This window comes from Osmerus mordax, chromosome 6 (assembly GCF_038355195.1).
Source record: "Osmerus mordax isolate fOsmMor3 chromosome 6, fOsmMor3.pri, whole genome shotgun sequence".
Taxonomy (NCBI): domain Eukaryota; kingdom Metazoa; phylum Chordata; class Actinopteri; order Osmeriformes; family Osmeridae; genus Osmerus; species Osmerus mordax.
Window position 1 is genome coordinate 12,161,264 of NC_090055.1, and position 142,044 is coordinate 12,303,307.

Consider the following 142,044-nt stretch of genomic DNA (forward strand, 5'->3'; position numbering starts at 1 on the left):
ACTGCCGGGTAACGTCGTAGAATAATCTTCAAAGGGGTTGTTTATTCATGAATGAATGCAATATGAGTAGGCTAAATGCCTGAAAATATCATGAGAAGAGAAAAACTTAAAATGACGTTTAAATCATAGAGATTAGGTCAATTTTTACACCGGTGTGCAATAATGTCACGAAAACACGCGTGACTACCTTTGGCAGAACATTCGTTTCACATCTGTTAACTTGGGGGATAGCTAGGCTAACTATAGCTTTACTGCAAGGCAGCTGCAGAAACGCCACAAACAAAGAGGCCAGGGTGATAAATATTTACTCATTTTACTTTGTGATATGACACACAATTGTGATGTGTAATGTACAATATAAGCTGATATTATTAAGGAAGTACATCTACTTTCGGAAACAGTAGTCTACTATTTCACTGACATATTAGCATCATGACATTAGCCTGTGTTGCCCGGGCAACACATACTACAGTGGTCTATGATGTATCTGTTTTCAATCGTTAAAATAAACATTCCTCACATATACATTTTCGTTGTAGGATTTATTCTGACATTAGTAAACGATTTGTTGGTGAAATTACCATTACCTGTGGTTTCAAACCAGTGTAGCTCACTGCAACGCTGTAGCCTACTGTACCCGAGACACTAGTGTGAGTAGCTAACAACAACTCCTCAGCTGTTTAAGTCAAACGGCAACAGAACATGTTCGGCACTCCCCTTACTCAAAAGTCTTTCCGTAGGGAAACTATCTGACTACTAACCTGAACTTCATTGCCACAGCCTAAACTTTGTCAATCTGTTCATGAAAATAATTAATTTCAGCCTAAACCGTACAACGGAACGTTTAATCGAATTCAACCAACGCAATCGCTATCAAGACGAACACAGCAGTAGTCTAGTACTGTACTGTAGTAGTAGAATTTACCGGGGCAGCTTCTCCACACAGGGCTATATCGCATTTTGAGTTGTTACTGACAATGATCGCTACCAGTGAGCTTTTTATGAATGAGCTATTTTCCACTAAATAAATGTCAAGCTTATTTACGTTTTTGGGGGCATATTTTCAGTTAGCAGATGGTACTGTTTGAATCGCGATTCTATCTTCTGCCGGTAAAGTCGTAGAATAATCTTCAAAGGGGGTTCTTTATTAATGAATGAATGCAATATGAGTAGGCTAAATGCCTGAAAATATCACGAGAAGGGACAACTTAAAAGGACGTTTAAGTCATAGAGATTAGGTCCATTTGTACACCGGTCTGCCAAATGTATTCGTTTTGATTCAGCCTGTCAGCTGCCTCTTGCAGGGGAAATGAGAAGACATCATATTTCATTCTACACTTCACTCGTATTTTGAGTTGTAAATGAGCAGCAAAAAAAAGATGCTTTTAAATCTATGTAATCTTTATAAATAATAAGTAGGCCCGATGCATTTTTATATAAAATATACAGACCCCTGTGCAACCGACGCAAGCAAGCACACCCTACAATTTCCCCAGAAATTGTATCCTCTCTAGTTGAATGATGCAATCTTATCCCGCACTCACATGGAGGAATGTAAACATGTCCCATTTAGAAAACAAACATGGTTGTTTCTGTGGCGAGAGGGAGAGAGAGCGAGAGCGAGAGAGAGAGAATACTGAACATCTCATCAACAACACTGAGGGCACAGACAGTAAAAAACTAGACAGCTATCTAGGCTAACAGCTATATGTTTACCCATAGCTGCTGAGGTTTTACAAAGCACTGCTCCAGTAAACAGCAAGACTGGCTACTTGAGACGAGTCATAACAGCTTGTGTTGACTGTACAGAGCTAACTTATGAAAAAACAAACATACAAACTTTGATTAATAATGTTTTTCCATCGGTTGCTGGGTTATGTGAAATGAATATAGCATCTGACACACACAGGCACACGTATCCCCCACACACTACATTCACACAAATAACGAATAGGCAGAATTACGTTTGGGGTTTGTGTAGCCTAGCCGCCATGCTGGGACTGTTGACAAAACCACTGCTCTTTCACCTATTTGGCGGCTTGGTTGGTCCCTGTACTCTGCTTACAGACAGACATGGTCCCTGGGGCTGAATGCAGATTCCCTCTGTAGGCTAACCTGCTCACTGAACACACACACTGATTTGACTTGTTTCTTATTTTAGTAGTTCTTGTTTTTCATGTTCATTTATTTGGGGGGGGGGTTCCATATTGTTCTAATCCTTGTTGAATTAATATTCAATATACTGACTGTTCAATTATTTAGCTGTAGTCACAATAGTGCCGAGTACTTTATCGATCCCAAAGGGGAAATAACAGTTTGCAGCAGGCAAGAAGAGGAAATTTGAATACAAAATACAGAATACAAATACATAAAAACAAATATACCATCCATCCATCCATCATCTTCCGCTTGTCCGGGGGTCGGGTCGCGGGGGCAGCAACCTAAGCAGGGAGGCCCAGACTTTCCTCTCCCCGGCCACTTCCACCAGCTCTTCCTGGGGGACCCCGAGGCGTTCCCAGGCCAGCCGAGAGACATAGTCCCTCCAGCGTGTCCTGGGTCTTCCCCGGGGCCTCTTCCCAGTGGGACGTGCCCAGAACACCTAACCAGGCAAATACATAAAAACAAATATACAATCACCCAAAATGTACAGGGTTGTACACAGGGTAAAACACAGGGCTAAATCACAGGGCAATATACACAGGCCTATCTATGCACTAACAATTTAACATACAGTGAGGCATTGTTTCCCTGTTAATGCCAAGCTCTCAAATCATGTATTACACATTTCGTGTTTCAGTATACATCAAGCCAACTGTTTGTACAAAGATGTACAAAATAAATAAATGAATGATTTTTTTGTTTGTTTTTGTTAAATTTGCGCACAAAGAAATACGTATTTCGCATCAACAGGAGCAAAAATGTCAGCATGCGTCCACTAGATGGCGGTAAACAACCTGTATTGAGAAAAGAGAAGGCGCAAAAGTGATGAGAACAAAGATCAAACACTAAGCTGCTGATACCTCCAGTTCTGTACAGAGGCAAAGTCCAATTACAGGAGGTGGAACCTGGCGAAACGAGATTCCGTTGGATGATTAAAAACACACATTGTAAAGAAAGCAGACAGTACATACAAGAGAAGACGGGTGCCTGTTAATGAAAATACTGCAGAAGGGGAGAAAGAAGAGGAAAGGGAGAGAAAGCGATGAGTCAGAGATCATTATCATATAAAATGCTTTAGCTCAGGACGATCTAAAGATTTCACGGTTATTACCATAAAGAAGATTAGAGATTAAAGGCCAATAAAGAATCATGTCTCTCCCTGGCTGGATTAAACATTTTGAGATGCAGTGTTGTTTTTGTGTGGGAGATTTGAGCAGTGTCTTCTGGAAACAAGCAATTTCAAGCCAAATTGCCAAAGACCAGATACAGAGTGAAACCAGATTAACGAGACAAAAAATAAAAAAAACATACACAAAAAACAACAAGAAAACAACATTATATTCGTATTTCGTTGTTACGCATTAAACAGCCCCTGAACATGACAGCCTTGAATGTCAATTGTTTTAGATGCATCACACTTAGTTCTTCTTATCACACGGGAAATCAGACAGGTCGTCTGACGGATCTGATATGTGCCTGACTGATCTGAATAATAATATTTGCACTATTTCTGTTTCCGTGATTACTTGAAAGAGAAAAAGAGATTCAGACTTGATATTGGCTTAGTTTTTAATGCTGGGCTGGATGTCGGTAGAACTGACCATAGAAATGTCCTTCTGCATCCCTGTTCCACTACTGCAGAATCATTGTCATTTGAATCCTCCTCAAACGCACTTTTTTTCTTCCCTTTTCTCTCTCCATCCCTCTTTTAATAGCTTTTCTTATTTCAAAAAACATGTTACAAGATAACAAAGATACAAAAAACCCTAAACCTTGAGTCCCTGTTTCGAGGAAACATTTGAGTGTGTTTAGCAAGCTAGGAGGCAGGAGGGAACTAATGCTACACTTTCTCTCTTGTTAGCAGCCCAACACAGCAAGAGCACAGGCTCGAAAACACATCATGGAGTTGTTATGGCAGCAGAAATGACTTGACTGGGGAGCACGGTCAATCATCAGTATTCAAGGTTGGCTGTAGACATTGTTTGATCTTTTCCTCATCCCTCATCTCTCTCTCTCTCTCTCTCTCTCTCTCTCTCTCTCTCTCTCTCTCTCTCTCTCTCTCTCTCTCTCTCTCTCTCTCTCTCCTCCCTCCCTCTCACACACACACTCACACTTCCCCCTCCTGTGAAAGTGCTGCAGGTCTAGAAACAGCTGAGGCTGCTGGTTGTGGCCCAGCTCTTGGGTGATGACCCTCCATTGATGAGAGAGCAATCTGGCAGCCCTGTTCAGGACAAACACACACACAATCAATCTGCCACAGATGCTCTGACCTGCACATGGAAGGTTTGAAGAAAAGTTCTCTCTACAGCCCCATACCACCTCCCAAGCAACCTTCTCCTTTTCTTTCTCCTATTCTCCTCGAGCATTCTCACAGAGCATTCTCTGCTGTGCCCTGTGAACGTGAGCCACTAACAGTTAGTGGTGGTGCCGTAATGAGTTAGTGGCCGGTCGACAACCGTTGAAACATTCTGCAAACCTCAATCCCATGGTAAGTGTCTGACCATTTCTGTCATGAGCATTCCGCACAGTCCTGCTCCTTCTCTGTTTCACCTTAAGCTCATGGACATAAATGGATCTTACTATATTTCTGAGTGGACCGCAATACCTCCGTTAGGATACCTAGTGTATCCTAGTTCCAGATGCTTGTGCAGCTATGCTTTCTAACCAGAATGATGTAAAACCTTGTCAGGGTTTTGCCGGATTTATCCGTAATACTCTCTTGACCATGTGCCCGAATTGACAGTGATCTACTCATTTCGGTCTTGCAGACCGGTTACATCACTGTTGCTGGCATCTCCTCTTTCTCTCTGTGGTACCATCACTTATCATGACTCATTATGTATGTCACATGGTCATTGGTCAGAATTGACTCTCCAGACAGACATAAAGCAAACGCACCTAAGGAATGTGTCGCTGGTCTATTTGGTTGAGGGGTATAGATTACATTTCTCAATTCATAGGTGGGGTTGTCAGCAAACTTCACTGTCTAATAATGAAGGTGGCTGATGTACATGTGAAAACTGTCTTTTCTAATCCTGATCTCTCTGAGGCCATTCCCAAAGCCGTTCTCCATTCCAGCCAGCAGGGGACCACCGCTCGCCCCGATGGGAGAACAGCAGCCTCCTCTCACCTCCACCCATCAGCTCCATGGAGGTATTGTTGAAGTCAGGCCTGGACCGATCCGGTTTCATCTCTGAATGGGGGGTAAGATTTCCTCATAATACGTCGTATGGCCAGGAGCCTGGAGCCTGCCTTTCTTCAAAGACATTCCAGATCTTTCCCTGCGCCCTGATTCACTTCAGGTGCGTCCTAGCCTGTGTTGTTTCCTTTCAGGCATTTTCTGTCTATTCTTTCTCGCTTTCAGGCACATCTAGTGTGCAAAAGAAAAAAAGTCAAATCAGGAAGAAAGACTCGCCTTAGAGGTTAGAGGCCAACTTTTAAGTGATTGAAGGAGTAGTAAAATTACATCCCTCATAATGTTTTGGTTATGGAAAGTAAAGTAACCCAGAAGGCAAAGGGCCCCGAATTCCATCCTTCACTCCCTGAAGTAATCTCAGATCTAACATGTTTGGATAAATGAAAAACATGTGCTTCCGTCCACAGCTGTCATCAATCCAGGCTTGACAGATCAGTGACTGTATTGAGAGCTAGGGGGAGGCAGGATTAGGGTCCTCCTAACCTCACTCCCACAGAACATTCATTGACAGTACGCATCACCCAGTGATAAAGCCGGTGTCTGAGTCACCGCGACCTGTCTGAGGTTGCACCAATGTCTGGGTTTCCACATTCACCAACGCTGACAAACACTGACGTCATCTACTGACTTGTGCTGACATGTACAGACTGCGGTCCCACACATCCTTGTACTTCCTGATGCAGGGAACGTCCCTCCCCCAGGCTCAGGGAGAACAGTGTGACTTGCTACAGAATGCTCTGTCGGGAACACCGAGTTAGGAACTGGTGAAAGCCCTGAGTTTGATTTAGGGAAAGACCTGAGGTATGTTAACTTTTTTAGGAGTGGCTTGCCAGTCATCACAGCTAGTAAAACTAGCTTAATTTCTCTCCACATCTCAACTGCTGACACTAACAATGACCTTTTTATTCTTATATTTAGTACATTTTGCACAAACTGACTTTAGATATTGTAGATAGAATATGTTACTTTTAATACTTGACATTTTAATTGACGAAATGTGTTAGACATGTTTTTATGAACTACTTGTTGCACGACAGGGTTGAAGTGGGCTACAGATTCCCCATCTTTGGGAAACCTACTCGAGTTGTCAGTGTCGGATCTAAATGGTCAAGCCTGAGGCAGGTTAACGTTCCCTTTTCTCTGAGGTAATGAACAGTACAGAACAATAGTTCATAGTGTGGGTTCAATCACACACAACCAATTTGCAATGCTATACAAGGCTGGACTGTGGCCAGGCATGTTTATCTTCACAGGAGGATCCAGAGACGAGTCCTCGTCTTCTTGAGTGACCCGCAGGTCAGCGGCTGGCAGGACATCTAAGGGTTGACAAGAGTGGAGGAGTTGGGAGATAGAGGGCAGGAGTGGATGTTTACCTCCATGTCGGAACTGATGTCGGACTGCTGATACGCATGTTATCTTCCATGGAAGAAACACGCAAGCAAAACACACCTGCTTCCAGTAATGACGTCTTGTCTGTGCGTGTGCACGTGTGATGGGGAAGGAATGGGGGGTGTAAGGGGCGATGTAATGTCTTCGGCAGTCTTAACCGTCTTTAAAGTTTGCTGGAGAAAGTACAGCATCTACAGTACAGAGTAGCACATTTTAAGCAAAACATATCCAGGGTACTTTCACACAAGGTACAAGATGTTTATTCACACCTCAAAAGCAGTCATTCTGTTACCTTATGGGTTGATGCAATAACTAAGTGTTGTGTTGCAGCAACAGTTAGGCTCTACATTTTGAATCTTAATGGCTACAATTACATTCACATTTCACACCAGGTGTATAATTATGAACAACTGACACTTCAATTGAGAATGCATTAAATTATAAGCTACTGAAAGGATTTATTATAAAAGAAAATAGACTAACATTAAGAACACACCATAGCCAATACCATTCGTTCTGTTTGGTCTTACAGTATGAGTACAGTATCAACAATCTGAAGGACACCCATGAGGTTTTATTTTTTTTTACAGCGATTAATGTAAATCTGAATTTACTTGTGCACAAAAATAATTGTGTAAATTCAACAGCTTAGAAAAAGTGCAATATGTAGGTTACAAATACAGGTCATTGTTTATCATTCCTGATAGCTGGAGAGGTCATTTTGGATCAAGTTGTTCCTGGAGGTTGGAGGCCCCTCGGTCGCTCTGCTACCTGGGCAGCATGTCCTCCAAGTCTGCCACCACAAACGCCACCACGGCCCACAGCGCCGAACACAGGTTCATCTCCAGGGGGTCTTGGACACTCATGGTGTCGCCCTCGCTGTGGTGGAACCAGAAGTACTTCCTGTTGGCGGTGTGTAGGCTGGCGCCTGGGCAGAGAAGAAGAGGGATGAGATCGAAAAGGCATGAAAAGGAGGCAAGTGTGTGTGTGCACTGTAGCCTTTCTGCACTGTAATCACGTTCCCTATCCTCGCTTCTCATACTGTTTACAAAGTAAATCCTTGGGCTCATTATGGATCCATTACGTTTGTGTTTCAACTTGTGATGGAAACTGTGAGACAAACGCAAACACAAAGAGGGGCCCTGGAATCCGGGGCGGAGGGACTGCATCTGGTAGCCGTTAGGACCGGGGTTTAGTGGTCTGCTGAGCGCACAGCTCCTGCATCCCCTTCAGCGGCTCTCGCTCGTACTAAACAACAACTGAAATAAACCAACTTGAACAGAAGATGTTGTCAGTACATTTACATATACGGCAGGCCACCTTGGAGCCACCACAACCAAACAGGTCTTGGGTCAGTAGTTTTAATCGTAACCATTAGCCTTAATGATGAGGGTCGTACTCCACGCTACACTTTCTGGAGCACAGAGCCGGTGGGTGTTAGGGTTAAGGTGTGTGGCGCCTGCATGAACGAGGGGGAGAAAGGAAGGGGGTTTCCTTAGCTGGGTGGGGGGATTCATGTGGTTACAGGATTTGAACGGTGCGGTTAAGGGTCAGGGTCCAGCTCATACTACTCTTCTTGAGTTTTTCTCTAAGTTAGGTCATTCACTTTCAAACCCACTCCACCCAGTTCTTTATCAACCAGTTTTTTTTCTAACCAAAAGCTAGGACTTGTTTCGAAACTTGAAGTTTGAATTAAATTTGCCAGCGCTGGAATCTATTATTATACTGAAGGATTGTTGAAAATACCCTCCTCCCTACTGGTTCCTAATTAGCCTTGGTCTTAATTATCTTCACCTTCGTTCTTGGATTAAAACCATTTTAATGAGTCAGAGCAGAGTAGCATTCTAGTTGGTTTGTGTTAAAGCTCCTATAATTGTTTACATTGCAGAGTAGGCCAGATACCAAATTCTGCTGCCATAACAAATGTCCAAAAAGGTCAACGAAATATACATGATGTTGAGTTCTCTTTTATACATTCTTTGTTCCTCTTCATATTTACCAAACATTACATGCCTGTCTCGTTACCATGAATGAAGCAATTTTCACTTCTAATATCCAAGAACCCATGTTTAAGCAACTTCCACAGAAATAAACGCAGTTACCATGAGAAACTGAACTGCTAATTTAGGAAGTGTGACACACTGTCTGGAAGAGACCTGGCTCTTCTGCTGGTTGACCAGCTTGAGACTCAGACACCATGTGTACGTGTGTGTGGGCGGCTTGCAGGGTCACACACACACACACGCGCGCGCACACGCACACCAAGACCCACCAGGCACGCCAGCGTCCATCCACATGTAGATGTCGGTGCCCTCTCCGTGATCCTCCAAGGCGGTGGTGTTGATGGGCTGCAGCAGGTTCATCACCTCTCTCATCACCGCCCTGGCGCGGGCGTTGCCGGAGAACTGCAGCCCCAGTGGGGCAAACGTGCCCATGTCTGACTCCATCACCAGGTCAAAGTTGGAGATGTTCGCCTGGAAATGCAGAAAGGAAGAGGGAGAAAGACAATTTACGCTAATTAAGCCGGCTTACAACACTAACAACCCAGATACTCGTGTCATGCTGCCAGGTTTGCTGTTCACTTACATGGAAATCCTGGTCACCGGGGGATTTTTTTTTTTTACCGTTTTGTGGAAGTTTAGAGAAATAATAACTTCTGCCACAATCAAACATTCTTCATAGATAGTAATACTGAAATGACCAAACGGCTAGGAAACACAAACATTCTCCTAAACAAGCAAGCCCGAACTGGTATTCTCTTTTAGTGCCGTTTCATCTCTACATTTACATTTAACAGACGCTCTTATCCAGAGCGACTTACAGTAAGCACAGAGACATTCCCCCGAGGCAAGTAGGGTGCCTTGCCCAAGGACACAACGTCATTTTGCATGGCCAGGAATTGAACTGGCAACCTTCAGATTACTAGCCCGATTCCCTAACCGCTCAGCCACCCGAATCTCTACATAATCGATTCACACTTCAGTAAAATAGCTTTCCAAATGAAGACAGCTCGCCAGCCCCCAAAAAGTATATGCTGCAGGAAGTGTTGCACACAGTTGGCTATGTCACAAGGACGGAAGGGGGTTCCAGGACTGAAATAATTGAACCCTTTTTGTCCTTGAACCACATCCAACTATGATTTTTCAATCTTTTACATCAAACCACACAGAAAGTCAAAATATAGTCGTTACTGTGGTCTAAAGATGATTCTTTCTTGAACAGTATGCCCTGTATCTCTCCTTGGCCCTGACAGAAGCTGAACCCCTACCCTGCATTGTGGAGGGAGGTATTCTAGCTTATGAGCAGCCAAGAACCCATGAAAAAACTACTGTTCTTAGGCACAATGTCTGGCATATTGTAGACAATGTATTTTTCCAGTGTATTGATAACATCCCTTTCATAGGGGATGAGACAGGTATAACTCCAGGGCTTCTTCAATATAATGACTGGCATCGAGTTGAATATGTGTGTGTTAAAAAAACAAAAAAACAACAACACATTAAGTAGCATGCATAATGACAGGATAGCATTCCAGTAGCGTCTGGGCTAAGGGGGCTGTCCTGACTGCTACAGTTACCTTGTGTTGCTGGAAGTACTGGGCAGCACCCACCCCTCCCTGCTCCTCTCCTGTCCACAACACAGCCCTCAAGGTCCTCCTGGGACGCAGTCCTACACACACACACGCGCACGCACGCACGCACGCAAGAGGGTCAGCAACAACTGCAACCGACACTGAACACTTGGTCAATGCAGGTCGACTATCTGCTCTCACCCAGGTCCTTGATCAGAGACAGGGCCTCCCAGGTGATCATAGCGCCACCCCCGTCGTCCATGGCCCCCTGCCCCACGTCCCAGCTGTCCAGGTGGCCACTCAGCAGCACCACCTACAGGCAGGGAGGAGCGTTGGTCCGTTAACAGAGAAACTGCATGTCCGCCTACATATGGTTTACATATGGTTTGGATAAGAGTGTCTGCTAAATTACTAAATGTAAATGTATAACGGAAGCAAAGACCAAAATGTTGGATTATAAAAAGTTTAATAGAAAACGTTGGTTGGTAAAGAATACTTTAGGAAACAGACGTTGAGATGCGTGCTGTTGGCCCAGCAGGGAAAAGAGTGTACACAGCAGGGGAGACAGAGACAGAGAGGTCTACTGGGGTTAGGCGGCTTTGAACTGACTGAAAATGCCCCAGCAGACCTCCTACTGCTCTGTGTGACATGTGGTAAAAATAGAGCCTTTTAGCTTATCCTACCAAGCAGTCTGCCTCCGAATACTGTGAACTAAATTTACATTAAGAGCATATTGAAATGAATGAATTCTGACGTTTTAAGGTCTTCTGAATGGCCTTTCTAAACCATCTAGGGCTGTTATTTGGATCTGTGAAAAGAGACTGAAAACCATGTGATGGGTTTGCCATCATCCTCCAGAAGTGACCTCTGGGACTGGAGCGTGAAATCAAACACCAAATATCACATCCATGACTTGCATTTCATTTGATGTTTTTCACAGTTCCTCAAAGTTGGCTTAGTTACCATGCCAACAATACACAGCATGCAGAAAAATAACACTTGACTTGAAAGGCGCCTTCAAAGCCGATGTCACCAAAAAGAAAACAAATTCCGTCTTTCACACTTCAACCATCTTCCGATTCCTATTCATGCCTACTTACACAAAGGGGAAAGCTGATAATATCCCATATTCACCATTCCCAAACAGCCATGGAACTATTTGGAACATTAAGCTTTCACCAAACCCATCTCCAGCCCAGACATCTCTTTACCAGTTCCCATACCTATACCCAACTCTGTCTCCTAGTCCTACCCGGGTCTCTTCACAATTCACACATCTGCACAACACACTGGCCGCAGTGCCCAACACCATTCCACATCAATAAACACTCTCCCAATGAACCACAACATGGCCGCCCATTCAACCGCACAGCATTGCAGGTAGCCATAAATAGGAATCATCGAAGCCCACTAAGAGGTAGATCTGTTGATAGAGATGAAGAAAATGGGTCCCAGGAGCCAGGGAAACAGAGGAGGACTTAATGAAAAACACAAGATCCTTCGAGGGAGGGTTGTGGTCCCGAAATCCAGAGCTGGCTGAAAGTTGAGTTCAACATTAAACGGACGTTAGACTCATCCCTTTTCATGCTGCACTTTGAGGGAAATGTATGATGATAGTTTTCAGATAGAGGCTGCCAAGATCTTAAAGTGTTTCTATTAAAGCCTTGAGGAACAAGTAAATGGAGCTTTACAACTTCACCTCTCCTATATCCCTTAGTACGCATCTCTAGGCCTCTTCATGGCCATCCAGCAAATGTTTGACACATTTGCTGAGCGGGGTGGACACCAAAGCATGGCTGTTGAAACTTGCATTTGGGGAATTACTCCTAGTAAACAGCTGACGCGTGAGGCCATTTGCATGAATCATTTCCTAATTGAGGCTTCACTTCTGAAAGGCCCTGCAAACAAGGCAAGTGTCTTTAACCCTTGTGCTGCATTCGGGTCACATGACCCAAAGTTTCATAACGAACCATCGTTGTGTTTATCCGATACAAAAACAAATACAAATCATTTTCTTTTAACCTTTGCAATGTGGGGAGTCTGAGACAGCCCAACGGTTAAAAGAAAATGCTTCACTTTGTTTTTGTATGCGGTAAATTTGTCGCAATACGACGGTGGGTCACAATGACTGATGGGTCAGAATGACCCGAAGATAACACAAGGGTTAAAAAAAAAAGCTACAGTAAAAAAACAAGTGTAAATTAAAATCCCTAATCAACATGTACTAGCTGAATGTTGTTTTTATTTTATTTTTATGATACTACTACTACTACCAGCTTTACATTTTAGGACCATGATACCAAATCACAATCCATGACAATACATTAACTCTACAACAAAAATCTAAAATGTGGTAAGGATATGAATTTAAGGATTTTGAATATTTAAGGCTTAATTACATTCGTTGGTGTAAGGACCGTGGACCAAAATATATACCACTTCAACTTTTAAAACATGTAATTTTTTTGTTGCATTTGAGTGAAAAGGTGTTCTTTTTTTATTCTTTAGGCTAGAAACCTACATCTATAATTAGTAATAATGGAGCCTACCGTTAAAGAGATAACCCATTTCACATACCAAAGCTGCTTCCATGCAAGGTTTTGAGGTTGGAATAACTGCAATTATCTGGATCTAGCTAAATCAAAAGCTCCAGAACATAACACTGGATTATGTTCCGACAGGATATGAGGCCACTGGTTGTGCATGTTTCATTTCCTGTGGCAGATGATAAACGAGAGGTCTGGGCCAGAGGAATTAGAAGCACAAGACCCGCTCCTTGCAGCTGCAGACCCCATCTCATGATCACACAATCACATTAAGACGTACTTTGTGCTTGTATGTAATAGAATGTGGCATTTTTACAGCGGTACTGGAGTAGACTGAGGAATATTTGTCTCCAACACCAGTTCAATCCAACTTGAACACAGAATACTGAAACACAGATACCTTGACACTCTGCATACTGGTGTGAACAGCACCATTTCCCCCCTCAGACGAGCCGATAAAGTCCTGAATTACAGATTTGTGGAATGAGGAGATGCTGTCAGGCATGTCTGGCAAGGTCCAGCACATCTGACTGTTCCACGCTTCAAATTCCTAAAAGTAATTAATGTGTCAGCTCGTCATTGTGTGGATATAACACTTGCTTCCCATCGGTTTTACAGAAGGGGATTTATTTGATGTGACTGCACTGACATTGTCTTGCTACAGAGACAAGACAGCCAATTGGCTGGCTGACTGAAGAGTGAGAAAATACCTTTCAGTCTCAAGGTTCTGTTGGTTCATAAACCGACACACACACGCACACAAACGCGGTTGACTGGACAAACAGACATGGTGGATTTCATGTTGATCTCCACGCAGATAATCTCTTGTCTAGAATCACTGACTTCCATTTGGGTCCCCCACACACACACAGACAATCAGCTACCACAAAATCATCTTGTTCAGAAAGATTTACTGCATAAAACACTTGGAGGTACAAATCACAGAATCACAACCGAGACAACCTTTGACTGCTACCAAAATATGCCCCGGAGCGTCCATTTTGTAATAACTATCCTAACTTTCTACCAGTAGGATCATAGAAACAGGCCAGCCTAGCCTAGCCATCCACCTTACATTTCTAGAGACAAAACGGCATCAATTAAGCAGTCACTCAGAAGATGAATGCCTTTGACATCGCTCTGATAATTGTCCCCTTTCCTAGAATATGGCGTCGCCGCAAGAATGGCTGCCTCCCTTCAAACTGCAGAGTGATTTTCTTTCCAGAGACAAAAGACAAAAGCTTCTTGACTGACAGGGGGAAGTTGCCGTAGGGGGATCTGACACACTGAAGGTAGCCTGTCAAACTGAGTGAGGTCGGTTATACAGTAGGAGACGTAGGGGAACAGAGGGAGGACATGGAAACAAAGATCAAGAGGGGGGGGGGGCACACTGCACATGGATGATGAATGGACCGTAGAAGAAGTGAAGCTGAAGCTGATCCCTCTGCCTTTGTTTTCCACCAGCTCTTAATGACAACAGTGAAGTGTGTGTGTGTGTGGGGGGGGATGAATGGGAGTGTGGCTGGAGAGAGCTTGTGTGTGTGTGTGTGTGTGTATTTGCGGCAGGATGGGAGAGCCAAGGAGGTTTGGAGTACAGGTGGGTGATGCCATCTATCACGCATCGTTTGATTGATTGATTCCTCCCCAGCCCTGCCCGCCCGCAAATGCCACCACTTTGATCCAGAAGAACTTGTCGTTTGAAAGCCAGCAGGGAAACTGGGCTCAGTCCTCATGCCACTGTATAACAGCGGTACAGCTAAACCTGACCACCAATTCACGAAAGCCAAGACAGAGGGAAACCAACCCTACCCTCACAACAGCTCATATTCTTCTAGAGAAAAAGGGCGTAATTGCCTGTCATTGTGAAGATTTCATCCTTAAGATTTTACAGTGGCCTCGACACATAAGCTTGTTTCTTACTAGGCAACCCAGGACTGTACTGATCTGAGGAAACATCAGCCTTCATTCATATGTTCTTTAAAAATCTTTTGCTCGTGACACCAATTACTGCCACAGGCAGGCCACATGACAGGCACACTCCCCGAACCAGTCACTTGATGAGTCAGCCAAGACAGGAAGCTGTCACTCAACTCAACAGCAAGTCAACACACGCCTGCCCTAGCAACAGCAGCCCACGGCGCGGTAGAGTGAGGCCCAGTTCAGCGCTGATGTGACTCACTCACGGATTGATTAACTGTCACAATGTTCCAATCAGCTTACAGTAAGGCTCAAGAAGCACTGAAACTTTTGATTTAACAAAAGGGCTGCTTAATCTAGTCGTCTCATGGCTGTCTCCAACATTGTCAATTTGTATGGAAAGAAAAAGAAAGATAAAATTGCTTATCGAGGTGACATCAACGCTGGTGAAGACAATTAAAAGCACTAAATGAGTTTGCTTTACTTATGAGGACACAAAGAGTTCATCTTACAGCTGAGGCACTTGCCTCACTTGCCTCAGATTTTCAATAGATGAGACACTGGAATGCTACTTACATGTAAAACAAGTTCAACAAGAGCATTTGGAAGTAAGCGTATTCGTCCCTGAGAAATAGTCCAAGGCATTTCATAGATTCAATATATAAAACTATTTTGTCAAATACAACCTCCACCAGGGTAATCCTAATGCTGGTACTTCAAACTTTTTCCCTATTGTTGACAGAAGAAAAGTTGGATTTAGAATGGTTTTGAATGTGCCACGGACTAACCATCTCATTTGAGAGTACATCTAATAAAAATTTGTTACAATACCAACTCAAGTAAATAACCTCCATTCACACAAACTGTATTGGGCTGTAGTTAACTGCAAGTCATCCCTTGATGACCCGTAGAGGTCACAGGTCAGGGCAATAAAGGAAGAGGAGGTTGATAACCCGGACAGTTGTCCGAATCGTGTCACTTTCAAGTGTCGAAACAATATCCCAGGCTCTTGGATTCACACTTTCTGATGACATCAGAGCAGGGCACAGAACAAACAGCTGTGGGAAGCAGCAGTCAGCAGAGGGATGGAGCAATCTTTCCACATGACATCATCCACGAGGCTGACTGGTGAAGGGGGGGGGGGGGGGGGTATCTCCACAGACGGTTACAGCGTGATCCCAACTGAACACGCTGGAACAACTGATTTGTGACTTAAGTGTTGATACTAAGTTGAACCTGACAATCTAGGGTTGCAGATGTGTATGTACAGTATGTATACATACCGCTTGAAATATTAAATAAAAAACCGTTCCTTGGCACTAACCACTGAAATGCTGTTAGAACTGTGCACTTCTGGTCCTTAATTATATGCTGCAAGGCCTACGGCCTACGTCACTTCAGGTGAAAGGGTCTCCTAAATTAATCAAATTAAGTAAATGTATATTGGGGCAGAATGAACAAAGTTTACAATACTATTCCAAATGACAACACAAGTCTTCCTCTAAATATGTGCTATATTTCAAGAGTCAGATGGCTGAGCGGTGAGGGAATCGGGCTAGTAATCTGAAGGTTGCCAGTTCGATTCCCGGCCACAAAACTGACGTTGTGTCCTTGGGCAAGGCACTTCACCCTACTTGCCTCGGGGGAATGTCCCTGTACTTACTGTAAGTCGCTCTGGATAAGAGCGTCTGCTAAATGACTAAATGTAAATGTAAAATGTAAATGTCTAAGAGCCCACCAACAGCAGTATGGAAGCATCTGGAGGGTTAGATCCAAGCTGCATTGAGCCTCATTTGATAGCCCTTGGTAGATCTTTCCATTGCAAAGACATACATCCACATAAATAATTTCATTTTGGCAGTATAAACCCCACGGTGCATAGCACCACAACAACATCAACAGATTCTCCTTCCAACAGACGAACAGCTACAGCAGAGTACAAACTAGCACTAGGAGTGACAGCAACGGGCCGAGGTTGGACTCGAGCACACACCAGCGCAGTGACAGTGGTGTCAGATCTTGCGCAGTGGCCTGGCGCTAGGTGGCTAATGAGGACCTGTGTGGGCACGCACAGCTGGAGGTCTGAGCACATTTATAATGACCAGGGTATGGAGTGGGCTGGCTGGGCTCATTTGTTGCTGTCTGTCCCCCAGAGAGAGAGAGAAAAAGCAAAGTTTGATTGACATTCCAATACCAGGCTGGCTCTCTAATAGGATCATTGGAGGAGGGTGGGGGCAATGGTGCCCATGCTGCCCTGACTACATACAAGGTCACACACAACGCCACGTGAAGAGGAGTGTTCCCACACAATCAATATCGAGCACCAGTCATAGGTTTGGACACCTACTCATTCCAGTTTATTTTATTCTGTACTATTTTGCACAGTGAATAATAACGGTGTATGCCAGCCAGCTATATGTGGTAGCCACCTGGAAGGATTTTCCAACAGAAGGAGTGCACCCATAAGCGACATTTGTACTGTTCTGCATTGGGTTCTTCAAAACCAACTACTCGGAAAACGAAGACAAGTCCCTCATTGCAATGTGCAATTTGGGGCGAGGCCTCTATGTGGGCGAGGCTCAATGTTTTGATTGACTAATTGACAATTGACTTGAGGCGGAGGTAACATTCTAAAACGAGACAATGCACTCCATTGCAATCTGCTATTAACTCAAAAGAAGAAGACATTCCGCTCCAACCGAGTTAAAAACTAGACTACTTTGCTCTGGCTCAGTTATGGAATACTGAACTATATACTAATGACATTTTAAGTGTTAAGCTAATGGTGAGTGTGTGGAATATGAATTTTAAGAATTCTGTTGCATAGTTGCAAGACAATGACATACAGTCTTTTGGCAGAACTTGTCTTGCTGACTATTTTAACATCCTTTCTGAGTATTTCCTTTCTGGACATATAGGTTTCCTAACCACACAGTAGCCTATTCATAGGCTAGTTATTGCTTTATTCAACATGACTATAACATGCCACTCGTCACCTATAGCATCGAAACTCGGAAATAGCTAAAAGCTAATTATAGCTTACTGTCGCTCCTTAAACGAAAACTGAAGAATCGTAAAAACCAGGATCGTAAAACCAAGTCCTGAAACAACAAAGTTACTGAGATGGACAGGTAGTACCGTTTAACGTCAGGCAGTATTGACGTTGGAGAATGTTACCTCCGCCTCAAGTCAACTGTTATTGGTCAATCAAAACGTTTAGCCTCGTCCACATTGAAGCTACGTTGAGCCCGTCATTGATTTATCAACGTTGCGCATCGCCCATATTGAGCCTCGCCCCGAATTGCACATTGCAATGAGGGGAACTTGAAAACGAATGCACCCCCCCTTTCTCAAGCCCTGCCTTACACCCCCACCTTGCGCATGTACCTGTTCAGAGTGCTCCTTGCCCTTGATCTCAGCCACGGTGTTGAAGGAGTCAGCATCAGGCAGGGTGTGAGCCTCCATGCTGAGGTGGACCAAGATCTTCTGGCCTCTGCGGGCCATCCTGCCCATCATCTGGGCGTCCTCTACCGTGATGCAGGCCGTGGGGATCCTCCTCACCCCCACCTCGTAGTCCTGCCAGCCTGTATGAGGGCTGACGGACACGAAAAGGCTTGAAAGTTACACTACTAACACGGAACTCCCAAAGCTACCAGCTCCACCAACTTCCCCCTAAATTCAAACACTGACTACAACAGCATCACAGGGGCTCATGAGTATATACAAGCATCATATCTGATCTGGAACCAGTCAATTCAAGCTCCTTCAAAAAATGAAATCTGATCCCAGAGTCGAAATAAGCTTGTTGCTAGACACAAGCCCTGGGTTTGACAAATACCAATCAGTAAATCGCACAGACCGATCCTGAGGTGGATGGGATTAGATGGCGGTGCCCACCTGTTGATGGAGAGGGGGGTGATGGACCTGATAAGGGAGGCCACTGCTCCCACCCTGGCAGCTTTGCTGGCCCCCAGCTCCCGGTACTCAACAGTCTCCCCATAGCTGACGAACGGCTGGTTGAACACCACAATCTTCCCTTCCGCCTCTCCTGCCCTCCTCTCCAGTTCCTCGAACGACTCCACCACCAGCACCTCCGCCTGGATGCCTGACCAGAGAAAGGATGAGGGGCCCCAGTCCAGCAACAGCCAGAATGTTTAGGAAACATGTCTTCACACTTGAGAGCTGACAATGAAACCATCAATTGTTCAGCAGTGATCTGGGGAGATGCTTAGCCGGGTATTGGGGTTGGTAGAGGGAGACATATAGCACTTGTGTATGTAGCGTGGCTTTACCTCCTACTGGCGTGCCCACACTGCTGCCCAGCCCTAGGATGGCAAGGGTGTGATTCCTTGGCAGTAGCATCACGGCGCTCTCCTTCCCCCTCACCCAGTGAGGGATCTTTGCCGGTTCTAAGTGAACATTGTCCAGCCCATCTTTACGCAGGCCGTTATACACATACTTGATGGCCAGGTCCAGGTTCTGTGATCCACTAACACGGTTCCCCACGGTATCTGTGAAGTCTGCCAGCCGGTTGTAAGAGCGGTTCTGAGCTTTGCCATTGACGGCCAAGTCTATGATGCTTTTGGCCACGTCTGCATAGCGGGCTATCTCCTTGGCTACATGTGAGAAGGGTTTCACTCGGTGTAGGTTGCAGTCACATTGTTTAACAAGTAGGTAGGGGAGGACAGCTAAGAAAATAAGCTTTCTCAACTGTTTAATCATCTGGGGGGGAAAAGACGACACATTTAGGAGACATAGGCGGAAATCCCGGGGGGGGACACGACCCCCCCATCCTGGGAAAAATTGGATTTTGTCCCCCCCAATAAATCGCTGTAAACACAAGGACATTTAAATAATATTAATAATATACATTTAACATATTACAATGTAGGCTCTGTGTTACAGCAGTAATGTTGTGGCCCCTTCAGGAATTACTCTTGAGAATTTCATATAATTGTCCCCCCCAAATTTGATAGCAGATTTTCGCCACTGTTTAGATAGCATAGCATTCCTCGAAACACTTCGGCAGTGTTCAACTGTAATATACTAGCTAGCTTTTCCAACTCGAGAAGACCACAATGTTGTAGGCCTATAAGCAAGGAATCGTTTCTATCAAAAACACAATCTCAATATATAACAAACAATTTATGTTGTGTCACGCATGCTTTTCTGTGCAGCAGTGTATTTATGTGACATTCTCGCAACAAGAAAAAGACTAAGGAAAAGTCTGACAAACCTTTGACTTTGCTGTTTGCAAGATGGTCAGAGAAACGTCTATTCACATAACTACTACAACTGATAACGAATACAATGTTTCCTGTAAGTAACAACACTAACAGAGAATGTCTAATATAAACAGGCTCTGACACTAGGTTCTCTGATTTCAGTCTGTAGCCTAACTTCCGTTATGGCATAACATATGAATACGGAGTAACAGTGAGGACATATAGTACAAAGGAAGTTCATGGGTTTCCTACATCGCTGCCAGCTGTACCCTGTTATCTTTTATTGGATTAGACAGGGCCTAACAAGAAATGTAGGAGCGGTGCTTTAACTTTGCTGCCAGTGCCTTTGTCAATTACAGCCCCAACGTTTCGCACAGGCTTGTTTTCTACCATCTACATGTCATTATTGTGACTGTCAGTTATCAAATTACCAGCAGTTGACCGTTTATCATCTTTTCAATTTTTCACTTTTCTATTGAGGCCCACTCATCGCTGATAACTATGTTTTTTTTGGAACTGTCATCCAACATTCCATTTTGTAGTGTAGGAGCAAAATCGTGACAACATTTTCAAACCGAATTTAAATGGAGCTTGCATCAATATCTGTACGCTAGAAAGGCGAGTAAAAAAAACGGAAAAAGGGAAATATTTTATATCAAGCCACTTTGTTTATTCAATATTTGCCATCACAATACTGATTGATTCTGAAACACAACATTGCCATATTAAACTGTGCTTATGTTCACTTAAAAACACTTCCTTGGTCCATAACAAAAAAATAAAATTGAAATGATATAGAATGGTAGGCACTTCAAAGGCTTAAAATATATTTTGTGACCATACATGGTAAGATTTTCAAATGAAATACTCCTAATATGTATAAATTAATGCACATAAATTATAGTACATAAGACAGAGAGACGGTGCTTAACATACCAGAGACTACACTAGACAGAAGGAGACATCATGGATATCATTAAGAAAAATGTTCCCTCCTTTGTACCCTTGATCGTACCCTTCACAGATCTGAGAGGACTGGGCATGCCTGGGCACCACGAGCAGGCACTGCTTCCGCTGGTTGCAATGTTGTTGACATATACAAAATCCTAGCAGATATATGAAACACTAACTGGAGCATATCTGTGGGAGCCGAGAGTCAAGTTAGTTCACGCGCTGGACCTTCATCAAAAGACCTTTCCTAAAAAGGAATATCCGTTTTTTGGTCATTTCTAGGAACATGAGATAATGGTTATGCTACATGACAAAAACTATATGAATTATTCAACTAAAAAATAAGACGGCTACTGGCTTTATGGAATTATAAACATCATAATATGGAAATGCAAGCTAACCTGCTCTGACAATCATTATTTAATTATAATCAGCCATTTTTCTATTTCTTTAATTTCATCGTTTGTCAAAAAGAGAGGCTACACATGTATCTATAAAGTAACAAAAAAGTCAAAGACCAAGACATCAACAACATAGAAAATCAGTTTCACTTTCCTATGTGACAAAGTTCTCAACAAAACATCTCCAAAATAAACATGAAATGTAACACAACTCAAATTGCAATAAAATTAGAACCAACTTAGCCTCATAAAAGGTATATATTTGTTGTTGAAAAAATTCCTCCTTCGGTACCATGCGGTATCAACCAACAGCATTGTAAGAACCCGAAATTTGAAGTCTCTGCTGTTTCAGAAAAGTCTATGGATGCATCCCAATACTTTAAAGCGGCTCCCTCACTTTGATTCCCATCCATCAACTACACTGATATAAAAAAGTTTGTCCTTATTCCAACACACAAGTACAGCTATGAGGAAGGAGGCAAGGAAAGGAAGCCACTCTACACTATTGAGACGCTGCCTCTGAGGGGCGGTTCAGGTACTCATAGTTCAGGCATAGAACTCCTTGGTGGGGGCCTTCTGGTAGGCGGAGGGGGGAGGCTTGCGCTCGCCGAGGTCATAGCTGCCCTCATCCTTCTTCCTCATGCGGTAGACCAGGAGGAGGATGAGGAAGATGGCGAAGAGGAAGCCGATCACCCCGCCTGCGATCACCGCTGCACCAGAACAGCAAACAACGCTCATGTCATTATATCAAAAAGTAGAAGACAATAGAATAAAGTATTCCTGCTATTTAGGGAAATCAGACGAGAGGCAGCTCAATCTGTAATACTTGGGGGGAAAATGGTGAATCATTGAATAGACAGCAACAGAATATTTATGCCCAGGAGGATAGAGCTGAGAACCAACCTGCTAGCACCTCTGTCCTCTGGAACAGGTTCTCAGAGTGGACCTCTTTGCTCAAGGAGTCCTTGTCAGGCACCTCTCTGCTATTAGAAATGGTGCTGGGAGCCTCACTGCTGCTGAAAGTGGTACTGATACTGGTACTAGTGCTGGTGCTGATCCAATCTTCTGGTTCATCTACTGGTACCTGGGAGAGACAGACAGGTTTTAACATCCACAAATAAAAATGAAGGAGGTGGAGAAGCAGACAGCCAGACGGACCAGTCATGTAGGTGGGCAAACTTGTAGGTGTGCGGACAGAAGAGACGGACAGGTCAGGTGACCTACCTCTGTAACGGCGAGCTTGTCATCTTCCTCGCGACTGAACGTCTCCACCGGGTAGGTGGGTAGAAGGGGTGTGGTCTTTGTGGGCGTGTTTTGCGTAGGCTCCTCCTTGGGGGCAAAGTTCCTACTCGAGATGACAACATCCACGACCTCATCAACACCTAGTGAACAAAACAACCAATCACAACAAGGCAAGCAAACATGTCAATGAGGAGAGATGCATTGTACAAAACGCCGCTCTCCGGCCACAGATCTAGTTGGTCTAGCGTGTCCACACCATCCTTTTTGTGTGGCAGGCTCGCGAAACAAGTCATTCATTATTAAGATGGCCTCTCTATCAGACATCTTCTGTGTGATTACACCAGCGCTGGCTGAACGCACACCACCGCAAGGTCACACATCTGTGTTGGAACAGACAGCTTTCACACTGGAAAGTAACCTGCAGGACTATAGAATCATGTACTCCAGTTCTCCAGCTTCAGTCTAGGAGCCTCCAATTCTGTACTATCCTCAGTTAAAAGACTTCTTCAGAAATAAATTCTGAAACTGGTAAAAGTAAAACACCCTATTGTGTCTCTGGTAGCAATTCATACAGGAATACTGGGTGGTTGTGTATGGCCTTTTATCAATCCATGTTTTTTTTATTTAATCTGATTTCCAAGAAGCCATTAGCCTGGGTGCCAGCCGAACTTAGCCCGTCCACAAAAATATTTGGTCGGGAAGTTGGGTCTGGGGTCGCTCAGTTGGGGAAAAACTATGTCCGAACAAGAGCTGTTCGGACCAATCAAATTGTCAGGGCGGGCTTTATACGACGAAGGACAGATGATCAACAGTAACGTAATCAACCACATCACCAAAGAGCGCTTGGGTTGAATTAGTTTTCAGCAAACAACATACTACGTTGTTCTGATTGGTTGTAAGTCTATCCAATTGAGCGAAGAGGCATTTTTTGTCCGGGTTCGGTTGAAACACGCCCCATACTCACAGCCCAACGGAGCGGTATCAGACTCATATTCTGACTAGAATTATGAGTATGACAACGTCAGGCTAAGAATCCATTGCAAGGACACACGCAACTTGCGTTCTTGAGAAGAACGTTCTTTCCAAGCGTCTTGCACGACCGCGAGGACGGAGAACGATTTGAGATGCATGTGTTCTCAAAGCGAGGAAGATTGTGGCCGACTCCTCCCACCCTGGTCACTCCCTGTTTCAGTCACTCCCCTCCAGCAGAAGGCTGCGGTCCATCAGGACCAATACCACACGCCACAAAAACAGTTTCTTCCCTTCCGCTGTTGGCCTCTTCAACAAGGCCAAGGGTTCACACTGACTTCATGACTTAATGCCCTTAAAACAAAACTGCTTTTTGCACTGGACAATACAATCCTGTACCATTTGTATTTTTTGTAATATTTGTATTTTTATATTGTGAATTACTGCAACTTATATTTTATTTTATATTTTATTGTATAGTTTATTTTAATCTAATTCATTTGCTAGTTATGTACCCTTAGTATAGTTAGTCCTCATATAATTTTGATTCCTATATGTTTAATGTTTGCACCTTCCTGCCAAAGCAAATTCCTTGTCTGTGCAAACTTTCATGGCGAATAAAACCCATTCTGATTCAGATTCTGATTCTTGCAATGACTTAAATCAGATGCGTTCTCGCTGACCAAGTCACCATCCGATGCATCCTCGATAAAAGGGGCGGATCAAGAACATTTCCGGGTATTTTTGGCGCTCTTGGTGATGTGTTTTTTGGATTGGAACCATACTTGGGCAATGAAAGATGACATCAAACGAGTTCGCAAGAACACAAGAACGGGAAAAAACGTGGATTGATAAACAGCCACCGTCTGACTAACACACGTTGTGTCAGTTTCAGTTCCTGATAATACCAACTGATGTCAGGATATTTAGTTCCGCTTTGTCTAACCCAACAAACCTTAAGGGAAACCTACAGTACTGGATCAATTTAAAATCAATATTTCCATAATGGACTATTTTGTAACTATAAAGAAACATACAAACAACACAAACAGTATAGCACACTAGAAACATGCCATTCAGTCGTTTTGTTTTTAAAATTGTGCCTAAACAAGGTTAAGCTCTTTGGTGTGTGTGTGTGTGTGCGGACGTGAGCGGTACATACTGATGTCTCCGGACCCTGAACCAGAGTTGAAGTCGTCATCGTCCAAGGGGTAGTCACCTGACTGCTGGTCCTCCAGATACAGGTCATCTGCCGAGGAGGAGGGGGGGGAGGGGGACCGGGCCGAGACGAAGGTCTGGAGGGAAGAGGTTCATTGAACTCGTACAACAAACGGCATTGTGTGTGTTTGTGTGTGGGTGGATGTGTGCGTCTCTACGCGTGCGTGAGCCATTTGGCTCAGCTGATGTGTCGACAATAGCGAGGCCCTGGTTCAATTACACAGTGCTGGTTGTGAGGATGACAAAGACAAAGACAAAGTGACAGACAAGGCTAATGGCCAGGACTGCGGCTTCAAAGCCGTCAGCAGAGCAGAACTGGCCATGGTGGTTCCGGGCTGTTTCAGGCCCACTCAAGGAGAACACGGGTTAAAAAGACATGTGAAGGCGCCTGTGTGAGTCTAAACAGCCTTGCAAGATAAACAGACATTCACTTCAGGTCTTCTGTTTGGGATCAGTCAGGGAATCGGTGGAGACACAGACAAGCAGTTGACTGGTGCCCCTGTGTTCTGTTGTTCTCCGCACAAGACAACAACAGTCTCTGGTGTGTGTGTGTGAATAAAAGATCAGAGGGAGAATTGCAAATAGGCCATTTGTATTACTCAAAGTGAATGAGTGTGTAAAAACACAAAGGAATGGAGGTGAATCCCAGATGGCGTTCATAGAAATGCCACAAATAGTGGACCACACGCATACACACACACAAAAGCAGTACCTACAACATCGTCCAACCGCCTTGGCGAGTTTTCATCCATCCTCAGCATGTCTTTGAAAACAGTCAGCCTAACCTCTTCTATGTGACCAAAGAAAGAGCCAACACAAGCCTGTGGAAGTTCAAATAAACTAGCCTAAGTTCTAACTGGCTGCGGTACGTCATTAGACAGGAATGTTAGCACAGTTGAGCACCTCAGGCTAAACGTCTGCAACGTCATGTCAAGACAGATTGACCCTCGTTTCTCCTCACTGTTTAATGATAAAGAGGTGGTGATGGAGCAGGACAGAGTTACCGTTACCTGACCAGTTGAAAACCCCCAATTTAGAATGTATGGCTGTGTGTGTGTGTGTGTTCGTATGTGTACATTTACGTGTGTGTGTGTGTGTGTGTGTGTGTGTACATACTTATGTGTGCATGTCTGCTTGCGTATGCCTGAATATGTGTGTTTGTATATACAGAATTGTGTGTGTGTGTGTGTGTCATACGAAGGTAAGCTTGGTGTTGCTGGTCAGGAGCATGAAGGCAGAACAAGGGGGGACATTGTACGCCGGTCTAAGTTAGGCTTCAGACAGTTCTTTCAGTCAGCGCCAGGACCGCAGCTGAGAAGGAAACACACCCTCTGCTCACCGGGCGCCCACCTCCTGCTTGATCCCTACACACAACCCTGCCAGCAGGCCGGCCAGACACCCACCCAGACAGCTCACCGATAAGCCAGCCAGCCAGCCAGCCAGATGACAAGCCAGTCAGCCAGCCGGCAAGCTGGCTGACCTGTGAGTTAAAGAAATCGGCCACACATCCACCCAGACAGCTTTCCAGCCAGTAGGTAAAGTCAGCTCGGGGGTGCCATGGCTCACCGGGTAGAGTGCCATATGAGGCCATGATGCAGCGACCCAGGTTCAATTCCTGTTCTTTCTCTCTTTCTGTCTCTCTCTCACTTTTTTCCCCAGTTAGCTCCCCATTCAGTCAGCCACCTACCCCACCAGATTAAGTAGATAATAATATTCCTTCAATGAACCAGTCAGTCAGAGAATACTTTTCTAAATCTGCTTATAGCTAAACTGTATCTTGTTTTTAGGACTGTTGGTAGAAGTGTGGTGCACAAGCATACACCGACAAGAATAGGAACTCTTGTGGTAACCCAGATGGTACAGTACCACACACACACAGAAAACACAGGAAGGACATCAACGAAAACACACACGCACTGAGGAGACCACAGGAGGAGCACCGACACACCATCGTGAAGCAGGCAGAGCACGGTGGCAGAGAGAGAGCTACGTTCGGCTCAGGGATGAATACAGCCCTTTCAGACCACAGGCATGTCTGGTATGCCTGATGTGCTTCCACTAACACAGGTGTCAGCCAGGACGCAAGCAAAGGAGGGGGGTGGGGGGGAGGGAAGGAGGGAACACTGTGTTTTCTCCAATATTACTGCCCCAAGACTCTCAAGGAAAGGATGTGCTGTATAACCTATGGTGGAGGTCTTACGTGACCCTGCCATCAATCAGTTTGGAGCCCCAAAGGCCACTTTTACATTCCATCATGTAGTCGGCGTGTGACACATTCTCTGGCTCAGTCTGATGCAACGCATTGCAATCGACTGACAAGTGTTAATGAATGGCTTATCTTTGCTTTTTGACAACACTGTGTCATCATTAAGTAGCTGGCACAATAATGATCTTGTCCTCCAGGGGAGACGATCCGAGGAGACTAGCTGATGGGGAGTTGACAGCTGGAAATCCCTCTGAAATATTTGCAAATCAAATGTAACTGCATTTGAGTAGCACTTTTGGTTGAACAATGATAGAACATTTTGCAGATGTCACCTGGGATCGCCTCACTTAGAGAGAAGATCTTCAGTAGAGGTCACAAGACCACTACTTCAGCTGCCTGGACATCAGCCCTGATCAAATCAATAGAACAAACCACCCTTAGCCCCTTGAGACTTGACTCTCTTTTCGCTGCTCTCTCTCTCAGAGTTTCTATCTGCTGACAGCGGTGGAGTGTGCCCATCACAGATCCCTTCATAACATGGGATTACCGGACAATTACTGTCTCAGTCAGACTCTGGGTAATTACAGACTTTCACAAGTTCTCTAACTGGATCCCACGCTCTGAACTGAGAGCGCCGAGCAACCGATCACTCCCAACTGAGCACGGAGCTAAAGTGACACCACTGGGGCGCACACACACACACACACACACACACACACACACACACACACACACACACACACACACACACACACACACACACACACACACACACACACACACACGACACATCCGTGGATGCAGATGCACACACACACACACACAAACACCTGAGGGTAGCCTCAGACAGCTCTGTGGTCTCTGCTGCACACCTGCCTGCCACGCTGAAGTGGGTTAAAACAATTAGCAGTCTGAGTGAACAACTGGCATCATTAGCAGGGGAAAGCTAACAAGGGGGAAGAACTACACGACTGGAAAATGAGCTAGAGGGGAGCTCACTCGAGTCATCCAACCTCACCATGCAGACATCCAATCCGACTGCACCTACAGGCTCAAACCATAGAAAGCAACTGCAGATAACAGTTCATGCAGTTAACCCCCTCACTATGGGGTCACCTATAGCCCCTTGACACTGATTAAACTCAGTTTCTTTAAGTACAGATATACTTATGTACTTTTCTACAGTCCATGTGTAGGCCAGTAGGACTGAGCCACAGTGACAGGCTGCCACTGTAATACCAGAGACAGACATTCTGGCACTCAGAGACTGAGAGGCTCTAGCAAAGCCACACAGCTGTATTTAAAAGGACATGTTAGGTTGGGTGTATTTTCCTCTATCCTAAGATGAAATCAAGTAGACTACTCTCTCAAGGTGCTAGGCTGTGTGGGATCCGAAGTCCACTTCAGACCGCTTTGACTACCATCTTGTTTGGTGAAACTAAATATATACAGTGCACAGCTTTGGTTGTTGATTTCCAGAACGAATGTGATTGTTACAATTTCCAAATGGGCCTCTGTGCTCATTTTGGCAACCTACGTCTCCCCCTCTTTCCCTCCCCTTCTACTCCGCCCCCCTCTCTCCATACATCCAGTTGACCTTCCAACTCTGACTCACTTGTTTGGTTCCAGTTTTACCAGGAAGAAACACACATCTGCAGCAGATACATACAAAAAACATCTGGAGAGGGCAGCTTTGTTATCCAGACAGCGCTGGAGACATACATGGTGAGGAGGGAGGGAAGGGGGGTGGTGGGGGGGGAGCATTCCGGGCATGATAGGCAGTCATATCTATCAGCACAGTCGACAAGAGGGTCATTCTGACTGTAGGACGTCCGTCGGCTCAGGTAAACAACATGTCAGCTTGCGTAACACACACAACGGTGTGTGTGTGTGTGAGGGGGGAGGGGGGCAGTGTATAAACAGAGTTTAGTACAGTCAGCTGCCATCACGGAACATCTGGTCCCCGTTGCTGTGGAGACATTGGGTCAAAGGGAGGTGAGCAACATCGGGGTTGACAACGCCAGGACAGACCCTCAACGGCTCAAAGGACACAGGGAACAACTTCTTAGAAAGGTGAATATAGGGTACGGTACAAATTAAATTCAGCTAACCTTAGCCAGACATACATGCCATATAGACCAAGGTAATTCCCTGCTCTGTTTTGAACCGTCCACATCCAAGTCTGGGAAGGTCAAAAATCACAAGCGCAGTAAAAAAAAAAGACTTCTCCCCATGAGTCATAAAGGACACACAATGTTCTTTTCAGTTTCCATTATGTTGTCTCCAACATCCTCATCAAACCAACGCCGGGTTAAGCTGATCTACGTCCAGAGCTTTAGCATTTAGTCTCACAAGATTACGCTATCGTCCCAACAGGATGTGTTCAAGGATGCTCTCCTAGGGGAATACGATTTTTTTGTATGCCTCCACGCTCTGTCTGTCTTTCGCTTTATTGTAACTGAATTGCCTATCTGTCTCCATGTCAATTCTCTCTACCTCCTCCACTCACTAAATCCAGGTCTTCACCACTACTTTCCGTTAGCTAAGCTAAATAACACGGAGGAGGAATGCAAGCAGAGCTGCTTCAACGCGTTGTTCCACTCTGCCATTTTCCAGTCCGGGGAGAATTCTGTACGACAGTTTTCTATTTCACACCCTATTTTCCCCACCCTGAGAGCTTTTGACAAATGTCTTGAGCGGGTGGGTGTGTGATCACAGACAGCCACTGCGACTAACCCCAGGTGTTTCAGCGCATTGACGAGCTTCATGTGGAACTTCCCCATTGAGTACCTTAAAAAAACAACCCCTCAGGGAATGTTATGACTTCATGTCATTTCCTAAAGCCTCAGTGTTATCCAAATAGAATCTGTTCCCTTATACACACACGAACACCCAAGCGCAGACTAAGATGGTGGGGAGTTTCCAGTCATCTCATCACCTCCTCCAAGGCTGCTGCATGAGGCTTCCAGCTAGTGTTTATTAGGAAGTGTAGCCCAGATGAGTGACAGAGGGCCTGGAGAGGCAGGCACAGACAGACAGAAGGATGGATGGGTGGCCTACTCTGAGGTAACTGTGCCACTCAGGGAATCGACGGAATAGTTGTAACAAGTCAATCTCAGGTGTAGTTTTCTACATAGTAAGGCTGACTTGTCTGGAAATCTGATGCTGGTTATGAAGAGGGTGTACTCTACAGCAGTACTGGGTGGTTATCAGGCTCTGCAGAAGCCAAATAACAACCCTTCATTTGAATCAGGTGTGTTGGGAGCAGGGAGACATCGAAAGCATACAGGACAGTGGGTCCTGAGGACCAGGGTTGAAGACCACTGCTCTACAGTGTAGGTTCATGAACAACAATAATCACTACCTCTTCCTGATTTTGATGACAAGTCTAATTCTAAATATAGTACTTAATTCATCCAATCAAATTCCAAGTTAGACCCAATGGAAAATATGAACATGTAAAGAGTAATCAAGTAATACTGGTTATTCCAGTAGAGGCATGCAGTCCTTCACACCTCTGTGCCAAGCCTACCGAGTGGCTCATCATAGAATTTGTCAGGTGCTTACAAATAGGTTCACATCTGCTTTCAAACTGTGAAGGGCACTGTAGAGTTTATGACCTTGTTGTTTATGGTTATATAACCTGCCAGGTTAAAACTGGAAAGATGCATGGCCTGGTCAACACAAAGAAATAATGCCTGGGTTCGAGTCATGGTCCTACTTCACAAAATTAAGCTCAAAGATGTATATTTTGACGAAGAAAACTGTGTGGTGTAGTCAAAATCCACCAGCTGAGCTTGTATAAGTAAATTGGAAGGCTAACCACGAGTGGTGGTATACCACCTCCGTTATGATGACACGTGAAACTGCTCTTTTTAAGTAATGATACCATAATGCCAGCCAATGCTGTAAAAACTGACATTCTTACACAGATGATGCAGGTCTAGGACAGAAGTAAACTCAAACCATAGCGAGATTACTTCAAGTGGCATGTCTCGATGTTGACATTAGAGTCAACTTTCTTAGCCTTAACGTCACTTTTCTCAAAATAACTTGATCTTGAGTAGAGGCTATAGGCTAAATGTGGGTTTAATTGGTCTCCCTTACAAGAGAAAGTCCCCTAATTATGTTGATGAGCATACTTTAAAGACGAACAAAACAACCAACGGACTGTGCCCAAATTTTTTATGTTTAACGCTACATGAATTCATCATGACTGGTTCGAAATACGCAACCAAACCCCGACACAACATATAGTAGGCTATAAGTGGTAAAACTAATTCAGAACTCAGTTATGGGAAATAACTTACCTTTTCACCCATAAAACTCGTCGCTACCGCGACAAACAGCAGCATCCAAACATTCCTCATTATTCTCTGGTGCTGTGATGTTAAGTAGAAAAAAACAGTAAAACGCGCTAACAATTTACCAAAAATCTGTCACTCTTTCACTCCTAAAAGACTACGACCAAATCATTGATCATTCAAATGTCCCCTAAACGTACACCGCGATGATAAGTCCCTCCACGTATGCTCCTAAACCTGCTTCCCTACTTTTCTATGGACGTGAAACGAAGGTCTTTAGCGTAGAGGGTATTACGCAAACTGATGCGCTCAGCTTGCAAAGCATGATTCGAGTAACTCAAAGAAAAAAAAGAAACGCGCAAAAAGACCTTTCTTGTATGTCCTGGATTACAGATCTCTGATCAGTTTAACCTTTCCAAATGGCGGGAGTGCTGAAACGCAGCTGGTCTATTATCAGCTTTTTCAGATTTTTTGGGACCCCGCAAACATGTTTAAATGCTCAGGTTTCTATTGTAAATAATACAAGAGATGATTTAATTAACTTGTAACTGAGGTTATAATGAACCAATGGTAGCCAAAGTAAAAGCAAATAAAATACGCTACAATGAGGTCCAATGGATATATATATATATATATTTTTTTTATTTAATGTATTTTTTTTATATCAAAAGCAACTGAATACTGTACATTACTTTCCACCATGAAAGGTAGATTGCATTTTGCTACCCCCTATTGGAGAATAGTGGTTCATTGAGAAATGAAGACTGCACAATTCCCTGTATTTTGTACATTTATTAAATAAAAGCAATTTACATGAAAATAAAGTTAAAGTTATTGTTCATGGATGGCACGTAATCCTCAAGCAGAAGAACAGAGGTAAATCCAGTAACCTATTATGTGCAGGCCAGAAAATCACAGTTGAAGGTACATTTTAGTTGTAAAGATAATGATTTAAACAGTCTCTCATGCAGTTGGGATCCTTAATACTTGGAGTGTTGGAGAGTTGGAAGTATGTAGTCCATCAACTAAGTGAAATGGGATGTTCTAACAAGGTGATTCATTCCATTCCAGATCTTTATCTGCCTTCAGAAATTAGATAAGAAGATCCTGCCCACTGATTGGCCATCTGTGTATTTCTGGCACATTGTTTATACCTATCCAGGATCAGCAATCTTTGGCAAGACCACCACACACAGAACCAGGGACACTACCTAGCATTCACATGTTAGCAGACAAACATGTAGTCTAAAGTGCAGCCAGTTACGGATGTGGATCTCTTTTCTGTGTACACATATAGCATCATATGCATGATTCACATACAACTTTTGTAAAAACATATGTTCACTGTAAGGATGAATGTATTATTTCAATTAAAAAATATATTTTTTAAATTGTTGACAAGGTCATCCTTATAATATCTATACTCTTGTATATTATACAGCTAGAGGTACACTGTGTTGAAATGTTATTATTAAACCCATGATAATACAATCAATAAACACAGTACTTACAAAACAAACTTTAAAAAAACATCCCTCTCCAATCCATATGCTTTACCTTGAGACCAGAATCTTGGTGAAGTGCGGGCCAGTTTGCAGTCAAATCGTCAGTTTGACCAGTGTGAGGGGTTTGTCTGAAAGCCAGTTCTGGTTCTGCAAGGTTCCATCATCATCTGACTCCACTCTTCACCTCACTTCCTTTCAGCTGGGTGATGTGGTTCCTCTTCCAAACTGGTGGAATCTGGGGAGGAACATGGAACATCAACACACGCTTCGGAAGCCTGGTTGTTCTCCATTTAAACCCTGATGTATGCATTCTTAGTATGTTACCCACATATGATAATTTACTTTCATGCTCAAAGTCATTGACACTGAAAGACATAAAGTTCATATCATACAGATTTGAAACTTAAATTAGCCGCCAACGCTTGAAGCTAAACACAGGGAGCAGGAGGGGCGGGGGCTCCCCTAGTGTACCGGAGGAGGGACTGCAGGCTCCAGGTGGCGGCCCAGGAAGGAGAGCAGGCGTCTCCAGATCAGCCCACTGCCCAGGAACATGAAGCCTGTCACCAGCCAGAACACACGGGGGTCCTAGGGAGAACACACATCCACACGATACCTTTGTAGTAGTATTCTAGCCTTAAATGATGACATTGTAAACTAGCCTGCATGTTATGCGACTGAACGTTATGCAGTTTGAAACTAGACACACACACTGCGGTACATGTCTACGCAGGTATAGAGGCGTGTCAACACACACACACACAGAAACGATATTCCGGAAAGAACACAACTCACCTCTTCAAGGGATGACTCCAAGTTCATACCGAAAGCCACGCCCATCAAGCCAAATAAGGAGAGGGAGAAGGTTCCCATGGTGAGCTGCAGATTTAGACGCATCATCACATTTCGGTGGCTGGGGGGGGGGGGGGGGGGGGGGGGGTGGAAGAGAGCAAAAAAGAGTCAAGACCCCAGGCTGCTAATAGTAAGAAATGGTGTGAACAAAGGGGCGGGGGGGCTTGAACAAGACATTTAACGCTACTGTATGTCTGGTCAATGTTTGGTACATTTCTACCCGGTGAGTCTAGCGGTGGGGCACGATACCTGTCCAGGTTGATGAAGATGATGCTCTCGGAGTCGTCTATCAGGCCTTTCAGCTCCCTGGTGGTGTTCCCCAGCTCCTCCGCCTGCATGAAGTAGTTCTCCAGAAGCAGCTCCATCTCCTCAGCATGGTCTATGCCCAGGCTGCTCTCCTCGCTGTCTCACACACACACACACACACATTTACACATACAGACACCCACACACATGCACACACCACAAGAGCAAAAGACCAGCTAGAAAACCGCTTCTGCATGTGATGAGACATCCAATCAGAGACTTGCGATGAGGTCATGTGAACCTACAACACTCGAGGGTCGGTCCACTTGGTGAGGCACAGCTCCTCGATCATCTCCTCCTCGTCCAGGATCTTCAGCAGGGTCTCCTTGAACATCTTAATGTCTGTCTCAAGCTCCGACAGGCTACAGGCAGTGCACACACACACACAAAACCATGAGACAATTTCATTAACCTTTTTAGGTCATTACCTCAAAGGCTACTTCAAGCGCTTCATAGAGTAGATACACAAAGTTGCAAAGAGACTGCACTGTAAATGTATTGTTGCCTTCGGACCAATATGGTCTGAACTGAATGTCATTCCGGAGTCTCGGACTCTGGGGGGTTAAATTCACGCTGTTTGTCAACGTTTACACAGAAACAATATTTTTTTTCAGCTGGAACAACTAGTTAACATGAATTCTGCTGCGTTTGGCCTGTGAGGACGTGAACATGTCAACAGGCGAGGTGTCTCCTGGCGCCGGTGACTCCTGTCCCCCTCACCTCTTGCTGCTCTGCAGCAGCACGTGCAGCTTGCTGCGGTCGGCAGACAGCAGCTTGGGGTCCACCAGAGACTCCAACGTGTCCAGGATCACTGGCTGCATCTCGTTCAGGTGAGCCTGGATGGTGTTGACCTGGAAACAACAACAAACACAAGACAAAACAAAGGACATTGACATGATCAGACATGGTTTGAGAACTGGTATCCATCGTATTTTTTACGTACAGTATCAGATGAGACGAGTAGTACAGTATATGGTTTTAATAGTAGCATATCCTGCGTTGTTGCTGGGATAGACCTCTTATGAGAGATATTTCTATAGTAGACATACAGGGCCCTGTAGACATATCCAATGTGGAACCGTCCAAATCTCACTAACATGGCATCCAATCACTCTGATATGTGGTTAAACCAACACAGCTACAGCATTTAAAACTGGCTTCCACATGGATGCAATCCCAAACTCAGTTAGCTCAAACACAGGGCACTGACTTGACTGTTAGTACCCTGGATCCAGGGCTGAGTTACCCTGTGCTGTAGGATGGCCTCCAGGGCTCTGAACTCGAAGGGCAGGGAGTGTGTGGCCAGGCCCCCGTCCCCCGCTAGCTGGGGGGCCAGCTCCAGTACCAGCCAGCGCTCCAGACCCAGCCCTCGGAAGTCCAGCACCAGCAGGCATTGGGGAGTCACTACCGCCTTCAGAGACTGGGGAGCACACGTGCACACACACACACAAACGCAATGCAGATAAGACACACACACAAGACAAGACACACAAAAACACTCAGATAACAATTTGTTACTTTGACCGGTAAATATTTGAGGGTGTCCCATCCACTCCAAACCAGAGTTCACGTCTGCTAACTGATGCGCAAACAAGAAAGTACAAAAGCATGGTTCACCAGGCTTGTGATGATGATGGTCAAAGCAGCCTGTCCAACCCCAACAGAGAATTGACTGCATACCCCATAGCCCAGCAGGGAGACGACTTAAAAGGAAACATACTACGGCTCAGAGTAGTCCTATAGCCTTAAATACTGATGAGACATTAAAACTGTAAATGAAGTAATGGACTGGAAGCTAATCTGCTTGATCCTTCTGATGGGGCTGTTTTCCCCTGGCAACAGTGAAACTGATAGGAACAGGTAATGTTGACTTTACCCAATCTGCTTACACTACGTAAAGGTTACAGTGTACCACAGACCGTTCATTGTCCATTTGAAATGCAATCACAGCTTTAGGCCTGATCATCAGGGAGTATCCTAAATGAACACCATCATTGTCATTGTAATCCAGGTGTGTGTCAGCGAGCAACTGTGCAGAGTGTATCCAGGCAGATCCAAGCTGTGCCTGGTGTTCCGAGCCATACTTTCACCTGGCTCCCTGCGGCAAACTAAAGGACCTGAGGAGAGCTGGCTGTCAGCTGTCCCAGCTCCATGATCCCCATGGAAGCCTGGAGATCCTCAGTCACACACATGTCCCCAACCCCACCATTGAGGTCTCCGGGAGCAGCATGGAGGTGACAAAGGGGACCATGGTGGAGGCTGGGGCCCAAGTCCAGCCCCGGAGATTCAACGTCAGCCTTCGGCCTGGGGAGGCCTGGTCCTTCAGTCTGCAGTTATCTCCCACCAGTGACCAGCCCATGGATGTCTACTACCTGCTGGACCTGTCTCCCTCCATGAAGGACCACCTGGAGAACATCCTCCAGCTAGGGACCAGACTGGCCCAGAAGATGGCCCACGTCACCAAAGACCTAAGGCTGGGTTTTGGATTGATAGAGACCAGTGCGGGCGCCAAGGCACCCCAGTTCAGACACGTACTGAGCCTCACCGGAGACTTCCAGAGGTTTACGGAGGCGATTGGCCAGGTTCGGAGCCAGGCACCTGGGGAGGAGGAGGACAGGGGGCAGCAGGGGGCAGTGGACGCCATGGTGCAGGTGTCCGTGTGTCAGGAGGAGATCGGCTGGAGGAACGGAACCCGCCTGCTGGTCTACTCGGCCGACCGTAAACGTCAAGGCGACTTCGTCGCAGGGTCAAAGGCCAAGACGTGCCAGCTGCAGAACAACGTGTACACCCCTTCCGGCTCCCCTCAGCGCGTCAACGCCAGGAGGACCTTTGACACGGTGAACGCCAACGACATCACGGTGCTCCTGGCGGTCACCGATGACCTGCTGAAGAACAACCAGCGATCTGGCACTTCGTCCAAGGGGGACTTCATAGCACTGGCCCAAAAACTCATTGCTCACAACACGGAAGGCACCCTGTCGGGTAACTCCGACAACCTAGTCGACCTGATAGTAAACGCCCACAGCAGCAGGGGGATCTCCCTCAAGAACAGCCCAGTCCCGGAGGGCGTGACCCTGACCTACCGCACCCGCTGCCTGGATGGCCTCCTCCGGGAGGGCGAGGACGGCACCGCCTGCCGTAACGTCTCCGTCGGCCACCAGGTGGTGTTTAACCTCAGCCTTGTGCTTACCCAGTGTCCTAAGCAGGGCCCCCTTCCCCAAGCCATTAGCATCAAGCCACTGGGTTTCCCTGAGCAGCTTGACGTTGAGATCAAACCGGTTTGCAGTTGTGACTGTCAAAAGCAACGGGTGGAGAACAGCCTCGCTTGCGGTACCAACGGAGCACTTGAGTGCGGCGTCTGCAGGTGCGACAAGCCACATGCCGGCCTACACTGTGAGACTGAACTCGTTGATGACTCGTTATATGACCAATGCAGGCAGACTGCCACATCCCCGGTCTGCAGTAACAGCGGTGACTGCGTGGAGGGGATGTGCGAGTGCATGAGTAGGCCAGATCCGAACGAGCGCTACAGCGGCAGGTACTGCGAGTGCGACAACTTCACCTGCGAACGCGCCAATGGCGTATTGTGCGGCGGGCACGGCCGCTGCGAGTGCGGGAGGTGCGTCTGTGACGTCGACTGGACAGGAAGTAGCTGCGATTGCTCCATGGGCATCGCTTCCTGCCTGGCGTCCAACCAGTTGATTTGTAACAACCAGGGAAACTGCATGTGTGAAAAGTGTGTGTGCTCAAACATGTACAGGGGCGTAACTTGTGAGGACTGCCCTTTTTGTTGATGACGGGTGAACCTTCCCACTAGCTTCATATAATATAACTACAAAGAACATGAGTGCATTTTGACTCATCTCGTCCTGTACTGGGTGATGGTTAATAAATGATTACATTTACAACCTTAAGTGTGTGTGTGTATGTGTGACAGTTACCTCCATCCGTATGATGATGTTGTTGTTCCTGGTGGTGATGCTGGTGAGGTGCTGGAAGCGCAGATCTCTGGCCTGCACACTCAGCTCTTGGTACAACTCAGACTTCTTCTTCTCTGGTGGACCAGGTAGGACAGGGGGTTCACACTATAGAAATGCTATTTACCTTTATCAGAGGCAATGACATCACACATTTCACCCCAAAAATGATGATGCTGGAAAAAGTAACTAGCTTACTTACCAAAAGAGGTAACATTTCCATTTTGTTCAAATTTCATCTGGGTGAGAACAAAAAGTACACAATGTATTGTCTAGCACATTGCAATAATGTTACACAAGTAAACGTTTGATAATGAATCCATGAGTACATTTTAACAGACTCAAAGCTTACGACAACAAAAACAGGTGCCACACTGGAAAGAGATGCCTCTGTCACTCTGTGACGAATAAATGACCCTGTTAAAGAAAACACTTAATTATTATTCTTATTTAAAATGAGTCAAACGTCATGCTGCATGAATAAGAAAGTGTGTTGCACTGCGTAAAAACAATCAAGGGTTATTAGATGATGAAACCAGTACTCACTAGGCAGGCACGATCTGTGTAGTGCTATAGCTCTCCCACATGTCGACCTCCTCAGCTGATGTTTGGAGGGCGCACATGTCACAGGTGATAAGCTACTCAGACTCCTGCAGATCAGAAGGTTTGCGAAGAGGACTCTGTTAAACCTAAACTCTATTGCTTTCCGAAAACCTCCATTTGTCAATGACTTGAAAATGACTTCCATTATTTTACAGTAGCTTGTAGCTTTAAACTACTGCACTCTTCTCACTGCATTTTGGAGTCACTTTACTCTGACAACCATACAGGGAATAGGCTCGGCCACTAAATATATCCAGTAAGCCTTATATTATCTGCTAGGACAAATATAAAAGATCTAGCTTGCTATCGATTTAGATTCTACCTTGCCAGCTAACTAGCTACTGTACTTTTGAGTTGTGTTGAACTGAGTTTTTAACCTCGACTGTTCCGATAGATACAGACTGCTTTAGCTAGTTATGACGAACAAGTGTAAGCCATCTAACTAGCAAACAAAATATCGACTAGTTTAAGGTTTATTGGCGAATTGAACAGCTACCGAAGCCACAAATGTGGAAATCCACACATTTGAGTTCGTAAGCTAGCCTAACTAGCTAGTACTTCCATTACCGACTGGAGGGGCGAATGACGATAACCACAATGCAATGGGGCGTTGTTGCTATCCTACGTACACGTGCATGTCAGTTTTGATGAGTGAAGACGATATAATTACTTTCAGATACTGGTGCGGTGTCTCTGCAATAAGGCATGTTCTCAGTGTTTTTTCTCAATTTCATATTATCCATTCAAGACACATGAGCTAATAGCCTAGCATGTTATCCCCATTTGCAATCCGCGTGTTTAGACTGTTGGTAACTGGCTGTGACGTTTCTCAGGAGGCGTGATCTTTGCGGGATGCAGATCGTGGTACCCCGGAAGGATGCGGAGGATGAGGAAAGGGGATAATTTTGACCCGTTGGAATTTCAGACGGGCAGTTTAATGTGTTGCAATTTCGGACGGGCAGTTTAATGTGTTGCAGTGTTTATGGACGTAAATAATACAGTCAGTTCTAGCTGACGATTTGACGTGTGATCTCGCCATGTTTCCTTCGTGCTACTCTAAACCTACGGACAGTGTCTTTCAAAGGACATCTCTGGCTAAAATATTGCTAGGAGTTTTTATCGTGTACATGTTACACACCTGCTGGGTGATATATGGCTTTGTCTACACCAAACCTTGCGAAAGCGGAAGTGGGGAACATTGCATATCCTCCTATTTGGCAACTAGGCCCCGACTTCAGGTCAGTAATGCTGTCTTGTGTACTGCAGTGATTGAAGTTGTCTACTGCATACGGACTCTGCTCTTACGGAGACGCTTAGCAATTTTAATCTGTACATGGACTGTGATTTTACTATTCCATTCTATTCCAGCTCAGCATATACTCCTGTTCGAGACCAGACCATAGTGAGCTTAACCTCATCACCAAGATCGATGAGTTTGACATACATTCTAAATATGAAAGGTAGGCCAAGCATTTCATTCCATTGCAAACTAAAATCCTCAATAAACCAGTCTACAAAAATACCACAAACAATAACAATTGTTACTTTCAAGGTCAAGTCAATAATGGGTCAATCATGCGGAGTCAGCACTGTGTGTCTGTGTTCCAGGACAGTGAATGTGTCCCAGCCAGATGAGACGCATAACAATGGGACTTTGTATGTGATGGTGTTTATACACCAGGCTGGACGGTCTCCAATGGAGGATAGCAGACAGGTCCACCATGCAACCAAGATGACCACGCAGATGCTGTCCAGACGTCAAAAGAGCCCAGGCAAACACAAACTCAAAGTAAACACAGAATTAACTTAATCCATGTACGTTTTAAACTGTATGTTCTTTAAACGGCATGACCCTTTACAGGAACTGCTCATTCAATGCACTACAATCTGAGGTTGAGAAGAATCCAACAAACTCATATTAATCTGCAGTTTAAAGTAACGTATTTTAATTGCCGTGGCTTTTATAGAACTACATGTTTTTGTGGTGCAGTGTTTATACGAGGGCGCCGTCTATTTAATTAAGTAAGGACAGCATAGGAATAACGCAGAGAAGTTTATTTATTAGTACATCTCTGGTGTCTCGTAACAGTGTAAGTAAGTAAGTAAGCGTGCTGTCAACAATATATGTTAACAGCCAGCAAAGCATACGCTGTGCGCGTAGAGGTAGATCGCTGTGTAGATGTTTCTAACTCCCGGAATCAGATGGCTGAGCAGTTAGGGAATCGGGCTATTAATCAGAAGGTTCGATTCCCGGCCGGGAAAAATTTAGTTGTGTCCTTGGGCAAGGCACTTCACCCTACTTGCCTCGGGGGAATGTCCCCTGTACTTACTGTAAGTCGCTCTGGATAAGAGTGTCTGCTAAATGACTAAATGTAACTAATGTTGGCGAGGACACTGATAGTGATGCAGAAATGGATATTTAGTGACAGTTTAGTATTTTTGTACTGGTACCTGTTTGTAGTGAAATTTCATACGAATTACGGTGAATACAAATAAAATGTTGCAGCGTTTATTTGAAGGTTGTGTTGATTAATCTGTATCAGATTTTAATTCAGCATTTAATCCAGGGCGGTGTTTATCGGAGGGCGGCGTTTAATCGAATAAATACAGTATAGCTACCCTAGAGATAAACAATGACTCCGTCTCTTAGTAATCTCTTCTTCACCTTTGACCTCTCCCAGAACCCTAACCCCGTCCCAGGATCCAGAGCTGAAGGTCCAGTCTCCTACTGGCGCCCCACTCTCAGACTCTCCGTCATGGCAGAGGAGTTCACCTTCACCAGGGGCAACCTGCCCAGCGACGTAAGACGCTACATGCGAGTGTACGTCTCCTCCCATCTCCCAGTCACTACAACAGAGATTGTGAAAAACAATATTTTATTAGTGATAAAATGATAGGATTTGTAACATTTGTCTGTTTCCGTATGCCTAGTTTCAAGGACGGGAGGAGGATGACATATCTGCCCCTGCTTCTGATTGATGAGCTCAGTTTCCGACTGAAGGATCTTATGGTGGGTATGCTGTCGTGTTTGTAAACTCACAAACAAACAACTCACTTGCAACGACAGATCATGTTGTTCTATGAGACAAGAACGTAAAAGGATCCTCATGTTGTTGTTGCGATCTTAGGAAATCAACGGCACGTTGACTGAGCTTCCTCTGACTATCTCCTACGAGGGCATCTCCTTGAGAACCTTCCGCTTCTGGGTCCACCTACAGGATGTGGTGTACTCCCTCCAACAGTTTGGTGAGAGAGCTGGGTTTAGAAACGGTACAGACTAGTTAGTTAACAGTTACTAGTTAGTAGGTTGGGACTTTAGTCGATATGTAGTTTAAGTTAGTGAGCCTATAGCCACAGAAGGTAGTTTGGATATTTTGTAAGTTCTGATTAGTTAGATATAGTTTTGTGGGTTAGTTAATCACAGTAAAAATAATATGAACCTTCTTTTGGTCGGTGTGTTTGTCTAGGCTTCACCGAGGACAGTATTGATGAAATCAAAGACATCTTAGTGGATACTAATCTGTATCTCCTAGCATTGACTGCCCTGGTCACAGTCTTCCATGTAAGTTATATACTTTATCGGAATAGAGCCGCAAACCCTAAATACACTGGTCATCCTATACCTGCTGACTCGAGACTGATATGTCACACTCTGCTGTTTATATGACAGATTCTGTGTGACTTCCTGGCCTTGAAGAATAACATCAGCTTCTGGAGGAGGAAAAAAACCATGGTGGGAATGTCTCGCAAGTCAGGTGAGAAGAAAGCATGCCGTTACTTTGCAAATGCAATGGAAAAGAACAATGTAGGATTCAGGAAGAGCATCTCAAATATATAAACAGTAAACATTTTACACAGTAAAGTATTTGTATTATCTTTTAAGGGAAAGAATGCAAACAGCTCTTTCAAAATGACTCAGTACTTGAGCCTGTTTTTAATTTGGACTTTCCTTGTTGTCTGGTAACCGGGCCATGTGTGTGTGTCAGTGCTGTGGAGGTGTTTCAGCACTGTGGTGATCTTCCTCCACCTCCTGCAGGAGGGCAGCAGTGTGCTGGTCCTGCTGCCGCTCGCTGTGGGCTCCATCATAGAGGTACATCTGAATGGCGGAAGAGGAGGAGGAGGAGGAGGAGAGAGAGACAGAGACAGAGAAAATGAGAGCAGGATAGGGAGAGAGAGGGAGAGAGAACGAGAGCAGGAGAGACAGAAAAGATAGAAAGACTGCTTGACAGGAAGCTACCGTTCAAAGTTGCTTCTTATTTTCCTTTCTAGGTTTGGAAGGTCAAAAAAGTCTTCAAGATACAGCTCCAGTTGAAAAAGTCTAGGTCCATATTTGAAGTAAGCGCATTGTGATCCAGATTCTTCACGTTCCATACAAACAACATAGATCATTTTATATAATAAAATAATAATATTAATTTCCAAAAAATACACAATTATTATGAGTCCATTGTATTGAAACTATGTTCTTGCAGTTAGGTAAGCTGGACGAACCGGAGAAAAGGACCATGGAACATGATTCACAGGTCAGAAACCAGTAGGGATCACAAACTTTAAAAAAAAAATCCAACAAAAAAGGGTTGTAATGACAAAGGTTTCTCTCTCCAGGCCATTAGATACCTGTCTTACCTCGTGTGTCCTCTCTGCATCAGTGGAGTTATGTTCTCTCTGGTCTACCTCAAGTATAAGAGGTGAGCAATGAATCTGGTATTTCATTAGTTTCATTCAGTATTAGTAGCTGTGATGGCTGACTAGCATATCTGAAACGGTTTATTTATTTTCACAGTTATTATTTGTGGTTTATCAACAGTCTTATAACCGGTAAGTTGAACATAACTCATATTTCAAGATGTAGCTGCAGTATTCCTTAGTAGTCTTTTGATTGCCAAAAGCTAAGGTGTTATTTCAGTCCTACTGACGCTCATTGGTTAAGCCTCCTCCTGATCCCTATACCATATTCCAGCTAACTGCTCATTTCAGTGTGGCTTACTTGTTGGCTAACAGCGCATGCTTGACTACACCTCCGGTACAGACCAACCTAGTCACATCAAGATGTTTCCATCCCTGCAGGGGTGTATGCCTTTGGTTTCCTGTCCATGACACCTCAGCTCTTCATCAACTACAAGGTCAGTCCCGTCAGGGTCATGTGAAGGTCATTTTTCAGTTTTGAAGGACACCTACTGGAGGTGAAGTCAATGCTGCCGTTTTTCCCTCCTTGCCCATTCTAACAGATGAGGTCAGTGGCTCACATGGAGGGGAATGTGCTGGTGTACAGGGTGAGTGCTTCACATCGAGCAAATGTTTATCTGGGTTTGAATTGTGTCAGAGGTGTAAGGAGTCCCTAAGGTGGAGGATAGATGGGGTGGTTGGAAACAGGGGGATGGGATACTTGGATGGGACCCTCCCCAATATTTAAATATGTCTCTAATCCCCCCCCCCCCCCACACACACACACTCAATTTGAACACTGCTCGTGATATCATCTAGTTGACATCCTAATGGATTTATTCATAGACTAATATCGATGACGTGCGTGTGCGTGCATATGTATGTGTACATATGTTTGTATGTGTGTGTGTGTGCTTGCAGGGTCTCAGCACGCTGGTGAATGACGTGTTCTCCAGTCTGTTCAGCGGCCACTCCTCCCTCCAGCTGTCCTGCTTCAGAGATGAGCTCCTCCTCTTCATCTACCTCTACCAGAGGAGGTCAGACACACCTCCCCTCTCTCTCTCCATCTACCTCTACCAGAGGTCAGACACACCTCCTCTCTCTCTCTCCATCTACCTCTACCAGAGGTTAGACACACCTCCTCTCTCTCCATCTACCTGTACCAGAGGAGGTCAGACACACCTCCTCTCTCTCTCTCCATCTACCTCTAACAGAGGTTAGACACACCTCCTCTCTCTCCATCTACCTCTACCAGAGGAGGTCAGACACACCTCCTCTCTCTCTCTCCATCTACCTCTACCAAAGGTCAGACACACCTCTTCTTTCTCCTCTCCATCTACCTGTACCAGAGGAGGTCAGACACACCTCCTCTCTCTCTCTCCATCTACCTCTACTAGATGGAGGTCAGACACACTTTCCCATCTCTCCTCTCCTCCTCATCTACTTCTATCAGAGGACGTCACACACCTCCTTTCCTCCTCTCGCTCCTCCTCTTTCTACACCAAACCTTCTAAACCTCCTTCTGTTCCCTCTCTGCAGGCGTTACGCTGTCAGCAAGACTTCAGGGCAGGAATACAGAGCTGCACACAGCAAGAAACTCAAAGCCCAGTGAGACAGTGACAATCACCACGAACAAGACAACAAATTAATGAATGAAACAATTAAATATTTATGAATGGATGAGGCCATGATGAATGAGTTTAGAAGGATGACTGAATGAATGCCTGCATGAATGAATTGTACTTCAGTGCAGGTTTCTTTCTCTTTTTTTTAACAGACGCAGAAACACATCAATTTCCACCATGTTAGACAGCAACCAGCGGTTGTTAGTAGCATGTGATGCACCCAACCTCTCTGTATGGCATCATAAGACTGTTCCTCATTGATCACTAATATAAGTAGGTCTGGTCTCAAGCATGAAGCGGTTTACCTGCCTGCACCACCTAGTCTTTACCACTAAGAGGCGCCTGACTCCACAGTGCTCTCCCTGGTTTCTCTAGGGTTAAGTTACTTTAGATTTTCTGTAGAACTCTTTTAGCTGTTCAGATATGCAGTTCTCTCAGTGCGTGACCATCCTCGTGGTCTTACAGTATTTAATACCAAGATCAATCATTTCTGAAACTGTAAATCCTTCATTTACATTAAATATATAAGTTAACTTTCAACACCTTCCCAGTTTGATTGTCGTTCATATGAAGATCACTAGTTTACAAAGGAGGACCTGTTCTATCATACTATATGTTATTTTAACATGCCGACATTATTATAACCCAATTGTACAAGTTATTCTCTTGTTATTGCTTTCATGTATGACATGTTGAAGTCCATTTCTAAATGGCCAATAGTTGGGTCTCTAAAAACACAAAAACATGACATTGCCTTACTATGACACAGCAATACATGAACATAGGAGGCAGTGACAGGTTGCCTGCTTTTACTCTGTCATTTTTATTTCATTTCTTTATTTCATCTATTTGACAAGATGGCTGACTGAGCCGAGACAAAATATATACCAGTGTACACCGGTATATCTTCTATATACCAGTTCATCTGGGATTCTCCGTGTCCGTCTCCAGGAAGCAACAGTGAGTGCCATCAATGAATGATGGTATCTGTAGTGTGTAGGGTTCAGAGTCCTGTCTCTTGTAAAGAATGGAGGTTCCAGTTTTGTCGTTCTGCAGATCCCATGTCTCTGGGATTGTCCCCCTGGGGACACTTCTACAGTGTGACACCAACTCTCGGCTGTAGGAACCCAGGAGGAGCCAGTAGGAACTGAAATCATATCCCATAGTCTGTCCAGGCGGACCTCTTCACAGTCTGAGTCTATAAAAATGAGGTCTGGTTCGGGGAGGGAGGGAGATGGAGGGGGGAGGTAGAGGTGTGTCCTGTAGCTGCTTGTGCAGAGCTTCTTCAGCTGTCTCCATAGTCCCTACCTCCGTGGCCCCGGTCCAATCTAGCTGAACCGCCCCATCATCCCTCCTTCTCCTCATATCATTCTCCTCCTTCCCCCCGTTCCTCCTCCTCCCTCAGCACCAGGCCAGTTGAAGCAGCCCCCCCCCCCCCCCCCTTCCGCAGTCAATCCAGGACCGGCTTTGGGATCCTCAACCAACCCCCTTAACCCCTACCCCCCCCCTCCCCCAACACCTACCCCCCCCCCCCCCCGGAGCTAGTGCGTTGAGGGGGCGGGCCCCCGGCCCATCATCTTGAGGCGCGCCTGGTCGATGACGTCCAGCAGGTTCTTGGCGTCGACGGCGAGCGCGTGGGCGGCCGTCAGCATCTGCTTCTTGTAGTCCTGCTGCAGCGACGTCATCACGTACTGCTGGGCCAGCTTCATCTTGCTGATCAGCTCCGCCAGGTCGGAGTTCAACAACTTCTGGGCCATCTCGATCTGGAGGAGAGAGAGGGGGAGGGATGGTGGGAGTTACAGGCTTTACCGGCAATGTGATGGATTTTGTGTCTACGTCTGTTTTGGACAGCGACAGGACAGTTTGTGCGTCGCAGAGCTGACAGATTGTGGATATTTGTCAGACCGCCCAAACATTGACATGTAATGTTCATCCATTGGCTGAGGTTTCTGTCTCTATTGTGAGCAGGGTGTTGTGAGCATTGGAGTGTGTATGTGTGTGTGTGTGTTTACCTCTCTGTGAGTGCTGGCGGGAAGCTGGGGGATTGTCTCGTCAACGGTAGCAAGTAACGTCCTAAGAGCCAGACCTACATCCTGGGAACGCACACACACTCTATTAGACATGATAACACAGGGGCTGGACATGTGTTTAAAAAATATATGTTCCTTTCCAAACAGTATACATTGTTAGAAATCTATAGCGACGTCCCTGCTGTGTCACATGGTTTCACAGCCTCGCTGCTAACTGGAGCGGATTGGGAGTCTCTCACCTTCACCATGGGAACATACTCCTCTGGAGGGGCCGGCTGAATCTTACTGGACATCTCGATAACCGCCTTGACCAATCCCGTCACATTCTCGTAGACTTTGTCATTGGAGCGATCCAGGTTGGCTGTAGGGGGCGGGCTGATCTCCTGAGGCTGGAGCTAGACCAATGAGAGGACAGGTCAGTCAGACAAGAGGAGGAGTCAGCAAAAAGGGGTTATGGGTTAGGGTAAAAAAAGAATATGAAAATCACATGGTAGTTCTCTACTCTCACCAGTAGGGGGAGGTACAGGTCAGATAGTGAGTGATGGTGGCAGGATTTCGACAGGGGTGATTGAAAACAAACAGCCACGAGGTTGGATTGTATTTTAGGACATCGGCGTGTTAGTTTAAAGGATTTGGTGGTTTGAGTGAGATTACATAACCGAGACAAACGTTGTAGAGACGCAAACACACAAAAGTCATGATCGTGAAGCACAATGACAGCGTATGTATCTACAGCTTCAGGAAACAGTAGGGTCGACACAAGATGACAAGGAACATGATTCGATGGACGGCTACAATCTCCTGTGAAGAGGAGCCACGCTCTCGCTGTTCTGATCAATGTTTTCGAGCGAAAAGCTGATTGATAACCGATAGGGCTACTGAGTGGGAGGACAGGAGGTAAAACACACACGAGCTAGGAGTGTAACACACACACCAACAACGCAGACACACAGAGTGTGTAACACACACTAACACACAGAGTGAGCTTACCCTCCAGGGCTATAAGGTCAACAACAAAAGGCAGAGAGGAGGAGGAGGAAGAGCAGGAGCACAAAGGGCAGCCAGAGGAAAGAGGAGGAGAGAAGATTAATGCCACAAGCATCGCAAACACACATGCACCAACACCAGGGCAGCTAGGCCGGTCCTGGGATGTAAAACCAGTGCACACAAACACACAGAGACAGACAGCGGCTGTGTGAGGTAGGGGCAACATGCTAAACCAAAAACAAACTAGCCGTCTGACCAAAGCGAATCTGAGCATGAATCGTACTGCTCTGACCAAGGGGCAAGGAGTCATGTGGCTACGGTGGAGATGCTAGCACATGACGGCTAGTGCAAGGAGAAATCGCTAAGCTCAGATCCAGTGACCCCTTATAGAGTCCTCTATGGACTTGGTCACGGTGTAGTAGGAAAATGTGTATACTTGACTGTTCTCAGAGAGGGGAACCACATTGTAGATAGTTATCCCCCCCTTTATGGAACAATGCTAATATTCCCCAGGGGCTGTTTAAAAGGTGTCATAGAATGGAGAGTTTCCACCGCAGGCCTAACTGGAGGAGTGTTGAATGAAGGGTGGGACTAACAGCTGGGACTGCTTTAGCAAACATTGTGTGTGTGTGTGTGTGTGTGTGTGTGTGTATGTGTGTGTGTGTGATAAACCCAGATTACTGTTCCCTGTAGAGGGAGCCAGACATGTATCCATCCAGCCAGGGTGAAATGCAGTATGTGTCTGAGTTTGATTGAAGATTGCAGTCAGGACCATGGGACTCTGCTTTTGACTTTACCGAGTGACCTAAATCAAGCGCACTCCAATGACTAATATTACTGCCATGCAATCTAGGCAAGATTTGGTGGTACATGCCATGGAGAGTAATACAGTGCAATTATTTATTTTCAATAACATTCTACTAGCAAAGATATATGTTAGCCGGTTGCATTTTGAATACGAGTTCCACTGAACACACAGCGAATAGAACACCCGTGCAACGCAACTGGACGACATAGCTGCTAAAAACTTTAACTTTAGCTCTGAATATGTGGACAGTTTTAGGTTACAATACCTTTACAGTTTTAGTAATACAATATCACTTGTGTAAGTATAAATCATCTAACGGTCAAGACCGTATAGCAGTAGATGTGTCGCGCGTGTGTATGTGTACCTTGACCCCTTCGTTGTAGCTGTCCACAGGGTTGAGGCAGGCCAGACTGCCCAGGTGGCTGGGGGCTCCTGGCCGGGGGGGCTTCTTAGGGGGGGCTGCATGTTCTGGTGGGGCAGGGGACAGACAGTGATGAACACATACAGTTTGGTTCTGAATACTCACAAACAACATCAACACATTGTCTGACAGCAGGAATGCATTTGAAGGCAGTTCACAAACAGCTGCTCAGATGGGATGCAGGGATTAAAAAGTATGTTTCTATGTACGTATTTTCAATAACATTAGACAAATTGGATTTCGAAAATGCAACAGTAGTTTAGGAAGCTTTCAAAGCAAAAAAAAAAAAGAAACCATCTGGGTTGTATCAGCACCCTCTTCATGTCTAGTCCAGTGGGACAGTTTCTCTTCTGACGTTCTGACGGGGTTATAGGTTATCAATCCAATCTGAATGAATATATGATTTCCAATCAATCTAGAGACTAACAGCAACTTAACACACAGTTACTAGAATAACTGTGACCGCAGCATTGGAGCTTTCTGTGTTTCCTCAGGTTTAGCATTCTGCTTATGGATGGTATTATGGCATACTTTATAGAGTTGGGTAGGCCAATTGTCATTTGCTTGAATGACAGAATTTGAAATGGCTGATATTTGAGCCAAGTCGGTTCCGGCCTCCTCAGAGCCTTGTAGTCGAATCCAAAGCTGAACCGCAGTGAAGACGGAACACAATACCAGGGTTGAGGATGTGTAATTATGCCAAGTGCTATGGTCATGTGGGTGGGGGCATTACCTGGTTTGCCAACAGGCTGGTAGATGTGTTGGTTTCCTGTCTGCACAAACAAACACACACACACACTGGGGATTAAAAATATGCATGAATGCAGCCAAGGGTTCCAACCCTGTTTTCTGAAATGTTCTTGTTTGGTTCAACGTCCCCAGTGCCTTCTGAGTTGTTGTGGTTGGTTCAAACCGATACCCAAAATACTTTGCATGCTTCGACACACACACACACACACAAACAGAAACAGACGCTGACACACACACAGACAGACAGAGTAACAGAAACAACCACACACACACACACTTGACGAGACCACAGCAAATTCAAGGGGACGAGAAGCAGTGTACAATAACAGTCGAAAATATCTCCAGTCTGTTCTACATCTCTAGGTCTGCTTTCAAATCTAAAAAACAAAATGATGCCAACGACTAGCATTAGCTCCCATTTCCATTCCATTTACTCCCAACACCCATGTTGAATTCTCCCAAGGACACTCCAACCTCTCTCTCCAAACATGCTAGCTAAACAGTCTGTTCCTCCCAGCAACATTCTGCCCTCACATAATTACTACACCACTACAGAGAGATATCTAGCTGTGAAGTTGGAGTTGGGGTTTTGCAAATTGACTGGCAAATTTGAGAGGCTGGTGTGACAGTAGCTTTAATGTGGCTGGGGTTGCTAGCATGGGCTGGGCCGGGCTGGGCCAGGCCAAAGACAGTCTGAGGGAAAAAATGAAACAATTTACATAATGGAGCTTGAAACTCAAGCTTGACCTGTCTAATGTAAGTGAGCAGGTATTACCCTGTACTGAGAGACTGGCCCAGTGTGTGAGTGTATTCTACTACACTGAAGAGTTCCAGCCGTGTGAAAGGACCACACCAAACTCTACCCCGCCCCCCATTTCCCCTTTCCACATTTATCTTTTCTTTCCCTCATTTATTCACATTCGTCAGACCCCAGATAATGTGTGTGAATCTGGTGACCTCTGACCCATAGCCCCTTCTCTCCCTGGTCCAGGTCAAATTCTGTGCTGGGCCCATTTCCCCCATGAGAGCTTAGTCAAACACACAGCTCCCCCCCCCCCCCCCTCCCCTCCCCCCCAATCCTGTTTATCCAGCAACAAACCCCGTGGTCACTCTGGCTAGTCTGCCGCACTGGCAAGGTTACCCAGGACAAACTGTGTGGAAACTATGGCATGTGAGCACCTAAAGGCTGATCAATTGGTGATGTCATCATCCCATAGACTTGCCTAGCAGAGTAACCCAACACCTCCCCTGGCAACCATTACCGTGTCCCGCCACAACACGCATTGACATACGGCTACTTTAGACATAGGGAGAAAAACCTTGTGGGGCTAGGAGATATGGGGACTTGGCGATGAGGGGACTAGGAGATTACAGGACTAGGAGATGAGGCAACAAGGGGATACTGAGACTAGGAGATAATAGGACTAGGATATGAACAGACTAGGAGACGAAGTGACAAGGTGATATTGAGACTAGGAGATGAGGGGACAAGGAGATGAGGGGACTCACTGTTCCCTGGAGGGCGCAGTCTTCTCTCTCCAGACTCCCTCGGGAGTTCCTCGACTCTGGCTTCTGGAGACAGAGAGAGAAAGAAAGAGGGAGCGAATTAGAGAACTGGGAGACGGTTAGAACACAGGGAGACAAATGAATGCAGAAGGGACAGAGTTGAAAAGGACAGAGAGAGGACAGAACGAGGGCAGAGCAGTCAAACGTCAGAGAAAAAAGAGGGAGATCATTCATACACCCATATTTAACACCAACCAGTCAATAACACAAGTAACACTAGTCAAGGAAGTTATTCTTTTACAAAATATCATTCGACTAACTGTATGATAAGTAACAGGTTGGCAGCACACAGGAAACAAAACATGTCATCTCGAATTAAGTGGAAAGCACCGTAAACAACAAAAATGTAAACCTATCCAGTTCATCTATATATCTACACCACAAGGAGGATTCTAATGGATCCACTATCATGGGAAGTAAGTCCATGTTATAAAACTCTCATTCCAGCGCTCGCTCCTCCGGCTAACTTATCTCAACTTGCCATCTTTCACACCATTCCCTCTGCGCCTGCCAAGCTATTTGCCATAAAACATCTGCACACTCCCCCCCCACCCTCTGTTCTTCCTTTCCTTTTACACTCACACACACACACACACACACACATATATATACACACACATGCACACACACAGTAACACCCACACATCTGCCCCCCCACACATGCACCCCCCCTGCTCTCCCCCCTCTGCCCCCCCACCAATAAACCTGTAACCCCCCACACACCCCCCAGTCCTGTACCAGTCTTCCGAGGCAGGACTTGAAAACCTGCATCCTCTGAGCTGTTCCTCTCTGCTGCCTGGGTCTGTGTCTGTCTGGCTGTCTGTGAGCTGCTAGCAGGGCCATCAACTAGACGGCAGACTACGGGCGCTTTAACGCCTCACTTCCTGTCTGAGGAGAGCTTATATCGGTCTTCCCAGCTTACAGAGAGAGAGAGTGAGAGAGAGGGTGTGAGCGAGAGAGAGTCGGGAGAGAGAGAGAAAGTGCTGCCAGCTAGCTGTCTATCATTCGGTCTGCCTATCCCTTACTGCCTCCCTCTCTTTCTCTCCTCCCTCTATTCTCCTTCTCTCCCCTCCCTCTCTTTCTCTCCTCCCTCTATTCTCCTTCTCTCCCCTCCCTCTCTTTCTCCCCTCCCTCTATTCTCCTTCTCTCCCCTCCCTCTCTTTCTCTCCTCCCTCTATTCTCCTTCTCTCCCCTCCCTCTCTTTCTCCCCTCCCTCTATTCTCCTTCTCTCCCCTCCCTCTCTTTCTCCCCTCCCTCTATTCTCCTTCTCTCCCCTCCCTCTCTTTCTCCCCTTCTCCTTCCCAGTCCATCCTCCTCTTAGGGGAGAAGTGATTATAGGAATCTGGGGTAAAAACACGCACTCAGCCTCCTCAGCTTTCCAGCAAAGATCATTTGGCTTTCACCAACTGTGGGTCAGAGTGAGTTTACCATACTTCATGGCTCATAGAGAGACACAAACCTATGATTAGCCAGGAATTCACTCTAGCCACACCTGGGTTAGACACACACACACACACACACACAGGCACACACACAGGCACACACACAGGCACACACACTGTACATGAAAAAAAACTGAGGACTCTACTCTACTTTGTGAAAGAAAAATGGTTAGAAAAATATTTTTTCTTTCTCTCTGTTCACACACACACACAAACACACACAAATCAAACTCAGACACCGAGCCAAGTTTTTCTCCCTCAGAGTAAAAAGCTGAAAAATACGAAAGAATATAAATGAAAAGAAATGTTTCACTCTCTCTCCTCTGGGAATCTTTTCGCTCGTAGAAACGTAAACATGGCACAGGAAGTGGATTGGGTATCGCGGAGGAACATCTCAGAGATAATGACACGGTACGACTGAAATAACTGACGGGTGGAAACCGCCTCAGAAAAAACCCCCATCGTGCACCACATCTGTAAACAATTAACTTCACCCCTTCAGGAATCTCTCTCTCGCTTCTCATGGTGTTAAGACACTATTTTGTGTCAACACCCTCAACACTCGAAACCCAAAGACAATGCTCCAGCTCTGTGAGTGTGTATCCGTATCAGGAAGTGGTTTTCCTGCTGCAGGTCTGTGTGTGTGCGCGTGTGTGTTTGTGTTCCTACCAGGAAGCGTTCCTCCTGCTCCAGCCACCTCTGGTCCTCCTCCATCTGCTGCTGCTGCATCATCAGCTGCTCCTCCATCAGGAGAGGAGGCAGGCTCTGGCCCAGGCCCTGCATGTCCTGACACACACACACACACACACGGATACACACGCACGCGTCGGCACACACACATAAACAAATATGCACACACACATGGACACACACACACAACGTCAGGGAATCTTTTCCCACACAAACCAGAGCAATGGATCCAAACATCACCAGGCCTTGGCCCTCCTACCTCCATGCCGGGCCCCCAGTGGGTCATGTCCTGGTGGCGGGGGTGGTGGGGGTCCAGGTGGGAGGCCTGGGGGGGGTACATGGAGGGCAGGCCGTGGGGGCCCGGGTACCCCGCCATCTGAGAGGACAGAGGACATCTTAGACTGCCGTTCACACTGTTGTATATTCTTCACTTGAAACGCTGGTGTGCTAAATCAAGGGCACCCAAAGTGTGTGTGTGTGTAGAAGCGTACCTGGTAGTGGTTGTGTTGGCCCTGCCCCATGTGCTGGGGGCTGGGGTAGAAGCCCTCGCTGGAGCGGGGGCTGGGGTAGCCCGGTCTGCTTGGCTGTGGAGAGGCAGGGTTGGAGTGGAGGGAGGGAGGTGGAGGACAGAAATGCACACAGACACACAAAGAGAGAGAGACACAAGGTTATCGTTAGACACGTTGTATTTCCCGCTGTTCCAGGTTAGAGAGGGGTGGGGGGGTGGGGGTGATCACTCCCAACGGACACACAGACCCCCCCCAGATGCTGTTTGTGTGGACAGGGTTAGAGCTGCAGTCTGAGGAGAGATGGGGAAGGAGGGGGCACAGTCAAGGCTGCAGAACAAGCAGGCAGTTAGTTGGACATCCACAGTCCGGTTATGAGGAACCTGGAGGGGCCGGGGTTAGGGTTTTGTGCAGGATGGGGGGGGGGGGGGGGGGTGATGGGTAAATATCATTAGAAGGGGGTAATGAACTTGCAACACGATGTTCTCACTGACTGCATTGAGAGCAGATTGGTTTTCTCTGTATGTTAATTTGACCATGGAGGGGGGGCGGGGGGGAGGAGGAGGGAGGGAGGGTATACCTTACACAGCCTTTCATAGAAGGCCTCCCGGGGCCAGTGCTCCAGAGTAGCGAGGGAGAGAGGAGGGCAGACAGACAGAAAGACAACAGCGGGGTGAGAACAGACATACAGACAGGTAGACAGACAGGCTGATAGACAGACAAGCTGACAGACAGACAGACTGACATGGAGGAGGGGAACACGAGGAACGTGTCATGTCTGATGTGGGACAGTGGGAGAATGTTGGTGTGAGTGACGTAGGGGTTTGGACAGAGCATTTCAACATGTGTCTTACAGGGGGGGGGGGGGTATAGAGAGAGAGAGAGAGAGAGAGAGAGAGAGAGAGAGAGAGAGAGAGAGAGAGAGAGAGAGAGAGAGAGAGAGAGAGAGAGAGAGAGAGAGAGAGAGAGAGAGAGAGAGAGAGAAAAATAAAGAGAGAGAGAGAGAGAGAGAGAGAGAGAGAGAGAGAGAGAGAGAGAGAGAGAGAGAGAGAGAGAGAGAGAAAAATAAAGAGAGAGAGAGAGGGGAGATGATTGTGTGGTGGTCCCTCCAAACACCAGAACTTTCCAAAAGAGCAACATCTCCATCTAATGGACTCCCCTGGCTTGTACAGCCACATTCACAGTCACAAGGAGGGTCTAGACGGGCTAAACCCTTCTCAGACAGGTTACCAACCAAGGCCAGGAGTTTTACAGGACTGTCTTGGCTTTGTACGTTTTTTCCCCATCAGGTCATTCACAAGTCCTGAAGATTTCACCAGAGACTGTACCATGACACAGAGTATTTGAAAGTACTTGAGAGTTTGTTTTGACTCGCTATTGCTATTCAATTGGTTTCAATGCACTGGGTAAGCAAGAGTCCAGCAGAAATTGTTGCGTGTAATATTATCAATCAATGACTTTAATATCAACACACTGAACCAAACGGAGATTGGGGGTAGATTGGGGGGGAGACTGCCAGGCTACTCCTGCGAGCCCAAAAAAACAGTTGTTCCAAGATGTCTGCTCCAGTATATACACTGTCACTCAAAAAGCCTACAATGACACCGTAAAGCCTAGCAGAGGTGTCCAGACTTCCAGTAGAGTCAAGGTGACTGAACGGAGCAGTGTGAAAAGCGTTGAGGTGTGAAGGTGATCTGCATTGCTCAGCTGGGTTGAGGATTAGACAGGCATTCGGGCGAGTCTGCAAATAGTGACAATGTGAGGTCTGGTTTAGCATGCAAACAAACGCGCCATATGTACACTGAGCCGACAGTCCGTGGTAGTGTATGCGTTTTAGTTTAGGAACGTGGTCCGCACACACACACACACACAAAGGCGACCAACCCTCTGGTTAAAACACAGGTTAGTTTAGAGCTGGTCTATAGATTAAAACCGTTTTGTGGTTTTAGTTTAGAGCCGTTGCGGGTTGAGACTCTCGTCTCCTGTCACACCTGCCTGTAGGATTGTGCTGGGGGGTCTTCCCAGCTGCTGCTGACCGTACAGTGGGGGGTGGAGGGGGATGTGGGGGGGCCGCGGCGGGGGTCTCCCCCAGCGGGGGCGCGGGGCGGCGGGGGGAGGCAGCAGGGGGCAGGGGTAGCGGTGCAGGGGGGCGCTGCAGCAGAGGGAGAGCTGGGAGGTGAAGCGCTGGGAGAGGCGGGGGGGCGGGGCCGACGACAGGCACTCCAGGCTGAGGCTGGGCTGCAGGGGGGGCTGGCGGGGGGGCTGATAGAGAGCGAGAGAGGGAGCGAGAGCGCGCGCGCGAGAGAGAGACACACAGAGAGAGAGAGAGAGAGAGACACACACAGAGAGAAAGAGAGACACAGAGAGAGAGAGAGAGAGAGAGAGAGAGAGAGAGAGAGAGAGAGAGAGAGAGAGAGAGAGAGAGAGAGAGAGAGAGAGAGAGAGAGAGAGACAAACAGACAGACAGACAGACAGGGAAGAGATGAACAGGCAAACAGAGCAGAATAGGGAGAGAGACGCTAGCTAGCTGAGCAGTGGATCAACATCAACAAATAACAACACAGACACAGAAGCATGGAGTACAGCAGAAGCCAGGAGCAGGCGGGTGATGAAGTGTGTGTGCGTCTGAACAGGTGTGTGTGTGTGTGTGCACATTAGGGGGCAGCGCCAACAAGCTAAACATCAAAACATCTACCAGTAACGACGTCGTGTTTAAGAAACTGAAAGAAGTCTACGCACTCGTCAACATTTACAGAAGGTGGGGAACTGCTGAGAGGACGGGTGTGTAGTTACCAGATAAGAAACTGATCCTGAACACAACAGAATATTACTATACCTGGGACCCACATGGATGGATATCTACCTTATAAATGATTGACAAGCGCAAACCAGATCTGACATGTTGACATTAGATGCAGGGTGAACGTAGATACAGAGAAAACAACCTGAGATTGTGTGAAGCTGCTGCAATACACACTCACCCTGACTGCATCCCCAGCTCAAATGGATAAGCAGTATTCACATCATGGCGGGGGGCATTGTATTGACAAACATTAGATTTTGCATTTGTTTTTGTACAAACAACAATGCAATCTTGTTTTCATAGGCGGGTCAGAGTGGTCAGACAAACAGCCAGACAAACAGGTGTCCATGCTGACAAGTGGCCCCTCTTTACGGCCTGCCAACACACCCAAACACCCTGCTGGGCCCAGGGCTCACGCTGGAACATGACACACCCCCTACCCCTGGGAGACTGGGCAGGGGGTAGGGCACTCGGCAGGGGGTGAGGGTGCAGGGACTAGGTAAGGAGGGGCTTTGGACCGGGAAGGGGGGAGGGGTGCTGAGGGGGGGCCTTACTTTGGGCGGAGCCTCGTCGGAACCCCCCAGAGTCCCAGGACACGGTCACCTGCCTCCTCATCTCCATCCTGGCCCTCTCCTTCTGCTGGACCTTCTCCTCCTCAAGGATTGTACTGTGAACACACACACACACACACACAGAGATAGAGCTTTCAACACACACACATCCAAGTCAATATATATCTAGTGTGTGATCACAATTATACCAGGTGCAACATATAACGGGTAGCTCCCCACCTCACAATGTGATTGGCTGATCGCAATGATATAATGCTGGCTAGCTAACTAGCAACAAGACAATATAAGGTAAAATACTAGATTTCTTTCAGTAGAGGTACAGGGAATATGATATTCGTGTTAATGAATGAACAACTTTACTGATAATCCATGCGAATGAGCAGTAATATCCCAAGTAAAAAATAAAAAACAGTTGTGTGAGACAGGTCAGTGAAAAACACGTTCCCACATAGCTGCAGGTGGCAGGGTCACCCAAGAGATGGGTAGCTGTCCGGGGGGAATCCCCAGCCCATTTTACACAGCCTGTTAAAAGGTGGGAATGTTCCGGCTTCATGCCACCTCGCAGTTCTGTGTCAAAGGGTTACGGACATGGAATGTTGTTGTACAAGCATGAAGCCGGCAGCAGAGGCAGCAGAGGCACGCTAGCATTGCCGCTGATGTCACACCCCCTGGTGTCTGTCTCTGCAGCAGAGGGTGGAAGCTGTTGGAACTGTCCTCTTCACTCACCTAGATACCTGACAGCCCTGCATGCAGAGCCAGCGTACGGCAGAAGACTGGATCACGTGTCCACGTTCGCACACACTATACTAGAATGACATATGGCTCAAATTAGCCATATCCCCCCAACCCTGAGATACATTAACACACAAGCACACACACAGACACACACGTGCCACAGCGGGTCAGTAACAGGAAATAAAGAGGAAGATTGTGGTTCCTCTACATCAGGATCTGCTAGATGGATTTTCCCCAATTCTGTCAGGGAGGGAGGAGAAGGACACACATATGAAACTGCTTCCCTCGAGCCTGCTACAACCATTAGAGAAGCAAGACATGTTTTAAAGCTCGCCATTAGGCCAGGGCTCAGCCCTCGGGGTATGAAATGCTGGAGAACGTTCCTTAACGAGCGATTAAAGATAATTAGAATGCTGTTTTACATCACGGACGCCAATGTAACAAACGGAATGGACGTTCGCTAAGGTACGCAATGCCAGAAAGAAAGCATTCCCCGCTCCACTGTAAACAGTACATACCTCAGGTTATGGTGTGGGAGAATTCTAGGGGACTAATTCCAAACTAAACAGGCTTTATGAGAAGGATGGACGGGCAGGGTTCCAAACGGAGCAGGCACGCAGCGTCCCCTGAACCTCCACAGGTCCAGTCTTCCTTCGTCTCCTTCCTCTACTTTTCTCCCACTTCATTGCCCCCCCACACTCTCCTCTCTGCTTTACATTCTCTCCCTCTTTTCTCATCCTCCCTCCCTCCCTCTCTCTCTCCCCCTCTCTCTCTCTCTCTCTCCGTGGGGGGGTGGGTTATTTGTAGCCACAGCTTTAGTGTTGTGCCTCTGGGGGTGGTGGTGGTGGGGGGGGGGGGGAGACAGCAGAGTAGGGGGGAACAACAACATACCGTCAACATGCTGGCCCAGCCACCTGTCCTGTCACTTGTGGTGACAACACGCACACACACAACCTGACCATGCACACAATCTGATCGCTATTTAAACACAGTCCTGTTTCCCCCTCCCTGAATGCAAAAGCTAATAACAGGCCCTGCACACACGTCCACATTGTTCCCTGACTCCACCAGCTGCCTAAAGAAACATTTGACTACAACGTTGATTACAGTCAGAGACTTTGAAATTGTGAATGTAACGGTTACCTCAACGCTAGAGACCAGTCAGTCCGAGTTTACAGCTGATGCTGGCACAGTATGTCCATGTACGTCCAGTCACAGAGACAGAGTCAGCCTGGGTCACCCACATGCAAGGTTCCAGTAGGGTACAGTCCCAGCAACCCCGTATCCCAGCAACCACGTATCCCAGCAGCCCCGGGTCCCAGGAAGCAGTGAGTCAGCAGCGAGACTCTGAAAACTCTTGGGACACAACTGCAAGAGAGTCTTGATGCCAGTTGAGAGTGGTAGCTGTGGGAAGTGCCCTCAGTACTAGCCCTGGGAAGGACTAATCCTTTCTCCCTCTCCGCCTCTGGTCTCTCTAGCTGCCTCCTCCCTGCTCTAACAAGCTGGAGGTGCTGGCAGCTGTTCGCTGCTGTGTAAACACACTAGCAGCACATGAGACTAGCCACTCCAGAGACACAGCTGCAGACAGGGGAGGCTGGAGACTGAGAGAGGCACTATGCTAGGTGAGTCTAGAGGCTGGGAGAAGCAGTATGCTAGGTGCGTCTGGAGGCTGGGAGAAGCAGTATTCTAGGGGAGGCTAGAGGCTATAGACGAGGAGAGGCAGTATTCTAGGGGAGGCTAGAGGCTGTAGACGAGGAGAGGCAGTATGAGAGGTGAGGCTAGAGGCTATAGACGAGGAGAGGCAGTATTCTAGGGGAGGCTAGAGGCTATAGACGAGGAGAGGAAGTATTCTAGGGGAGGCTAGAGGCTGTAGATGAGGAGAGGCAGTATGAGAGGTGAGGCTAGAGGCTATAGACGAGGAGAGGCAGTATTCTAGGGGAGGCTAGAGGCTGTAGACGAGGAGAGGCAGTATGAGAGGTGAGGCTAGAGGCTGTAGACGAGGAGAGGCAGTATGAGAGGTTAGGTTAGAGGCTGTAGACTGGGAGAGGCAGTATGAGAGGTGAGGCTAGAGGCTGTAGACTGGGAGAGGCAGTATTCTGGGTGGGGCTAGAGGCTGTAGACTGGGAGAGGCAGTATTCTGGGTGAGGCTAGAGGCTGTAGACGAGGAGAGGCCGTATGAGAGGTGAGGCTTGAGGCTGTAGACGAGGAGAGGCAGTATGAGAGGTGAGGCTAGAGGGGAGAGGATGTAGACTGTAAGATATATAGTATGCTAGGAGAAGCCAAAGGAAGATTCTTCAAGTCCAGGCCCAGCCAGCTTCCAACCCCAACTTAGTCACTTTCCTCAATGATGTAGGTTTCCGTGGAAAAATGACTTCACAGCACAGTATTGTTGGCTCATTGATGACTCCAAATGATGACACAATTGTTAGCATTAGCCTATTTGCCACAACGTAACAGTAGGAAAGACATCTAAGTCAATCTCCTTTACTGCCTTTTGTAAATCCAAATAGATCTGGCCTTGCTCATCAGTCTCTGAATCAGGGTTTTAGAGTCACAGGAGAGTGAGCTAATCCTGGGAGGATGAACATGCTGCACTCAACACACCCTAAAAGTCTAAAACAGGACATTTGGAAGAGCACAACTTTATTAGTACTTTCCTGGACTGCACTATAGGATCATATAAACAAATCCCTGCATGCAAGCATGCACACACACACACACACACACTCTCTTCCCCGGCAGCCTTACTCCTAATTGACATGATTATGATTTAAAACCACGCTGAACGGCCTTGACATAAGGTGCCATATAAGGGCAGTTTTTTTTCTATTTAAAGAGGTCTCAGTCTAAATATTGACCTGGTCTCCTAGACACAGGCCTGCTACCGTGGAGACCAGGAGAGTGGAGGAGGAGGAGGAAAACTGAAGGTGTGAGTCATGCTGGGGTTTCAGTGTGACGAAACCACAACCTCTAACATGCACTTATTTTCCTGCCTCTTTATGTATGTGTATAGGTGTGTGTGTATAGGTGTGTGTGTGTCACATTTTACCAGGACAATTAGCAGGCCTCATCTGGTTTCTCACCACAGGGACTATATTTCCTACACAGCTGTGCTACACAAACTTGCCCACGGAGGAGAAATGTCTCCAGTAAGAACTAGAGATCTGGCAAAGAAATAGCTTACTCAAATATTTAAATAAATGAGAGGTTGGAAAAAGTCACCAAAAACAATATAAATACACCTTTTTAGCATGTGGGAAGTCCTGGACATCTGTACTGTGTGTGGAGAGGGGGGTTCAAAAACTCCATCTACCTGGCCAGTTAGCGTCAATGAGAAGGACAGGCCTGGTCCCGTCTAGTCAGCTAGCTCATCCACAGACACCGCCACCGCTTGGAATGCTTCCAGCATTGCCTCACCGCAACATGGGCTTGATGTGACCTGAATATGTGTGTGAGTGTTTCAGATGAGCACACTTCTGATGAGCAAAGAGAGGATGCGGCTCAGATGGCGTCTTCCCGCTAAGTAACCATGCCGAAAACAAGGTTGTGTCAGACAGGAAGTGGGTTGGTGTCCTCAGCTTGAGTCAGTGGTTCAGTAATAATTATAAAAAATGTAAAAAGATATTTGTAATGCGCCTTTCTTGAACTTGCGCTAAAGGTACAGCCATCTACAGAACCCACTATCAGTCTGTAAATTCCCTCTACAGCAGACCTGGGCATTTTAGGGGCTGTCCCAGTCCGGCCCGCGTGAGGTAAATAATAAATACAAAAATAAGTGTGTTGAGCGTTAGGAAATCTGTAGTCCTGAAAGACTACAGTGATCAGGCAATTTATATATGTGCGCTTACGCAGCCTCACCGACAGGAGACACTGAGTTAGCTGTTGGTTAGCCCTCAAGAATGTAGAGTTTTTAACAAGACATGGACTTCTAAGTACATCTGTTCACTGAAGTCAAAGGCACAGATGTGTGCTTAATTTGTGGAGAACAGGTCGCTGTGTTGAAGGATTACAATTTGAATCGGCACTACGAGACTGTCGTTTGCATATCTACCCCAGACATTCAACCAGACTTCAATGCACTTCAAGCACCAAGACAGAATGGATTTTTAAGAAGTAAGTAAGAAAAACATCAAAAGCACTTATTGCTTTTGTATAAAGTTAATCAATTTCTGGTCCTTAACATACATCTTGTGTATTTTTGTGAAGGTTTAAAGGTATGTAAAAAAAATAAAAAGACAACATTTTCATGGCCTTATTGTAACATGTATTACCAGTAGCAGCTCAAAACCATATAATTGACAGTTTTTTTATAAAGTAATACAAATAATAATGAGCAGAATTAAGTTCAAGCCTATTGGTTCAGCCTGCCACAACGGTCCCCATTTCTCATGTGGCCCTTCAGGAAAATGAATTGCCCACCCCTGCTCTAAAGTCACAAGAGTGCTTTGTCACAGCGCCACCGTGTGGTGATACAATATATTTTAGATTCAATAAGGTAGATATGATACTTACCTGCTCTTAATTATTATTATTTATCAAGTATACATGTTCCTTGTGTAGTACTGCAACACCTCTCCTAAATAACACTGTAGCATTATCTGTGTGGAATTCAAACTCAGTTTCTGATCCAGAAAAAGAGGGTGTGCTGATGTCATGGCAGAGGGCCGGACTGACCTGAGCTGAACCTTGAGCTCGGTGAAGCGGGGTCTCTTGCTGGGGTCGTAGGACCAGCACTTGGTCATGAGGCTGTAGAGGGTGGGCGGGCACTGGTGGGGCATGGCCAGACGCTCGCCGTTCTCGATCCGACCAATCACGTCGTTGTTCTTCACACCCTGGAAGGGCTTGATGCCGTACATGAGGATCTCCCACATGCACACCCCTGGTAGAAAACGAGGGGTGGGGTTAGGACACGGCACACACACACACGGAGACACACACAGTCCAGCGAACCCATGTACTTCAAGGAAATTGGCTTTGAAACCATTGTCCCTCCTAACAAAATAATGTAACTCTTTGAGTGAAGAATTTGGAATGATGAGTTCCCTTTACTCACCGAACATCCAGACGTCGCTGGCTGAGGTGAAGCGTCTGAAGTTGATTGACTCTGGAGCCATCCACTTGATTGGTAATTTCCCTTTGGAAGCTGAGAGGACACCAAAAACACAACAACTGTAACCAATATGTACAAGCCAGCAGAGCCTTTTCAATATTCAATGACAATATAAATCTATATAAAATATAATCAAATAAAATGAATGTAATTTTCTTATATAAATGTAGGACCGCGGAGTGGAGAGTGATACTGCTTGTGTACAGTACCTTTGTAGTAGGAGCTGTCCTCCATGTATCTGGACAGGCCGAAGTCTCCCAGCTTCACACAGTCTACAGAGGACACCAGTACATTCCTGGCTGCTATGTCTCTGCAAGACAGAACACCAGGTTACTCCCATCCAAAGAATCCCCCCCCCCCCCCCCCCCCCCTGCCGTTTGATCCTGAACCTGACTCCAGGGTCAGCTGACCTACTTGCTTGGCAGACGGAAGTGGTGACATGCGTACCTGTGTACGAAGCGCTTGCTCTCCAGGTATGCGAGGGCCGTGCTCAGCTGGTAGGCGTACAGGATGAGGGAGGCCAGGTCCAGGTTGTACTTCCTCACCTGCAGGAAGGACCTCAGCTGGGGGAACACACAGGAACCAGGAGATCAGCACCATGGGGGAGGGCGGCCTACATTAGGGATGGACTGATTTCACAGATGGCGCCGTGCGTTGGCATTGGCTTTTGTGTCCTCTCTCGCCTGGTCTCTCTGTGGGGTTACACCTTTGAGTCGTCTGACTTGTACATGCTACCGACCGTCTCAGAAATGTCGCTGGAAACGGCTGCGCCGTGGAAAAGCTAGCAATTTTGATGAAGCATGCGGGTGGTATTTATACTGAGAGGTGAGTTTAACTAGTTCAACTGAGCTACACTTTCTGAACATATGTTCCTAACAACCTCAGTTCCCTCCTGCCATGTTGTCATGTTACCAAGGCTGTGTTTAACAAAATCATATTCTGCAATGTGGATGAAGTACTGTATCTGTTTGCCACTAGATGGAGCCTGTTCATCACCTAAACGAGGTGGAATACAGATGTGGTTTACACAGACAAAATCGAATCAAACTATTTAAAGTTTTACTTTAACTCGCTGTGATGGACGATGGTGATGAGAATGGAAAGTGAAGCTGACCACTGAAGATCAAAATCCAGCTAACCCTAACCCTCAGAAGAACATAAACCCTACACTTGGACCTCTCCATTTAGTATGTTTTTTAAGATACTGAGCTGGGCTGGACTATAGGAGAGCCCGATGCTGGGCTATTGGAGGGGCCAGGGCTAGGCTGGGCTATAAAAGGGGCCAGGGCTAGGCTGGGCTAGGCTATTGGAGGGGCCTGGGCAGACTGAGCTAGGCTGGGCTAGGCTATTGGAGGGGCCTGGGCAGGCTGAGCTAGGCTGGGCTAGCGTGGTGTCCGTACCTCTCCCACGGTGCACAGCTCCATGATGATCCACACAGGGTTTTCTGTTATCACGCCAATGAGCTTCACAATGTGGGGATGGTCAAACTGACGCATTGTCACTGAGGGAGGGAGGATCAGAGTTAGAACAGCAGCAGCCAGTCTAATCCTTCATTTCAGAAGATTTTGTGTGTGTACGTAAAGCGTGTTTGCTCCTAGACAACAACTCTTCAACCTAAACAAACCCCCACACAATCACATGACAACCCCTCCCCCCAACCCCACACACACACTCTGACCCCCCCCCCCCCCTCCTCTCACCCCACAGATGTCTATCTGCTGCAGAGGCACTGAGGCAAACACAGACCCAATGGTGAGCAGGGGCTTTTCAAACTGAGTGCGTCGCCATGTGTTGTGTGTGTGTGTGTGTATTTGTCACTAGGGAAATCATTTGCTTTGCACTAGTGCAAACAAAGTGTTAACCCTCCGTCCTCGACACCGCACAGAGGCTGAGTTTCCCTTCTCTAAAGGGGTAAGGGCGGGTGTGTGGGGGGTTGAGGGGGCTCAGTCCCACCTTGTCTGGGTATTTCATTAGGTTATGAGGGGCCTCTCTCTCCCCTCTCACAGCCAGGGCTGAGGTAGAGCACCTACCACCCCCACCCCCCCAACCCACACATCCGATTCCCAAAAAGGCAGAACTATCCCAGCTTCCGCTCGTAGCCTGCACGCTCCACGGAATGCGAGGCCTCAGTTGGGAGGAAGGTGAGGTGCAGCTGGCTTAGTGAGACTGCTACGGTTTCTGTGGTTGACCTCCAGACGCGGGGGGAGGGTGTGCCTCTGCACCTGGGGCTGACCCGAGGTGGCCGAGGCTGGGACAGGTGCGGGGACTTACGGGCCTCCTGGAGGAACTTCTCTCGGACGCTGTCGGAGGTGGAGTTCTTGCATGTCTTGACGGCCACGCACAGAGCCGGGTTCTCCTGCGCGGAGGCACGGGCGGTGTTAGTGATGACTGTACACATGCTGTTTGTACTGTAGCACTGTGTGTGTATATGTACTCCAGCCATGTGTGCGTGTGTGTGTGTCTGTATATATAATGGTCACGGTTTTGATACAACAGGTAAAAAGCTACAAATCCCAAATGTTGTTTCTTTTCATATTACTTCAATGCCACATCCTAAACGTTATGTCAACACCAATGTAAAAAGGGCTGACATTATCCATTTGGGACTTTGGAGATATTTGATCTTAAGTCCGATGAGTGCCTCCGTTTTACATTTTGAGAATCAATCGAGATAGCTTGCCACAAGCATTTTTTTAACTCTTGGCTCCAAAATACGGACAGATGAGGGACAATTGTGCCACTTTTTTCGCTTATTTCATCTGATCTACCTCATAATCCGCGTTCATAAAGTAGAAAAGCCTTTGACCGGCACAGATGTATTCTTTGTCTGACTGCGTGCACAATGATACATGTACTGTTACACCCATAATGTGCACACATGCTGTAGTACACCAGCTTACTTTGAAAACACCTTCTTAACCGGTAGGGATGTGAACAGTTTACTGTTGCATTCATTTCAGCTGTTACACAAGTACACATACTACCTCATCACCACATCCAGACAGCATGTATCAAGTCAGAATGGGCTGTGTGTGTGTGTGTGTGTGTGTGTGTGTGTGTGTGTGTGTGTAAGACAGTACCGGGCTCATGTAAACTCCCTGGTGAACATCTCCAAACTGGCCCTCTCCGATGCAGCGTCCCAGCTCGATACGGTCCCTCTGAATCTCATAGTCCCGGGCTGTGGACACGCACACACACACACACACACTGCCTGAGTTACACACAAGGACATGACATCTTACACACACACACCCAAGCAGACGGCAGGAGTGTGGAACACTGCCTCCAAAGACCTTGACATTTGGAATACAATGGCTGCATTGTATTGGATGGTACAACAGCACTGACATTTGACAGTCCATTCATGGCTGAGAGCAGTATGATGTTCTTCAACAGTACAAGAATGGAAGCATATTCACTTGCTGTGTTTACACCTCTATGGCAGGTGTGCCCAAAACTGTTCCTGGTGTGCAATTATCCTTTAGGTTTTTGCTCCAGACGTAATATGCAGCACTTCATTGTAATATTTAGCTGGTGGATAAACTGATTCAGGTTGGGTGCAACTGGGGTTACAGTGTAAAACTACAAATTGGTATTGTCCAGGAACAGGGTTGTGCAACCCTTCCGTATGACATCCTAACGGCCAGATCGGATCCCATTTATGCAAAATGATTGTTCCATAAAAGGTTAGGGCTCCAAGACCCTGCTGAGAAGCATGCAAGTCACATCCACCACATCCTCCTCCATAAAGGATCACACATGCAGTCAATGGCTGAATGGAGAGAAAGGACAATGTGGAAACAGCAGCATGATACCACACAAAAAAAAACTAATCGCCATGCAGTGTTTCGTCGGATAATACCCCGTGTTTTTCCTTTTGAGTGCAAAATTGTGATAGAGGTCTCGCAAATTTCGCATTTCAATCGTCACATCAAGAACTGGAGAGCCAGAGAGTGGTGGTCCAGTAGATCTGTCTTGTTGTAACCCGGTGATTATAACTGGACTCATGGCACCTTAGGGCTAGTACCCTTTCAGGTTAAATGGGACAGTGTCTCTACATCTATATAATATATCAAATTAAACATTGGAATGCAGAGAGGAGATAAATCAATCCATCAAATCAATATACAACACATATTTAAGCAGGCAAAAGCAATACAAAGTCATCACAAAAACCACTGTCACAAAAAACCACCGTCACAAAGTCACGTCACAACACGACCAAGGGGGCAGTCCAGAACAGCAGCATTACCTTCCTCTAGTCCATAGTACCCTGTGAGGCCGTTAGTGCCAGGAGAAACAGAGAGCTCGCTTTTAGAAACATCATAGCATTGATCAACACACACGCACATACACAGGTCTGGGAGGCACAGAAACACACAACCTACACACTGGATCAATCCCACAAGGGCTTTATAACAATGTAATTCACAATGCGATGCGTAACCAACGATCTTCAAAAACGTATATCCTGTTATTTTCTTATCGGCTCTTGCTTGTGTGTGAAGCTGAGGGCATTACTTAGCATGGCATCCGTCTGTAGCATTTAACTTCACACAGTCTCTCCTCCACCTGCCCACGTTCCTCTGCTACAGCCTAGAAACCGACAGCTCCATAAACCAGAGGGCCAAGCTAGAGTGCTCCGCTGGCAGGGAGAAGGGGACCTGCGCTCCACCAAACAGACGCTCCAAGTCGAATAAAACAAAACAACACCGAGATTTATAACGCTCTTGGAACGCGGCCTCTGCAGCTGCTCCTTGGCTGCTGACGTGTGTTCCGAACGCTCGGGTTCTGCGGGGGAAAAGGCTTACGTTTACAAACTGCTCCCAGCCTGCTGCGATGACTTAACGGCGCACGTCGAACCCGGTCGCTCCATGACCGTATATAGACGTGACTGCGGAGGGGCGCAGGTTTAAAGGGTTTTCGAGGTTAAAAACCCCTCAAGGCGCCCGAAGCGGTTTGTGGCCATCCGAAGGCGGGCAAGGCAGGCGGGCACGGTGATGGCATGGGCGCTGCGTGGAAAGCCGGCTTTTGAGCGCTAATGCCAGCAGCGGTAGCAGTGATGGCGGCTGACAGTCACACTCATGCCAGTCTATTCTGCTAATAGACGCCTGCTGGTCTGGTGACAGATCTGAGACTCGTCTCATATGAATACATGTGACTGTGGATGGGAGACAGAATTAGCCAGGACTGTCTATACACACAGGGTTGTATTTCCAGACGGCACATGCTCCATGTAAACAATTTGAAACAAAGTCTGTCTTAAAGATACCATGGCGTTGAACAGCGAGCTGGAAATCCGTGTCATGTTTATTCAACGGCTGAACCCCTTTGTTAACATTGCTGGTTCTAGTCTAGGCGTAGAGAGGGTGGAGACACAGCCACAGCAAGAACTAATCATGTGGGGCATGATGGAACTAAACTGGGTCGAAGCTGCGCGCGCACACACACACACACACACACACACACACACAGGCCTGTCTCGTTGAGAGAACATCTGGTTTGCTAGAACAGTGAGGTCTGAAGTTGGCAGCTGGCAGCCCCCCTCTCTGTCTCTCTCACACACACACACACATTTGCTACTCACTGGAGGGCATGGTGTAGGTGTCCTCCTCATCTATGATCTCAGCATAATCATCCGTCTCTGCGAGGAAAAACATGCAGAACAAACTGTTAGAGCACAGAAAACGCACAGAAAACACACACACACACACACAAAACAAAACGACCTCCCCATAGTCAACACCTACCATTTAGAGAAGTACCTACTACAGAAGTAAAACGAGTTTGCTGCAAACCTATCCACACTTCCCTCTGCACCCTGACACAGCGTGTGCTAGTCTCTAGACCTGGTCCTGTGGCTGGCCATGTGCTCAGCAGCCTGGGCCGCCCAATAAGAAGCAGTCAACACAGCTGTGGTATTTGAGTCTGGTGGGAGGGACGGAGGGATTTCTTTCTTTTTTTCTTCCACAGAAACATCTTCAGGAAAAACAGATTGAGTCATGGGTAGCTCCACAGCCCAATGTGTCTGTCCCGATGGCCAGTGAGTGTGTGTGTGTGTGTGTGTGTCTATGTGCGTGCGTCTGTTTGTATGCGTGCGGTTGTGACCCAGAATGAACATACGCTGCTGATAACATTCGCAAGGTAGCTACTGGTGTCTAAAATATATGGAATGTTTTTGTAATGTGCTATCATTTCCCTGAGGAAGAGGGGGGGGGGCACATGGGGTTAGAGATAATATGTCCAGTCTTCTAACTGTCTCACACAGTCTAGTGTTAGCAGGATGGTTGGGTTAAAAGACAGTGAGGAAAAAAAATCTACTTTACCGTCCCCACTAGTGTGACCTGCAGATCCAGCAAGCATGCAGGGGACACAGAGAGAGAGACAGAGTGAGAGACAGAGAGAGAGAGACAGAGAGACAGAGAGGGAGACAGAGAGAGAGACAGAGAGAGAGACAGAGAGAGACAGAGACAGAGACAGAGAGAGACAGAGACAGAGAGAGACAGAGAGAGAGAGAGAGAGAGAGAGAGAGAGAGAGAGAGAGAGAGAGAGAGAGAGAGAGAGAGAGAGAGAGAGAGATAGGTGTGCGGGTGGGGAGAAGAGAGACAGAGGTTAGTTTAAGGAATGTTCTGGATGAGGAAAGAAACATTGGTTTATTTATTAGAACATGCGGTAAAGTGATACACACACACACACACAAACACACACGGAAGCGTTGACTTAAGGAGGACTCAGTCACATGTCGATCTTAAACCAAAGCAACTACTCAGTGTTTTAATGAAGTCATGCTGTTACAACTGTTATTTCACGGGTAATTCATCACACAGACGTTCACACATATTGTCCATGCTGCTGTATCTCTCACTGTATCCCACATACACACACATCAACACACGCGACATTGCTTATCTGGATTCATTCTCATCAACACACAGCACTATCCCTGTCCAAACAGAAAGACAGACACACACACAGACCCAGGTCCCACTGGGTCTGTGTGTGAGCAGCAGAAGAAACAGAACGGAGGACAGAAGGAGAGGAAATTAGATGAGAGGAGGGGTAGAGGAGAGGGGGTAGGGGAAAGGGGAGAAGAGAGGAGAGAAGAATAACAGAGAGGGGGGTAAAATGGAGGAGAGGATGGGAGAGGAATGGAGAGCAGACGAGAGAACGTTAAGGGGAGGGAAGAGGGGAGGGGAGAGGGAGGAGAGGGGAGGGGAGAGGGAGGAGAGAAGGGGTAGAGAAGAGGGTAAGAACAGAGGAGAGAGGAGGGCAGAAGAAGGGGGAGGAGGGGAGAGGAGACAGGAGGAGAGGACACAAGATGAGAGGATGGAAGATGAGAGGAGTAAACAGCAGAAGGGGTTGCCGATTTGCCGAGGAGGGGGTTCTGACAAAAACAGCCGGCCACTCCCACTTCCTCCAAAGTGGCATCTGGGTGAAACGAGGGGCTCCTCAGCCCTCAGACAAGGGTCTCTTTATGAGTGGCGACCCCACAAGACACACACACACACACTCCAGAGGCACTGTCCATATGTACAGAGGCCAGTGTGTCCCCTGACTTAAGTATTCTCCTCTCTTCACTCTTTCCTCCTGGCTTTCTCTATCGCCCTTCTATATGGCTGTCAGACCAGGCTTATTCACATTCTGCTGGAGTGAGGACAGGATGCTGGCAGTAGGGCAACATGGCATTTAAATGGGACACACACACACACACAGACACACACACACAGGAAAGGGAGGAGGAGCGACTAGTGCAGTGTGCACTGCGTAACAGGGTAGTGAAAGTCTGTAGCTGACAACAAGGGAATGTTCATCTCATTCCCGTTCACATCTGACTGACTGGTGCATTAGGTTGTCCTTATCAGACCAGAACGGTGCACAGATGGTTCTGGAATGTTTCTCATCTTTACCCTACTGATGTCTTCCTAACCAATCAGGGGCTTCCACAGGCCTGCCTTTAACACTTATCTCATGAATGATTAACCAAAAAATGCACTTCCAGTAATGTAGGCTATTACATTTACATTTACATTTTTTAGTCATTTAGCAGACGCTCTTATCCAGAGCGACTTACGGTAAGTACAGGGACATTCCCCTGAGGCAAGTAGGGTGAACTGCCTTGCCCAAGGACACAACGTCAGTTGGCATGACCAGGAATCGAACTGGCAACCTTCGGATTACTAGCCCGATTCCCCCACCGCTCAGCCACCTGACTATTATTCTAAGATTGTCCACGAACCAACAAGTTCTTTATCGATGTGGTTTGTCATGAAATCACACATCCAACTGACATCAGCCTGTACTGAGAGAAAGAAAGAGAGGTAGAGAGAGAGGGAGTGTGTGGGAGCGTGCACGTTTGTGAGAGAGACAGTGAGAGAGGAAAGAGACACAGAGAAAAAGAGACAAATAGGGAGAGTGTGTGTGTGTGTGTGCGTGCGGCTGGGTTTACCTGAGACACACACCGCCCTGGTGCGGACCCCGTCGGGCCTCTTCTCATGGTTGGAGACCCTGTGGGGGAAAGGCTGGAGGATCTGAATGCTGTACATTGTCCACAGCAGGATACAGGCTTCTGACGACACACACTCTCATACCCACACACGCTCACACTCTCTCCCAGGCAGACACTGACTGACCCTGCCCTTTCCACACTGGCTTCTACTGTAGCACAGCACTACCGACTTGAACGGGCCCCTTTGATTGGCCAGGCGTGTTGAGTGGGGAGGCTGCATGTTTCCCTTATTGGCTTATCGAAAAGGAAGTGGTCAGTAGGGGGGGGGGGGGGGGGGCGGGGCCATGGGACTGAGGATCATATAGATTTGACGGCACACTGGTACATTCCTCATGAGAGGGTCAAATAGTGGAAAGGAGAGGGGAGTAGAGTACAGTAGAGTAGAGTAGGGGAGAGGAGACTGAAACAGTAGAGGTGGCGAGAGGAGAGAGGGGAAGATAGGAGAGAGAAGAACAGAGGAGAGGAAGAGAGTTCTGCTGTCCGCCAACTAGTGACCAAAAACAAACTGAAACCTGAACTCGGCAGCTGGGGGAGATGTCTTCCAGATGTAGAATGGAAATGGAGAGAGAGAAAACGGAGGAGGGGAGAAAAGGAGCGAGAGACAGTAATAAAACAGAGAGAGATGTAGGGAGAGAGAGAGACTGTAATAAACAGAAAGAAAGACAGAGGCAGTATTAATAGAGAGAAAGATATAGTAATGAACAGAGAGAGGGAGGGAAAGAGAGAGACAGAGCCAATAATAAACAGTGAGAGGGAGGGAGACAGTAATAAACAGAGAGAGAGAGAGAAAGAGAGAGAGAGAGAGAGAGAGAGAGACATTAATGAACACAGAGACAGCGAGAGACACAGCCAGTAACAAAGAGAGAGAGAGACAGTGAGAGAGGGAAAGAGAGAGACACTAAGCACACTGTGAACTCACTTTGGGATGGAAGGCAGTTTCCTCTCTCCCTCTGCTGAAAAGGAGAAGAACCAGGGTGAGACTTGGGTGTACATTGACAGAAGCCATACAGTGTGTATCTGAGCCCTCCAGTCAGAGACTGTCTGGCTGGAAACAGGTGAGGTGCTGAGTACCTTTCAGCAGGCGTATGATGAACGACTGAGAGGTAGCACCGACCAGGCGGCAGTAGCCGTCGATGAGGTCGGCCATGTTCTCGGCTGTGGTCAGGGTGGACGTGGTCACGGTCAGAGGCTGCGGGGTGGCAAAACGCGTTCAGGTTAAGAGGACGGCACCTCACAACCATGCAAATCTAGCTGGTGTGTGTGTGTGGGGGGGGGGGGTGAGGGTGTTAATGAGTGTGTGTGTGTGTGTGTGTGTGGGGGGGGGGGGTGAGGGTGTTAATGAGTGTGTGTGTGTGTGTGTTTGTGTACGTGTGCATGTATGGTGTGTACCTCTGCAGCCCCTGCCACGTTCAGTTGCAGCATGCCTTTTCTGTCCTTGTCCTCAGTGCTGGAGTACTGGATGGACTGAACCTGGGTGAAGTTAGCCAGGTGGGTCGGCTGTAACACACACACACACACGCACGCGCGCACACAAACAGAGATCACATATCAGCATCTCTCTGGCAGGCTCACAGTATAAGTCCCAAATGAGTAAATCCTAACTTGAATCAATAGTTTACCTATACTCCTAACATCTACAAATAACTATGAAATACTTCAAATACTACTTCAAATACTTTAGCAGTATACAGTAATTGGATTTAGCCCCGAATGACAGAATAACTATTAATGAGTTGATGAAATTGTGGGTGTGTTTGTGAGGGAGGGAGTGAGTGAGTGTACAATCTTACCGTGGAGCCTTTGTCTGTCAGGTAGCTAATGCCCTCCTCAGGGCCGATGGCCAGTTCCACGGATATGACCCAACTCGACTAAATGGAGAGCCAGTAGGGGGGTAGAAATGAAAGTGGGTGAGAGAGAGACAGTGACAGAGAGAGAGAGAGAGAGAGAGAAACGCATTGTGAGGTCCTTCTTCATAAAACCACACCATTTCTACCATTTTCTAAAGCATGTGCAATCTATTAGCATGATCTGATCAAAGATGACAGCGTAAGTAAAACATGCAATATCATCTAACCCAATCCACTCAAACTGCTAATAACGTCGGAAATAGAACCTGCATACTATATCATATAATCTATTACACTGAGAGCGAGTAAGGCAGATGTTTATATTTTTCCTCTATCTAACATGACCGCAGACCCAGGGTCAGAGAGGGCAGAACACAACAGTCCAGCAGGTGGTGCTACAGCGCACTTCTCGTACAGCCTCACAGTGGTCTGGCTGATTTTTGAAAATATCCACTCACGCCCAGGGCGCATTTGAAGCACTCCTTGTCGAAGCGGTAGATGGGGGACAGGATCTCGAAGAACTTGTGGATGCTCTGCTCGTCATTCAGGTTGGCGAACTGCTTGAAGGTCTGCTGGATCAGCTTCCTGAGGGTCTTAGCCTGAGGCGAGAGAGAGAGGCGAGAGAGAGAGGCGAGAGAGAGAGGCGAGAGAGAGAGAGAGAGGCGAGAGAGAGGGTGCAAGGCTTATTAAAGCAAGAATTAAGGTAATGCAAAAACAGATGCTTCAGTGTCATGATAATGTCATGTTTACAGATAAACCCCTTAAAATAAGTATTTTTGTGTCCCATCCTGTCAGTTATTGTTGTGTATTGTGTGTTATTTGCACCAAAAGCCTCCCTCTAATTACTGGGATTTCAGACAAAAGCCTAACACATCCTGCTAAGAAATTGCAAAAAGCCCACAAATCTTTTCCGACTGAATCCAATTAACATTCAATTTCCATTCTTAATTGCGTTCTTGAGGACATTTACGCCGAGGTTAACGATGGAGATGCCACAAGCATATTTCTTTATTCTAGCTTTGGGCATCTATTACCATCCGCCTAATTGGGTAACAACAGTCGGGGTAATCTCTCAAAGGACGAGGATCCGTGAATGTGCTCTGAAGCAGATGTCAATTGAAAATTGTTCATCTTTGTCTCTTCACAAGTAGAGCCCACAACATCCTGGCAAAAACACCCAGGACAAAGATGCTGGTATAGTAGATTTATACAACCCCAATTCCAGAAAAGTTGGGACGTTGTGTAAAATAAAATAAAAAACAGAATACAATGATTAACAAATCTTATAAACCCATTATGTTATTCACATTAGAACACATACAACATGTCAAATGTTTAAACTGATAAAATGTACAATTATAAGGAAAAAATAAGGTCATTTTGAATTTGATGGCAGCAACACGTCTCAAAAACGTTGGGACAAGGCCATATTCACCACTGTGTAGCATCCCCTCTTCTTTTAACAACAGTCTGTATCTGTCTGGGAACTGAGGAAACCAGTTGGGGGAGAGGATTTTTATGCAGTGAGTGCCTGCATAAAAAATGTTATGCGCCTGAGTGCCTGAAGATAACAGGCATGCAGAATAGATTTTCCCCCTTGTCCCTTACACAGAGATTTCTCCAGATTCTCTGAATAATTGTATTATATTATGTACTGTAGATGATGATATATTCAAAGTCTTCAGAATTTTACGATGAGGAACATTATTCTGAAGCGGTTCCATAATATGTAGATGCAGGTTTTCGCAGATTGGTGAACCCCAGAAGTCTGAGTGTGGTATTTTTTTTTTTACACCCAATCATGTTACTGACCTGTTTGCAATCAACCTAGTTAGTTGCAAAATGTTCCTCCAGCTGTTTTTTTTTTCTCAGTGACACAGACTTTTTCCAGCCTTTTATTGCCCCCGTCCCAACTGTTTTGAGACGTGTTGCTGCCATCAAATTCAAATTCCTTATTTTTTTTCCTTCAAATTTCATCAGTTTAAACATTTGACATGTTTTATATGTTCTATTGTGAATAACATAATGGGTTTATGAGATTTGTAAATCATTGTTTTCAGTTTTTTATTTTATTTTACACAACGTCCACACTTTTTTGGAATTGGGGTTGTACTTATACTACACATTTAATCCATTTTTTTTCTTTTTATACGTTGTATTTTGTTGTTACTCCGTTAATTTACCATTTAGACTCAAATCTCTACCCTACCCTGCCCAACCCTACCCTGACAAAGATGCACTCCTAATTAGCTCAGTGTGTACATAATATGCTTACAACTTAAGAGTCAGACAAACACCATCTTCAGTTGTCTCCCCAACATGGATCATCAAACACAGAGCTTAAGACCTCAAATACAAGCACATGAGCAGACTGGACTATGTTAGCAGGCAGTACAATACAGTAGCACCTACATCTTGAACAACGAGAATCCACATTTACAACAGAGACAGGGTCTGATTTCAGAGTGCATGTGTGAAGCCAGACTAAACAATTTTATCAAGGCCTTCTGAGCGACTGGGTACTCAGCAACGTTGAAAGATTAAATGTCCTGATTTAACACACTTCGTCACAGACCTGTTTTTTTGGGGGCTGTGTAAACAAATGTTTCTGGTCAAACATGGGAGAGACAGAATCACTTTGTTTAGAACAACAGACCTCGGGGCAGATTCTAGTGCTGTAATAGGAGGGGAAGACCCAGTGAAGCAGCTAGAATTTACGACTTATTCCCCCGGGACGGGAGGTAGAGGAAGAAAGAGAGGGAGGGAGAGAGAGAAACTAAGAGAGCAAGAAAAGGGGAGAGAGAGAGAGAGCGTGAGAGCAAGAGAACGAGAGAGAACGAGAGAGAGAGAGAGAGAGAGAGAGAGAGAGAGAGAGAGAGAGAGAGAGAGAGAGAGAGAGAGAGAGAGAGAGAGAGAGAGAGAGAGAGAGAGAAAAGACATCTCACGAAGTGAGGTCTCCACCTTCTATGCTATGAAAAACCACCTGGCCTCTAAAAGATGGAGATGCAAAGAATCTTGGGGAGGACGAGGAGGACCAGACCACCAACACTATGAAGCTGCAGCCTCAGCCTCTATCTGACAGCAGGGGGCTGTGTCACGCAGGCTAAACTTGGGATCCTATCTGTCCAGAGAGACTCTGGGTGAAAACGGTTAGTTGAACCAGCCAGTCAGCTCTATAGCGAGTCATCCAGCAAGGACTTTAACCAGCGGTTCAATAAGTTCTTCAGCTAGTCAGCAGGACAGAGAACCAGACAGCCAGCAGGTCAAACACACAGGCTGTTTACCACCCACCCACTCAGCCAGCCAACCAATCAGCAAGCCAACCAGCTAGCAAGCGAACCAGACACGTAGCCAGCTAGTCAGCCAGCCAGCCAGTTATAATGACTCAGATTGATGCCTTCTCTGTCTCCTCAGGAATGGCTGAGCCTTTGGGGCAGGTCAGTGAGATAAAGAGCTCCAGTTCTTCTTACCTTCAGAGAGTCCAACAAGCTCTTAGGGAAGAATCTTCTCAAGCCCACATCTTTTCTGTGGAGAAAAGAGCACAAGCATGAAAGACTGGATGGTTATGGAAGCACAAGAGAACATAGAGACAGGACACATTTGTCATTCCGTTTCATCATCTTTGTGTGTTTGATACAGAAACATTAAAAACAAGAGTTAAATGACTTGAAAGCTTCAGGTTTATTTCAGTTGGTTGCACCTGTCCACCTGCCAGAGTGAGAGTGGGATATTTACAAGGAATTTGCATGTATTTGCAAACCATCGTTTGCTTTCAGATTCAAAATACACCACCATCCTCAGTGGCCAAGAATGCAAGCCATAGAGCTGAAAACAGCATACGGCAAAACATCAGATAGAAGCTTTGTACCAAAAGACATTTACATTTAGTCATTTAGCAGACACTCTTATCCAGAGCGACTTACAGTAAGTACAGGGACATTCTCCCCAAGGCAAGTAGGGTGAAGTGCCTTGCCCAAGGACACGTCATTTTGCACGGCCGAGAATCGAACCAACAACCTTCTGATTAATAGCCCGACTCCCTAACCGCTCAGCCATCTGACCCCCGCCATCAGCCATCAGACACAACTACTGAGGCTGCTCTGTTCTGAAACTAACTAGGATGGAGTCGGCACCAGGCCTTTAGTTTGGGGTTGACCATCTCTTTAATACAATTTCCCCAGACAGTTTCCCTTTAAGAGACAAAATGTGTTGTTCTTAATGGCCTTGTGTTGGGGTAAAATGTATCTTTAATGTAGTTTAAATGGACTTCAGGTAGGTGTCCTGGCGCTAGGCTAACTGCTAGCGTCAGGACACCTAACAGCAGTTCCCCTGTGGAGTTACAGCTATTACCCACCAGGGGGCCTGTGAGGTCTGTGGTGGGGAACATAACCACACAGTTGGAGATGACTGAAGATCAATTCTGATTTACTAAAGAGCAACACAGACTTTTAAGAGATTTTTCCTTGTATCTCACTTACACTTTTACAGAGTAAAATAGATAATTAAATAGACATGTCAGACACTAACACTAACTTGTCAGTCAAAGTGGGCAACCAAGCAACAATGTTGTCAGTATGGTATCAAAACCACATTTATTTAGATATGTTAACAATGATGTGAGGTGTAACAGAAATCACGTGTTTGTACACACACTGTTGAGTAAGAGGACAACTTACTCTAGTAATTCATAGTTTGATTTCTTGTCCAGTGCGTTCCCTGGCATTTCTCTAAAGAACCTCCTATAATGCAGAGAAAAAGAAGAAGACGAAAGTCAGATTTGGCAGCGTATTTTCACAAGTTCACTGTGAGCATATAAGTCTGAGTGTGGTATTTGTCATGCAAAATGAGACTATTCAAAACCTCTTGACCCTACCTGATTTCCAGGCAGCCCAGTTTCAGTGCAATGTCCTGCTCCACATGATCTGCTATTTCCAACATGTAGTCACTCTTCACCTGAGGAAAGTAAACAATTTCATTGTTAGTTTGACAAACCTGCTTCTGACGTTAATAACAAGATACAGAGAATATTGTATGAGCTTAAAAGCTGCTCTGATAGACCCAAGGTTAGCAGTGAGAAGTTAACTGACAGGCTACGCTCAGCATTAAAAAAACACCTCAGAAAGATTGCAGTTAGCCACAAGGAGCTGCCTACAGTTAAATACATTCTACAGTAAACTATTAGAGGCTGCCTCTGAAAGACTACAGTTAGCACTGAGAAGCTGTCTCGAAGGACAACGATTGTCCATAAAAAATAACTGCCTCACAGAGATCCCAATAAGGAAACCACTAGATATACACTAGATACCTCGCTTTGAGTACATGAGAATCATTGTGTTTGAAACTGTGGCCTGCAGCCCAGTTCTCCTGTCTACATAGAACCATGGAAAACTACACAGCAACACCTCTTCATCACGCAGACCACTAGCGCTAGCAGGAGTCAGGAATGGCCAGAATTCAGACAGTGGTAAAGGCAATGGAGATTTCTATCTGCAGTAGACCCTGTCAGGTGATATGGGGGGACCGCACCAACTGTTCACATCGCAAAAGAACGAAAGCTCCTTGAAAATGACACCGTCTGGATATTTCAAGAGGAATCCAGCGGTGAGGGAGCAACACACTGTGAGTAAGGAAGAAGACGAGTGATGAAGATGATGTTTTCTGAGAAGTCTGACCTCCGGGGAGGGACGGGGCTTTAGTTGAGCTAGTTAGCGCGACTCTGGCATCGGAGATGAGGGATTTCATGCTGACATGGGCACACATCGTCCCTAGCAGAAGGGAGGCCTGGAGCTGTTTCTCTGCTGTCAGGTCTTTGTCTAACAGGTTCTCAGCGGAGCAGGACAGAAACCCGCTGACCCCTTCCCTAATCTCCACACAGCCTCCAGACACCTTCAGGTTACACTCAACTGAAAAACCTGTGCAAACAAAGGCCCCTGCCTATTCCCAGAAATGTTACAGTACCACTCAAATCAAATCAAATCCAATTTATTTGTATAGCCCTTTTTACACGCAAGCATGTCACAGAGGGCTTTAAGAGAGGTAATCTTTCTCGCAAGGACCTCGGGTGTCTCAGATGTTTGTTTCTTCGCATGAATGGAGAGTGGAGCGTGATGTCGTCTCTCACCTGATGGTAGAAGTAGTTGAGTGTGGGCTTGTCCTCGGTGAAGTGGCTGAGGAACCCTTTGGGCAGGTAGCGTATCCGGAGTTCATACCTGAGAACACAGAGGAGTCACACGATGCTCGCAAGACTGTGACAGCGTGGCAGGGAAGGCTAGGGTTCACAAGGACAGTGCATGAGCAACAAAGCAAAAGGCTGTGTTGTGGCAAATGTGTTATTTTCTTTTATCACAGGCTACACTACAAAGAACAAACAAAAAGGAGGTTTGAATAAGAGGCTTTCTTCTCCGTTTGTAATCAAAAGAATCGTTTTCATTCCAATCTGTGCTCAGAAGAGAACAAGGAGGAGTTCATGTTGGGCAGCCGACTGTTAAGTTGATTGAAAACAGTCTGTGAGTCTCGTGCTTCGGGCTTTGTCTGATCTGTGTTGTTAACGTCAGTCCAAGATGGCACATGTGGTAATTATTCCGTGGTTTACGGAGGTTTCTCTTTCACATGGATACAATCAAAGGCGGCAGAGAGGAGGAGGAGGAGAACGAGGAGGAAGAAGAAGAGGAGGGAGACTTCTTCATCTGGGTCTCAGAGCCCGGCTGACTACCCAGTGTGAACTGGTAGCCATTGAGCTTGTGGGTGCACGTGGATGTGTTTGACTGTGTGCGTGTGCGTGTGTGTGTGTGTGTATCTTCTTTGATAGTTCTTTAAAATAAAAAAGAAATATCAGAGAGACCTCAGAAGGAGCCGAAGTACTGTGCTATATTAAGCCCTGACGTTAAGCAAACATGAGGGCAGGAGTTACTGGAATGTGAAAGCCAGCCTGACAGTTCCTATTCATTGCTTTAAGAGTGCTGGTAGGAATATGTGGACACAGGCGATAAACTCACACAGCCTTCTCAATCCAAATTCTAAAGACAAGTTATTTTTCACCGTGGAAAATATACACTGACACTACACACACAATAAAACAAGTGGCAACATGCCTATGGCGTGAAGATGAAAAGAGGATCAAGTACACCCACACACACACACGATCATACATCTTTCTTTTTGACCTGTTCATCATGTGAGATTTCCGAGGAACGCCAGGTCATCCAGTACGTCATGGCGTGTGTGGCCAGAAAGCAAGCAAACCACACGAGAGCTGCAGCAGCCTAGCAAATAAAGACAGCAGCCACGCTCCTATCTGAAGAACTGGGCCATCTTCAGCCTTGATTGGGGAGGTTATTGTATGTGTGTTTTCTTTTCTCTGAACGCTAGGGGTTCCTCTTTTCAACCAACAAAAGGATTTCGGTTCTCAGGAGAACAACTGAATAAAAGATTTCCTTCTATAATGAATGAGGATGGGGGTAGAGCCCAGAGAGATTCCCCAGAGCTAGCGCCACTGGCTCTCTGAGTGGGCTAACAATAGCATAGCCGAATCCATCCAGCTCTGGATTATTTAGTTCCGTCTCTACTGCTTGATGTGGAAGACCGGCATAGGCTGAGATTGTCATGAGATATACGGCATCGGTCCATACAATATTTATTGTTCACGTACACCTCGTGCATTTGTAGATGGACAAAAATCTCATTTTGGATGGGCATATGTTTTCACTACATTTACATTTAGTCATTTAGCAGACGCTCTTATCCAGAGCGACTTACAGTAAGAACAGGGACATTCCCCCGAGGCAAGTAGGATGAAGTGCCTTGCCCAGGGACACAACGTCATTTTGCACGGCCAGGAATCGAACCATGAACCTTCAGATTACTACCCGATTCCCTAACCGCTCAGCGACCATGACACCATGACTCCCTCACTAGCATCCTTGTAAAACACATACGGTATGTATACAGAGCTAGATAATTAGACAGATATGTCCATTAACGTTACAAATTACGTTAAGTATGAGCGAAAATTCAAAGTTTGTAGGATTATCATGAGACACATCCCTGATTTAATGGTGTATTCTCAAAGAAGGCTCAGGAAAGTAGAAAGACTATGACTTTACTAGGCAAAACAGGTGATTCTTTTTACAATTCATAATACATTAAATAATCTTTCCTTTCACCTCAAACTGTTCTTAAATATATGTATTGCTATTTAATACACACCCAATATACACATAGATACGTTTGGGAACAGAACTCAACAGACCAGCGCAGGGCTCACTGAAAAGGGAGAGGCCAAAAGAATCTTCCAGCCATCTCAATTATTTCAGATGTTAAGTATGTCGAGACATCCCTCGGCAATATATCTGTCAGCATCCACTCATCACACACGCATAGGGGGTGACTGAAACACATAGTGAAATCGTCTCTAATTACATTTTAAGGACGAGCGCACCTACACACACGCACATGATACATACTAGCACACACCACATGCACGGATACAGACACGCATACACAGACAATACGGATTTGGATGCAATACACTCAAAACAGTCACACACACACACACACACAATCCTCCGAAGCAACCACAATAGGTCAACAGCAGGGCTAATCTAATTCTGTCGGCGCAGGAATGATGGACAGTTTCCAATGTGCAAGTGAGAAACCAATCAGGTTCAATCCACCAGAGCTCAGATAGAATAGCTACAACCCCTGCTCAGCAACCCTCCCTACACGCCCCACAGACCAGCCTCTTAGGGAACACTGACAATATCAGTCATGCTGAAGTCAAATGAAAAGATTGCATTGAAAAACGATTCTCCCCCCCCCCCTCCCTCCCCTGCACGCTCTAAAGGCAAAACACACAGATTCCCTCGGTGTTGATAAATCCTAACTACAGTTGGGGAAGTGGGTATGAGGTTTCCTTTTATCGGTGGTTGGGGGGTTTCAGCAGAATAAATGCTGCCGTCGCAGGACATCAGGCCGCAGGTTGGTTTGAAAACGCCTAAGGGAGGGATCGCCAGTAGCTTGGATTGGCCAAACTCAGGGTTTCCCGCAGCTCTTTTCAGTTAAGGCGGCCGCCTAAGCAACACAAGCCTGCCGCCTTAACTACGTCGTAATAACGATATCCGCCGTTCTCCTTCTCCCTTCCATTCCAAACCGTGACCAACGCCAGTCTCCCCCCCCCCCCCCCCCGGTCGGATGGCAAACACCCCCCTACCACCTTAACTAACACATTTTCTGCGGGAAACCCTGAAACTCATTCGCTTGCTGCTCTCGAATGCTGATACCACCCAAAACTCAAAAAGCAGGCTATGGGTTTACATTCAAGAAGACCAGAACAGTTCTCCCCACTCCCAACCATCACACGTCCCACACGTCCCATACTGCTGCCAGCGCACATCACCATGGCAACAAAAGTAACTATATATCCCGGGCATATTTCTGCCCCTGAGCTTGCCCCCCGGACTGAATCCATTTAAACATGAGAAGAAGTCTCTTGCTGTCTCCTCCCAGCTGAACACAGCTGAAAGTGTTGCAGGCAACCATATTAGCTGCTTTGACAGTTGGAGGAGACCAAAACCTAGTTTCCAACAGCAATACGTGGACCAGAATCAAATAAGTGGAACCAAATGAAAATATGTACACCAGTAGGGAAATATAAGCCCTGTGTGTTTATGGTTTTGCTGTCAAAATCCACAAAAGCTAAACATCGGTTAGGAAACGTGGGTCAGTAAGCCTCACCTCCACTCCTCCAGGGGGTGCTGCTGCTCAAAGCGCTCCCTGATGTGGGACACGCCCAGGTCTGGGTGGAGCCAGTGGACCTCGCCGGACAGCAGGTGGCTGAGGCGGAGTCCGAGACACGACACGCACTTCACCTTGTGGATGTCTGCGATCTTCTGGATGACACCCTGGGTAGAGTGAGAGAGAGAGGAAGAGAGAGAGAGAGGCGAAAAGAGAGAGAGAGAGGCGGAGAGAGAGAGAGAGGTGAAGAGAGAGAGAGAGAGAGGCGAAGAGAGAGAGAGAGGCGAAGAGAGAGAGGCGAAGAGAGAGAGAGAGAGAGAGAGAGAGGCGAAGAGAGAGAGAGAGAGAGAGAGAGAGAGGCGAAGAGAGAGAGAGAGAGAGAGAGAGAGAGAGAGAGAGAGAGAGAGAGAGAGAGAGAGAGAGAGAGAGAGAGAGAGAGAGAGAGACAGAGAGAGAGACAGAGAGAGAGAGAGAGAGGTTGTGAGAGGAGGGGGGATTTAGACCACAGACATAGATAAGTAGGGAGTAAGATAGTCATTCTACATCTTGAGAATGCAGACAGCTACATCACCAGGCAGACAGACAGGGAGGGAGGAAGGGATGGAGGCTAAGAAGCGGGGTGGGGGGACACAGGAGACCAGACCAGATGCAAAGCTGACAGGCCGGAGTCCTAACTGTCCTACATGATGGTTATTGAGTGGCAGCATAAGACAAAGTCAAGAGGGTCAAGAAGTTGGTGGTATGTGTGTGCGTGTGTGCACTTCAACAAAGGGATCCCCAGCATAGACAAGACGAGCCCCAGTACGGGCTGTGACTTATCTGAGAGGATCTAAGGAAATGAGCTTGGCAGCGCAGTGTGCCTGGGAGTGATTGACTGACTGAGAGTGATAGATTGGAGACTCAGGAGCTTTTCATCTAGTGTCCAAACAGCTTAGATAATCTATCACTGGCACGCATCAATAAGGACCCGACGCAGTCAGACACAGGGCTATGGTTGGCTATGGTAAACTAACTGCAAAGTCCTGTGTGTGTGTGTGTGCACGGTCGCCCTACCCTGACGTCGGTGGCGTCTCCGTGGCGTATGTTGCTGGCCCAGGTGCAGGGCTCGCTGTTGCTCTCGAAGTAGTGGAAGATCTTCAGAACGCGGTCCATGCTGGCCGCGGGGCGCTCCATGCCGGGGCCCACCCCGGGACTTGTGGCCCAGCGTGTGGTTCAGCCCGGGCTCCATGTACGCAGATGCCATGCCGCCCTTGGCTGGTGCTAGCTGTCTGTCATATTCTGGAAAAGAGAGAGAGAAAGAGAAAGAGAGAGAACAGAGAAATAGGGAAGGAGGGGGGGCAGGCGGAAGGGAGGACAATGGGTTCAAGGATGCAATACAAAGATGACTGCTTGTTTCTTGGTAATCTTTTGCAAATGCGTGTTTTTTTTCTTTTACACTGAGTACTGGAACAACATACAGAGGGGTATCAGGCTTTAGAAGTGGATCACAGACCACTCAATAGACCGTCCTTTAGATTACCAAAGAGAAAGGGCTTAATGTTTCGAACAGTCACATACAAGAACGATTTATGACCGAGGGATTTATCTGACAACAATCAAATATTTTGTGTTCATGCTTTGGAGATATCTTGTGCTCGTCATTTCCAACCGGAAGTGCCATGTCAATGTACGTACACGCACACGCACACGCACACATACATCTCAGTTAAGTGAAGCTGAAGGCACGCGTCACAAAATGACACTTCTACCGCATCCCCACACAACACATCAGAGATTGAGTGAACAACAGCAGGACCCAGGGTTGCTACGAATGGGAGCAACGCACGCAAGACTACGCTGCAAAGACCACTGGAGTGGAAGCAAAGCGGTTGTTTACAAGCTAGTTAACAGTCGTCACATGTCCACCCAGTCACGTCAAACACTATGTTTACCCTGCAAGCCTGTCCTATAGACTCGAGACGGTATGGAACCTGATGTAGGTATCTCCATGCTCTACAATTTACCTTTGAAGGTGAGAAAAATCTGCATCTATGTATTTAAACCGAAGTCTGTCCTACATCTTAGTCCCCAAATCCTAGTGCCCAATTCTTGTCCCAAATCCAACTCCCAAATCCTAGTCCCAAAACATTTGTGGGTCCTACCTTTGTGGAGGAAGGGCCAGCAGTCACATGTCACGTCACAGTCCCGCTCAGAGACCTTCCTCCTGCTCCTCCTCTCCTCTGACAACATGGCAGCTCAGGTAGGCTGGCTGCTACATAAGTTGTGTCGGTCCCTCTGGCCTTGCCCACAAGGTGTGCGCTTGGTTTCAATGTCACAACGACCACATTCCTCTGAGAACGGGACAAACTCTCTCCCGCTCGATTTCTCGTCTCTCTTTTTTTACGCACTGTCATTCTCTCTCCTTATCTTCCATTCTTCTTTTGGACGTGTGAGTCCGCTTCTCCCTCCTCGGCGACTCTCTCTCTCCCTACTCTTTCTGAAACAACACAAGCCCGGTGTTTCCTGTGCTCTCTCTCCTCGCATCCTGGGCATGACAATGTGTCGTTCCTCCCAGGCGCCCCTGTGAGTCATCAACATGTCACTCCCCTCTCCTGTCCTCTCCCGCCACGTTGGACCCTCCCCCTTTTCCTGTGTCACTTCCTTTTCTCCTGGCACAAAGACTTCTCATCTTCCTGTCCTGAGGCCGACAGGGCAGGGCTAGCGCCTTGTAGAGCAACAAACTCTCCTCAACATATTGGTCTGTTTATCCCTCCAGGGCTAGGACCCGGGGGAGGTCATTTGATCCGAGAACCGCCGAGCTGAGCCTCACCCAGGAGCCAAAGTCCAGGGTTTGGTTCTGATTGGCTGGGTGAGCGTGGGGGATGTAAACATGGCCCTGCTTGCAGTTCTGTGGAAGCTGGGAAGGAGAAGGGGCTGCCATAGGTTTACCCTTTACACTACTGAAGGCTGACGGGGGTATGACTATGTTACTGCAGCTGTGGAGCGCGTCTATATTCTCTTTATCTAGGCTATATCACAGTAAGAGGGGCAGACAGAGACAGAGACAGAGAGAGACAGAGAGAGATTTAGCTAAAGCAGCTGACTAAGGATTTTTTCTATTTGACCTCCAGTCATCTCTCACACACACACACCCAAAACCTCCCCACACATTTACATTCATATACACACACACACACACACACACACGACAGGGTGTGGATTACAGTAGACCATAAAAGGGGTAAAAGGCAGGATATAATGAGCCAGTCCAACTGAGAGGATATCTTTACTGTAACACAAAGGGCTCAAAGCTGTAATATGTGCATGCCTGTAAGCAGTGCTTAGAGCAACATAGGCTACTATGCATACTAATCTCCCTGGGTGAATGGTAAACAGCTATAAGAACAGTTTTCACTGTGTCATAACAGCTGTCTTGCACACTCAAATCCCTCCCTGGTACAGGCACAATTAAGTAGGTTGGTACCGTTCCACAGACACAACAAGACTACAACATCACATTACGTCCACTGTTCCTGTGGAGTTGTTCAACCAAATGCTTAGTTGGGGGATGGGAGAAGTGAAAGTACCAAGTCAGTGGTAGACTAGGCCTACGAGCCACACTTCAGAATATTTCTGCCCAGCAATTGTTGTTACAAAAGGAGTAGTCACTGTAACCATCCAGTGAGGATAATAGTCCCATTAGCCTGATAGCGCTCTCTGAGAGGAGCTTACATAGGCTTGATTAGTTAATGAACTCAACATTAGAGAGTGGTTGAGTGGGAGGCATTAGTAGCAGAAAAGCCAAGCTAGCATTAATAGGTAGAGCTGCAGCTATGACAGCTATGAGCTACAGCTCTGTGAAGATTGGCCTGTTTTCGTTTGAGTTTATAGTCTTAACGTAGTCTGCAATTTGAAAGACTGAGCCATGACAAAACAGAAACACACACACACACACATCACATATGTGTTGTGTGTGTGTAAGAAAAAAAAAATTTGCTGGTCAAAAGCGTGGCGACTCCAACTTGTAGCCGAACGAGTCACTATCCAAGAGTAAGCAATCGACTGAGAGAAAGTAATCGTGGAGGATGGCAACAGGATATAGACTGGGTGAGATATTAGCAAGCTGGTGGAGTGGAACAGAACTGAGGCTAGGAGAAGCTAGGCCAACACAGTGTGAACACTGCGACTGCACTTTGAGGGGATATTGACAGAACTCGCTGCAGTGGTTGGCTAGCCCTGGCTGCTATACAAACACATGTCGATAGGAATCTCTGTCCTGGATGCATTGGTCAGCACTGCTGAGCAATCATGGATTTATCTTCCCCAGTTTCAGGCTGCAGATATGAACACGGCCTTTCAAAAATATCCCATCAGCCTCTGGCACCTGTGTCCTCGTCATAGAGTTCCAGGGGCCCAGATTGGCTTCTCAAATATACACAAAAAAGACAGAAAAAGAAAAAAACAATTTAATGTATACGTGCATTTTGGAAAATAATAGCAAATCGATTTAGATAGTACAAGAGTAAGACAATCACAATTTCAAAAGGATTAAAAAGTGTCACGCAAGACAGCTAGAACCCGACTGGTAGGAGCGTACTAGTGGTTGGCAACACACACACAGAAGAACCTCCCCCCCCCCCTCCGTCCTCACATCTACTTTATTTGTTTCCTTTTTCTTTTTTTATTCCAGTGTAATTACAATAGGGATTGACGCTGTTCCGAACACACCCACCCCAATACAGTGTGAAAACAAAGGGGCATAAAGCAACAAACAGACAAACAAGCAGACAGACAAGCAGACAGACCAAAATACAAACAAGTCAACAAACCAACAGCGAAGAAAACGGACAGGCCAACAAACAATTACACAAGACATCATATAGATGCGGTGGGATTGTGACAATGGGAAAGATAAGAGTCGACAGGGGAAGAAAAGGAATTGATGGGGGGAATCTGTGTGAATTAAGGGGGATGAGATGTGCCTGCCTTGATGGGGATTGTGTTGAAGACTGCATGTGGACGTACGTGAGCAAAGGAGTAAAAGAGTAAATCTGGAGAAAGAGAGAGAAGAGGTGTAATTGAGCGTGTATGTGTGTGTGTGTGTCTGTGATTATGCATATGATAACCCAATGAGAGGGGAAAAGGGGAAAGAGAGAAGGGAGACTAGAGAGGAGACCAGAGAAGTGGGGGGGAGAAGGGGATGTACCTGGCTTATGCTACAGCTGAAATGGCAGAAAAGTTATGAAAGGGTTCCAGATGTCTTTAAAAGGCACATATATTGTTATTTTTCATGGCGTCAATTTCTTCTGTTAATGTGTATTCTGATAATCGATTGGTCCAGTGTTTGAGATCTCACATCTCGTCCTCACATCTACCTGACAGAAACTAACTGGAGTAATGCGTGCTGGAGACATTGAGGGGAGAGCCCAGTCAGAAACCTGAGGGCTTGCCTCTGCACTACTGAGGCAGAGACGACTCGGCGAGCCGCAGCCGTGACACAGGTCCGTCTCACGGTGCCTCTGTCAGACTGTCTACCGAGGCAGCCTCTTACACTGAACACACCCTCACATCTCTCTCCGGCTCCCTGCCTCTCCCCCTCCAACCTCTCACACAGCAGGGATCAAGTAGCACAGGTGCCTCTCTCTCTCTCCCTCTCTCCCTCTCTCTCTACCTCTCTCTCTACCTCTCTCTCAACCTCAAAACCTCTCAACCTCTCAACCTCTCAACCTCTCGCTCCTTCTCTCCAATTTACTCCCACTCTACCTCCTCCTGGCCCTCTCCCTTGCTCCCCATTTCTCGCTTTTCATTCCATTTCCCTCCCACTCGTCCCTCCCTCGAACGGTCTGTCAATTGTGCGAGCTGCAGAAGGCCTTCTATTCCATCTGAGTGGGCCACTCTCGACAGCAAACGAGGTGCTTCTCTCCTCTAACAGCCAGAGCAGCAGCGTCCCGGCAACCGAGCGGCGCTCCACGACCGGAGCGCGATTCCTATTGGACCACTGCAGACAGACACGGCTTGTGTTCCACCGCGAATCCAATTACAGACTCTCTGATCTAATCTTGTGAAACAACAACAGTAGTCAAAAAGATATGATGTGCCCGTGCTTGTGTATTTGATTTCAATGAATGAAGGAGCATTAACCGAATGACTATTGTCCTCCCAGAGTGGATGCTATGTGTACTCATTTGTTTCATGTAAATTGTTAGAAACCTCACCTCGGTGTTCCCCTGTTAGGCCCCTGTAAGCTTTTGTGTGTGTGTGTGTGGGGGGGGGGAGGGGGGTTTGGGGGGGTTAAAGTCCTCAGTTCTCTGGCTGTCTAGGGAGCTGCCCAGTTTGTAAACACCCAAACACCACCCCCCCCCCATGTGATGCAGATGAGGAATGAAAGAGTCCCCCGGACTCTCCTCCTCCCCCTTTATTTCTCCCTCCTTCTCTCTCCCTTTTACTCTAAACTTCCCTCTCTACAGCCCCTCTCTACAGGGGGGGGGGATTACAGAGAGAGGCCGAGATAGAGGAGTCGTATCTCCCGCTGTGTAAAGCTACACCGCGGTGCTGTAGAGGACAGTGCAGCATGGCGCAGGGGTGATTACATCAGGCTCAGGGGCTCGCCCGGTCTCCCCCGCTAGCACGGCGCGCTCCTCTCCCCTTTTCTTATCCTCCACGCATTCTCGGATCTTTCTCACACGTCCTTTTAAGCTCGCCCTCACCTTCTCGCACACAAAAACACACACACGTGCGCAAGCTTTCTCCGTCACTTTACTTATCCATGACCCTCTCTCTGAGAGGCTCCTTCGCTCCACTTCCCCAACCCGGACACTACGCCCAGGCCTCCTAGGCCTGTCTCCTTGTGTTCCGCATCTCCTATTTCCTACTGAGAACCAACCGGAGCATTCCTCCCTCAGGTCTCCCAACTACCGCAGCTTATCAGCCCGCGCCTGGGAGGCCTGGGAGACGGAGAGCTGTGCTCGGCAGTAAACCGCACACCGACCCGGGGGAACAGAGTGAGAGCGATAGAAAGGAGCCGGGACCCGGTTTTCCAGTCACGTCGAATCAGTATGGCCTCGACTGCATTGGAACACGACACTCTAGGAAACCCAGGTGGACTAACAGTCCAGTAGGCCAGGCTCACATTTTGCCTGTCGGCCCTTTGGGATTATGCTTCTCCGAGTCTGGCGCAGTGCTGGTTATTTATTGGAAGAGGACAATCACAAACATTCCACTTAGCTTCGCTTCAGTCTATCTGTGTTTGTGATACGATAGATTAGAACACATATATTCCAGGCAAGGGAAGGAAATACCATTTCTTTCACTCCAGAAATATATAAAAGCGTGTGTTTGTGCGTGCACATTCCAACAGATCTCCCTCCCTGGGAGTGAACTCGTCGAAGATAGCTGAGCTCAGCAGAATCCCCGAGCCTCGCTCTTCTATCTCTTTTCCCACCCTCTCTCATCCTCATTAAGACCTGCTCCTACAGATGGGATTAAAGACTACTCGCTCCCCTCATCCTATCCTCCTCTGATCCCATCATCTCCTTCCCCGTTCCTAGCCTCCAGTTGGCTTCCTTTTCTCCTCGATGTCCTCGTTCCCTTTTCGTGCTCTCGCTACGTCTCCTCTCCATCCTTCCGCCCACCCCGTTCGCTCTGCTTCCCGCTCCACATTACACCGGGGTCTCTTCCTTTCACAATTCCGAGGCTACGTCTTCACGCAATCAGCCGAGAAATAGATGGGATACGTATCGCGCCGCCCCCGCAGTTGTCCCATAGCACCCAGCAGAGATCATAGATACTTCGTACCCTCGTCGCCCCCAAAGCCCCTGGACCATCATGCCTGTGAGAGCTGGTGCCTCGGAAGGTTGATTCGAGCCCCGGCCTCGAGTCAGAGGAGGAGGAAAGAGATCTGTTGCTCTGGCAGCGTTTGCTCCCCTCTGGGCGCTGCCAGCCACTGTACCTGGCCTACTTCTCAGCCCCCACGCCGCCCCGATCGACCAATCACGGCCTGTCGCTTAATCAGTTCACGGCTGGTGGGAATTCCGCCCCTCCTCCAGTCATGGACCCACACTCACAGGCTGTGGCAGGGCCGAGAGAACCAGTCCACAATTAAGTAGAGTGTGCTTTACCAATATAGCACAGAATACTAGGAGTACTCCAAAGCGGCAAAGTTTGTATATGGAGTCGATAAAGCTATGTTGTGTGTAGTGAATGATGAGGATGCATAATATAGGCGGACAGATAGCGGACGAGGCTGCAGTCTGTGCGAGTACAGTATACTAGTACGAGGTAGTGTAGGAGGCAGCAGGCTGCATACATACTTGGTAGAGGCGGAGCGTGTGCGTAGACGCAGGCCCCCCGGGCCCAGCAGAGGGGAATGCAGCCGCTCTTCTCCATGGTCGCCCCCCCAGAGCCACCCGTCGCTCTGTCCCAGGCCCAGCGGCCACACGACTGCCCCGGCCCCGTGCCCTCCACAACCGCATAGAGCCCAGGGGCTGCTTCTGCCCCTCAGCACACACGCGCACTCAACTGTGGTGCCCTTGCCCACTTGGAGGGGCCGTCTACGGCCTGCCTCGGACCCCCACACGGGTCCTGACACGACGGGCAGGACGGAGAGCCAGGAGAAAGGGTTGAAGGCGGGGAGAGAGGTGGCGGATCAGTCAAAACGAGACGGACATTTTCCACAAGCCATTCTGCCTGCCTGGCAGTATCCAAGCCAGAGAAGGTGTTTGTCCCTCAGAGAGAAAGAGAAAAAGAGAAAGATGGAGGAAGAGGAGAATGGAGAGACACACACAGGTGAAGGAGGGAAACTGAAGCAGATGGAAAAAGACAGAGGGAAAGATAGAGAGAAAGAGAGAGAGACAGAAAGAATGAGAGAAAAAGAGAGTGGAAATTGATGTAGTCCGCCTCCGTGTCCTCTGATGACTTTCTCCTCAGGTCCACTGTTGGCTGTGGCGGCAGCACTCGACACACACCCGCACGCACACACACACACACACACACCTCACCGCCTGGTGACTGTCAGTACAATCCGCAACGGCACCGCTACGAAAACAGGAGAGTCCGAAAACAAAACAATCCTTCCCTAGTCCAAATGAATTACGTGTGTCTGTGTGAGAGAAAGACACCGTCTCTCGCAGGCGTTTCAGGCAAGGATAAGCTATGGCTGGTGCTGCTGCTGTCGCGCTGCGAAAAGCTGCCAAGCCGACTGTATCAGAGGAGCGAGAGAAAGATGGAGGGAGCCAGAGAGAGAGAGAGAGAAGGAGAGGGAGGGAGAAAGAGAGTGAGCAGGGTAGGTGAAGAGTGAATGCGAGAGGTGGGATGGGGTGGGTGGGTGTGTGTGTGGGTGTGTGGGTGGGGGGGGCTGTGTGAATTAATAGGGGCAAAGGACGAAAGGAGAGAACTTATTGGTGGAGCCAGCTTATTAGCATGCTAATCTCCTGCGTTCTCAAATTCACTCACTTGCGAGGGCTGTTTACTAAATATTCGGCCTCTTCTCCGACGGCAGGGCTGCAGATCAGGTCTGACCAGGGTCACGACTGACACCCTGCATCCCGTCAAACACCCTCCCTCTCACTTTCTCCCTCCCTCCCTCCCTGCCTCCCCCTCTCGCTAACTGCCTCCATCAATTCTATACTCTTCACCCATCCCTCCCTCCGTCCTCACTTCTCCTCCCCCAGCTAACAGCCTGTCCCTAGCCCCTGGCTAGAATCTAGTTTGGGTCCTTCTCACCCCCCTCCCTCCTCCACGTCCCCATTGGAAGCAGTATTTTCTAAGAGAGGCGCGGACAGGTGAGGAATCTTAATTGCGTTACATGAGCCGAGAGAGAGAGGGGTGAGACTACCTACCCCAGAACAGAAGACCTGCGGGCAGTCACTAAACCAGTCATGGGACACGCATCGTAAACAAAACATGATCCTTGCTAATACTACACGTTAGGGCCGGCTGCCTATAGAACTATTAGATCTGTTGATATCCCTCCCTGCTTGAGGGGTAGCGTTGCAATGAAAACCAACCAATGCATTTTTGCCCCGTTACAGTCGTGCGTGTGTGTGCGCGTGTGTGTGTTTAAGTGGTACACACGGACATGCTAAGCTCCACAGATCTCTGCTGTTAAGTGGTCATGATAATCAAACTCGGCATCACAATCAATTATTCATTATGGAGAGCTACAGAGAGGAATACAGATATCACGCTATGCTTTTTTAGCATGCGTTCAACTGCACAGTATACTGCCTCTGGTTTTATGCCAATGAACTTTATGGCAGCAGCAGTGGCGCACTCCACTGTACAGCTCAATGAAACTGAATCTGAGGCTGCCCAGTTAGTCAAAACAAGGTTACCACGATAACCTTGACAATTGCTATGGCTACACCGGCGTCATGGCAAAACAGGATGCGTATCTTCATCATCCAATGCCCCAGTGTCTGTTTTGAGTCTCTGGAAGGTGTGTGCGTCTCCCCTGGCCTACATTTACCAGACCCGTCACATCTTGGGACTTATTTGGATTTCACAATGTATGCTTCATGTTTGGCTACTCGGGTATTGTTATGATCAGTGACCTATGCACTTTTGTAAAGCTCTCTCTTGGAAGTCGCTTTGGATAAAAGCGTCTGCTAAATGCGTAAATGTAAATCTTGGCCTGGACTGGAAGGCTGGAGGTAGCAGGTCAAGAGCAGCAAGGTAACAGCACCAGAGCACCAGAATACCTGAGCCCCAGGCTGGCCGTCGTGCACTGCAGGGTCAGTCCCAACACCAGCCAAACCCCCCTGCCTTCCTTTCTGCCTTCCTTCCATCTTCCTTCATTTCTTCATCTGGCTGTCTGCCTCCCAGCCTACCTACCTGTCTGTCTGTCTATCTTTCTGCCTGTCTGTCTGACCTACACATACACAAAGCCAGTGAGACAGAAGGGGGACGTAGCAGTGTCCTTCAGAGGACATGGTGACAGCCAGCCCGCTGTGCACAGAAGCAGACAGGACAGGGACACACGCGTCACCCCTCCACGCGTGTTTGCGTTTTCTCTTCCCGTTACCACGTTCGTCCGTACAGCGTGACGTGTCAACGAGCTGACCCCCCCCCCCCCCCCCCCCCCACCCGGACCCTCCCAGGTCACTCCCGTGTCCCTCTGCGGCATTTCGGGTCGTGACGGGCTTCGGTGCGTTAGTCCAGCCGCGATATGGCAATACCGCCGAGTCACACTGCCGATCAATACGACCATTATGGAAGGGTAACTGGGCCCGGCTCTCGGGTCTGGCTCTCAGAGACAGGAGACCCGGGCAGGGTCCTCCCAGTCACTCGACACTCCCACTGGGAGGACGCATGGAGGCAGGCTCACATGGCATGATGGGAGCGGCCAATGCTATTCTTGAGAAGACAAAGCCTTCTCAGATGCATAGAAACGCACACAAGGATGTCTCCGTTGTCAGAAGGATCTGCTCTGAGTAATTGGACACCCAGATGATGGAACCGCGATTCAATAGTTGATCTGGTCTAGGTCACCACTGAAGTTAACAACCATTGGTGAAGTGACTATAAAATGCATTTGTAATTTTTCCCATTTATTTTGTGACATTCTACGGACAGAATGTCTCCTGTTAACTACATGCAGTGTTTATATTAAATATGGATAAGGGATTAGAAAAAAGCTGTTTTCAAGTAAGTGAGCTAAGCCCAATCAACCAGGACACTGGTAACCAGGCTCTGCATCACTGCCAATACTTGGGCCCTATGTTACAATCTAGAAAGAAAAAAAAACATGCCCTAACTGCATCTAGGCACCATCATGTGAAATAAATTCTGTCCCCGTCTGAATCCAAGACTTGTGTTGAATTCCCTTGGAAATTGTCATTCCCACTTTGGTTCTCTCTGATCTAACACAACTGGATAGGTGAAAGCTCATTTCCCCTGCACGGCTGGTACACTCCAGTCAAGTCAGATGAGAGGTTTCCCTAAGGCAGGAAGGAAGCGAGCCTTTTGAAAGAATGAACACAGCCCCTGTGCTGGATCGAGACGTTTGTCTTTGTATGCATTTACGATAGTAGATGCAGCTCTATCTATTACACTCAGCCAGCCAGCACTCCCATATAGATGTGAAAAGACAATCTCCCCTATAATTACACAAGATTAAAGGAAAATCTCAGCAAATTACAAGACGGCATAACATTCAGGTAGGTACTTACCAGCATAGTATGATATCCTGGAAATATCTGCAAGACAAGAAAGAGAGAAACAGAGTGAGTTAATTGGGTGTTACTATGGGGATTTTCACACATATAAACAGACAGCTTGTGCTCCATTCATAGCTAGCTGGGATTTCCTGTTGCGTGTGAGTCTCCGGTTCAGTGGCTCTGGCTGCTAGCCTGACCCTGGGCAGACAGACAGACAGGCTGGCTGATGGGCAGGGAGCTGTGGCGCCCCCTAGCTGTGGAGTGTTTAGTGAAACAGAGTCTGGCACACAGAGCTGCCAGCGGCACTGCGATCCTGGCAGAACCAAGCCCGCTCCGGTTCTGCTGTCTCCATGGTGACCGCACAGCACCTCCTAACTAGTGCATAACCTAACACGGTAAACTAAGCATGTAAATACGAAGAACGCCCCCCCCCCCCCATCAGAGACCAGCTATACATATGGGTGGAGGTGTTTTACTTGGTGGTAGGCTGGGGTTAACCACTGTTCCTGATATGAGCGTGTAAGGAGACAATGGTTCAGGCAGACAAACATACCTAGACAAACATACAGAGCCCATCTCCCACAGCAGAACTATCGGTGAAAAGCCAGGCTCCGTACAGCTCATCAGCTGAAGCCGTTTATAATGACTTTGACGAGGCACAGCGGGGGTCCGGAGGAGGAGAGGATGGTGGGATGATCTGAGAGAGGAATGATAAGAGGTTGCTCACCAGCTATTGCTCGCGAGACTAAGGCAGGATGAATTTTAAGCCTATTTAAAAAAAGGGTTTGACTGAAAGAGGGGTTGAAGGAAACGTCAGTAATCCATTATGACTTTTGCTGTGAAGGGAAACAATGTTTGAACTATTCCATTCAAACGGTTTCATAAACTATTCATTTAACACCACAGTGCTGAATAATATTGACAAGGAAGGGTGAGTCATTGCACAGAAAGGGGCTACTGATATGTTACCCTTACATCAAGGGAAAAGGAAACACAGCTTCCTTTTTACGTATCGACGTACGTAACAGACCTGTTCAGGTTACACAGGTAGCTGAATGGTCAATAGTAGTGTGTGTCTTATTTGAGTGCAGTGTAGTGTTGGGGGTCAATAAAGGTGTTCTTTGAGACTCCAACATCTACACACACTAAGGTGCCACATTTCTTCAAGCCACACCGAGAGAGATAAAGAGAGAGCGGGAGAGGAATACACACACACACACACACACACACATATAAGGTCTCCTCTCCCATGAATCTTTATTTCGCTATTTGTTGAAAAGCACTGTCTGTCAGTTTGACTGGCACGCTACCAAACACCTGCTCCTCAAGCTGTCTGTTAAGATGGTGTTGAAGTGAATGGTGGAGAGGGCTGAGAGGACACTGGCACACCACACAGCTTTCCCTCAGATGGGGGCAGTCAGCTGTGTCATTAGTGACTCCCGCCTTTCTGAAGGGCTCCCATGGCCTACTGTAGACTGGCATGGTTGACTGACAAGCCTGATTGCACAATCATTTTAATGATAAAGTGCGTCCTGCTGATTGACAGAACTGATTATCCAATCATCATCAATGATTGCACAGCGATGATGTTTGAGGACCACTGGTGTGTTCTGCTGAGGCGGCAGGATGTTCGCATAGCCTACCTGAAGACACACACACACAAAGGCATATTATTGATAACCAGTGCCAGAAAGAAGCCCTGACTCAGCAAAGAGAAACAGCTCAGTGACACACTCCACTCACTCACCTAGACTGCAGTGACCCTGCCAAGGCCCAGCCTAGACAAGAGCCATCTATAGTAAAAGCTGCACAGTAAACCACCTTCATAACACACACCCTCATAACCTTGCTGAAAATTAAGCCAAAGGAAAAGTGCACCCTCAGTCAGCAACCTTGTAAAAAATAAAGAAACAATTCCCCACAAACGACAATGAATTACTGATTCAGCCTATGACATTAACTATAGTAATCATTAGTATTAACATTGTCTCTTTGCGTTGTGCGGGTGTTTTTGAGAGAAGTATGTAAACTAGCGATGGAGGACAAAATGGAATGGAGTGTACTTACAATTTACATAATTTCTTCGTCTAATCACTTAATCCAATTTGTCTCCTGGCAAACATTTGGGTCGCGGTTTGTTAGCTCCAACTAGCCGTAATCATTGAAGACATAATGTAGCACCAAATGTATGGATAAGTCAGGGGTAACATTTCTAGCATAAGGCCTGAATGCCCCTTGCTCGGAGTACCAGAACCGAGTAGCAGAACACTTCTTCGATTTTAGTTTAGTAGAAAGTCACAGCACAAACACAAATGAAAACCGAAGCGTTTCTCTTCGGATAGCAAACACTATGCTCATCTATGCACGAAACTTATAAACGAACACGACCAGCACCAAAAGCACAGTGATACGCAGAAACCTAAATGGACAATGCCTCGCAGTTATTTAGGTGTTTTCTCGGAGTGGTAAAGGCTAGTAATTGGGTATAGACGTGCTCCCAGCACTGAGATGATAAATGCTGGGTGGGACAGAATGCTGTGGTCTCAACGCTGGATTCCTGGGAGTCCTCGGCTTCCAAGGCCCGAGATTCAGTGTCAATGCTACAGGCTTAGTTAGCACCAACACTTTATTTTGAGTGTCTCATTTCATTTGGTCTTTGTATGTTACATCAGCTGAACTATGCAAGCTATCAATGTAAACTGTCAACAACCCTTAATATTAACCAAGTTGAACAAGTTGCATAAAAGTAAGTTGCATGACATCGTTTGTTGACAGCCGTGCCTGGCTTGATCATCTGCAAATCGTGTCCAAAGGCAACCTGATAGAGATAAACGGTCTAGCAAAATACAGAAAGATCTAGTTTATACATTCTCTAAATGTGGTGAGGCGTGACATACCATGACTGCTCTGAGGACATTGGCTTGTTCCATAGTTCCAGTAGTGCTGGACCTACTGCCACAACCCCATCACTGCCAAGTTCATTAAGAGCCGAGTTACTACCCAACCACTACAGCTATGCTAGAATTCTCACAAGCTGCATTACAATTCTCACAAGACCAACATGCACTGTTCAAAATATACACATATATATATAGTAGCTATGCACATCAGGAGGCAACTGTTCCTGTGCAGCATGGTTTTGATTGATGGCCCTATTTTCTCAGTGAATGTTAAATGAAACAGAGCATGACAGGTTCATCTTACATACGCCTGAATTTTGATTGTGTTGCATGTTTCTCACTTACTCAGTGCTGTCTCAATACTGTAGTTCAGAGTTTAAGAGTAACTTTTACCATCTACCATAAGTCACTGGGAATGATGGCCTTTTCCAGTTGCTACATTTCCACACAAATCACATGCACACAGACAATTCCCTATGCTTCATAGAATCCCAGTTTAAGTTAAGTAAACTGAAACCTAGCTGGTGTCACAACAATGTTTGACAAGTGGTTTGATGTCTTAGTTTTGCATGAGGTATAGCCTACCTGGCCAAGGTTATATACTGATGTTAAATGCATCCCAGTGCAAAATCAATCCCAACCAGTATGTCAGTATCCTTCTGGGATAAGTCAGAAGTAAGTGTTTTTAACATGGAATCACGATGGACTAACGTGTTTAATACAAATAGGCCTATGTAACCATCTGTTAGGTGGTGTTTAATGTCCTTGAAGCTAACAGATGGACGTTGTTTCAGAAGTCAATCAGTGGGAAGTGGCTGTAGATGAACTTGTGACTAGAAAGTTCCAGACAGGAAAACTCATAACTGTGTATCCATCAACAACCCTATTTCCACCACGTCATCAGATACAATGGCAGTGATCATTCTCAAATGCACTTACACAAGAGTGCATGGCCAGAGTCAAAGAAAAGAATTTGTTGAAAACAAAGTGACGCAATTCTAAACATCTGGAACGCCCACTGATTGAGACTGGGGCATGAGGCCTCTCTGAGAGATCTCTCCTGTATTGAGCCTGTGCGTGCATGTGCCAGAAATGTGTGTGTGTGCTTGCTAAAAGTAAACAACTGCAAAGGAGTCCCAATGATTATTTCAAACGATACAATCAAGACCACAATCATTCCTCAGCTCATACCCTAAGATAGCTGCATGGTAAATGTGTCAAGTTATTGCAAGCCATCATCAGATATACCTCATACCAGAATCCACAGCCTGAGGCAGCATAGCTGCTTGAGGTAAGTGTCCTGGAATTCATCAGGTAACAGAAGAAAACATACCTTGACTTCATACCGGCTGTAGTTGCTTACAACTTTAGGTTTAGAAAGCCCTTCAGATGGTCCATCAGGGCAGCCTTGTCTAATATAGGTAATTGTCCAGAATGATTTACATGTCTAGGATGTTTCACATGAGACTGCTTGCCTGTCATGGCGAGACGTGGAGCAAATTCCATTTCACACTTATGTCTTCACCTCAGCTTCAAAATATTGTTTCAGCCCTTTAATATCTAAAACACAACATATTTAACTACACCTACCTCCATTGGTGCAACCGAGAAAGTCCCAGAACTGCATGTTTGGCTGCCCGTAAATGTACACAATCCACCCGGGCTTGTTCACTTCCTATACTGTCAGAGCTACACACAACACCTCCAAGCTGACACACCTAGCCCCTTCTCTATCTACCTATCAAATCACAGTACTCCCACTCCTTTACCAGGCTCCTCCTCAGAAACCTTCCCTCCCTCTCCCTCACCTGGCTCTGAGTAAGGACAATGATATTAGCAGTATGTATTTCATATAAAGACATGGCCGGCCTTGATGCAGGACATAACATGATTGTAAAGCTTATCTACATGAGCAAAACATACAAATATAGACTTGATTGGGCAGAGGTTCTTAACAAACTGATGTCACAACAAATCCATGCAACAACACAAACACATCCACAACAGTGGAAATATTGATTATTTATATAGACCAGTTTGAAGCATTTTACAAGCTCTGGAAAAAAGCTACATTGCTCCTAGTTCTATGGTATACTGTATTGTTTGTTTGTCATGTAACGACAACCACAATAACGAGAGGTCAATGTTCGGCTAAATATTTCTCTTTGATGTGAATTCTAGAATTAATTCATTAATTTCCATTCCACACATGATGTTACCAGTATGGTTTCCTACAATGTTGCCACTGCGTTCTGTTTAAATTCAGTATTCCCTGAACCTTGCACCTAGGCGTGAGACAAATTTGGACGAACACGCAAGCACACATGCACATACACACACTGCACCACTGTTAGAAGAGCAGTAGCAAGAATGCATTATCGACATAGTTATGATATTAAAGACAATATAGCCTAAAATGTCACAGTAATATCTTACAATGTTTTGAAAGGCAAAGGTCTATCCGAAATGCAACCCCTTTATTGTCTGGGTCTTCACTCCTATGCTAAGCTGGCTAACGGTAAAGTTATTCAATACATCCCCACATCTTTCATTATAAGCGATTTTGATACTTACTCGAATATTAAATTTCGGTGTTCAACCACACCTTTTTCGCAAACTGGACGGTCCCTTTCCTGGGAATATTTGTTTGTATTCCGTTTATAGCTGGATCCGAGTGGGGTTTCCTTTCTCCGTTAATCCACAACACCGTGCTCTCTCCTCGGTTCCCAGTGACGCTACAGCCCTGCATCCTAATCATTCCAATATGGCTGACGTGTAGCGCCCGTAGCCCTGGTAGCTATATTGCCTAGTTCCAGAGCGCAATGAGTTGAATGGATTGGCCCCTCTACATAGTGTAACATAACACTGAAAATGTGTAGCATAGTTGCTGCTACTGAGTCAAGTTATTATGAAATACGATGATGCCGAATGAGGCTAAATTGACTGTTGTTTGATAGTTGACAGTAATGAAATATAACATCAAATGTAACTCTCAAAGCATCAATGTTGGTGAATAGCCTACTAATATGATTATTTTGCTTTGCAATGCAAACAGTATCTTTAGACAAATGCATTTTCATATTTTCCCATCCCTAAAGGATACGCACAAATAGCAGTCTGTGGTCTTATAGTTAATATCGCCCACATACACAACTGAACTCAAAAACGTTTTGTGTTCCTATTGTCTGATAGACACTTTCCAAAACATTCCTTCCAATGACCTCCTTGACCCCTTCATAGTGCTGCCACACACACACACTAACTACACCCTGCTAGATGACCGAATCTGCCCACTACATGGCCACAGGAATTCTCTCGCCTATACAATACTCACTGCCAAGGCAGCTTGACGAAGCCCATACTTACTCTGATGGTTTAACCCATAGGGCTTAACCCACAAATACCTCCATTGGGAATATAAGAGGATGAATTCATTTAATGACAGCAAATACAATAAAACAATGACATTTCCCATTTGTGAAAAGATAATGCTGAAGAACAACAAGGTTAGTGCAGTGTTGAAGTACACTGATCTCACTATATTACAGTATATGACATACTAGAAAATGGTACCAGGAGAACTGGACTAAAGTAGAAATGTTTCAATGTAGTGTTATACAAATACATATAGAGCAAACTGTTGACTGGACAGTGAAATAGAAACTAATTCTGTGGAGTGGACATGGTTTTCTGTAATTTGACTCGAACTCCCTGAGACTCTCCCTCTCCCCTCTCCCTGTATTAAAGATAAGGAGAAACAATAGTACTTCATGGTCTTTTTTTCCATGTGCTTCTCTCTCTTTCTTTCTCTCTCTCTCTGTGTCTCTCTCTCTCAATTTGACATGTTAACAGTCAGTAGTTCCTTTGGGTCTCCTCTCTAAACTCTCAAAATGTTTATCCCAGTATCACTGCACTGTATACTTTACACTTCCATTATTTGTGGAGTTGCTTTGAATACGCAAGAGCTCCTCTACAATATGTCACCTAGGACATGCCCCCAAACCAAAAATAACTTGCGGTGAGCTTGATTTAGCTCCCGGATCTTTAAACCAGGTCCGTCCTCGTTTACTCCACCTTCCAGATGGCGATCTTGCCATCGAGGTGGCCAGAGCCACTGAGAACGTAGCGGTCCTCGGCGGAGCACAGTGATTGGACGTGATCTGTGTGAGCCAGCAGTTCTTTCTCCACTGTGTGCTTCTCTGTGTCTAATACATAGATCTTCCCCCTAACTGTATTCTGGGCCTGGTCCCCGGATTGGGAATGGTCCCGATCCTTGCAACCACCGTCCTGACAGCCCACCCAAATCTGGAGGAAAGTGTGAGCACAAACAACAAGCTTTGTCACATTTCTAGAATTGTTCAGTGGGAGATGTCAATCCAACATGTTTGTACAGTGTGTGCACACAGTGAGTGTGTGTATGTTTGTATGTTAGCCTGTGTTTTCTGACCTGGTTCTTGACCTTAATCATACAGTTCACCCCAGCACAGTCCTGCATCTGCATCCTCTTGAATGGTTTGGTCAGATCTTTGGAGTGCCACAGGAAAAGCTCTCCTGAGTCACAGCTGCTTGTCCACAACTGGTCCTTCTGAAAACACATCCGGTTCATTACAGTTGAAATGTTCACCCCTCAAAATGTTCTTTTATTTGAATTGGGAGGAGTGATTAATTGAAAGGAGGATGAGAAGAAGACCTCTGGGAAGAGGATGAAGCTGCTGAACGTAGGGAGAATGACTCGAAGGTTATCAGGGAGGGACATCTTGCGCTGTGGTGTTCCATTCCTTCCAAGTTCCATGATGCCATTGCTAGAGCCTAATGTGAAAGGGACAAAAACATTCAAAGACTACAATACAAATACTTTCTGTCCATTTAAACTGGCCAGCCAACACACATTCCTCATAAACCACATCTCTCCTAACGAACCAAGAAAACCTGTTTATTTGTGTGTGTTTGTGTGCAATACAGTACAATACAATACTTACAACACCATAGAGTTCCATTGTAGAGTTGTATTGAAGTGAGTCTTTCACAGCTGACCTGAAACTGCGTCTTCACTTTCAGAGTCGAGGCATCCCACAAAATAACCGTTCCGTCCACACTGCAGGAGTATATCTGTGTTTGGCTGAGAGGAGAGAGTGTTTGCCTGTTTTAGGTATTACACTAAAAAGAGTGTAATTTAGCCTAGGCTACTCAGTGGAGCTGGATCCAGACCACTGCTGCCATCTGCTGGTTAGAAAGAGTCATTGTAACTCTCCTAATACCTTTTAAAATATGGAAAAATATTTATACTTTGGATAATACTCTCATAATAAGTAATAAATTTTTTATTGAGGATATATAGGTGGTATGGGTGCGAGTTGAACTATGACAGGCACGTGATTGCAGACTGTGGAACACCAGGTGGAATGTGATGTAAATTAACCTTGTTTTGTCAGTGCTGTCATCCAGTGTAAAGGCTGTGACCTCATGGCGGTGCTCAGTCAGCTGTTTGTTGCATGACATGCTCCTTGTGTCGATGATGTAGATCACCGAATCCTGGGAGCCAATCCACACTTGATCCTGGTCCAATCCCAGCATGCAGTTCTGAGGCGGAAAATACAGTGACGAAACAAGGTCAATAGTTACCACCAGGAGGCAACAGCAGAGCAACAAAGAGAGAGAGAGAGAGAGAGAGAGAGAGAGAGAGAGAGAGAGAGAGAGAGAGAGAGAGAGAGAAAGAGAGAGAGAGAGAGAGAGAGAGAGAGAGGGGAGGAAGAGAGATAGAGAGGGGGAGCTATGCAGTTAATTCAATTTACCAGTTTATTTATTGCTACGGACTGACATTTATTGGGGACTGCCATACATTCTGCATCTAAACACTAGTACAGAGTCAGTGAGACAAACAGACAGGACAGTAGACAAAAAAAGACAAAGTAGCAGACAGACTCACCAGTTGTGACAACCCGACCTGAATGCAGTTCTGCTGCATAGACCAACTGGCAGCGTCAAACACCACCACCCGCCCCCCGCTGAGGGCGCACCACAGTTTGGGGTTGCCGTGCCTATCCGCCTCACTGTAACTTAGGTGGCCTGGGGGGCAGGAGGGGGAGAGGGGCCAGGGAGGGGGTGAAGAGAGGAATATGGTCACACTAAGAGCTAGATACTACACACATTTGTGCACCAGTGGCCCAAACTGTCCTGAACTTTTTTTAATGTTAAACTTCACTTGGTAATAGTATAAAATTAATGAAAATATGAAAAACAGTGTCCCCAATTCTTGTCTCGACTTCTGCGCTTTCCTCCAGCTCGAGTTTGATTAACAGTGGTTTCACAAAATAAGCCAAGGAAGAAAAACCCACCCTACTGAAGGCAATTGGCTAAACAGGATTGCTCGAACATAATTGGCTGGAAAATGGTGGCCACTCCAAAAAATGTTACATTTCATATTCCACTGGCATTGAGCTGCCTGTGTTGTTGAACATCTCTCAGAGGACCTCCACAGCTTACGCACCATGTTAATAGGGGACAAACTTTAATTTTTTAAACCTAGTGTCGTTACATTTTCAGCCTCCATAAACCATAGGTGCATACAGTACCGTATTTCTTCGAATAAACGCTGCGGCGTTTATTAAATAACGTTCATTTTTGGTGCGGCGTTTATTCGAGGGTGGTGTTTATTTGAGGGCAGCGTTTAATTAGTAAAGGTGATCTCGTGAATTGTAGATGAAGTGCAGCCATAGACAACTTCGTTGCTGGCATTGTGACAAATGAATCATGCTGCGAAAAATGCAGGTTTCATTTACTACCGCTGACCTCCTTGTCTATTCTTTGTCTATGAGTGCGGCAACTCCCTTTCTCATTGGCTATCAATTAGGTGTGCGTTGGTAGTACAACTGTCTCAAATACAGATGTTCTACATTGTGTAGAAATCTGAAGCAGCATGCCTAAATGTTCATACACGTTAGCTTTCAAACAGAAAGTTATGTAGGTCCTTCATGTGTAATAAATACTGGGGTTGAATTTAACCAATTAAATAAGCGTTTTCAGATTTTTTTTGTTGCAGCGTTTATTCGAGGGCGGCGTTTATTACACAACGTTAATTTTTGGTGCAGCGTTTATTCGAGGGCGGCGTTTATTCGAAGAAATACGGTATGTTAAGCATAATGTCTGATAACCTTAACATAGAACCAAAAACCAGCCTTTCTCATACTCAATTAGATCCCCATAACATGGTCCTTCAGCATACAATGGTTAATTGTTCATGTTGAAAATCAAATACAGAACCATGTCTCCTACATTGTTTTTCTGAATTACATGACAGTCCCACACTGCTCAAGGACTTGGTGTGACTGGCTACTATAAACTATATTCACTGGTAAAAATAAATAAATAAAGCCTGCCAAAGTTAGCACATAACCTTGGTTTACACACTTGGTTCACAAGGCCTTGATTCAGAGGCGTAAACCAATTAGGTTAGCTGCAGGATTTCTGCCATGACAACTGCGGCCAACAGCCCTGGGCCTCAAAGCTCCTTTGTCTCCACTTGGCTCTGCTAATGCAGTATTGGTCAATTTAACACCATTCACTGTTATGTTGTCTTGTGACTGTCCAGGAGAACTGAGCTAAGTACATAGAGAGAAAGAGAGAGAGAGAGAGAGAGAGAGAGAGAGAGAGAGAGAGAGAGAGAAAGAGACAGACAGACAGATAAAGGATGTAAGGCTAGGGGACTAAGAGAGCCAAAAGGAGTCATGGCTGGCTAATCAGAGAGAGAATAGGGAAAGGCAGAAAGTGAGAAAGAGAAAGAGCCTGAGGAAAGGAGAATGGATTTTTAGGAGTGTTCAGTCTTTTGAGACAAGGGTATGGCTGGCTAAGGGGAAACATAGGGCCCACAGACATAAAAATGGGTACAAGGACAAAGAGAGGTACAGTGTAATGGTAAGCTCATGCCAAACTTTTGATCAAACTTGAAAGCCCAACATGTCCTTAGTTTGGAAATATTTTAGTCTCGAAATACAGGCAAGCAAGGCGGCAACTTGCAATGTGTGTAAAGAGCGTTCCAAGGGGTGGAATTACGTTAGCGTTGTGTAGGCTACCACCAATTTTATCAAGCACCTGTAAAAGTTTCACGTGAAAGAGCACCACGGCTTGTTGCTATCCCATTGGTGGAAATCCCGGAGGGGATGGGGGGTGGGACACGACCCCCCCAATATACATTACAACGTAGGTAATGTGTTACAGCTCTGCTTTTGGTGTCATGTCATTGTCCCCCCCAACGTATATATGAGATTTTCGCCCATGTGCTAGCCAACAGCCAAAAGAGCAACTCCAGGCAGCAGCAGACACTCACTGAGGCCTTCAAAAGACGCTTTTGACGTGAAATATTTCTCTGTGGCATTACTTTTATTTCAAATATTCAATTTGAAAACGTTGCAGTTGTTGCTGCTACCTGTTTGTATGTCAAGCCAAACAAATTCAAGTTTGTTCAGAACAAATAAATTGCTTTGGAATACATTTAAATGGAATGCATGTGTATTTTTACTTAATAAGTGCTGTGTGGTTAATATAAGAAAGAGCTCTGTATCTGAATCAGTATCTAATTAGTATAGGTATCGGAATCGGGTCGGAATTGAAATCATGTGGATCGGTGCATCTCTAGTTATTACAGTACAGTAACTTGTGGTACAGTAGTACAGTACTGTAGCAAGCCTATACTCGCTGTGTCTCACCTGGTGTGTAGAGCATGACATGTACAGTCTGTGGAGCTGCCAGTTCTGACGAAGGGTAGATCTTGTGTTTCAATGTCTCCAATGTTGTCTTTGGCACCATCATGGGAACTGCTCACACCCAATCCCAAAAAACCAAAGAGTGCAAAGAAACCAAAAGGTACACAATCTAGAATGAGAAAGCTCAGAAGAAAATTTGACTTGTGCAGTTTTATTTTATGAAGCAAGCGGTTCGTTTGATGTAGCCACTGGTATACCTTCGTGTTTGACCTTGTCAAAGTAGGCCAGCTTGGAAGCTGCCTCGATGGCCTTCTGGCTCGACAGACAGCCCGCCACTGCGTCCATCAGCAGCATGTTGGTCAGGGCCTGCTGCATGTACTGGGGGTCCTGGGTCGATGGGGGTGGGAGTGTGTGTGTGGAGGGGGGGGGGAGTAAAGACAGAAAGGAAAGATGGAATCCTGAGGGGGCCTGCGTTGATGCAACTGCTGCTTTTACACAAAATTAACAGGAAACAGGCTGTGAGTTTCCTCTGTGTAAAACGAACAAGTTGTCGAAAACAACCTGTAGGTTTACTAGATAGGCTACTGAAGCAGCATACGGGTGTAAAACACTGAGGTTTTCTAACCGTGCTTCCACACTGCTGTGAACGTTCTGCCAAAACCTGCTAGGATCCATACAATTTGAACTACTGTTATTGTGTTTTCCAGAAAAACTTACCTGGATATCAGACATTTGTAATGTATAAGATCACTGGTGTCCCTTCTCCCCTACCTTGTGATCATCTGCCATCCTTCTGCCAGCCCACATTTCCTTGACCATGAGATTCCAGAGGTCGCACTCGGCCTTCAGGTTGGCCTCAAACACCTCCCTCCGCTGGCTGCTCCGGATCTTCAGCGACGGGACTCTCAGCAGCAGGATCGGGGCAGACGAGATCTTCACCTCCTGAGAGAGAGTGTGAGAGAGAGAGAGAGAGAGAGAGAGAGAGAGAGAGAGAGAGAGAGAGAGAGAGAGAGAGAGAGAGAGAGAGAGAGAGAGAGAGAGAGAGAGAAATGGTTGTCCTACTGTCAACGACAGGTTTAGTTTTACTTCAAGGGTGTCGTTACATGTGACATCTTCATGTCTTAGAACTCTCATGCTGTTTTTGAAAAAGTTTTGTTGTTTTGTAGGATAAAGCTCAATATGTGTTCGTAATACCGGAACCTTCCTCTACATATGTAAATAAGAAGCCAGCGCATCTGAATTTGAATTGAAGAATTGGTATGGTATTGAGTTGTTGTCCTCTGTAACCCACCTCAATGTCCCTGAACTTGGTGATCTCCAGGAAGCCTGGCCGTCCCTCAGTAAGCAGGAACAGTCTTTTCTGGGTCATAGCGATCTTGCCCACGCCGCTGCTGGTCTTGACGGAGGACGACAGCTTGTATACGCTCTCATTGTTGTCCAGGTGCTCGATGACCGCGGCGGGCAGGTTCACATCCTGTGCCTGGGACTCGGCCTCCTTCCAGAAGGTGTAGAACACCCGGAATACCTCGGGGTCTACCTGCTTCTGTTGACCTATAGAGGACAGCACTCTGGTGTAAACAAACACTATCCTTACAAAAGCACACATCTAGTCCGGTTATGGTATGGTACTTCTGTGCACAACCTTTATACAATGCATAGTTTGTGTATAGCTTGTGAAACTGTTTTTTTCACACACTGCTGCTGTAACGTTGCAATCTCCCCTAGGAGTGATTACAGTACCCATCTCCTCCATCCACCTGGAAAACCTGAGTCTACCTACTTCTGCTGACCTGTAGATAGCAGAAACACAATTCTACCTACCGTCCTAGACATAGTCAAACAGAGAACAGTACATTACATTATGCTATCCATATAAACATTCCCTATCAACATGTAAATTGTATTAAGAGCTGTTCCAGAATGTTTAGCTTTAGATGTGCAAAGTATGAGTGTCTGTGTACATTAAGGCGCAAGTAAAAAGCTCACAATGCGTTGGATCGACGCCCGATGTTAAAGGCACCCAAGGCCACCGAACCGAAGGGATTGTGGTTGTTGATGTTTTGGGTCGGTGGCGCTAACTAGCCATGCAGCCTCTGAGGCCTTCTCAGAGCATGCTCATTAAACACAAATTACGGCCATTCTCATGCATGCAAATGTGTCCTTTTTTAGTCTAAATTCAAATCGCATGCAACAAACCAGTTGCAAGCAGCCTGGTAGAAGAATAAAATGTGCGCGGTGCAAGTCGTGTTAGCGTCATGTATAGCGTGACTTTGAAGACTGGAGTTCAAACTAAGCAGAAATAGTCCGAGAGTTGATTATAAAAAGAAAGCTAGCACCCGTCACAAAGCTCATCGCAAATCAGGAAGCTAATAGTGAACGGTAGGGACATGCTGTCCTGTAGGTTGGCAACTTGGCTTAGGCTGGACACGGTCTCTCCATCCTTACCCTGACCAGTCAAGTCAAAGTAGAACACTGACTTGGAAGCATCCGTGGAAGCAGCCTCTGAACCCAAGTCAGTTTTACCCGATTCTATTAAGAGTGAATTACAAGATAATCAGATGATATGCTGGTGTGAGCTATCTTCAAGACACTGCTATAGCCTGCTGTACAGTACTATTTCACAATAACCTGCAATAGAACAAAACATTTATCACAATGACTGACAACTTATCTCCCATGATCTAGGCTAAAGTACTCCCGATCTCAACTTAAGGCTATTCACATTCAAATCCTTGTGAATTTAAACCTGCTGGCTCTATGATAAAGTGAGTTTGCTGCTCTGTTCATCTATCGTCTATCGTGATCCTAGCATGTTAGATTGTTGGCCTGTATATAGCCTAAGTCAGACTTTAAGATCATCAGACAGCTCACAGTGACTCACTTAGAGAGAAGTATCTGGTAGTGATTCTGTACGTGTGGGATACATGGAGAGACATACAGGCACAAACGGGGTGTTGGCATGGACAGGGTTTTTATTAGGCTTGCCAGCTTTAACAGCTAGTTTACAACCAACACAGCATCATCCTTCAAAGTAGTTCCTATTGTCAAAAAAGTGACCATAAGGCATACACGAAACAGGTGGTTAGAAAGCTTTAGCATCAACGTTCGGCACAAAGCACCGGAGTTTGAGACTTACCAAGCAGGAGGGCGTTGAACAGGCGATGTATAGTCGCCACATCCCTGACTATACCGGACTCTTGGACGCGCTTCACAAACTCCTCCCTCGGCATGTGGCTCCTCGGCAGCTCAAACTTGGTGACGTTGTCGTCAGGCTGGTCGGCCACCTCCTCCTGGTCCTTCTTGACTCGGCAGATTAAGCGCTTGAGCTCAGGTCTCCGGTTGGCCAGGGAGTGCTCGTCCTTCTGCAGAGAGTCCACCAGACACCTTACCAGCTGGGAGGGGAAGATCTCCACATCCGTCTGGCAGAGAAGAGGACAGGAGAGAACAGTAGAGTAAAACAGAAGACAGTAGAGAACAGTAGAGTACAACATAAGACAGTAGAGAGGACAGTATAGTGTAATGAAGTCAATAGAATTCATTGTATGACCTTCATGGGGCTGCCAGTTACTCTGAGAGCCCTAAACCCCCAACCTTGAAGCCCAAGTCTAAATTGTAACCACCTGCAACCACCCACACCAACCCCTCTCTCCATCCTCCAGACCCCTTCCTCAGGTCCCATGTTCACTCTTTCCCCAGTCCTACTGTCTAACATCCAGGCCACATCCCCAGTCCCACCGTGTAGAGGTTTTGAAAGTCGCTGAGGGCGTCCAGGTATTGGGAGCAGAGGGTGTTGATGAAGCCCCTCAGGTAGAGGAGGCGGGCCAGCAGGGTTGAGTTCTCCGGGGGGACACAGAAGATGGCCTTGCCCAGCAGCAGGATCAAATCACTGTAGTAGTTCTGGACGTAGTGGTAGACCAGGGGGGGAGGGAAGTCTGGCAGCTTGAACAGCTTGATGGGCTTGGATGGGATCTTTTGGTCTGGATCGGGAAGAGAGTGGGAGGGACGGTTAGTGTGTGTGTGTGTGTGTGTGTGTGTGTGTGTGTGTGTGTGTGTGTGAAATGTACAGTGTGTGTGCATGTCTACTGTATGTGTATGCTTGGGCATGTGTGTGTGTGTGTGGCTGACCCAAACATTGTTGAGCCAGATCTGTTGGGGCAATGTGTGTGTGAGTGTTTATTGTATATACAGTACCTGTGTGTGTGTGTATCGAGCCTCTCTCAACGGTCTCAGGTATAGCGAGAGAGGTCTGTCGAAAGTAGGCGATCGACCTCTCCTCCCCCAGGTTGGGCAGGCTCATGCCCAGGCGCCTGTTAAGGCGAGGGGGCTCGGAGCCGGTGCTGTTCTTCCTGGCCTGGATCTCCCGCATGGTGGGTCTCCGGGGGTTATCTATCATCGCCTGCATTCTGGACGCCACAGGCTGAAGACGTTACTAAACGACTAGGTTTTCAGTTCCTGATCATGAAAACGTGTCGTGCTGTGTGGGTGGAAAGAAAGGAAGGGGTAGGGTGAAGAGAGAAAGGTAGAGAGGAGGAGATCTCACCTCTGTGTTTCTGACCTCGTGCTGAGCTCCATGCGAGTGAACGCGTCCATCTTCCTGTTGAGTCTGTCCTTCAGGAAGGAGTGAAAGATGTGCGTCTCCAAGACCTACAGTACCACACCACACCCAGTCAACAACAAAAACATAGAGATGGTAGCTACTGCAGGATGTCCTTGAGTGAATGTCTTAGAAGAAGTTATTCTTGGCTGTGACTATACCTTTTTGTAAAAGGGCTGGTCTGCAGGCTCTCTGGTCTTAAGGAACTCTTGACTGTTGAAGACTCTATGCTCAAAGTTGAGATGACCACTTACGTCCCTGATAGAACGACAGGAACAGTTCTGTACTGTCAATTACCAGGCAACAGAGAATTCTGCTCTCATCAAACAACAACCTATTCCTTGGCAATACTGCCCATTGCTTCAAATGCTGATTTTATGTAGTGGTTCATTTTCGCCTTTAAACCCCTTTTTAATAGTTCAACATAATAAAAAAAAAAACGTATTTATTGTTCCCTGTGTGGAAGTCTCCTTATTTTATCATGGAATCTAGGAATTTCCCTGTTTCCAAATGCATTAACTGTGTCGCTATAAAAAAGGGGAACTTACCCACGCAGAGAAGGAAATTCACATTAGCAAACCCTATTGCACAAATTAAACCAATGTGTTTATAGACCAGGCCATTCCAAGCATGTTCTAGCATGTTAATGTAATTTAACCGAGCGTGTACAGCCGCACAAACACAACATGTACAACCGTCGAAAGGCCAAGAAGGAGACCTGAAGATGTTGACGATGAGCTCCAGGGTGAGCCTCTGGACCTCCCCGTTCAGGCTGTGCTGCCACTGCCTCCTCTGGGCACGAAGCTCGTTGAGGTCCGGGCTGCTGGCCTGGTGGCACGTCTGCAGGTCGTAGTGGAGCTGCAGGCTCTCCCTCCTAGAGAAGAGAAGAGGAGAGAGACAAACACACTGCAGGATGCATTGTGACTATCTCCATATCTGTTGTGTTCTAGATAAATGAATAAATGAGTCTGTTGGCGAAATGGGACCAATAAAGTTGTATTTTATTGTATGATTCAATAAAATACAAATACGATGTGTCATATTGTATCAAATCATATTGAAATGTATTGCATCATTTCACAACATATTGTATGATGTATGATATGTCACACCGCTTCATACATTGCACAGTGTTGACTGTGGGAGACACTATTAAACCTGACATCCCTGTTCATCACCATGTGACTTTACAGCACCAGTGTGCCTGAGTAAGCCCTACCTCTGTATGAAACACTGTTTGGCAGCCAGAGGAACAGCCGGCACATCCACGATCTCTGAGCAGGATGAAGACACTGTCCCATTGTCGATGTTGATTAGGATCAGGTCATCTGTCTCCTGGACAGAGAGAGACAGACAAGACAGAGACCGAGAGAGATAAACCAGAGAGAGGGAGAGTGAGAGATAAATCAGAGAGAGAGAAACCAAAGAGGGAGAAAAAACGTCTAACACACCACATGACATTTACATTTTCCATAAAAGTTTTTTTGTTTAGTAGACACTTATATCCAAAGCGACGTCCAAACACATGGACAAAGCACAACATCAATGGGACCTCCCAAAACACCACTTACACAAGAAATAGTGAGCATGAGAGATAGAAACAAAGAAAGAGACAGTTGTCCACAGTACTCCTGAGTCGTCCCTCCCTGCACATCTCCAACCAGGTGTCTGAACCGGAAACTGGGGCTTTACTCACGGAGGCCACCTCGTCGTAGTGGCTGAGATGGCACCCCATGAGGAAAGCCGTGGGTGCCATCACAAAGTCCAGCATCTGCCTGGAGAGAACGGGCACGTAGGGGTGCTGCCAGCTGAGCGGGTGGATGTAGAGAATGAAGCACTCCGCCATCAGGGTGAGGCGGGACCAGTCGGAGGAGAAGAACACCAGCCTCTGCTCTGTCAGGATGCTGCCGATGATCTGAAAAAGTCCCACACGCACAGACGCGTACGTAAAAAGTGTGGAAGACATCAGGGATTTCTTATATTATGCTTACGTTCAACACATTCAGTAGATCAGCTATTGCCTTGTCATCTGTTCACGTACGCTGTTTTATTATTCATCCATATACTTTATATGCATTCCTACTGTAACCTATTATTATGTTCTAACGACAGTCACAGGTCTATGATGTAGTTCCCGCCTGATTGAATAAGGAACACATGTTGGCTTTCTGTTATCTTTGGTTTTCCCTTTCTACTATCAATTCTGTCCTCATGCTCCAGAGACTTTGTCATCGACACTGTGTGTATTAAGTGGTCATTATTCATGTCAAGGGTTTAGATTCTCTCTCCAATCTGCATATTGCTTAATACTTATAGACCCAGAACCGAACGGAATAGTCACACCGTTACTGAAGAGATGAACAGAACTTGACTCCATAGTTAGCAAGGTAGGTAGCACCCTTCAAGGTTGCAACACCAGCCTCTACTTCATGTCCAAGGTCACGTTCCATGACCTTGAAGAACACTGAGGGGTCAGGTGTTGACTTTCTCATCTTCACTCGTCAAGTCTCAGCTAAAATGAAGCCTAGAGAGTCTCCATGGCAAGCAGGCCTTCTGAAGGAGAATCCACCCCCCACCTGTAGCAGCTGTGTGGACCTGAAGCAGAGCAGGGGCAGGTGCAGGTCCAGATCCACCACAGGGTGCTCCTTGTCCTCCCTGGAAGGCAGCACGATGGTGAGGGGTCGCAGGCTGAACATCTGCACGTCAGGAGATACACAACGCATCTGTCAATGTCAATACTGAACAGGGAATTTACTATAACACTGGCAACGTCAACACTGACCAGGAAATATACTATACTATTCACACTGACCAGGAAACATGCAGTATCCTCAACAATAACTCATGTCTTTCACATTGTTCCAGCCAGCTATGCTCGATCCACTCAGTTTTTCAATCCTAAACACCAACCCGCCTCTCACCACATGGAGCTGTCCAGGTGGAGGGATGGGCACCAACGCCAGCTTGGCAGCAAACTCTTTCACCCGCTCCTCGAAGTCCGACATCCGGCAAGTCCGCAACTGCAACAGCAAACTGCAGAGGCAGAGACAATGAGCTGCTACGGTTACTGTCCAAACAAGACATACCAGCCTTCATCTGGCTTCAGATGCCAGAGATCGTTTAAGAGTGTAGAGAATATATGTTCCCCATAAAAATGACAGTTATTTTTGTGAAGACTGTAATCTATAAGACTTATATTCATACAATCCCAGCAGAGACAGTGCATGCCACAGTATGTGTATCAGGGCTCACCATGACAGACAGTCCCTCAGAGCGGTGTAGTAGCGGTGTTTGGAGATGACACAGACGGCGTAGCTGGTGAAGAGCTTCTCTGGCTTCGCAGAAGGCAACTGTCCGTTCTGGTGGAAGCTTGTCCCCTTCTACAAATACATAATTAATACCCCACTGGTATGTACCAGAAACCATACAAGCATCTATCAAAAATAAATATGCATAGCTTCAGTTACTGTTTATTACATAATTATGTCTCATTTATGACTATTACACAAGAACATGGAAAATATACTTCTGGTTTGCTGAAATTAGGTCGTACAATACATATTTCATTTAATTTCATCATTTAGCAGATGCTCTTATCCAGAGCGACATACAGTAAGTACAGGGACATTGCCCCTGAGGCAAGTAGGGTGAAGTGCCTTGCCCAAGGACACAACGTCATTTTTCCCGGCCGGGAATCGAACTGGCAACCTTTAGATTACTATCCCAATTCCCTAACTGCTCAGCCACCTGACTCCCATATGCCTGACATATGCCTGACATATACAGTATGTTTAAGTTTTACTTTATTATAATATTATAATATGGACATTCAGGTGTCATGGAAATGAACATGTGTCCACTATACCTGGAAGGGTCTGCTACACTGGGCAACTATGCCATGGGTCTGGTTCCCAAAGACATCAGTGAAGACCAGGAAGTGAAATCGCTCCTCTCTCTGCTCATTGGTTACTTGAAGCCCACCTGATCCAAAAAATATTTGTTAAGGTAAACATCAAAACCTCTAGCCTCTAGCCTCCACTTTACAAGTTGAACTCCCAACCTACCAACTGTTGTCCCAAGTCTGTACCCTTTTAACTCATGACCCCAGTATCTAAATATCTATCTCTAGCTTCCTATTCCAGCCACCAGCCTCCGACCTCCTTACCTGGAAAGCAGAGCTGAGGCAGAGCCATGAGGTCTATATCTTTGGGGACACTGACGTCCTCAGTGAGCCCTCCTCCTCCCTCTTCTCTTCCTTCAGCTTCCCCTCCTGCTCCAGGGTCACTGGGAGGCGCTGCAGGCCTCTCCCTCTTCTTCTTGATGAAAGAGCGCCGTTTCTGGACTGCTCTGCTGAGGGCCCTGTAGCCCTGGGGGTTCCCAGCATGCTCTTTGCTTACGAAGGGAGGCACGTGCACGTGAAGCACCTCAGGGTCCAACAGGATGTCGGCCAGACCACATCCCTGCTGGGCACACTTGCACAAAAATGAATTCAAATGAGTTTTTCAGGGAGGGCACACACTGATGGCTAGAAATGTTTAAGTTTTAGGTTGCTGTTTACTTGAACAAAAAAGAACCCCACTATTCATTATCTTTCTGGCTTTATACACGAGTTATACATTTTATTGGAGCCCTATAAAATACAATTACAAATATGCATCGGCCTACATATCTTATGGTATTTGTTTGAATTATTGTACAAAAGCCTAAAAACACAGCAACTGTGTATGTGTACATGAGTGTTCCCTACAATTCCGGCTCTCCCACAGACTCTGCTGAAAATGAGAATAAACTGTATCGACAGAATCCTAAAGAGGGTCCTGTGTGTAATCCGCAGAGAGCAGGCGGTCCTTACATCGTAGACCTCGTTGAGTTTTTCATTGGAGGCTCCCACCACCACACAGGCTTCCAGCAGGCCTGGAGGGAGATGCTCCGCCATGGAACGCTCCTCTGGAAAAGGGTGACGGAAGGTACTGATTGCAAGGAGGGGATAGCATCTGGAGGAGATGGCTGGATACTATGAGGCAGAAGGGGGAAGAGTGAGAGAGACACCCGAGAGTGAGAGAGAGAGACAAAGAGCGAGAGAGATGGAGCGTTCAAGCATAATACACCACACAACATCACCCCCATTACCGTACTGTATAATAGCCCCTAACCCTGACAACAAGAAAACAAACCAACTAAACAGACAAACACCTTGCTAAAACGCCTGCAGGCCAGGAAAAAGTTCTTGTGATCTCCAAGGCTCTAAACCACATCTGAGACATTCAGCTTCAACAAGGAAGATCATTAGAGAACTGTTAGACAGTTATTGCACTGGACCCAGCATGAGCTGGTGTAAGGCTGAAGTCAGTATAAACAGAGTTCTGTTAAGATAGAAGAGAAGGCTGGAAAAGTGTATTGTGCCAAAGGTACATGGACCCAAATAAGGGCTCAGGCGTTTACTTTGCATGTCCTTGGGTGCAACGCTCCCTGCAAACTGCCCCTGGAAAGTTATGTAATATCGGAGGTAGAAAAGTGAGCGTTCAGGTAATGTACTTCCATGACAGGGACTTGTTCATGGGAATAGGCTGTGTCTACCTCAGAATATACTCAGCAATACTTCTGCTGCAGGCATGCACCTTTGGAGGAGTGCGATAAACTGAACTCCACTCTAATCTCATATTCTTGCTCGAGAGACCCCAGGGACAAAATTTGATTAACGCAGTGCTGACGAAGACACACAAAGACACTCTTTAACGGGTCGGGGGGGGGGGGGGGGAATACTGTGGCTGAGTGGAGCGGTTTGCTTTAGATGGAAGGAAGGGACGCCTTAAGTCTTGTGGTGGTTCATTGGAATCTGCTATTGAAGAGTTGGACCAATTTGAAATGGGGTTTGCCACCGATATAGGTGATTAAAACAGACTGTAAAGATTTGCATGTGGTCACTTTGTAGTCAAATTGTAGTTTTCTAGTCTGGTTAGCTGTCAGTCACTCCACCAGTCTCCTCGTCAGGTTTCACATGATCACCATACGTCACCTCATTATAGCAATGGAAAGAAAAGCATGACATTCTGATCAGCTACATGATGACAGTGTACAGTTGATGTATAGAGATGTACCTGTGTACATTCCTCTGAGGTATTAGACTGGATGTTTAAATATCTATGCAACTCAACTACATTTGTTGGAGGCCCAGCTGACACCTTGCTTAAAGGTAAAAGGTTATACCTGTTATGTTGTTCACAGAAACACAAAATGCATAGGCCTCTTTAACTGACTAACAGCCTGGGTTGACTGATGTTTGAACAGAAGTAAAAATTAAATAGAAAATAATGGAATAGTAAAAATAATGGAATGCATTATAATGTATTTTTTAGCAGAAGCTTTTATCTAAAACGACGTCAGGGGGGTAAACCTGCGACATATTGATCTTAAATCAAATGCTCTCTGCACTGAGCTGTAGCTATCCTATAAGTGCATAGCCTAAATGTAAATCTGACTCGAACTAGTGCAGACAGGAGCCATAGAGAGCAGACAAGGCACCAGCAAAAAAATCGTATTCAAAACATTTACAATCTGATATGCGAGGATTATCTGATCAGAATTCCTTAGACATTGTACATAAAGAAGGAGGCAACAAATACAAGCCCTTCTGTAACTTCTGGCTGTGCCGGAATATCAATGCAATTTAACTCTTTTCAACTAAGTTATATTGCACTGGATCATGTGATGAGCAAACTCTAAATTATGATCTGAGTCACAAGCCCTGGGTCTAAAAGGATGAGTCAAGGGTGGAAATCAACTCCTGTTTTTTGTAGTTTTTTTGTGACTGTTTTAGAAAACGAACTCTTTTCGAAAACATTCAATGAAATGTGCATACAGTAGGCCCTATAGTTTATTTTGATTTGCAGAAAAAAATAACCAACCTGTCACGTAGGCAACTCCGAATCAGCAACCAAAACGACCGGTCCGGCAGACAAGATGCACAGTCCTACAAATCGGAGTCCAGTAGAATCTTTCTCCTCGTTTGAAGCACTGACAGCTGATCGACTAGTTCCTGTTTCTCGGCACTCGAGGATAGCAAACAAACATGCGCACTGGTGAACACATTTTTATTTGAACAAGTCTGGGACTGCCCCAGGCGTTTCGTGAGTTTCTTGATAACATTCCAGTCTGGTAACACTTTAGAATAATGGTCCGTTGTTAACGAGTAGCTATGCAGGAAGTAATAGGTAGTAAATCCTACTACATTAACACCGAATTGAATATTATTAACTATTATGGAACCAAGATTAACTAAGCAGTAAGTAATAGCTAATTTACTACAAAGGTCCTTGGTATGTATTTAATTATTACTAAATAAATATATCCTCATTGAGAACTACTTAATTGTGAATGACCAATTAAGATAGAATAACCAATGAATTACTAATCACAAAAGTAATGTCTAAAAAATGTCTAATTATATATAAAAAAAAGGTAATGTCAATTGTGTTTTTTTTTACTATTATGGTCATAACATTTCAGAAGCTTGTGCCTCAAATGAGTTCTTTGCGGAAACCTCAGGATCGGGTTGCTGCTTTTTGCGGATGATGTGGTCCTGTTGGCTTCATCGGGCCGTGACCTCCAGCTCTCACTGGAGCGGTTCGCAACCGAATGCGAAGCGGCTGGGATGGGAATCAGCACCTCCAAATCTGAGGCCATGGTTATCGACCGGAAAAAGGTGGAGTGCAATCTCCGGGTCGGGGAGGAGATCTTGTCCCAAGCGGAGGAGTTCAAGTATCTCGGGGTCTTGTTCACGAGTGAGGGAAGGATGGAGCGCGAGATCGACAGGCGGATCGGTGCGGCGTCCGCCGTGATGCGGGCTCTGCATCGGTCCGTTGTGGTGAAGAAGGAGCTGAGTCGAAAGGCGAAGCTCTCTATTTACCAGTCGATCTACGTTCCTACCCTCACCAATGGTCACGAACTGTGGGTAGTGACCGAAAGAACGAGATCGCGAATACAAGCGGCCGAAATGAGTTTTCTCCGCAGGGTGTCCGGGCTCTCCCTTAGAGATAGGGTGAGAAGCTCGGTCATCCGGGAGGGGCTCAGAGTAGAACCGCTGCTCCTCCGCGTCGAGAGGGGCCAGTTGAGGTGGCTCGGGCATCTGATAAGGATGCCTCCTGGACGCCTCCCTGGTGAGGTGTTCTGGGCACGTCCCACTGGGAAGAGGCCCCGGGGAAGACCCAGGACACGCTGGAGGGACTATGTCTCTCGGCTGGCCTGGGAACGCCTCGGGGTCCCCCAGGAAGAGCTGGTGGAAGTGGCCAGGGAGAGGAAAGTCTGGGCCTCCCTGCTTAGGTTGCTGCCCCCGCGACCCGACCCCCGGACAAGCGGAAGATGATGGATGGATGGGATGGAATATTAACGTTATAACACGTCCCCCGTCCCCCCCCCAATATTTGATCTTAGGCCTACTGTATGATTATGGGACATGTCCCCCCCAATATGTTATCATACTGTATGATTATGGGACACGTCCCCCCCAATATTTGATCATACTGTATGATTATGGGACACGTCCTCCCCAATATTTGATCTCATACTGTATGATTATGCGGGCAATTTCGATGTGACCGCTATTACGTCTTTCTGCAGCTCCGAAAATATCAAATCCTGGCCGGTCTATTTTCCAAATCCAGTCGACTTGGTTTACTGAAACCTATTTGTCCTGACATACAGGTCATGTTTTCCCTACACCTATACTCTGGTGTAACGTCAATGAGTGAGTTTGGAGCGCGAAATCATTTGGCACATTTTTATGGATGGTAAATATCCAGTATTTGGCTAACATAGTCCCCTAGATTAGAATTTTGAATTGTAGAGTTAGTAGTGCGAATTTCGATTGCAATACTACAGTTTGTATGAAATGGACTCAGCAAACAGTTACGTTGCCCTTACGTTGCCGCAACGTCACTCGATGACCAAACATCGTCTTTGGCGACGTTGCGGGACCGTGCATCTGTGGGACGCCAGAACGTAACCACAACGTAATCTTGTGACGTTGCCAGTCCGTAACCGCGACGTCGTGGCAACGTTATTTTCCGACGTTGCCAGTCTGTAACCACGACCTCCTAGCAACGTCATTTTCCGACGTTGCCAGTCCATAACTGCAACTTTAACTAAGTAACCTATATTTCTCAATTCTACTGCTTATATTGGGGCGGTTCATATGCAGACCTCATTTGCCCAAAATGCTACTTGTTCTTGTATAATAGGCTACATGGTAGCCAACTTTAGGAGGACTATGTTTGTGTGATGTGTAGCCTAACTCCAGCTAATCATAAACAAGGCAGCATTTCCATGTAACATTGTCATTTTATTTCAAACAAAGTGCCAAACAGTGAATTAAAATCTTCTGCCAGTCCCCGCTACAGGTCCTGTCTGTTGGCCCTGACAATGAAGCACAAAATAAGTTAGTGTTCTATCAACATAATTGCACGTGTAAAAAGGCGCTATACAAGTCATAAAAAAATCACATCTAAAATAATATACATCATCAAAAAAATATGTGATTCTAGATTTTTGTCACATAGCCATGTGAAAGGTTGGATATTATGGAAGCAGGTGGCTGAGCGGTGAGGGAGTCGGACTAGTAATCCGAAGGTTGCCAGATCGATTCCCGGTCATGCCAATTGACGTTGTGTCCTTGGGCAAGGCACTTCACCCTACTTGCCTCGGGGGAATGTCCCTGTACTTACTGTAAGTCGCTCTGGATAAGAGCGTCTGCTAAATGTAAGCAAATCGTTATGCAAATGCATTTCCAGAAAAGCATTTGCATTTTAAGAATGTGGCTGCATTATTTGACTCATAAATGAAATTAGTAATCAATCATCCTATTTGCATTTTAATTTTCTTCTTCAAGAGTGCTCAATCTTTCACTTAATTAAAATAAAAAAGAAATAGACATTTGAGATTTAATTTTCAAAACATGCCCCAGCAAATAGATACCAAAATTAAATTTGAAATGTAAAATTTGAAAATGAAAATGCATTTCCAGAAATGCATTTTCATTTTAAGAACGTGGCTGTAAAATCGTGACCACAATTGAAATTCAAATGCGATTGCAGAAATGCAAAATGAACGAAAAAGCATTCTGAGCGGCGCAGCAGAGTGACGTCAGTAGCCGCTCTTCTTCAGCTCCCTGCTGACCGAGCTATCCATCTTGTTCGGTAGGGGGCGGTGTGCACATCTGCATTGCATTACATTGCAAATGTGCCGGGAAATTGATTGAATTGCCGGGTCTTTAGAGCAGCGTTCCCCAACCGGTGCCCACCGGTCCGCGGACCGGTACCGTTCCGTGGGTCATTTCGTACCGGGCCGCACAAAAAAGAATTAATAACATTATTTCCTTTTAATTGATTATCAGAGTCTGAAAGACGTTTTATTCTGAAAAATGACCTGATTCTCTCCTCCGCGGGCCTTTTCCCCTGAGCAAAAAAGCTCTGCAAAGACTTGTGTTTACAATTTTTTTTGCAAGTTTGTGGGCTTTATTGAACGGTATCATGCGCGTCTCTTCCTCTTGACACATGACAAGTGATAGTTACCACTCAATGAAGCCTGTTTGAGACAACAACTCTATCGGTGTTTTGGATGAAGGCTATCCTGAGATCGCCACTAAAGCACTGAAAACCCTGCTTCCATTTCCAACATCAAGCGGGATTTTCTGCCGTGACAGCAATCAAACAACATTTTGGAATAGGCCTGAACTGGATATAAGGAACGCACTTCGGGTGTCACTGTCGTAGCTTATAGTCACACACAACAGTGGGACTGACACATCGAAAGCTAGCTAGTAACAATATAACGATGGAAAACCAGGCTAAGAAACTTAAAGATGGGTCAATTGAAAAAACGGCTGTGTATTTTACATAAAACTCAAAAAACTATTTTTCGCTCAAATCAGCTAAACTATTTTTCTCGCGCGCTCCGCGCGCTCGCACTAGGTGTGGAAGTCACTAACTAGGATCACATCAAACCCAGAATGTACATGCATTAGCTGCGCAGCTTCTAATCTTTCCTCCCAGTACGTTCTGCCGGTCTGTGAAAATATGTCTTACATGAAAGCGGTCCGTGGCGCAAAAAAGGTTGGGGACCGCTGCTTTAGAGGACGCATCACAGACCATGGCGCTCCCTCAAATTGTGCAAACACTGTTAGAATTAGCTGAACAGGTAGAATCTAATAATATATCTGAGTCTGATGCCCGTGACCGAGTAGATCAAGTCATAGAGAGCTTGGCTGCATACTCTGCCGTCACAGATTCACACATTAATAGTAGCTCTGCCACTGTTTTAGTCATTGTTTGACATCAAGTTGCTCAGTCTGTGATGCGTCCTCTAAAGACCCGGCAATTCAATCAATTTCCCGGCACATTTGCAATGTAATGCAATGCAGATGTGCACACCGCTCCCTACCGAACAAGATGGATAGCTCGGTCAGCAGGGAGCTGAAGAAGAGCGGCTATTGACGTCACTCTGCTGCGCCGCTCAGAATGCTTTTTCGTTCATTTTGCATTTCTGCAAATGCATTTGAATTTGAATTGTGGTTACGATTTTACAGCCACGTTCTTAAAATGAAAATGCATTTCTGGAAATGCATTTGAATTTGAATATTGTGGTCACGATTTTGCAGCCACGTTCTTGAAAATGAAAATGCATTTCTGGAAATGCATTTGAATTTGAATTGTGGTCACGATTTTGCAGCCACTTTCTTAAAATGAAAATGCATTTCTGGAAATACATTTTAATTTTCAAATTTTACATTTCAAATTGAATTTTGGTATCTATTTGCTGGGGCATGTTTTGAAAATTAAATGTAAAATGTCTATTTCTTTTTCATTTTAATTAAGTGAAAGATTGAGCACTCTTGAAGAAGAAAATTAAAATGCAAATAGGATGATTGATTACTAATTTCATTTATGAGTCAAATAATGCAGCCACATTCTTAAAATGCAAATGCATTTCTGGAAATGCATTTTCATTTTGAATTTTGGTAACAATTTGCTTCCATAGGATATAGGATATGGAAGCTGCAATCATGATTCATTCACCTGGCATGTTTAGAATGGGCTGCCGGGGTGTGTTTGAGTGTCTCCTCTATGAGGAGCTCCACAGCTTTCTCTCCCAGTCCCGTCTTCCACTTCATCACAGCGTACAACTTTGGGAAAGCATGCCCTACTGGGAACATTAGGGGAGACTGTTGGGCACAGAATCTAATTGTCTTCTTTGGAAAGGGCAACATTTGGGACACTCATGTAGGGGCAGCATAAAGGGCACTTCATAACAGCACCTTTTTCCATTGGAAGTAAGGGCATGGGAACAGTCCAATTTAGGCCATTGTAAGGGCACCTTATAGGGTACTGCATCACATTTTCTATACTATAAAGGAACTCTTTTTACATTTATAGAGGGCACACTGTCATTTATTGCATGGGGCATCCTGTGCACTCAAGCATATTTCACAATGTGAATGGCAGACAGTAGGGCACTTGGTCTAATTTTTGCCACTCTGGCCATTTTAGAAACGCTTTCAACCATGGGGGCACCAGGCAGTCACCCCCTGAGTCTTCCAATGGGCCTGGATATACCCATGGGGACAGTATATTGCACCTATAATATTGGGGAAACCAGAGGAGAGGTAATATACAGGCTTGTCAACATATAGGCTACTTTAAACAATGAAAATACTTTATACAATTGAATAAAAGGTCCTCCTTGATTCTTTGTGTTTCAAGATTACCTGAAAAACTGATGATAATATTCAGGTACTGCTTTGAAGCAAGGTATACCCTTCATATTTCCTGGCATAGTTGCCCGTTCAAGAATGTCCCACATGCAAAGACATAGACAAATGCAGACAGACTGAACAGTGTCAAGGCTTGGCTACAGTGGGTTTGCTTCCTTGTGTGTGATTCCAGCAGACTACATAGTCTAGGCCTACCTACATAGACTGCAGTCTACTACCCTCCTTTCTACTATTATAGTCTACTCTCCTTTCTATTACTTTTTACAAAGGATGGTAGGCTGCTCTTATGTGTTCATTGCCATCCTTAAGAGTTGCTAAAGTGTTATTTCATATATATATATTTATGTTTTTTTTTTTTTAAGAATGACAATTACATTTATCTAGATAAACTATGCTGGGCCTGCTGAACCTATACTTCTTCCACAGATACTGGTCAGGGAACCATTACTTCTGTCTCTGAAGACCCTTGGGGCTGGTGGGATAAACGCTCTTTGTATAATCTGAGCACCTTCATCCACCACAGGGTTGTCAAAGAACGGATACGCCATAATTGATTGTAACTTGTCTAGACGCTCTGCTTAGTTTCTAAGTCCTTATTTTATGTCAATTAACCAATGGCTTTTGAAAACAAAAGTGACATTATTTCTTAACTTGTTTATTTAAATTAATATATTTTTTGGAGATTAAGTAAACATGTAGCTAAATCATTAATGTCTGCACTTCAAAAAGTCTGAATTTACGTTTCCGAACACGGACTAAAGTGGTTTGCGCGCAGGAATTTACTCGACGGAACTGTCTTTTGAGATTCTGTTTCCGCTTGTTTGAAATTATTTGCAACACATTTTAGTTTAGCTTGACTTTTAGCCTGACACGGATCAGGCTAGTTCCGAAGTATAAGTTACCTTGGTTACGTAGCTAGAACTAAAATAAACCACCTTAATGGAACGGAACTCTCGCTAAAGTAAGTGAGACTTGGCGAGATAAGTCTATCTTTTCTTTTAATCGACGTTGATGGAACACCCCCCAGGAAATGTGGGGAGAGAGGGGATGACATGCGGTAAAGGGCCTGGGCTGGAATTGCACTCAGGCCGCCGCAGTGAGATGATCTGCAGCGACATCTAGTGAGACAAATCCTCAAACAATGCACAAGTAGGTTAAATAAAGTATCGACAATTCTGAAACTTCACTGCAGCGCAATGATGCGCAAATAATAAAGACTCAATCAAAGAGTTTTCATATTCAAAGGTGCATTCTTTGTTTCTTTGTTATTGTTTGTACAAAACATCTGTACATTTCAACAGCAGCACAAAGGTAATATCAAAGACTTAAATCAATCACAGAATCAATGATTGACTTGAAAATCTAGGTTGGTATCATAGAATTAGATACTGACACAAATGTTAGCATTCACTAGCATTTTGATTTCTCATCCACACATATTTCTTAATTAAAACTATTCACAATCAAGACATATCCATCTTCCAAACAAGCAAAAACTTGAACTAAAACGACACTGTTCATATCACAGAATTAGCGCTAATATTGTATTTAGTCTTTAATTCCCCATTTCAGAGACAGATATCCCCAGTGTGCAAGCAACGCCATTTTTTGGCCTCGTCACTCAACAGTGTATTCTGGAAAACTATCCAAGGCACTACTAGACATCTAGTTACAGTCGATCTACCTATAGATCAAGTGTATAACCCATGGTTATAAATAAATTATATGGCACACACACTCACAGAAACTAAAAGGTTGCAGTATTTAGTTATGCACGTCCCCAACGTGTTTACAAAATGTGCATTATCATCATCACATATCACTTATTCAAATTTCCAATAGGTACTTATATCTATTATTTCTATGGCAGCTGTTATAAAGTGTCCCTTTAAGCACCAAGATAACATTTTGTTGATTGGCCTACAGTACATTGAACCTGTGATTAAAATGTCATGTTAACAGGAACGTCCTGAGGGTCTACAGGTGCTTTGGGTAAGGTAGGTGGCTCCCCCTATAGGGAGGTTTGGTGCTGTGCATAGAAAGGCTCGATGGATTTTAGGCTATGGAATGGCCACACGCAGACAACATCAACCTCATCATCATCGTGTTCTCCCATGCAGCATTAGTGTGATTTACCCTGAGTGTCTTCATGACATGAATGTCCACAGCTATGGCAACCCTCACTTAGGTAGTTTGGAGGGTGTGTGTGTGTGTGTATTTGTACATTGTAGTGCAGATAGTGTGTGTGTGTATCTGGTAGAAAAAAAGGTGCATGCCTACACCAGACAATGTAACGTATAGATCCTGTACCTATTTAGTGGCAGCATACAAATATATTGAGCTATATATTGAGCTCACTGGCACAGCTTGACAGAGAATGCACGTTTCACAACCTGGAGAAGCCCTGAAGGAGTTTCGGCTTGTTTTACTAAGATTAGTCTGAACCCACCCATCTGGGCTACCCCAGGTTTTGAAACATATGCCCCCAGAAAGTCTCTATGCTCTGAATGTAAACGAAAGATTTTTCACACCAACCGACCTGTTCAAGTGTTACAGGTGCCACTGTGTTGCACGTCAGAATGCCTTCAGACCCTACTTGACCCTTTGTGGGTTTATATGTAGGTTCTTACACCTGCCATTAAGTCACACCAACTTTATCCAGCTCCAGTATACCACTGAAAAGTGAGTTTGAGCAATTCAACTCTCTTAGCACATTATAAACCAACATAACTTTCTTATAAACCAAAAAGTCTCTGTGGAAATATTGTTGTCACATGCGTGTATATATAGGTTTTGATCTATAATATTAGCGAGGTGTACATTGAGGAGAAGGAGATGTAGCCGTGTCCCAAAGTGTGTGTGAATGTAGAGCTGAAAGTTCTCATCGAGCTTGAAGCATAACCTTCAGCCAAGGGATCAATCCCTATCCCATGGCTCACAGCTCCCCTCCTCCCCCTTCCCCCCTCCCCTTCTTCTCTCGTCCATTTCAAGGATCTGACACCCCAGAAGGTTGGGTGAGTCGCGGTCAGGTCAGGTCAGGTCAGAGGTTTTGGTCCTGCTCTCCCCAGCATGTCCTCTGGTTGGTTTCACACAGCAGACTGGTCACCGTACTGGTAGGTCAGACGGAGGACTGGCAACTGTTCTTGGGCATCGACCCGCCCACCACCACCATAGAAGACCTTGTGCTGCCTCCGTCTCCTGGCCCCGCCTCTGCCGATACCTGCTCCTCATTGGTCACACTCTCCGGGGCGGGGTCTGGATATATGACCAGGAAGCAGGCGGTGAGGAAGCCGAGGAAGGAGCCCCCGGAGGCCAACATGGGGATGACGCGCACGCTGCCCACCGCGTCCACGATTGCCCCGAGCGCCGACGCCACCATGATCTGGGAGACATACACCTGGCAGGTCAGGATGGCACAGTCGATGCCGAAGCCCCGTCGAGAGTTGCCCGGGCTGTGATGGATGTACTGAGAGAGGAGGAGGAGGAGTTGGGAAAAAACGAGGAGTTCACTCCAAATACTCACACTGTTTAGCCAGCAGGGTGTTCAAGGAGCATTTCACTCAACAACAACAAAATCATTCGTTCACCATGAACACAATACATGCAAATAACGTTTAGAAACTTTTGGGGGGGTTCCTGAAACATTCGTATTTATCTAATTCACATCGTAAATCCAAAAATGTTTTGTCATCATATAATACATGCAGCATTGATGCAAACAATATATACAGTATACTCGACTCAGATGTAAATACATTTGAGTCGAGTATTGTCTATGCAGTGTTTAGGACGCCGTGACGCCTACCTCTTTAATCTCGTGGTACTGCCCCAGCAGGGCGTAGGGGCAGTAGGAGATGGACATCGAGATCACTCCCATGGTGCTAATGCTCACCATGGCGACGTACACATTGGGGAAGATGGCCATGATGGCAGTGCCTATGGAGAAGACCAGCGTGCCCAGGGTGTAAATGATCCGGATGCTGAGGTCCGAGTTGTCCAGGATCTTCTGGAGCAGGGCTGAGGGGTGGGGGAGATGGGCAATTGCAGCAGTAAAAAAACAAAACACAAAGCACAAACAATCATATAACATGATATCCCAATACACGTGCGATATCACAATATATCGCAAAGAGAAGTAAAAAAGCACATAATAAGCCCTACATGTGTTAAAGCTACTACAGAAATTACAGCAATATTTCCAAAGCGTGCTCAGGCTGATATGACCTTTTACTATTGGAGTTTTGCAGTGAGATGACTGAGGGTATGAATGACTGTTTGTGTCTGTTGATTTTGGCTAGTCGGTGTTGAAGTGGGAACCAGAAGCCAAGGTCTGACACTCTGGGGGCAGATGGTGTCTGCTGTCAGACAGGTGGGATTCAGTGTGTTTCAAAGCAGCAGCGTACTACCGTGTGTGTGTGTGTGTGGGGGGGGGGGGGGCGGGGCGGGGTGGGGCAGGGCAGGGCAGGGTCGTACCAGAGCAGACGGCAGCCGTGGCAGCGTAGACCACCAGGCCCCAGCAGCCCATCTGGACTCCTTTGTGATAGTTCTGCAGTTCTGTGGAGTTAGCTGCAGCCTACGGATGCGCACACACACATGCATACACGCATACACACACACACACGCATACACACACACACACGCATACACACACACAGGTTACATTTGAAACAAACAGACAGGACAGAACCGACCGAGCACAGGATGTCACGGGGAGATTCCCTTTGTATGTTCCCAATTCTACACCTAGGCATTCTACACCGACAGACCAACAGCCAGTGTGCGTGTGTGTGCGGCGCGCACCGCTCCCCACCGTGGGATCTCCCCCGTAGATGACCTGTCCCATGAAGTCGGTGTAAAACACGGCCTCGCTGATGATGGAGAACCAGGTGAGCAGGTGGCACACGCACAGCCTCCACAGCTGGGGGGGCATCTTCAGCATGGACAGCCACAGCAGCCTGACAGTGGTGCCCTCCTCTTCCTCTTCCTCCTCCTCCTCCGAGCCCTCCTCCTCCTCCGAGCCCTCCTCCTCCAGGCTGCCGCCGTTCTGCGGCAGCTTCCGCCACACCTGGCCGCCCCGCAGCGGGTACAGGTCGTTGAGGCTGCGGGACGACGTGATGGGCTGGGCGGCGGTGGGGTGAGGACGTCTCTGCCGGTGGCGATGGACGACCACGCGGCCGTAGTAGGAGAAGGTGAAGGAGGGCTGGCGGTAGAAGGTGTGTTTGTGGCGGCGGGCCGGCACGTTGACGTTGGAGGGGCGGGGGCCCGCGCGGGTCTGGGTGGGGCCGCCTGTGCGGGCGTGGTTGCGGGTGTGGACGCGGGCGTGGGCAGAGCTGCACGACAGCTCCCCTGTCCCATTGAGTCCTTTCACCTGGTTGACCTGGGGCAGAGGAAATATTTAGTACAAGGGTTGATATAACAGAATGACCAGGTAGAGGACGACATACTAGTTTGTGTTTATGTGTTTGTGTGTATGTACGAGCCAAATAATAGTTTTCTTATATTTATGCAAACGTCTATGAGTATTTTGGAAGAAGTATGTATTGATATTTTGTCCCACCCCTTTTTCTTTTCCCATGGCTATATATAGGGAATTGAGAACAGTGACCTCCGGGTCTAGGTATGGCAGTACCTCATAGCCTTTTGATATTAAATGCAGGTATGTAATATAGTTGAGAAGCACTTTTTGTTCCATTTGCTGAAATAAACTTCACATCCTAAAGGTTAGACAGTAAAATGAAATCAATTTCTAAATCTGTAGGCGTCACAGGACTGTAATAAACACGACCAGTCATTGAGGTAGGACCGGCACTAATGATTGGACGGATTCGGACCGAAGGCAATGATTGGACGGGCTACTTGTCTGTCTACCTCCCGGCAGTAGTCAGGCAGCGTGTTTGTGTGTTTTGGATGTGTTTATCTAAAGGGAAGGGCTGGTAAAACTAAGCTACCGAGCCTTAAAGTCCCAACTTTACATTTAGTTTTATCTTGTCACTTGTATTGGAATACTGTAATGTAGCGGGCTATTCTCAGGGCCGCACGCCCATACACAAAACACACATACACATGCACCCGATCATGCTTGGTTCACTCCAGTCCACTAGGGACAGCAAGGTGTCAGTGGAGGCATCCTGCAAGGCAGGGAAGGATAAAAGAAGGAATTGGGGAGCTTTTGTTTGAACTCCATGCCTTGACACCTGTGTTTGTTCCTTCACTTTTCAAGGTAATATAACCATTCACTTTTCAAGCGTAAGGAACCTGTTTGTGCTGGCCCAAGTTCCCCTAGGCTTGAGGCCGGTAACAATTGGGGGCTCGTCCGGGATACTTGCCGAGTAGGAGCCGGTTCTGAGGAAGATGGCGACATCTGAGCCACGGCAGGTACTCCAATGGGAAATCCATAAGAAGCTACTACTGCTGAATGCAAGTCAGCTGTATCAACTAGCTGCAACTTTGGACAATGAAGACAATACTGAACTTTCGAAACTCTCTGAACCGGACATGTTTTATCACATTTCGGATTACATGAAGAGTGTGAAACTACAGGACCTAGAGGATGAAGGCATGTCCCGGCTACTACATCTGCAGGACACTATAAATGAAATGATCGCCATTGGTCCATCTGGACATTCAAGATCATCCTCACCTACAAACATTCCGGTATCTTCAGTCCACACCACATGCAGTGAAAATACAGGCAGGCAGACACTACAAACGCCTATTGACTCTGTAAACACATGTGTGGTTAAGACACCTACTGATCAGGTGGTCAGAATCACTGATGTAACAGCCCTCTTGCCTCGTAGAGAATTTAAAATCCAGGGTGGACAAATTTCAGATTCTGGGTCAGAAATATCATACACCCATATTGGTAAACAAATTGATGAGGCCATTGGAAACGGGATCACAGAGTCTGAGATTGTACGGGCTGTATTGAGGGTAACCAAAGGAGTTTTTTTTAAAGAGTACCTTACAAACAAAGATAACTTCACTGTAATTGAGCTGAAGAAAGTTCTTAGGACCCACATTCGGGATAAAAGTAGTAGAGAGTTGTTCCAGGAACTGAGTAATACCAAACAGCAAGACATGGAAACCACTCAACAGTTTGTGTATAGAATAATGGCCCTTAGGGAACGGGTACTGCTTGCAGCAGAACAGAATGATATTGACTTTAGTTATGACAAGAAATTAGTGCAGGGGGTTTTCTTGCACACACTTTACCAGGGTTTAAGTAAAAAGAATAACAGCATCCGGCATGGCCTTAACCCTCGTGCTGCCTTCGGGTCACATGACCCAAAGGTTCATAACGAACCATCGTTGTGTTTACCCAATTTTACCCAATACAAAAACAAATTAAAATAATTTTCTTTTAACCATTCCAATGTGGGGGGTCTGAGACAGCCCGACAGTTAAAAGAAAATGCTTCACTTTGTTTTTGTATGAGGTAAATTTGTCGCAATACGACGGTGGGTCACAATGACTGATGGGTCAGAATGACCCGACGATAACACAAGGGTTAAACCATATCTCGCCCAGGTCAGTGATGAAACCATCTTAGCAGATAACCAGGTTGACAAGTGAAGAGGCGGAGAGGGCAAAGCGTTTCTTATCTTCCACAAAATATAGACCAGTCACAGTCAGTGCTGCCCAGCATCCTGGCGATGCACCAATTAGCTCCCCAGCAGAGCCATCCATTGTATCGGAAGTTAGAGCAAATGCTGTCGCCATTACCGAACTGTCAGCCCAAGTGTCTGCATTGACTAAAAACCTGGAAAAATGTATCCCCCACAAGCCAAATGTCAAATTTCGCCCCAATGGGAGCTTCCACTGGGCAATCCCAGAGAACATCAAGGAATGGAAAATGCCAGGAATGCCAACAAAAGGGGTATGATTCCTGCAGTCACTGTTTTCGTTGTGGACAGAGTGGACACCGTGCTGTAGGGTGCTTGAACAGGTCAGGGTCGGGAAATGGGAGGAGGTCATGGGAGAGGGACGGCCTGTGACTTGCCCCAATTCAACGTCCCTTCTTAATTGTAGCTCGGCCAACACGGACAACTCAACCATCCTACAAACCTCTCTCAAAACCCCTGAGGTTAAACGGACAGCCCAGCTCATTGGAGGAAAATGTCTTGTATTATGTTGTATTAATGGGGTGAAAACTGAGATGCTGTTAGATACAGGGGCTCAAGTAAGTGTTGTGGGCAGGGAGTGGGTGATGGAGAACTTGCCATATACAGATATCAAACCCCTAGAGACTCTACTCTCTGAACCTCTTCATGTTACTGCAGCCAATGGCTCTAGAATTCCATTTGCTGGCTGGATTGATGCTCATCTAGAGATCCTTAGTTCTAGTCAGGGTAAAGCGTCCATTCAAGTCCCTTTCCTCGTTGCACAGAGCAACCCCAACTACCCCCTGCTTGGAGTTAATGTCATTGTGGAGCTTATTCGGGAAAACATTGCAGGCCCTCTCAATTTGAGTGTTCTCTTAAGTGAGGCTTTAAACTTAAGGGTTGACACCGCAAAAACAATTGTTTCTGTTGTCCAAGAGGAACCAGTGGAGGAAAGGTCACAGGGCTGCCTCCTCATGACAGGAAAGAGAGGCCTCATCATCCCAGCTGGCCAAGTGTGGGGGGTGAGGTGCAAGGTGCGAAATTGTCTTGAGGAAAGAACAATGTGTTTTGAGCCTGCCATAGAAACAACTTTGCCCGAGGGACTAGAACTGTTCCCAGCCATCATGGAAGTGCGGGGTGCTTATGCAAAGCATGTAACCATCCCTATCCAAAATTCAACCCAACATGATGTATTTCTCCCCCAGTGGGCAGTGTTGGGCCACCTGGAGAATGCCTGCACCATCTTTCCAGTGTTGACCCTGCAGCAGAATCAAGGCATTCCCCTTACAGTTACCTCAGCTACTGCCCAGCCCAGAGTACATGATCCTGCTGAGAAGTGGAACCCTCCAGTGGACCTATCCCATTTAAGGGTAGAGGAACAAGAGACAGTTAGGCAAATGTTGTATGAGGTGTCAGATGTGTTCTCTACAGGAGAGGGTGACATTGGGTGCGTCCCATCTTTACAGCTGAAGATTAACCTTAAGGATGACACCCCAGTACAAAAGCGCTATAATGCCATACCAAAACCTCTGTACACGGAAGTAAAGGCCTATGTGCAAAACCTCCTAGAGCGAGGGTGGATTAAAAAGTCCCATTCTTCATATTCCTCCCCTGTTGTCTGTGTTAGAAAAAAAGACTCCAGTTTGCGCCTCTGTGTGAATTTCCGAGAACTTAATCGCAAGACCATTCCTGACCGACACCCCTTACCCCGTATCCAAGACCTCCTTGACAACTTAGGGGGGCAATCTTGGTTCTCCCTTCTGGATCAGGGAAGTGCGTATCATCAGGGATTTGTGGATGAGGGGTCAGAACACTGCACTTCTTTCAGCACACCATGGGGGCTTTATGAATGGATCAGGCTTCCATTTGGGTTAAGTAATTGCCCAGCTGTGTTCCAGAGCTGCATGGAGTCCGTTCTTGAGGGTCTACGAGATGATAATTGCTCTCCGTACCTTGATGATGTCCTTTGCTATTCAAAAACCTTCTTAGCACATGTGGAAGATGTTCGGAGAGTGCTGTGTCAGCTGAGAGCCAGTGGAATCAAACTGCGACCCAATAAGTGTGACCTCTTCAAACGGCAAGTTCGTTATGTGGGCCGACTGGTGTCTGGCGAAGGCGTCCAAATAGACCCCAAGGATTTGGAGGCAGTGACTCAGTTGAAGGAGAGGAAACCGACAACAGTAGGGGAAGTAAGAGGTCTCCTGGGCTTTTTGAGCTATTATCGTTCTTTTAGCCAAGACTTTTCGCGTGTGGCCAGACCTCTGTTTGAACTTCTGCAGAATATGGAGCGGGGCTCAAGAGTAAACATTGCTCAGTCAGAAAAAAAGAAATCCAGCAAACAATTGCCATCAAGAACACCGGTCAGGTGGACTGAGGAACATAGTGCTGTTGTGGGCCGGCAGGTCGCCATGCTGACTAATCCACCAATTTTGGCCTACCCTGACTTCAACCTTTGTTCTTCATACCGATGCATCTAATGAAGGGCTTGGTGCTGTCCTTTATCAAAACCAACAGGGCAAGTTACGGGTGATTGCTTATGGATCCAAGTCACTTACCCCTGCAGAACGGAATTACCATCTCCACTCAGGAAAACTGGAATTCCTGGCCTTAAAATGGGCCATTTGTGACAAATTTCGGGACTCTCTATTATACCCCGGAGTTTACTGTCTACACAGATAATAACCCCCTTACTTATATCCTGAGCACAACCCGGCTAAATGCAGCTGGGCACCGTTGGGTGGGTGAGCTGGCTGACTTTAACTTTGACAGAAAGTATCGCCCGGGTAAGAATAACATTGATGCTGACACACTTTCTCGTTTCCCTGTCTCACTTATTCAGCACATTGGAAAGTATACAGAGGTTCTGTCTCCAGAGGTGGTAACAGCAGTGTGGCAAGGGAGTATAGTGGCCAAAGAAAAGGATGTGCCATGGATTGCTGTTCTACAGCTGACCGCTGACAATGAACAGGAACCCCCAAGTTCAATGATCATTCCACCCGAGGATGTAAGAAGTGCACAGCACGAGGACAAGGCAATGGAGGAAATCATGAAGTTGAAAAGCAAGGGGAAAAACCTCACCAAGATGGACAGAGAGAATGTGTCCAGTGAAGCCCGAAGGTTGATGGGGGAGTGGAGCAGGCTCTTCATACAAAATGGGTTATTGTACCGACAAACTGGACCTCATAAGCAGCTGGTTGTTCCAACAAAATTCAGGGCCCTTGTTCTAAAATACCTGCATGATGAAATGGGCCATGTGGGTGTTGAGAAGGTCCTTAACCCTTGTGTTATCCTCGGGTCATTCTGACCCATCAGTCATTGTGACCCACCGTCGTATTGCGACAACTTTACCGCATACAAAAACAAAGTGAATAATTTTATTTTAACCGTTGGGCTGTCTCAGACCCTCCACATTGCGAAGGTTAAAAGAAAATTATTTGTATTTGTTTTTGTATTGGGTAAACACAACGATGGTTCGTTATGAACCTTTGGGTCATGTGACCCGAAGGCAGCACGAGGGTTAATCTGATGCGAGAAAGATTCTATTGGCCATATATGCAGCGGGAGGTGGAGGATTACGTCCTGAGAAGGTGTGCATGCATTCAGCAAAAACATCCCTCTATGCGAGACAAAGCACCAATGGGCTCCATCTCCACAAGCTCACCTTTTGAATTAGTCGCCATTGACTACCTCCATCTTGAACCGAGTAGTGGGGGTTATGAGTATATCTTGGTCATAATTGACCATTTTACACGCTTTGCCCAAGCTTATCCCACTAAAAATAAATCTGGCAAAACAGCTGCAGAGAAACTATTTAATGACTTTATCCCCCGTTTTGGCTTCCCGGAAAAACTCCACCATGACCAAGGTTGTAAGTTTGAAAATGGGTTGCTTCAGAGGTTAGAGCAATTGGCTGGCATCTCGCACTCTAGAACAACCCCGTACCACCCCCAGGGGAAATCACCATTCTATCTCCTTTTTGGGAGGTCCCCGCGGTTGCCAGTGGACCTAGCTTTTGACCTCAACTCTACCACTGAGAAACAAACAAAACAAGTCTTTGCAGAGAAGTGGGCGAGACGAATGAAGGAGAGGCCTACTACATTGCCTCGAAGACCAGTCAGAAATCATCTGAGAAAGCGAAGCGCTACTATGATCGTGGGGTCAAGGGGGTCACACTTCAGCCAGGTGACCGGGTGTTGGTACGGAACTTGTCAGAGCGGAATGGTCCGGGGAAACTCCGAAGCTACTGGGAGAAGACCATCCACCGGGTTGTTAGCAGAGTGGGAGAGGTGGCCAGCCCAGTGTATAAAGTCCAAGATGAAAAGGGAGTCAAGCGTGCCCGTGTCCTACATAGGAACCTGCTCTTACCTGTCAGCGACCTCCAGCTGGATGGGGACGCCCAAGCCAGCCCATCAGTGCACCAACGACCGGTGAGGACAAAGAGACCCCAGGGGCAGAGGTGCTCTGACGCCATGAGCCGAAGTGACTCAGATGAGAGCGAGGAAGAAAGCTATACTTTGCGTCCTATACCCGATCATATCATAGATGTTGGAATGCAGCCTGGCTCATCTCACTCAATGAGTCAACCACAAAGTGGTCAGTCAACATTAAGACCGTTAGCAGCAGAGTTTCAGCCCCCTGTTCCACCAGTTAATCAGCTGGAGCAACCTGCACAAGTTCAGGGAGTGCCAGAAGTCTGTGAGAATGTCGGTGATGACCTTGAGGGTGTGGAACTGGTGCAAGAGCAGGAAGAGCTCATGCCGAGAAGATCTGAACGCACAGTGAGACCAAGAGAAATGCTCACATATCAAAGTCTGGGTCAACCGTCATATCAACTTGTAGTCCACGCAGTAACATATCACCCCCCTTTACATTTCCATTTCCATTTAGTCATTTAGCAGACGCTCTTATCCAGAGCGACTTACAGTAAGTACAGGGACATTCCCCCCGAGGAAAGTAGGGTGAAGTGCCTTGCCCAAGGACACAACGTCATTTTGCACGGCCGGGAATCGAACTGGCAACCTTCAGATTACTAGCCCGACACCCTCACCGCTCAGCCACCCTGACTTTCCAGAATGACCTGTTGCCATACTCCTCGTATCTTGTGTGGCAGCCTCATTGGAGACCAGTATTGTGGGGCTATTAGCCCTGGGGAGTAGTTGCAAATAATCAAGATGTCAGGAGACCTCCTCTAAAAGTGGGGGAGAGTGTAGCGGGCTATTCTCAGGGCCGCACGCCCATACACAAAACACACATACACATGCACCCGATCATGCTTGGTTCACTCCAGTCCACTAGGGACAGCAAGGTGTCAGTGGAGGCATCCTGCAAGGCAGGGAAGGATAAAAGAAGGAATTGGGGAGCTTTTGTTTGAACTCCATGCCTTGACACCTGTGTTTGTTCCTTCACTTTTCAAGGTAATATAACCTTTTTTTGTGGGTTTTAAACTGCTGCAAATGAGTGTGGATGATCTAAAAACAAGCATACTAGTAATGGGGTGTTTCGTTGGTAAAAGATGTCTGTGTGTGTGTTTGATGTTTGTATATTATGATTTAACATGGTTTTGGGCAACGGACGGTGGTCGCCTGTGTTGACTAATTATGCATTTGGCAGTGAATATGAAATGGTTGTTGTAGCCTGTCTTTTATTGTAGTCTATTTTTATTGATTGTTAATAAAAGTGAACTCCATGCCTTGACACCTGTGTTTGTTCCTTCACTTTTCAAGCGTAAGGAACCTGTTTGTGCTGGTCCAAGTTCCCCTAGGCTTGAGGCCGGTAACAGTAACACTGCAAAATCTTACGGTCGGCATTATGGGTTACAAAAGAGCCCGTCTGAACGTGTTGTCACCAAGGCCAGGGCAGCATTGATACTGGGACTAACCTCAGTGTGCTCCAGCATGCTGCTCTTGTCCTGGGTGAACATGTTGCCGTCTGTCTGGTCACGCCAGCCCTGGTCGTCCCTGTAAGGTGGGGGGGTCCCGGTGGGGGTGCCCGGCTGTGGGCTCGACGGCTCCAAGTCCTGGAAGATGGAGGGCTCGATGTCGGACAGGAAGTGCATGTCGGGGTTCAGATCGGCGTCCAGCTGGATGGTGGCGTCTGGCATGGCCAGCACCGAGTCGCTCTTGCTCCGCCCTCGCTCCACGCTCAGCATCCCGAGCTCAGGCTCAGGCTCAGTCTGGCTGGCATCGGCGGGGAAGAAGGAGTCCTCCTCCCCTATCAGCTCCCCTGCGCCGGGGGGCAGGTCGTTGGGATGGATTGAGGCCAGGCTGTTGGATTCGTCTCCCTGGGCGTCCCGCTGGGGGCTGTAGCGCTCCTCCTTGATGCTGAACATATGCAGCGCCACCGACACGGTGAAGATGACGGAAGCAAAGAGGAAGAGGACCTGTTCCTGCGACCCGAAGGCCTGCCCTAGCAGGGTGTTGGACCAGTCCAACCCCCCCATCATATACCCCACCGCACCCCCCAGACCTGAAAACACACAGCCACAACAGATTACTGTTAACTGTAACAGCTCACATGCTAACTGACTCCTGTCATAACATACAATGTACACCAACTATACACCCATGTCCAACAACTGTAAATGTAAGCATGAAAGAGTTTCCTACAGCATTACTGCTTCAGTGACTGGTGATCTATAACTGCTTTGATGTTTACTTTAAGGGGGGAGGGGGGGTGGGGGTCAGGTGTTCTGCTGATACTTTACAGCCACACTAACATGCAACCATCAGAGTTAGTGAGTGTAAGAGAGGAGTGGAACAGATAGGACAGTGAGACACAAGAAGGTTAATCTACAATGAAAAAGCCCTATGATGCTAAATGTGCTAAAGAGGTAAAACGCAAAATGAAAATAAATTCTAATTATATAAATGCTAATGTGCTAATGATGTATAATACTAAATCTGAATGTGCTGGGTAAACAGACAACAAGCCAAATCCTATGGAAATACAGAGCAGGCACGAAACGTCAAAGGCATTTTTCCTGGGTTAAAGGGTGGAGATGGGTACCGGCGGAGAAGGCGTGGATGTTAAGCGCCATATCCTGCTCGTCCGTGTCGGCCAAGTCCAACAGGTACGCTCTTATTGGTCCCTCCGATGCGTCTGCGGAGAAGTCCAAAACGACAACGCCCAGCACCGTCAGCACGATCCCGATTGGCTGGTGATGTGGCACGTCTCCGATAGCTAGGCCTGTGACAGCGGACAACCACCACCATGGTTGAAGATGAGGCATGGACATAGTGCTGAGCCACAGACGGACTGATATAGCATTCTAATACGTCTCCATAGTCAATAAAACAGACTTCATAAACCTTTCTCATAAAAGTTGCCTCGGTTGCATTTGAAAGGTGACAGGCAGACCCTTTATGACATGTCATATATCGATGATGCCGAGTGAAGTGAGTCGACGGCCTGACCTATCAGAGAGCCGTTGAGAAAGAGCGCCACGCCCAGCAGCACGCCCACGCACAGCACCAGGATGAAGGGTCGTCTCCGCCCCCAGCTGAGGGTGCAGCGGTCGCTGGCCGAGCCAATCAGAGGCGTGAAGATCAGCCCCAGGATGGGACTCAGGAACCATGTAAGACTGTTGTACTGCTCGGGGAGACCTGGGGGAATCACACAAACACACTTCAAATTATGTCACATGTGGCAGAACGTAATGTTCAAAGAAACAGGATGTGATACTCTGATTGCGTGAGTTGCCAAAAACTCATAGGAGTACATCCTCTTTCTTTTTGTCTATAACCTCCAGGAACTTAAGAGCCAAGCTGCTGGGGGCATCGGTAGCTCAACAGGTAGGGCTCGTTCTATAGGCCCTAAAGCGGTGGCACGGGTTTGAAAGCGGTGGCACGGGTTTGAAAGCGGCGGCACGGGTTCGAATCGGGCTCAGGCAATTAATGCATGTCCTTTCTCTTTCCACTATATTTCCTGTCAATCTCAACTGTGTCTGTTCCAAAAAAAGTCCAAAATGATATCCATGATGCTTGACCATGCTTTGGTGAAACTTGGTGACAAGCAGGTTGGAAAGACCGAAAAGCACAAACACCCTTATGTCAACATGGGAGGGCTCTGTGTGTATGAGCATTGTACTGTGATCAATTATCATTTTCAATGGCTCTTCAAACATATCACACATGCCAGGCCCAGGTTGTACATTCCTGAGGTCACAGAACACAGGGTTCCCAGAGCACTTCCTCTCCGATAGGTTCTTTCCAGAAAGGAAGAGAGAAGAGCGCTGAAGTATTCGCATGTCTGGACAAGTGTGCAAGTCAGAGGTTACAGCATACAGCCTACAAGATACAGCCTGCTGGCAAACACAGAGTGCTGGTGGAATCACTGTGCCCTGGTTATTACTTTTTATACACTAGAAAAAATATGTCCAGACATGGGCTGAGGACCTGGGTTGAATGGCTATTTAGAAAAGCATTTGGTTACTTTTCAGCGCATGTCTGTCACAATGTGGCTAGTGGACTATTCCAAAATATGTACAGCACCGGGCAGAATCGATGAAAGGTGATAGTTCAAATACAGTACATAACGTTGACATTTTATCCAAAGCGGCGTACAATAAGTGCACATAGCGCTGGACACGTTTCTGATTGGCACACACACACAGATTCCTGGAAGTATAGATGGGCAATTGCGGATATCTGCAACTGAATTGTAGATATATGTAACTGATCTGCAGTTATCTGCAAGTGAATTGTTGAATTCCATTACAAGATATCTTTAACTCCCCTTAATGTCGTTTTTGGATATCTTCAATTAAGTTTTAGCTAGTCAGAATGACGTTTTAGATATCCCAAACTGAGTTTTGACTAGGCAAATTGACATTGCAGATAAAAAAATACAATAAAATAAAGCCTTTGGGAAATGAAACCAAGATTCGATAAGAACCGGATTTGAAAACCAGAATCGGAATCGATAAAATTGAAACTACTGAACCCTAGTCATGGGTGGTGTTTGTCTATTTTTATGTGCGTACGAGGCTGTGTGAAGTATATGTCCAGTTAAACATCATTGACTGGCTCCTGAAATAACTGACTGGCTTGGGCTCTAGGGAATGGTGGGAAACTTGGCCAACCACGACCGGGAGGGGGGATAAAAAAAGACAAATAATATAGTGTCAGCGAGGCTAGGGGACCTTTTTTTCCTACCCGGATTTCTCAACGTGGAAATGTAGTCTGTGAAGTTAGGCAATAGATCAAGTTTCCCCATTGTCTGTTAACCTTCGCTAGCAGAGAACAGGCTCCTCGGTGCCAACTACATTTAGTCATTTAGCAGATGCTCTTATCCAGAGCGTCTACACTATGTAAACTGCTTTATGTGTAAACAGACACACATAGGGCCCTGCATAGGAAAGCATTCCCAGGAGAACCCTATTTTTATTGATCGAATGCAAAGGTATACAGTAACTTTACGTAAAACGCAGGGGGAAATATGGAGTTTGTGGCAATTTTACATCAATATTCCTCCCAGTGGGAAAGCAAACATAGTGAAATGTGCCAACTCACACATTCCAGCCATACCTACCAAACGTAGTATAAGCTTTTGTTCTTTTCTGCTTTGGTGGCAAACCTGGCAACCACGCCTGTCATGCTGCCTGTGCAGATAGTTAACATACCCTTTCCTCCATCCAATCCCAGGTCTAAACAGAGGGGGGCCAACCTTCAGCTGAAGACACTGTAGTATTCAACAATGTCCGTACTGCTGAGAATCAGCACATGCGTCACTTTAAGTAAGGTGTTGGTACTTCCGACTGCAGTTTATGTGCCATCTGTCATCCGCTGTGGGACAAGTTGTTTGGTTTGCTACCTATCTGTAGTAATTTAGGTTGTTTATAGCATATTATATTTTACTAATGGCACTAATATAGTTAAAACATTTTTACCAATCCGCTGTAATACAGGTAGCACTGTATCATTTACCAGTATGCAGTGATACAGGTTGCTTATGTTATTTTGTAATACCAATCTGACAGGTTAGTTGTCATACTTTCAACTTTAAGTAAGACAGGGAGTTAGT

The 142,044-nt window shown here is 46.3% G+C and overlaps 8 protein-coding genes across 14 annotated transcripts in view; 2 read left to right on the forward strand and 6 right to left on the reverse strand.

The window, feature by feature from the left end:
• Nucleotides 1-6,989: 6,989 nt before the first annotated feature.
• Nucleotides 6,990-20,164, reverse strand: LOC136944527 (carboxypeptidase Q-like). 2 transcript variants are annotated; one of them, XM_067238326.1, is made up of 8 exons: nt 20,016-20,164; nt 19,072-19,501; nt 18,677-18,884; nt 18,167-18,374; nt 10,518-10,629; nt 10,323-10,414; nt 9,018-9,219; nt 6,990-7,673 (listed from the first exon to the last, which is right to left on the reverse strand). In XM_067238326.1, exons 2-8 carry the CDS (start codon nt 19,499-19,501, stop codon nt 7,513-7,515), a joined length of 1,413 nt encoding a protein of 470 aa, XP_067094427.1. In that variant the 5' UTR covers nt 20,016-20,164; the 3' UTR covers nt 6,990-7,512. The 2 variants fall into 2 exon arrangements, with proteins under 2 accessions (XP_067094427.1, XP_067094428.1); XM_067238327.1 differs by lacking the exons at nt 10,323-10,414; nt 10,518-10,629.
• Nucleotides 20,165-20,650: 486 nt separating this feature from the next.
• On the reverse strand, nt 20,651-31,602 carry LOC136944865 (syndecan-2-B-like). Its single transcript, XM_067238790.1, has 5 exons — nt 31,302-31,602; nt 24,730-24,862; nt 22,581-22,738; nt 22,260-22,440; nt 20,651-22,066 (listed from the first exon to the last, which is right to left on the reverse strand). The coding sequence occupies exons 1-5, from the start codon at nt 31,359-31,361 to the stop codon at nt 21,903-21,905; spliced, it is 696 nt and encodes a 231-aa protein (XP_067094891.1). The 5' UTR covers nt 31,362-31,602; the 3' UTR covers nt 20,651-21,902.
• Nucleotides 31,603-32,072: 470 nt separating this feature from the next.
• On the reverse strand, nt 32,073-39,092 carry mrs2 (magnesium transporter MRS2). 2 transcript variants are annotated; one of them, XR_010876770.1, is made up of 12 exons: nt 38,479-39,092; nt 38,285-38,349; nt 38,135-38,171; nt 37,897-38,009; nt 35,202-35,375; nt 34,676-34,806; nt 34,201-34,317; nt 33,899-34,051; nt 33,593-33,710; nt 33,272-33,385; nt 32,853-33,035; nt 32,073-32,185 (listed from the first exon to the last, which is right to left on the reverse strand). XR_010876770.1 is itself a non-coding variant. In XM_067238226.1 (11 exons), exons 1-11 carry the CDS (start codon nt 38,678-38,680, stop codon nt 32,964-32,966), a joined length of 1,296 nt encoding a protein of 431 aa, XP_067094327.1. In that variant the 5' UTR covers nt 38,681-39,092; the 3' UTR covers nt 32,073-32,963. The 2 variants fall into 2 exon arrangements, 1 of the variants encoding a protein (XP_067094327.1); XM_067238226.1 differs by having other exon boundaries at nt 32,073-33,035.
• LOC136944933 (integrin beta-1-like) lies at nt 35,739-37,749 on the forward strand. Its single transcript, XM_067238889.1, has 2 exons — nt 35,739-35,815; nt 35,967-37,749. Exons 1-2 carry the CDS (start codon nt 35,739-35,741, stop codon nt 37,747-37,749), a joined length of 1,860 nt encoding a protein of 619 aa, XP_067094990.1.
• A 330-nt stretch (nt 39,093-39,422) lies between the features above and the next one.
• On the forward strand, nt 39,423-45,007 carry LOC136944453 (lipid scramblase CLPTM1L-like). Of its 3 annotated transcripts, none has more exons than XM_067238223.1 (17): nt 39,423-39,773; nt 39,904-39,995; nt 40,144-40,324; nt 41,217-41,356; nt 41,467-41,545; nt 41,664-41,781; nt 42,003-42,097; nt 42,206-42,290; nt 42,522-42,625; nt 42,805-42,870; nt 43,008-43,058; nt 43,141-43,223; nt 43,319-43,353; nt 43,603-43,658; nt 43,764-43,808; nt 44,122-44,282; nt 44,740-45,007. In XM_067238223.1, exons 1-17 carry the CDS (start codon nt 39,573-39,575, stop codon nt 44,810-44,812), a joined length of 1,665 nt encoding a protein of 554 aa, XP_067094324.1. In that variant the 5' UTR covers nt 39,423-39,572; the 3' UTR covers nt 44,813-45,007. The 3 variants fall into 3 exon arrangements, with proteins under 3 accessions (XP_067094324.1, XP_067094325.1, XP_067094326.1); XM_067238224.1 differs by having other exon boundaries at nt 44,122-44,237; XM_067238225.1 differs by lacking the exons at nt 43,764-43,808; nt 44,122-44,282; nt 44,740-45,007 and having other exon boundaries at nt 43,537-43,658.
• Nucleotides 45,008-46,365: 1,358 nt separating this feature from the next.
• On the reverse strand, nt 46,366-100,033 carry ptk2ab (protein tyrosine kinase 2ab). The gene is given in 36 exon segments (XM_067238581.1): nt 46,366-46,588; nt 46,838-46,918; nt 47,095-47,250; nt 49,015-49,118; nt 49,805-49,844; nt 51,331-51,393; nt 53,499-53,615; nt 53,779-53,895; nt 54,011-54,103; nt 57,383-57,409; nt 57,411-57,495; nt 62,810-63,014; nt 63,189-63,278; nt 63,455-63,555; nt 63,693-63,808; nt 64,646-64,746; nt 65,517-65,601; nt 66,326-66,423; nt 67,498-67,532; nt 68,838-68,889; nt 69,572-69,589; nt 71,692-71,750; nt 72,671-72,701; nt 72,823-72,940; nt 73,141-73,248; nt 73,542-73,619; nt 74,057-74,197; nt 77,069-77,123; nt 78,275-78,337; nt 78,472-78,551; nt 79,720-79,807; nt 83,331-83,497; nt 84,384-84,516; nt 84,518-84,608; nt 95,477-95,503; nt 99,955-100,033. Coding segments are annotated over 36 exon segments (3,282 nt in total). The 5' UTR covers nt 99,992-100,033; the 3' UTR covers nt 46,366.
• Nucleotides 100,034-101,785: 1,752 nt separating this feature from the next.
• LOC136944077 (DENN domain-containing protein 3-like) lies at nt 101,786-118,656 on the reverse strand. Of its 3 annotated transcripts, XM_067237650.1 has the most exons (26): nt 118,563-118,656; nt 116,510-116,671; nt 115,823-116,129; nt 115,523-115,638; nt 114,910-115,037; nt 114,579-114,690; nt 114,234-114,353; nt 113,354-113,572; nt 112,877-112,992; nt 112,376-112,531; nt 111,819-111,915; nt 111,604-111,707; nt 111,255-111,466; nt 110,799-111,040; nt 110,200-110,482; nt 109,509-109,592; nt 108,355-108,614; nt 107,835-108,005; nt 107,321-107,450; nt 107,067-107,174; nt 104,291-104,430; nt 103,784-103,944; nt 103,344-103,483; nt 103,055-103,173; nt 102,812-102,949; nt 101,786-102,669 (listed from the first exon to the last, which is right to left on the reverse strand). In XM_067237650.1, exons 2-26 carry the CDS (start codon nt 116,591-116,593, stop codon nt 102,430-102,432), a joined length of 3,987 nt encoding a protein of 1,328 aa, XP_067093751.1. In that variant the 5' UTR covers nt 116,594-116,671; nt 118,563-118,656; the 3' UTR covers nt 101,786-102,429. The 3 variants fall into 3 exon arrangements, with proteins under 3 accessions (XP_067093751.1, XP_067093753.1, XP_067093754.1); XM_067237652.1 differs by lacking the exon at nt 109,509-109,592; XM_067237653.1 differs by lacking the exons at nt 101,786-102,669; nt 102,812-102,949; nt 103,055-103,173 and having other exon boundaries at nt 103,458-103,584.
• Nucleotides 118,657-125,459: 6,803 nt separating this feature from the next.
• slc45a4b (solute carrier family 45 member 4b) overlaps nt 125,460-142,044 on the reverse strand; it is an 18,616-nt gene continuing 2,031 nt past the window's right edge. The window contains exons 4-10 of the mRNA XM_067238710.1: nt 139,437-139,625; nt 139,030-139,209; nt 137,903-138,489; nt 129,231-129,797; nt 128,894-128,993; nt 128,226-128,437; nt 125,460-127,886 (exon numbers count right to left, since the gene is read on the reverse strand). Coding sequence (XP_067094811.1) covers nt 127,539-127,886; nt 128,226-128,437; nt 128,894-128,993; nt 129,231-129,797; nt 137,903-138,489; nt 139,030-139,209; nt 139,437-139,625 — 2,183 coding nt within the window. The 3' untranslated portion in view covers nt 125,460-127,538. The remainder of the gene's footprint in view (nt 127,887-128,225; nt 128,438-128,893; nt 128,994-129,230; nt 129,798-137,902; nt 138,490-139,029; nt 139,210-139,436; nt 139,626-142,044) is intronic.

Excerpts from the sequence above, each read along its gene's own strand:
- LOC136944527 (XM_067238326.1), bottom strand. The coding sequence starts at position 19,501 with ATGATTAAACAGTTGAGAAAGCTTATTTTCTTAGCTGTCCTCCCCTAC. Across the intron at positions 18,885-19,071 it reads TGTGGGCACGCCAGTAGGAG|GCATCCAGGCGGAGGTGCTG; the intron begins GTAAAGCCACGC and ends TTCTCTGGTCAG. Across the intron at positions 18,375-18,676 it reads ACCCCCCTCTCCATCAACAG|CCCTCATACAGGCTGGCAGG; the intron begins GTGGGCACCGCC and ends CGTGTCCGTCAG.
- LOC136944865 (XM_067238790.1), bottom strand. The coding sequence starts at position 31,361 with ATGAGGAATGTTTGGATGCTGCTGTTTGTCGCGGTAGCGACGAGTTTT. Across the intron at positions 22,441-22,580 it reads ACAAGCTCGCCGTTACAGAG|GTACCAGTAGATGAACCAGA; the intron begins GTAGGTCACCTG and ends TGTCTCTCCCAG. Across the intron at positions 22,067-22,259 it reads GAGGACAGAGGTGCTAGCAG|CGGTGATCGCAGGCGGGGTG; the intron begins GTTGGTTCTCAG and ends GTTCTGGTGCAG.
- LOC136944933 (XM_067238889.1), top strand. The coding sequence starts at position 35,739 with ATGGACTGGAAGCTAATCTGCTTGATCCTTCTGATGGGGCTGTTTTCC. Across the intron at positions 35,816-35,966 it reads AGTGAAACTGATAGGAACAG|GTGTGTGTCAGCGAGCAACT; the intron begins GTAATGTTGACT and ends ATTGTAATCCAG.
- mrs2 (XM_067238226.1), bottom strand. The coding sequence starts at position 38,680 with ATGGAAGTCATTTTCAAGTCATTGACAAATGGAGGTTTTCGGAAAGCA. Across the intron at positions 38,172-38,284 it reads TGGCACCTGTTTTTGTTGTC|ATGAAATTTGAACAAAATGG; the intron begins GTAAGCTTTGAG and ends GTTCTCACCCAG. Across the intron at positions 34,052-34,200 it reads TGGACCGACCCTCGAGTGTT|CGAGGAGAGCAGCCTGGGCA; the intron begins GTAGGTTCACAT and ends TGTGTGAGACAG.
- LOC136944453 (XM_067238223.1), top strand. The coding sequence starts at position 39,573 with ATGTTTCCTTCGTGCTACTCTAAACCTACGGACAGTGTCTTTCAAAGG. Across the intron at positions 40,325-41,216 it reads CAGGCAAACACAAACTCAAA|AACCCTAACCCCGTCCCAGG; the intron begins GTAAACACAGAA and ends GACCTCTCCCAG. Across the intron at positions 41,357-41,466 it reads GTAAGACGCTACATGCGAGT|TTTCAAGGACGGGAGGAGGA; the intron begins GTACGTCTCCTC and ends CCGTATGCCTAG.
- LOC136944077 (XM_067237650.1), bottom strand. The coding sequence starts at position 116,593 with ATGGCGGAGCATCTCCCTCCAGGCCTGCTGGAAGCCTGTGTGGTGGTG. Across the intron at positions 108,006-108,354 it reads CCAAGTTCAGGGACATTGAG|GAGGTGAAGATCTCGTCTGC; the intron begins GTGGGTTACAGA and ends ACTCTCTCTCAG. Across the intron at positions 103,174-103,343 it reads CAATGGAACTCTATGGTGTT|GCTCTAGCAATGGCATCATG; the intron begins GTAAGTATTGTA and ends CTTTCACATTAG.